This window comes from Carassius auratus, chromosome 46, assembly GCF_003368295.1.
Source record: "Carassius auratus strain Wakin chromosome 46, ASM336829v1, whole genome shotgun sequence".
In the NCBI taxonomy this organism is placed as follows: domain Eukaryota; kingdom Metazoa; phylum Chordata; class Actinopteri; order Cypriniformes; family Cyprinidae; genus Carassius; species Carassius auratus.
This window is the reverse complement of record NC_039288.1, coordinates 2,192,448-2,306,813: the sequence shown is the minus strand read 5'-3', so window position 1 is coordinate 2,306,813 and position 114,366 is coordinate 2,192,448. Positions and strand designations below refer to the sequence as shown.

At 36.8% G+C, this 114,366-nt stretch overlaps 2 protein-coding genes and 1 long non-coding RNA gene across 7 annotated transcripts; 1 reads left to right on the top strand and 2 right to left on the bottom strand.

Annotated features, from left to right (window-relative positions):
• Positions 1 to 3,542: 3,542 nt before the first annotated feature.
• Positions 3,543 to 51,334, top strand: LOC113063851 (calcium/calmodulin-dependent protein kinase type II subunit alpha). 2 transcript variants are annotated; one of them, XM_026234244.1, is made up of 19 exons: positions 3,543 to 3,881; positions 5,201 to 5,295; positions 14,907 to 14,966; positions 17,563 to 17,617; positions 18,558 to 18,623; positions 19,046 to 19,118; positions 20,192 to 20,294; positions 28,610 to 28,693; positions 30,950 to 31,044; positions 31,141 to 31,263; positions 31,931 to 32,014; positions 32,853 to 32,895; positions 35,765 to 35,805; positions 38,669 to 38,701; positions 39,021 to 39,069; positions 39,388 to 39,463; positions 40,379 to 40,473; positions 43,352 to 43,593; positions 49,254 to 51,334. In XM_026234244.1, exons 1-18 carry the CDS (start codon positions 3,820 to 3,822, stop codon positions 43,582 to 43,584), a joined length of 1,470 nt encoding a protein of 489 aa, XP_026090029.1. In that variant the 5' UTR covers positions 3,543 to 3,819; the 3' UTR covers positions 43,585 to 43,593; positions 49,254 to 51,334. The 2 variants fall into 2 exon arrangements, with proteins under 2 accessions (XP_026090029.1, XP_026090030.1); XM_026234245.1 differs by lacking the exon at positions 38,669 to 38,701 and having other exon boundaries at positions 3,544 to 3,881.
• A 2,230-nt stretch (positions 51,335 to 53,564) lies between these two features.
• Positions 53,565 to 71,394, bottom strand: LOC113063850 (uncharacterized). The gene is made up of 4 exons (XR_003278747.1): positions 71,310 to 71,394; positions 70,185 to 70,446; positions 54,222 to 54,330; positions 53,565 to 53,725 (listed from the first exon to the last, which is right to left on the bottom strand). It is a non-coding gene; the product is annotated as an uncharacterized LOC113063850 (long non-coding RNA).
• Positions 71,395 to 71,717: 323 nt separating this feature from the next.
• On the bottom strand, positions 71,718 to 88,721 carry csf1rb (colony stimulating factor 1 receptor, b). Of its 4 annotated transcripts, XR_003278746.1 has the most exons (22): positions 88,575 to 88,721; positions 84,643 to 84,903; positions 83,399 to 83,683; positions 83,155 to 83,288; positions 80,181 to 80,343; positions 79,898 to 80,093; positions 79,478 to 79,599; positions 79,278 to 79,386; positions 77,962 to 78,155; positions 77,763 to 77,878; positions 77,572 to 77,698; positions 77,365 to 77,469; positions 76,829 to 76,939; positions 75,788 to 75,950; positions 75,595 to 75,665; positions 75,412 to 75,518; positions 74,518 to 74,640; positions 73,199 to 73,310; positions 72,943 to 73,042; positions 72,748 to 72,853; positions 72,019 to 72,518; positions 71,718 to 71,873 (listed from the first exon to the last, which is right to left on the bottom strand). XR_003278746.1 is itself a non-coding variant. In XM_026234241.1 (21 exons), the coding sequence occupies exons 1-21, from the start codon at positions 88,621 to 88,623 to the stop codon at positions 72,387 to 72,389; spliced, it is 2,886 nt and encodes a 961-aa protein (XP_026090026.1). In that variant the 5' UTR covers positions 88,624 to 88,721; the 3' UTR covers positions 71,933 to 72,386. The 4 variants fall into 4 exon arrangements, 3 of the variants coding, with proteins under 3 accessions (XP_026090026.1, XP_026090027.1, XP_026090028.1); XM_026234241.1 differs by lacking the exon at positions 71,718 to 71,873 and having other exon boundaries at positions 71,933 to 72,518; XM_026234242.1 differs by lacking the exon at positions 71,718 to 71,873 and having other exon boundaries at positions 71,933 to 72,494.
• Between the last annotated feature and the right edge of the window lie 25,645 nt (positions 88,722 to 114,366).

Sequence of the window (114,366 nt, the reverse complement as noted above, 5' to 3'; positions counted from 1 at the left end):
GTCATCTTATTTTTGAATCTTGTGCCTGTTACTTATATACGTCACAGGGTAACACATTTAAATATTAGATGCATTTATCCTGTTGTAGGGGACTCCAACACAACATTAGGACATTCTGCTCAGAACAGAACCTTTGATATGGATGAAGCTGCATGCATGTGCATTAACTGATCCAGGTTTTCTTGTAAACACTCTCTGATAATGCTGTAGATTCAGAGAGCTCATGATTACAGCTGATGAGACATGTACTGAATGAAAAGAGTATCAGAACATCCCACATATGCAGACAACAGATCCATAAATGCACCAAAATGCATGCAACAACTCCACACATGCTTAATTCACAAATCTACACACCAGATGAATGCACTTTATTAGCTCACAACAATACAGACTGAAAATTCAAAAGCTATGTGTAATTCAATGTATGAATTAATGCAGCGCCATTTGTTTTTAACTCAAAATCAGCAAGGGATGATTAAATTGAATGATTCTTTTGAAAAAAATTAAGATATGAGTCAAGTTTTATCAACATTTTATTAAACTCTGATTAAAGCATTAATCTTTTGAACAAATGAGAACATTTTATTTTAAATAAAAATCTAAATTCAAGTTCAGTAGTTTATATTACATCAACATGTGAGAGTTTAATTAGACTACAGGGACTCATCACAAGCTCACTCACGTAACAGTTAATCTACTGCCAAAATTATAAAAAAAAAAAAATGTTAATGTTAAGAAAGAAATATTTAAATTATTCACATTAGGAATGTCAGAATTAGAATGTGTAGTTTGCACATAAAAAAAAATACTTGGTGAAGTTGCTTCTCGTAAATATTACAGTGTATCGTGCACATTATTATTTGACAGTCATTTATGTGATATTCGAAATCTGAAAACAGATGGGTCGTAAGGTAATAATTATAATTATTTCATGGAAACGACACTATATGTAAAATTGATGCATACAGTTAAAAAATGAACCTCAGTCTTTTACCATTTTCTCTCTTGTAAATGTGTATCCATCAGCTGTAGTTTTGTTGAGAGTGAAGCGGGCTCCATGATATGGGCAAATGGTTTCTCTTTTTTTTTTTCATCAGGCAAATGGGATTAACTGCTAAATGAATGAATGACTAAATGACAAAAAAATAGACATTAAAATTAACATCAGAAATAACGATTCTCTAATGTAACTAATGCACTCCCAGTAATAATATCAGACAATGCTGTATCACATCAGATTTGGTATCTACATTTTGTTTAAATTAAGTTCCACAAGTTTGTTAGCCCCAGAGAATGAATGTAAACCAGTATGTATTTCTTTGCCAGCATATATTCAGTGAAGTGATTTATGTGTGTTATGGTGATGATTTCAGTTAAAATGTTCCCTCCGACAGTCAGCTTAGGTTTCTGACTCCCGTGATAACATGCGTGTATGAACTTGATTTTGGAGTATTGTTAAACAAGCTTTTTTTATATATATAGAATTAAGTTTATTTCTTGTCTTAAATAAATTACTTTGCTTTTGACAGTCAAGTTAAATTTGTATTTATTTTATTTTTTTTACCAGGAAAGGTTTTGTTGCACAAAGTTGTTTTTTATTAATTCTCATAACAATGTTTAGTATTTTAGCCCATTAAAAATGTAGATCCCATTGTAAATATTAGTGAAAAATCACTATTAATTTTTATTTTTATTTTTTTCATTATTACCGCTTAGCAGATTTTTATATTTATGCTCTAAAATCTTGACATGTACATGCAAAGACCCATTTGTCAGATGCTGGGGTGTGAAAGCAAATGCTGGGATACAAAGTCAAAATGTAGATATTTTCAACTATATGCAGTTCTATGCATCCCAACCAGTGTCTGTCCTGAAGTAGTGTGTGTTTGTTAGAAATTCTGTCCGTCCTGAAACAGTGTCAGTGCTGAGTCACTAGCTATGTTGCATGCAACCAAATATTTTTTTTTTAATAATCATGTTTATCAATGGCTTAACCGAAAAGCCTTCATGCAAACACCTCAGTTGGTCTGACTCATGTTGATCTGATGTGGTCTGATTGAAACAGCTGCTGTAGATATGAAATAATCTGTTCAAGAGGAAATTATTAGCCATGTAAATCTTTGAATCTGATTATTTTCTCAGTCAGACTCAAATATACCTTGCAGTACTTGCTATAACGTTTTTCAGATATATATTTTTACAAATGTCAGCAAGGGAAAATGCAGATTATGCGCATTATAGCAAATGTGATGTCATCAAAGTACTGCAAGAGCGATTCAAAAGCATGAGGTTCAGAAACTGTTGTGCAAAAAATACTAATGTTATTAACTAAGGCTTCGGTGACGTGAAAATAAAGGATGCTGTCTATGTATGGTCTGACTTTATAAAGTGGATGGCAAACATCATCCTAAAATACACAGTAAAATACAAAAGAACTACAAAATAAATTATTAATCACAAAATTGATGCAACCCGGCAACTTACAATGTCAGCTCAGTGACCGTTTCCCAGGATGCAGCCTGGCTGTAAGTGACTTGGTCGTCATGGAAACGACACTATATGTAAAATTGATGCATACAGTTGAGAGTGAAGCGGGCTCGATGATGTGGGCAAATGTTTTTTTTTTTTTTTTTTTCATCAGGCAAATTAGAGAAATTTCTCACTCTTAAGTCTCTTGGATAAAAGCATCTGCGAAACGAAGGAATGACTAAATGACTTAAACAATAGACATTCAAATTAACTTCAGAAATAATGATAATCTAAAGTAATCATATCAGACAATGCTGTATCACATCAGATTTGGTATCTACATTTTGTTTTAAATTAAACAAGTTCCACAAGTTTGTTAGCCCCAGAGAATGAATGTAAAATGATTTTTTTTTTTTTTTTTTTTTTTAGGGCTCCATGAAATGCATTTAATTTTTCCCCAAATTCTGTGTGTAAATTTAAAAAAAAAAAAAAGTGATTCTGTGTTTTATAATTTAATTATTGTGCCGTCAATCGATTTATTTATTGTTTTTACAAATGAATCACACATTTTCCCCCCTGAAATGAATCACGATTAATAATCTAATCATGATTAATGCTACCTAACATTAACAATTTTAAATATATATTTGATCATTTCATTCAGGATTTAGATTGGAATTAAAAACATTGTAAGATTAGATCATTTGGGACTCTTTTAGATGCCCCTGGTCCTAACCTGTCCCTAATGAGCCACTTTGGATAAACTGCGTATCATTTCTTCTCTATTATTCCATGAATATAGAGAAAAAGACAGACATCATTAAATCCACAAGCGGAGGAATTCCTACTAATAGCAATAGAAGGCCATCTCACTATCTATATACATAAAAACGTTGCAATACTTGCATTTGAACGAATGGATTTCAACTGAATGCAAATAAAAAGAAGTACTATAGGCATGGTTTTATCTGGGAGTATTTAAAATAGCTATTTTTGACATCTCTTCATGCAGTATCTGCAGACTGCTATGAAGTAACAGTGTGATGCACACTGAAGGTGTGTGGGTGTGTTTTACTGTCTGCATGGCTTCATGTGTGTGAGCATGTGAGGAGAGGAGGAGGATGCGGCTGCCATGGTAACGAGGGCTGTGTATGGAGGACAGCAACCAGTCGCAGACAGCCACAAAAAGAGCTATCCTTTTTTCCTCATTCCACTTCCACTTTTCCGATATAGAAAACGATCTCCGGAGCAAGCGTTCGATCGCGCTCCTGTCCCTCCTGCCTGACGTTTCAAACGCCTCACCTCACAACACTCTCATCAGACGCTGGAAACGCACACACTTCCAGAATGGCAACCATCACCTGCACGCGCTTCACAGAGGAATACCAGCTGTTTGAGGAACTGGGAAAGTAAGTTCTAATAGCTGCATTTCTTTGAATTGATGTGAAGGTATGTTTGAGCTGCACAATGGACCGAGATTTTATTTTCATCACAATGCAATGCTTTTTTAAGATATCAGCTCATGTTAAGAGTGTTAACTGTCAGACAGCTTGTTCATTAAAGAACAACGTAGCTGGAAAACATCCCCGAAAGACAGAACCGCAAATCCACTTTGAGTTTCGTTTGAAACGGGGTGCGAGGCAAATCTGGTAGTGGTTGGTTTGAATGTAGCATATTATGAAATCACTGCAACCAGGATGTGTAGAAGGATCAGTATGTACTAACTTGAGAATGCACAGAACGCATCTCGCATTACATAAGAAGCAGATACTGGGTGGAGGAGATCCACAGAGGAAACCACTTAAAAGTTAAGTGGCGAGATCTGAAGAGTGTTTCCAACATTATGCCATTAACGGTGCATTAAAACGATCTCAGGCTTTCAGAGCAATAATTAAAAAAAAAACACAATGTGAAGTGTTAACACAATAATGTTGTAATCTAAATATAGTCTTAGCTTAGTTTGCAGACAACAACCCAAATGGATTTAGCAAAATTCCCTGTAAGAAGATACATTAGATATGTGTGTGTGTGTGTGTGTGTGTGTGTGTGTGTGTGTGTATGTATGTATGTATATATATATATATATATATATATATATATATATATATATATATATACATATATATACATACAGTATATGCATCACAAGACACCTTACAGTACAATACAATGAAATGAGCCAGCTTATAATTACATTCATGAACATTAATGAGTGTAATTTAGATACCTGTACATTGATGCATATAGTGCCTTTAACAATGCTGTGAAATGTTGAGGCAGAAGTAAAAAAAAAAAAAAATCAGCTTGCTTCCCTCTTTCCATCCACCCACTCTGTACTACAGCAGTTTTTTTCTTTTTTTTCGAGCGAGTGCACTGTATACTTGTTTTCTTGATTTGAGAGCATGTAACACCTCTACAGAGATGGGTCTTCAACTCCATCTGGCCTTGTGCCCACTGCTGTACTCCCACACACACCCTCATACTGAACACACACACACACACACACACACATATACAAGTCTTTTTCTGTGGGCAGTCAAACCGCTTACATAATTGCATTTGTGGGTGGCAATTCAATTCAGACATTGAAATATTGCATAATCCAATGTATTACTGCCTGCCTAGCAGGTAAACCTCCATCTTTTTCTTGAAGTTTATATTCACAGTGCAATTCTACACTGAATGTCCCACATTACAGACATTGCTTCCATGTTCTTCTGGTTTTTAGGGGAGCCTTTTCTGTGGTGCGGAGATGTGTGAAAGTTCTCTCAGGGCAGGAGTATGCTGCAAAGATCATCAACACAAAGAAGCTGTCTACTCGGGGTAGGTGCACGGATCAGTCCAACAAACAGTTCACATGCTATAACATCATCAAAGTTCAGGATCTGAAGCAATCATTAGGAACGACAGAAGATCAGCAGTGGACTGATGTTCATACTTTTAACATCATTTTTACCTTATAACAATCACTCACTCTCATTTGTGACAAATACCTGGACACTTTTACATATGACATTCACTTGTGACGACTAGGGAATGCTGTGTGGGGTCAAGTGCAAAATCAGTATTAAACCCCTAAGTGGCCAAATACATCCGTCATGCCATTATTAACATCTGACATATTAGATTATATAATCAGGAACAGTCAGGGACGAGGCTGAATTTCAATTTTTCATCAGTTTAATCATAGTAAACGTTAGAAAATTTTTATTTTTGCTATATGCTGTTTCATTTCTTATTGTGATTGGAAAATAACAGAACTGGATTGTTCATATATGTATATATATATATATATGATTTAATTATGATGGACTGTAGTTCCTGGATTACTATATATGCATTTATCTTCTTTTATATTTTATTATTTTAAGAAATGTCCTTACAACTGGTGATTGTGGTATGATTATCATAGCTGAAAAAGGAAGGCTTTTTTCCTGGAAGCTGATACTGTAAAAGCTGAAAGTCAAGTAGAGCAGTAGGAGGCAGTGATATACCCTGAAGGCAGCTGCACACCTCCTACACCGTGTTGCCAAGCACACACCATGTTATATGCTTCAAATAGTAGCTACTGTACTTGCATTGTTGTTTTAATGGGTTTTTAGACAATGCAGTGTGCATGCGATCCATCATCGCAGCTAACACTTTTTCTATCAGTCTCCAAGAGCCAACCAATTCAAACACATTAAATGTATTATATTACTTCATAATGCAGTAATAAAATAAGTGAAAAAAAGTGATGCACATTCTGAGAGAAGACATTCTATTCTATTCTATTCTATTCTATTCTATTCTATTCTATTCTATTCTAATAGATCACTTTCTGTGTGTGTGTGTGTGAAAACAGAGGAAGTAACATTTGGTGAGAAAATAATGTGAGATTTCCTTTTGTTTTTCTGTTCAGTACATGGCAGTGGTGGCTAAAGATATTGGCATTTTTCAAATAATACACAATTTCTTCCAAAATAATGTTGGAATAAAAACTGTACGGGAAAATATTTTTTTTATATGTGCAGATGAACACAGCAAAATGATCTCATTCCACAGAGAAATCCTAAAGTGGCATGGTCAATATTACTGACACCTTCTAGAGATAGTTAAAAATAATTAGATTTCACACAAGTTTTTCTATTTATTTATTTACTTTGCAACTGAACCTTCTTATGGTGAGATGAAAGTGCCTGCAGTATAATAATCATGCATTCAACCAGTTTGATTAGAGAAAATGACTCATTCTCCTGTTTGTGTTACAGAAGGTCCAGAAAAGTATGAAAATCATCGTCAGAATAGTCCATCTGCAATCTGTGATTCAACCGTAACGTTATGAAGCGATGAGAATACGTTTTGTACTCGGATAAAACAAAAATAACAACTTTATTCAACAATATGTCTCTCGTCTGTGTCTCTACACATCACCATAGCGCCGTTTTGAAGAATATTTGCAAAGACTATAAAATACCTAACATTCTCCAAAACGGCGCTACGGTGATGTGGAGTGACACAGAGGAGACAAATTGTTGAATAAAGTCGTTATTTTTATTTTATTCATGTACAAAAATCACTGTTTGCACAAGAGGAGTGGGTCAAACGTACAGTACAGAGGCACAGAAAGCATGTTGATGGTTTTAGGTAGTGCCTGACTGTATTTAAATTGCTGTTCTATCAGTTAATATAACATAATATAAGTCTACAGTGTCAATCATTTTCTCAATGCCATTTATGTTCTTTTTATTATTTTTTATTTTTTTAACAGATATATCAAGTTCTGAACTAAAAACAGTTCCTGTAATATTGACAGTGAAATAAAAAGCTAATATTTTTTCAAATTTCAAATAATTTTTAGGTAAAAATGTGGGTTATTGGGAAAAAAAGTGCAAGGGTGACAATATTTGAGTACATTTTTCTAATTTTTCTAATTTTATAATTTTGACCACAATGCTCTGTGGTCTGGTCATACATTGATCGGCACCCTGTATCGTGGCCTTTAGTTGTTCTTCTACTTTTGTTAGGTGGAAGGAATGCTACCATGACTGTCCATATCCAGTTATGCAGTCAATGCATTTCTCAATGAACATCAGGCTCCCGAACAAAGCCAAAACAAGGAAATTCTAGGTTAATGGGGGTCTAATATTGGAAGCAACTGGCATATTTGATGGTGTCCCTTCATTCTCTGAAGAGGCTGCTACAAATGGAAAATGGATCACTGGGGTGCAGGTTTTCCTGAGATGAGCCACTTCTTATTCTAAATGTTCTATTCTAAAAACTCCTTGCTCTAATTTGACCAATGATCTATGCTTAAATGTTTTCTGACTTTTAGGGTCCAAGATAGCACAACACTGCACAGGACAAGCGGCTCAGATAATGGATGGATTTAATTGTAATTAATATTGGAATGGTATAATCATGAGACTGTACAACATATTGCAATCAACTCTAAAAGGTTTTTTTGAAGCACTTTATTTTGATAGTTCACTTTAGATACTCAACTAACTATAGGTAACTTTGCAACTCCATGTCGACTAGCAGTCATAAGAGTATTAGTATTATTTTGATGGTTCCCAACACAGTCTACTGACTATAAGTAACTTTGCAAGTACATGTCAACTTATTCTCCTAATAAGTCTACTAGTACTCTAATAAGAGTTAGATGCAAAGTTACTTATAGTTAGGAGAATGTCTGAATTCTTGAATTACGTGTAACCGGTTTTTGTACTTGTAGATTATTCTGATAGAAATGTTGCATCTGACTGACCGTGTAATTTTGAGAGGATATAGATAGATAGCAAATTTATTTTCAAGCGACTGAGAGCTATAGTCACACTTTATTTTGGGGACCAGTTCCCACTGTTAACTAACTATTAACTATGACTTTTGCCTCAGTAAACTAATAATTTGCTAGTAATTTTTTATAAAGTGTTACCAAACTATTTAAAATGTATATTATATGCAACAGAATGGAGTTGAGTCAAAAGTTTATGTTGGAATGTATTCTAACTATTCTAACTCTCTGTCTACTGTCACATCATGTCAAAAGCAAATAGAGCCCATTGTAATCAAAAGACACCGTCTACACCGATTAATTCACATCAAACTGTTGACAGTAAACAGGAAGCTGTGTATTTGGCACAGAAATACTCTAGCATATATCGAACTAGCTCTTTGAAACTTTGGCCATGATTAGCATGAGAATCCAATTCTTGAACAGTGTAAATAACTCAGAATGCACAAAATTCTGGCTAAATTTAATTCTCCAGAGAGTTTTGCATTTGTGCATCATCCAAATGAGTGGGCCGACTGAAAGCTGGGATTTCAGCATGCTCAGGGTGCATCAAAATGAGAGGAAATTACCTTAACAAGCCCACCCAAATCAAAGTTTGGTTCCGGAGTAGAGATATCAGAATAGTCTTCCAAAAAGCTGGTATTATTAATCTAAGCACTCATATTATGGTTTTACCTAAATTGACAAGTGTGAAAAGTACTGTAAACTACAATCATCCACTTCCAAATAACCGGAAATCCCACACATTTAACATTTAACTCCAAATAAAAAGTAAAATAACTATAACAAACATGCATGCATACAGTACATTTGCTTTATTTCAGAAGATATGTAATTGGAGAAAATAACAGAGAAAATACAGATTGCCGGAAAATTCCATCAATACTAAGAAAAGTGTTAAAGTCGGCATGAACAGAAAGTAGCGTTTGTCTATTTTTCCCTACTGTGACGTCTATCCGAGAGAAACTGCATATGAAATGAGAGGGTGGGGCTTGAGTTCATCCTTCGGAAGTTGATAGGATCATTGGAAGTTGGGGCATTACTTACCAAATGGAGGCAGATCTGAATGCCAGTTTGCAGTTAGTTGTGAGGGAATTTCTCTCCACTGGATTCACCGGCGACACCCTAACATAAAGATTTTTATTATTATTATTAATTCTAATTTATTTTGAGGAAGACAACGACAATCAATGGTACAAAACATACCTAACAGCATGCGCAAAGAGTGAGAGAACGAGAGAAAGAGAGAGAGGCTGCCTGAATGACTGAGCGCGTCCTCCATCAACTCATATTCAGAAACAAAAAAGTTTGCAATGTCCTAAGAGTAATTTAGTGGTAATATCGTAATATCATAATATCATTTTCGATATCCCTTTGTGGCTTTTGTCAGCACTGGTCAATGCATTTATTTCTCTAAAGTGAAGCATCAGCTTCAGCTTTTCACTCTGTTGTTTATCCGAGCGTTTACCGCTCACATCACTAGCTGTGGAAGAGAAGATGAGCCGTTTTGAGGAGAGAGGGGAGGTTAACATTTTTTTGTTTAAGATTACTAGGGCACATGAATAAAAAAATAATAATGAAGTGAACTGATAAATTATTTTTACTAAACACTGCAGTATTCCATATATTTTTTTTTTTTTATCATTTTTGATTGGTGACTTTAAGGCCAGGACACACCAAGCCGATTTCAAAGATCTAGCGGTGCCGAAAGCCGAACTCATCCGTTTAAATTATATTAAGCCTTAAAGTTCTGCATAATTAAGGGCGTAGCCACTTGAGTGACAGGTGGATTGCTCTGCTGTCACCGCCGTCAAACTAGGTGGGCGTGGTTTCAATAAACCAGCTCCAGCCTTTTTGCTCAATTTCGATTATCCGGTAGTGCAAACTGCCAAGATGGCGACGGCAGCCTCCGCCCACTTTTGGCTTCAAAAATGCTCTTCAGAAACCAATGGGTGACAACACAGACACTACGTCCATGTTTTCATAAAGTCTATGGTCTGGACCAAACATCAGGACTTGAACACACTGCACAGACTACAGCTGATTGCAAAATAGCATGTGCATTCTGCACCTGCAACATAACTGTCTTTATTAGCAGCTATCAGTGGTGTATATTAGTCATTCAAGGGAGAAACCAAAATAAGGATATAGGAGATATATGAAACTTAAACAAAATAGCATTTGCTTACCGATTGGACTATCAGTTATGTTGATAACTTTCTTCATTTTAAGCAGCTCATGTTGTTTTAAAAATATTCATGTATTGGAACGCTCCAGTAAGATAACGTAACATTAGAACAGCTTTCTGTCTGTGCCGTCTTTCGCTTTAATTCTCCCGCACTGACTCGTTCACTAAACTGAACATCCAATCAGAGTTCTCACACGTGAACAGTGTCACCATGTTACATGTCCGCGGGTTTAAGTGACCCTAATAACGTGATATTTAGACCCTAAAATGTGAATTTTACATAGACTGTATAAAAACATGGACGTAGTGTCCATGAGCATTTTTGAAGCTATAAGTGGGTAGAGGTGGCCATTGCTATATTGGCAGCGGGTCAACGTGCATCACTCCCAGATAATTTAAAATGGGCAAAGGGGCGGGAGCTGGTTGCTGAAACCACGCCCACCTAGCTAGACGGCAGTGTCACTCAAGTGGCCACGCCCTTACTTATACAGAACTTTAAGGCTTAATATAATTTAAACAGATGAGTAATAACCCCCCCCTCCCCTCCCAACACACACACACATTTTTCATGAAGGGCGAAATTATATATATAGACCAAAATATATATTTTTTTTTACCAGGCTGTAAAGTTTTTATATTTTCTGTTGTTAAAATGGGCAATTTAACATGGGGCGTCTATGGGATTGACTCCCTTTTGCAGCCAGCCTCTAGCGGCCAGTTGTTGAGTTACAGTACAGCACTTCCTTGTTGGCTTCACGAGAGAGAGCAGGAGATTACCGCTTGTAATTTTACCAGTGCAACCCCACCAAAACGTGTATTTTGTGTATTACAGAGGATCCCCCTCAAAACATAATTGGGCCAGTTCTGGGATAGTTTTGAGTAGTGATTGGGCAGGTTTTGTTGTGGAAACCTGGCAACCCTGCACAAGAACCAACACGTGGCACACACAATGAAGACTAGACTGACAGACGGTCGCTGACGACCGACGACTGACAATATCTTTGTGTGTCCTGGCCTAAAGGGTCACTTACCCTAATAAAAATATGACACAAGGTCACTGGTCCAGGGTTAATATCTAATGTCATGTTGACCCAAATTATTCAGGGGTGTGTTTCCCAAAAGCGTTTTATCACCACCAACATAATTGTATGATTCAGTGCTTTAAAACAAAACATTCACAAATAATGGACTTGGAAGTTTGAACAATGGAAGTTTGTACTGATGTAACAATACTGTATACTGGTGCTAAATGTCATGTGAAAAAACATTCAGCCTATTAAATTCTGAGCGAGAGTTTGAGTGGTAAAATGTGACGTTGTGAAGTCCTGGTGGTCATTTAGATTGCTTGGCCAAATTCTAGTGAGCACAACATGCAAAGGATGTTTGTACACATTCCCAGTGTAAGTCATCTGTGAACAAAGTGTGAATAACTTGCTAAACTGAGCCACAGCATCCACAACGGAGCTTGTTAAATGCAATTTGGTGAGCCCAGAGCTCTTAAAACAGAACCAGTTAAAGGAAAGCGCACGGCCATATGCGCTGCACAGACTCCCTACAGGCTGGCACACACAAATGATGCCACAGCCAAAACACTGCAGGTTTGAAGTTAAATTAAACACTTCACTACTGTAAGTTCTTCTGAACACTGAGAAAATAATAGACAAGCTAACTGGTGCAGCACTGTTTTGATGCTGCCTCAGGTATTTGACACACTCCTTTTAAATGAGCAAGATTTTCTATTGTTTTAGTGAGGACATTTGGCCTTTATAAGTACACACCTGTTTACTTAGAGGAATAGTTTTGAGGTATACAAGTGTGGGTATACAATTACAGTTTTTTATTATTATTATTATTATTCCAGAAATTCCAGCAAGTCTAGCAAAACATTTTTGGACATTTTAAGAATTGGCTTATATATGATTCTGGTGGTGATTCTGATGCCCAAGGAAAGATAACATGACTTAAAAATTATCTTCTGAAATCATTCTATGATTATATACGGCGCCGTAAAAACAGTTAGCATACCTCATGGAACCTTTTGACCGTCAACTGCATATTTTGATACTGAAACCAACACATTAAAAAAGAAAAAAATGCATAATATTAGACAGGTTATCTCCTAGCTGTAAACAAGCAAGCTCATAGATCATAATGGGAAAGAAATACAATTTGAACGGTTAAGTTTATAGCTTGAAAACTTCAGACACAAGATGATGGGTCAGGTAAATATAGTAAAAGGCATATGAAGAAACATTGCTCTCCGCATGCATCCTGTTTATTCCCTTAATAGACTTGACATTCTGATGGCAGAAGCTCTGTGGCTATAATGAATAGCAAAGGGCTTACGGGACATCCTCCATGTTTTATTCATGGCTGCAGATGTGGAAGAATACAGTGGGAGAATCCTGGAATTAAAATTTGGGCCAAAACCAAATAAAACTCTATTATGTTGTATTTGATAGATTTGAGAATATATATGTTTTGACATTTAATAGAGAAATAGGTCTTAGGAGAATCAATCTAGTTCATCTTTGCCTGGCTTCAGGAAAAGTGTAATGAGAGGCTTGATAGCAATTCTGATTGTTCATAAAAATAATTAAACGATAATAAGCCGTGAGGTCATTTGTGATGAGAACATTTTGTAGAACTCGACATAGAAACGTCTGACCCTGGGGCCTAGTTATTCTGCATATAGCTATAATCAGATTATAGTCAATTTTTATGGATTACATTATTACATATTATTCACAAAATAGCAGTAAACTGATTGATTCACTCCATTTTTTTTTAATTGTTAATAAACCTACCATATACTTGAGACTAATAATTAAGCAAGTTACTAAACATTGCCAATGCGTAGCTGTGAAATACTAAGTTTTCATTATATACACCAACTCAAAAAAAACTTTCAAACCTGGAAGATTTTGGCCATGTAATGTCGAGTTTTCATGCTTATTAATGTTTGTCCATTTAATGTAAGGATCCCTGAGCTTTTTTGTTAGCCGTACCTCATTGATCTACAATATTTATTCAAATTCTCACTGAGATTTCAACAACAGAACAACATAACTGCATGCTTACACTGTCACAATGGTCACATTGACAATGTTTAATTCATTTTAATTTGGCATATTTATGATTATATTTCATTAATTATAAACTTTTCATCAACACCTTACAATTTTTATTAATGAACCCCAATATGATACCATTCAGATCTAAATGATAAATGAGTTATGTCAAAACTAAGTAATCTAAAAGTAATCAAAATGTAGTCTAAATTAATAAGTAACATTTTTGTCATGTAATTTGTAATCAGTAACGGACTACAATCTGTAAGTAATCTACCCAGCACTGACCCCCTTAAATAAATGTGTTTTTCTCTATGTACCAAGCGTGTTTCAGTACATATAAGCTGTGAATGCTCTGCAATAACAATCCATTTAGGAGAATGATTTCGCAGACTGGCTAATTATTATTAACTTTAATTTCCCATGTCATTTGAGGTGTTACATAATAAAACATTAAAACTATGAATGTAACTGTAAACGTAAATTGGGTCAGTTGATCCACAAGAGCCCTGGGCACCTGTGCTGTGTTGCAATTATTTTGTCATTATTGCTCCGCGTTATTATTGGTTTGTTGGCCACATTTAATGGATAGGATCTGCAAACTGCTCGTCCCTAGTAGAAGAATGTGCAGCTGCTGGCAGATCTCCATTACTGAAAATCACATTGTATTTGGCATAAGCAAAGTATGTTGAAAGTACACATTATTTGGCAACATGCTTGAGCAAACTATTCAAAGTGAACATTTCTGAACATTTTTTAAGGTTCCATTTATTTTCTCCTTGCTTAACGAATCTTGCATGTTTGAGGTGTGTATGATGTAAGCATTCATATCTTGAGAAGACCCTGCCAACTAAAGCCTATAGGCAACAATCCTAAAAAAAATTATGAATAAATTGAGGCAAAGAAATGTTTTCGATACTGTTGAAACCTGTGCTGCATTTAAGATGTTTCGATTTTCTTGATGTTGGTGTTGGATAGCAAATATTTGACATATTGTGATATGGATTTTAAAGCTTAAAAGGGGCTTTGATGTGAAATAAGTCATAGTGGAAGCGGTGAAGTATGTCATTTCTGCCATACTAGTGTAATTATTAAAATAAATAAATGGTGTGCACTTGGTGATTTTAAACAAGAATTTCTGATCATTTAAGCAGAGAACATTACAAAAGAGACATTTCTAACTGTCATTTGTTTACTTATTTTGCCTTTTATCTGTTGATATTGGTGAAGGCCATAGCCTTGTGGTCAGTACTCCAAAAATGTAACTTTTAAAATTAAGAAACTGCATTTTGATGGATTGTACTTTTTTCCACAGCATAGTAAAAATAGCTGTTTGCTCATGTACCATCTGTATTTTCCATTTTGGATGTTGAAAAATCTGTTATTTTATATATTCTAGATCACCAGAAGCTGGACAGGGAGGCTAGGATCTGCAGACTGCTGAAGCACTCCAATATTGGTAAGTTTACTACACACACACACACACACACACACACACAATGTTTACTTAGCTGTCTAAATGAGGTGAACTTGTGTTTATATAAAGCTAATTATAAATATAACTGCCATTAAGGAACAAATCAATCTAGTGACTAGTTGTATTATTTTATGCCAAACTATTTAGACATTATAAGCAATTTTTCTGGTTTAATTTCACTAGACTAAAAAGGCTCAGATACTCTCTGGGTATGGCCAAGTTTCAATATGCCAAAGTCTTGCCAAACTTGGATTGGTGTGCCCACCATCTTGAAATTGAGGAGATATACAAAACCAGGGTGTGTTTGAATGTAACTCACTGATTAACCATAATATGATGCATCGTTGAAGAAACTAACCAACTAGTCACAACTGTCTCCTGAAACCATTTAGTAACATGACTGCACTCACTCCACACTGGTTCAATTTTAAAGGATGATCGTCAATGACGCCACACGCAGGTTGTGAAGTAATAACTTTATTAACTATTTACTATTAACTTATCGATTCATTACCTCTGATATGCTGCTGTATTGAACATGGCACACGATGACTACTTCATTATTTTTGGTGCCCTGTCATTATGCTTTATTTAATGTTTGATTCATTAATTGATAATGTTAGAGATATTAATTGAAATATATATACAGTATATTCAAATGTAAAGAAGGATAAAGCTGGTACTGCATGTTAGTTTGCTCACTGAGCCCAAGAGCATGATCTTTGTAAGTCTACATGTTTTACTATCAAGAAACTAATCGCAGGTCAAAATATTTAGCTCCAACCTTGTATGCTTGTGATGCTGTTCGCGAATGTGGAGTTTCAGGAAACACAGAATTGTTCAATTATGTTAGCAACAATGGAACTTCCAACCATAGTTAGCTATCAATGCTTTTGGGAAACATAGCCCTGTTTGGTAAATTATAAAAGCTTTTGATATCTTTTGGTCAGCATGGTCTGAACCATATTCAGTTTTGAGCCAAAGCTGTTGACAATCTGAGGAATTCTCTAGGAGGAAAATGACAATGTGCTGTAGTAGCATCAACAACATCAACCCCACCTTTGAAACTAAAATTGATCAAGTATAAAGAAACCCTCCTTAATCAATGTGCCAAGCTTTTATCATATACATTTCAGTGGACTGCCATATATTGCAATGCATAAATAATGGGATAATAATAACAACAACTAGATTGTTATATACAAGTGTGCCAATTTTCTGAAGAAATTGTGAGTTGTGCATGACAGACTTTGCTTCCACAACATCCCAACTTTATTTTCCCTCTTTTTATTTTGAATGTAACATTCGTATATGGGTCTCAGTGACTTTAAACAAGACCAGACCCATCCCTGTGTTTGAAATTGCCGAAAAACTAGAAATTAGTATCCGAAAAACAGTATGTGAGGTGAGTAGTATCTGAATGACTACTTTTTCCTCCCGGTTTCTGAAGTTCACATTTAATGGACATTTCACTATCACATGAGGCCAACAGAAAGGATTTAGTGTATGAATGGCAGTTAAGAGACGCAACTGATTACAACATGCCAGATGTAGTCCAGGTGATTCTCATTCATACTTCCCAAATTCATACTATATAGAATTTTTTAATGGTCACGAAGTAAATTCAGATTCAAATCAGAGAGTACATGATTTTGGACACACAGCATGCCTCTATGATATTCGGTTGCCGAGATATAGCTGGGTCATCTTATGCAGTTGCTAGTGTGCTCTGAATGGTTGCTAGAGCGTAGCTATGCAGTTTCCATGGTGATACTGGCTACTTGCTTACTTGAGTGAATAGAGTGAAATCTAGTCTCCATGGCACCGTAATCTGAAGATATTTCTCTGATCCATTTTCAGTGGATGAATGTGTAGGGAAACAGTTGCTATAGGTGTAGCAGCCATGTTCCCACCTCTTAAAAAACATACACTTTTTTCAGCCCATATCTGTTAAAGCCCATTTCCACCACAGAAAAATAATATTAATAATAAAATAAAGATAAAATAAATAAAGGTAATTGTGACTTTTTATCTCACAATTCTGACTTTTTTCCTCGGAATTGCATGAAATACACTTGGAATTGTGAGAAAATAAATAAAAATTGTGATATATAAATTCACAATTCTTAGGGAAAAAAAGTAATCAGACCTGGAGTTTATATCTCACAATTGCAATGAAAAAAAGAATGGAAAAAGTCAGAATTGTGAGATATAAACACAAATGCAAGCAAAAAAAGAACTGTGAGATTTTTATTCAGTGGCGGAAATGGTCTTTGATATATATCTGATCATCCATTAAATTAATAATATTTATTTAGCAATTTCCATGAGCCTTTTGAGGTTCATACTAATCAGGCAAATGACTTAAAGCTTAAAGCTCTGTTCTCAGGCCAGAGGTGAATCTGTGCTCTTATTTGAAACATTTTGGAAAAAAAGTTTGTAGCAAATCTGGGAATAACATCTGGGAATAACAATCCCAGAAACAATTAAAATGTATACTTGTACAATTACAATGGACTGTAAGTGTAAGAAAACATTTTTAATAATCATGTTATCTCTTTGTTTCTTCTCCATCCAGTGCGTCTGCATGACAGCATCTCTGAGGAAGGTCACCATTACCTCATCTTTGACTTGTAAGTTTCTCTGAACAACCAGACCAGATAAAAAAGCAACTTACAGTACTGTACTATATTACTGTACAAACCATGAACTGAAATACTGCTCTAGGTTAACAAAGGCCCAAGTGATTGAAAAACATGATTTGGTTTAGAAATGGATAAATATTTTAGCTTTTCTGCTAATGTCAGGTTTTGTGGGGGAAAGGATAATAAAGGGTAATTTTTGTGCAATAGTGTGGGTGGATACAATAGATATCTTCTTATTGAAATAATTACAGTACCTACTGTATGACACCTTCATAAAACCACTGTCTTCTTAAAATTGCTAGATGTTGAAAAGAAGTATAAGTATAAGTATAAGTACAACTTCAAGCATTTTAGTCTCCAAGGGATTTTTATTAAAACTAATAGATTTCTGCTTCTGGTGAAACTTTATTTTAATGTGTATTTGCTAGAGATAAGGTTAAGAGTTTTTAGCCTTGGAATAACACAATTCACTGTTAATACTGTAGTAAATATATTTAATATATTTAACAAAGATGCATTAAAATAAAGTGTTAGGTGTTGAAATGAATTTACTTTCATTGTATGAATAAAAAGATACACTGAGACATTAATGCATTAACAAGTCTCATGATTTAGTTATATTGCCACTTATTTGTCGAAAGTAGCAATAATAATTGTAAGTAATTCTGCTTCTGTTTTATTTATTTCTGTACTATCAATTGTTTTTGGGAGGCACTGCCTCCCTTGCCTCCTCACAGAAAACACTCTTGCTATGTACTGTTGGAAATTGTTAGGGGACAGACAACTACTGAGAGGGAAAGTGAAAAGTTCACAGAAACGGAAGTGCCTACAGTTGAAGAAACTCCCATAAATAGACTGCTGTCTCAAGTCAATTAATACTTTAATTAGTGCCATTACTTGCTCATTCTTGCTTATTCGTGTGGTTCAGAGTAACAGGTGGTGAGCTGTTTGAAGACATTGTTGCCAGGGAATATTACAGCGAAGCAGATGCCAGGTAGGTGGGCTATCAGCACAACACAAATGGACTGTATGTATACAAGCATCACACAATTAATAGACAATATGCAAATACATAAAAGCACACTAAATTAAATAGTCCAAAGTTAAGTCTCTATGCTTTGACAAGAGCCAGATAACTCACAAATTTGCCAAAACTAGGCAAAACTTTCATTTTTAATTTTAATCAGACTGCTTAACATTCACTTTAGTGATGCAGATAATAGTTTTTATTAATATTATTATTATTCTACAGCAAGCAAAGGAAAAAAAAATGGAATGCTTACAACTGACGTTAAAATGTGTTTAAATCCTGTGTCATGTGTTGAAATTGTGTGGACACTGGACAGTATATTCCAATGTATTTGAGTAAAAGTTTGTTTTTTGTTTGTTTGTTTGTTTGCTTTTCTTCCCATGAAGCCATTGCATCCAGCAGATTTTGGAGGCAGTACTTCATTGCCATCAGATGGGCGTCGTGCACAGAGACTTAAAGGTATTTCATTATAATTGTTGTTAAATCTCTGTCTCTCTATATATAATGCAATGCTGAAATGTCCAATTATTGTAAATGCATCCAGCTTGCCGTAGGGAGAAGTGCACCAGACTGTTATTTTTTACATGTACTGTGTGAGCAGCATTTTTTAGTGTCCTTATTAACAGTTTACCACATTCAAACTGGAAGAGAGCTACACAATGAGAGCCCACAAGTGGCGGAGTTTTGGTGTAGAGTATTATTTTTTGCGATACAACTTATGCCAAATCCAGCCACTCAAAACACTGTAGAACAAATTCCAGGAAACGAGAATAGATGCAAAAGTAATTCGAAAACATTTGAACTCTGAATATAAAATGTAGAATCAATACAGCAGATTGGTGGTCTCTGTAGCAAAGACTATATTTCTGAAAAGTGGTAAAAAACCAATTACTTATGTAATAAAATTCAATACAATGCATTTGTAATACTTATACAATTAAATTTGCAATAAAAAAATGAACAAACTTGCGTAATCTTGCAAGAAAATGATAATGAGTTTCTCATATGCACATCTTTGATGTGTTCTTCTCAAATGAGAAGAGATAATAGTTAGTGTTAAGAAAGGGCAACACATGTGGCTTTTGTGGAATTTCTTAAAAGCCTCAACAGAAGCATTTTGGCCAGTCTGTCCAGGAAGGACAGATTTCAGTTTTGATATTTTGAAAAAATGTTAACACTGGAGTGCTTATTGCCACTGGAGAGACCCAAAACTCTCAGTAACACCGTTGTAAACACATAGATTTCAACCAAAAATATTGTCTTCTACTCATTTAGCCAAATGGTCAAAAAGGGATTAAACAAAACATGATCATTATGCGTAATTTTTTTTTAATTATTGTCTCAAATTACAGCATAAATAAAAAGAATACAACAGGTCCTAAAACCGAGCCTTGGGGCACCCCATATCTGACATGGACAGGACAATATTTGTGTTGTAATATGATGGGTAAAAAACAACAACAAAATGATCATTAACATTTTATCCATGCATCTTTTTTCCTTTTTTGTCCCGTTTGCTTCCATGTTTCTAGCCAGAAAACCTGCTTCTGGCTTCAAAGTCCAAAGGTGCAGCTGTAAAGTTAGCAGACTTTGGGCTTGCCATTGAGGTTGAAGGGGAACAACAGGCTTGGTTTGGTAATGACCCATTTATTATACCACCAACTATCATTGATATAGAATTGCACAAATCGTAGATTTACAGTCCAAATATATTTTCACATAATATTAAGGGTAACACTTTAGTTTGGGAAACAAAATTATTAGTCCTATTTACTAACTAATAACTTTTGGCTCAATAAACTCCTAATTTGCTGCTTATTAATAGTTAGTAAGGAAGTTGTTAAGTTTAGGTATGAGGTAGGATTAAGGGATCGCCCTTATGGTCATGCAGATTAAGACATTAATATGTGCATTATAAGTACTAATGAACAGCCAATATGCTAGTAATATGCATGCTAATAATCAACTTGATTCCTAAACTAAAGTATTACAATATTTAGTATATTAAATGCAGTGCTGTTGATTCTTAATATTTTAATATTTGTTTTGGTTCTGATTTTAATCTTTATGCATTTGTCAAACAAACACACACACACACACACACACACACACACATGCACACACACAACATATGAATTTATGTTCTCTTCCATATTAGTCAATTCAGTGCTGTATCAACAGATAGGGTATGTGAACTTAAGCTCTGCCCCTCTGGATGTATTTTGTTGTACATACCATTGGGCCATCTAGTTCAGATTTCAGTGGGTTTCAACATGCCTCACACACTTTCACACATAATGGGCAAAAAACATCCCTCAAGCAATATATTAACTTTCATGTTCTGAATAGGTTCATTTCTGAATAAGTTCACATATGAGCTAGGCTAAGGGGTAACCCCACTAGACCAGCGATTCCATCACTCATGCTGTCAAATGTTCGCTCTTTGGAAAATAAACTCGACTCAAAGGGATAGCTCACTCAAAAATGAAAATTTTATGTTTATCTGTTCAGTAGAACACAAACAAAGATTTTTAACTCAAACCATTGCAGTCTGTCAGTCTTATAATGGAGGTAAATGGGAATCATGGCTAAAACATACAATAATAGAAAAAAAAACCATACATACACAAACAAAACCAAATTAAACCCTGCTGTTCGTGACAGACATTAATGGCTAAAGACACAAAACAATCGGCCTGTGCAAGAAACAGAAAAGTATTTAAATAGTTGTTTTACCTCTGAAGCACTGCAATACCTGAACTGTATGAGCAGCTCCTCAAAACACAGCCTGCGCGTGAGGCATCTTCTTCTTCTTGCTGATCCGCCTTAAAGCAAGTGTTTTGAGGGTTTAATTTGGTTTTGTTTGTGTATGTTTTTGTTTTTATATTTTTATTTTAGTGTATGTTTTAGCAGTGATTCCCATCCACTTACAGTATAAGAGTAATAAACTACAACAGTTTGACTTAAAAATCTTGATTTGTGCTCTACTAAAGAAACAAATTCACCTACATCTTGGATGCCCTGGGGGTAAGCTGATAAACAACACATTTTCATTTTTGGGTGAATTATTCCTTTAAAGGGGTGATTGATTGCGATTTCATTTTTTAAATGTTAGTTAGTTTGTAATGTTGCTGTTTGGGCATAAACAGTATCTCCAAAGTTGCAGCGCTGAAAGTTCAATGCGAATGGAGGTATCGCCTTTTACAATTCTGGCAGTTTAATGCCTACAAAAAAACAGCTGGTAAGGGACTACAATGAGCTTCTTCCCAGGTCCGTTACGTCATGAAACCAGATAAACCCTGCCCTTGCCATGTTGTGCTGCTTTAGAGAAGACAAAGAGAAAAATAGGGATGCACGTAAAAATCTTTTCATATATAAATCGAGATTCTGTCTTCTACGATTCTAATGGATTCACAAGTTTCAAAACCAATGTTCTAAATCAGGGGTTCTCAATCCTGTTCCTCGCGTCACCATGCTCTGCATTTCTCTCTCTCTCTCTCTCTCTCTCTCTCTCATTCAGATCGTCAGATCAGCTCCAACAAACTGTTCCTTTATACACTTATTTTCACATAGCAATGAGAAACATTATACATGGAAGCGCATACGGTTGCTGTGCTGTATTAAAGCTTTAATTAGAATAAAACCATACAATAAAAGCTAACAGAAGCAGTAGCATTTTCAAACAACAGCGTATCTAAAAGTATGAGACGACCACTAACAAACATAGCATTAAGAGCCGTGCTTGCACAGGTTCTGTGCAATCCTCTTCATTAATATTCTCTGCATCTCATCTCAATTAATAAGCAATATAGAGAATATCATTGTTTACAATACAACCAAAGGACATTCTATACTTGAGAGGTGGGATGTTCAGATGTCCTATAGATGCGGTTTAGCAAATCACAACACACTGAGCTACCTGACCAATCTCAGCCCATCATGTATTTCTGAGGGAGGGGCTTCATAATAACAGGAAATAATCAAGGCCTATGTCAGAGAAGGGACAGATCAGTGTGGAATATGGGTAAATTATGTGTTTTTCCTTCCATAAAAGGAAGCAGGAACACATGTTAGACTGCACCATATGAACACAATCAAGCCTAGAAAAAAAAACTGTCAACCACCCCTTTAATTCAACTCAGTCGGCCTACACAGCATGAGACAAGGGACTGTTGTGTATGTTTTCTGAAACATGGCTGAACGACAATATCCTGGACTCGGATACGGTTTAACCTGCTACTGAGTGAACAGAGATACAGCACTGTCTGGTAAGACAGCCACTGGGGGTGGCTTGTGTGTGTACGTCAACAAATAGTGTAGTGTAGAGTAGTGCTGTGGTAGTGATAAAACACTGTTCATCGCTGGTGGAGCTCATGTTTGTAAAGTGTCGACTGTTCTATCTGCCACGGGAGTTCACAGCCATTGTTATTGCCACAGTTTACATTACCCCATGTGCAAACGCCAAGGATGCAAGCTGTACAGTGCCATCAGCGAACAACAAATAATCCTGACGGTTTTTCAGAAAAGCCAGTGACTTCAACCTTGCTAACTTAAAGACAGTTCTGCCAAAGTTCTACCAACATGTGAACTTGCAACTAGGGGAAAAAAGACACTGTACTTTGCCTACACAACAGAAAAGAATGCATACAAGGCGGTACTCCACCCCCACCTTGGGTACTCAGATCACATCTCTGTTATGCTAATTCCAGCATACACACTACTTCTGAAACTCGCTTCGGAAAACCGGTTCACAATACTCATCACAATATGGCCAGATTATGCTTCTTCAACACTACAGGACTGCTTTCAACGCATAGACTGGAACATGTGTAAAAGGCAGCCACCTGCAACAACCACACAGACCTGCAGGAGTACACTGAAACAGTGAGTGCTTATGTCAAAAAGTCAACCTGTCTTCCAACCAATAGGCCGGTAAAGGTTGTTTGTCCAAATCCCTGAAAAACCACCCATCGGAGTGTATACTTTTTCATATTAATGTTTTGTACTCTTTTATTTGTGCTGTATTTGGGTTTTCTGTTGCTCCGTTTGTCTCTGTCCCAAATGGCACACTCCAGACTTGTTGACTTCCTCAGAGTCCACATTTGGATGATGTCATGTAGTGCAGACCTATAGGGCCCTTGGTGCGAGTCCACGAGGGCGCATTGAGAGGTATTTTTGGGACAGACTCGATCGGCAAGCCGGAAATAACGGTCTGGTCTGGTTGTTTTTGCCTATGCCACCTGGGCATTAGACAATATTTACATGCTTACTTAAATAATGTATACAGTTTTAATAATACATAATGTTCCATTTGACCTAAGATTAAAATTTTAACACATAATAAACGTGTGTGAGTTTCAGATAATTTTACAGGTTTAAATATAAATACTAGGTTTACATATGACTCAGTAAAGCCCTGACATTCGGTTCTATTTATTAATTATTTATAATGAATCATAATGCGATCATATTATTCAAAGCGCTATTATTATGTTTGAGATATCAACCACCTGTCGATGAACATAATGTTTGTATAAACTGTAGGTAACAACTGGTAAAATGTACACCTAGGTCATTAAAAACCGTAATGATACCTACACTTAAATATTTTCTTCTCAGCCAAGTCGTCAATTGCTCTTGAGCGAAATCCTCCCATCTGTTGTCTGATTGGCATTTCGCAAGGATTCCTGGGTAGTTAAAGTGTGCGTAGCATGCATTTATGCGGGCTTCGCGGAAGACCGATTCAAGGGTACAAAGAGGGCACTGCTGAGCACACTTCAGAGCATTAAAATGCTGAATGGGACGGCCTACTGACTCGTAGTCTCGGTGAGCACTCGCAATTTAAGTCCACAAGACAGAAAGTCCACATGAAGTGCACCATTTGGGACAGGGCCTTCGTAGAGCATTGCATTATACAATTATATGTAATCATATGTTCGATCCCAGAGAATGCACATGCTCATAAAATGTATATGCTCCATAAATCATAACTTTGCATGATTTCTGTAAGGGGTAGGTTTAGGCCTGGGGTTGGGTATGGTCATTCGAATGAATAGGCCACCTTATAAAATATGTGTGCTGTGTATGCTGTGAGATTGGTGTAAAACGTCCACACACTGCATTTAAATAAACACGTATTTTGATTGGTATTATTTTTATGCCCGCTAAAAGGCGCTTAACTTTAAAATGCAAATATAGGTTGTAATAAGGTGCTTGCACAAACAACCTATATGGTCGTTTTTTGTTGGAAAACAGGCTCCAAAATGTGCATTGATGATGTGACAGTCACCAAGACCGTCACCGCACATGCAAACCAGAAGCCGTGGATGTCAGATGAGGTTCGTGGGCTGCTAAAGACCAGAGATGAAGAATTCAGATCAGGAGATAGAGCAGGCCTCAAAACAGCAAGAGCCAATCTGTCCTGTGGCATCAAAAATGCTAAACGGTCATATGCTCAAAAAATCAACAATCACTTCACAGACAGCAGAAACACATGGAGCCTGTGGCAAGCCATTCAGACCATCACTGACTACAAGCCCCCACCACAGGCCTGAGATATTGAAACATCCCTCCCGACACTACTGACAATCTTGACACTGCTGACCAATGACTGCACTGCCAAGTGCAGCTCCAACAACATCATCAAGTTTGCAGATGACACAACTGTGGTCGGTCTCATCAGCAACAGTGATGAAATGCACTACAGCGAGGAAGTGGCTGAATGGTGTGACACTAACAACCTGTCCCTCAATGTGAGAAAAACAAAGAAGGTTATGAAGAACTTCAGGAGAAACTCTTGACCATCGACAACTCGACTGTGAAGAGAGTCAGCTGCATTAAGTTCCTAGGGGTGCACATCACATAGGATCTCACCATGACCACCAACACTATGTCACTCTCCAAGAAGCCACAACAGTACCTACATTTTCTTCGCTGGTTGAAAAGGAAAAGTGATCACAGCTGCAAAAAAAATAAAAAAGACTCTCATGCTCATGAACTACAAATCATCTTGCACTGTTCCCCAGCCAGTTGCTTTACTTACAATGTTTCTTTTTGCGCATGTACCGTATTATGTGAAGCATAGTTTGTATTTGTTTAGTTTATGTATAGACAAACATTTATATATAGTATATTTATAGTCAAAATCTGTCAGTAGGTTAGTTGTGTATAGGTACATTATTTATGTGACGCATTCATATAGTTTGTATTATTATTATTTTTGTTCATGTATAGGCAAACTTTATATGTAGTATATTTATAGTCAAAATCTGTCAGTAGGTTAGATGTGTATAGGTTTATACTGTTTTACGTCATTGTTGTATGTCTGTATTTATGTAGCACTGTGGTTCTGTGAGGCACGCCATTTCATTCCACTGTATGTCAACACATGTAGCGCAATGACAATAAAGCTCGACTTGATCTTGAACTGAATCAGTTCTACAGAACTACCTAAGTAGTCTTCATTTGATAGTGTTTTACTGTTACTCAAGTAATTATTATCATCATAACTTTTACTTCTACTTACGGAAGTTCTAAGCGGCCATGCATTATAATTTTTTACTTTTTGTTTTCTCGTTATAACGACTTATTTTTCTCGTTATCTCGACATAACGAAAGTTTGTTTTCTCGTTATAACGACATGACAGTTTTACTGTTGCTATAGTAACGAACTCAACTTTGACAGGCATCTGATGGACAACCATGCAGATGCTCTTACTGTAGCCTTTCAGCAAATTTTGCTTCGCCTAGGTAATAACGTCTACAATACTGTACATAAATAAAGGCTGATCAATCACTGTTGATTTTTCCGGAGACAGTACAAAGAACATTTTGTTTTTTTGTAATTAACATGTTTAAATGGCAACACCGCGAAATTAGAGCTGCTTGGATTAAACTCACTTTTAATTTTCCCTTTATTTGAAATAAAATTATATATAATTTGTAATTTGTAGTAGTCATTATATGATGTGGCAGATATCATGTGTGTTACAAGCTTCTGTTTGAAAAGAGCGTTCATGTGTACATGTAGCCTAGTGTATGTGTGTGTGTGTGTAGAAAAAAACCATTACAACATTACAGAACAAAACTGAATTAAATTAGCCTATGGATTATACATATACATCAGATTTCTCATCAATATGGTTAACAATAAAGATTAGTAATAAGGAAAAGAAGCACATCAGCCTACATCGTTAAATCCCGTCCTACTGTAGACAAACAGAATACAGTGACGTCAACCTTGGTTTTAATAAGCAGTTATTTTATGACACAGAACGCGTTGGTGAAACTCATGCATCTAGCAGGAACTTAATACACAAAATATTCATATTGATTCAAGCATTTAACATTTATGAATTAATTAAATGTCAGCAATGAACAAGACTGCACAAATTATAGCGATCATGAGGAAGTACAGTAAAGTGGATAGTATACAACACCCCATCAGTTATATTCAGGTCTATAGTGCCACCTGCTGGCGCAGTTTTGTAACTTATTAGAGAAAACTTTTTTTTAAACTTATTAAAAAAAAGTCGTTATAACGAGAAAACGAACTTCGTTATGTCGAGAAAACGAGAAAATTAAGTTGTTATAATGAGAAAACTAACTTCGTTATGTCGAGATAACAAGAAAATTAAGTCGTTATAACGAGAAAACGACCTTCGTTATGTCGAGATAACGACAAAATGAAGTCGTTATAATGAGAAAACAAGAAGAAAAAAAATTATAATGCATGGCCGCTTAGAACTTCCGTATCTACTTGTAATTGAGTTCAGTATTTGGTTACTCTGCCCACGTCTGTGCACATAAGATGACTAATTTTATGTGGCTCAGAAACATTTTTCTGAAAGTGAGGCAAAACATTACATAATTCGGGGCCAGGATCCTTTTTATCAAGAGGAGTTTTCCTTATCAGCAAGCTGATCAGCTTGTGTGACAGTTGTTTGTGTATGCTTCCTGGCTGGAAGAGTGCATATATGCAATTTATATACAATTCTCAATTATTTTAAAGAAATTAAAGTGTTTGGTGTTGTCTGATTACACATGTAATAAAGTCAAAAACTCCTTGATCACAGGAAGAAGGAGGCGGGACTGTGGATCATTCAAATCAAGACTTTAATACCAAAATAAACCCAAACAGCGTGACAGCCCCTCGCGGACGACTGTCGCTCACAAACACAAAACAAATCCCAGGCCTGGTCCTCTCTCGTCCTTCATTGTCGTCGCTCCTCCTTTGTATCCTTCCGATCTCCTCCGTGGGACTCGAGACCAGTGAGGACAGCAGGAGTCGCTCATTTCCAATCACTCCACCGGCTTCGCTCAAACAAAGTTCCCACGGCTTTCGGCCCCACCCCACCCCATTCATCACGATACACTAACTGGGCGCTGTATTAGGTACATTAGGTGCTTGTACCGGGTTGGACCTTCTTTTGAATTTAGAACTGGCACACAGTAGATTCAACAAGGTGCTGGAAACATTCCACATAGATGTTGGTCCATATTGACATGATAACATTGCACAATTCCTGTAGATTTGTCCATCCATGATGCAAATCTCCCATTCCATCACATCCCAAAAGCTGCTCTATTGGACTGAGATCTGGTGACTGTGGAGGTCATTTGAGTAAAGTGAACTCACTGTCATGTTCAAGAAACCAGTCTGAGATGATTTGAGCTTTGTGACATGGTGCATTATCCTGCTGGGAGTAGCCAACACAAGATGGGTACACTGTAGTCATAAAGGGATGGACATGGTCAGCAACTATACTCAGGCTGTGGCATTTAAACAATGCACATTTGGTATTAAGTGGCCCAAATTATACCAAAAAAATTCCCTCATAAATGTAATGTAATTATCTCTTTACATTTTCTTTTTTCATGTAGCTAATTTTCAGTTTCCTAAATGCATGCTTAAACAAATGTTATGAATGCTTTCTTCTTCTTCACATCAGGGTTTGCTGGCACTCCCGGTTACCTGTCCCCTGAAGTCTTACGGAAAGACCCCTATGGAAAAGCTGTAGACCTGTGGGCATGTGGTTAGTTTTTTCATATTTCTGCATCAAACATTGATACATTTCAGTGTTGTATGTGTGTTAAGTTGTGCCTTTAACCCCGTTACGCTATGATTTTGTTCTTTCATACAACCAGAGGTTACCCGTATTCTGTAGTTGCATTCACATAAATGCCAGATAGCTCCGGAAAAGATAACACAAATGAGTTATCATCAGAAATGTGATTGCTATTGTACTCAACATAAAGCACCACTCTTTCATTTTGTGTAGCAACAGTATACAGTGACATTTTAGAGAATAGTATTTTCCCAATTTGTGACAACAGTTTGAGCCGTTTCTTTTCTGTTCTGGGATGACAACAGCCGTGTGCACAAAGTGAGATCCATTAAGAAATGGTTTACTGAGTCTGGTGTGGAACACTTTTGTTTTTTGCCATCATCAAGTCAATCACATAAACCCAGCATTAGAGCCTTGATCCTCTAAATGGGAGCAAATCTCTGCAGTCATATTATATATTTAGAAGAGCAGATTGGAAGCTGTTAGGACAGACCAGCTCACTATTAATGCACATGTTAAATGCAGGGTTGCTACTGTAGCTCCCAGAAAAAAATTAAATTCCAACCCAAAGTCTACTGACTGAGCTCACTGTAGTTTGAGGGTTACAAATAGGGATGAGACTGTAACAGTTTGAGAAAAACCATGATAAAATTCCCAGAAGTTAGTATTACCATTTAATGTTTTAATTATCATTAAAACTGTATTAGATTACTGAGATTTTGAAAAAAAAGTTAGCAGCAGTCTCAAGCAAGTATTTTGTGTGAAACTATGGTGGAATGGAGTGACGGGTTTTACAGAGGGAAATTATATTAATTAAAGTATGAATTAATTATATGAATGTATCTCTGAAGGGAACCAACTGCCTTCAGAAAAGTTTTGATGCCATTACCTTTTCATCTTCCCTCTGTATATATATGTGTTTAAAAGTGCAGCAGTTTATAGCGGTTAGTGTGGAAAAGGTTCTATTACTGCTGTTCCATAAGCGCCACCTGTTGGCAGACAGTGGATTTACATTTTCAGTTAGCCTGTCTGCAGTATTTGTTCAGAAAAATGCAAAAATCTGAACAAATTGTTAAGTACTGTTGTAAAGTTTAATCGTTTGATGAAAAATAAGCTAGTGTGCATTCTAATGATCTATATTTGCACTGAGTGGCGTCTGTACTGCCCGGTCAGAGAGCACCTGTCCATCAAAAGCTCACTATCCAATCAGAGGAGATCACTGTTAAGCCCGCCCCCACGAGAGGTTTGTGTCAAAACACCAAACGAAAAACTGTAAAACGTAAGCGAAATCTGTGGCAATTAATTCAGAATCCACGATTAGCGAAAACAAATCTTTGAATAACATTAACAAAGAATGAAGCATATTTGAAGAGACTTTTCAATTTGTGCGTATGAGTTCATTTTTTTTTTTTTCGTTTTCATTGTTTTTTTTCTTCTTTTGTAATGGCATATTTTTGATAGTTTCTGAAAAAGTTACATTCAGTTTTATAAAGTTTCGTTCATTATTATTGAAACAAATGTTATTCCATACTTACACATTAACATATCATAATATATATATATATATATATATATATATATAGGCTATATTACATATTGTAATATTATATAATGTTGTGCGCTATCTGAAGGCTCGCTGAAGTGAACTAACCCTGTAACAGAAGCTGCTCCGGAGCAGGTTATGTTCAGAGAGTGAGTTGCTATGACAACTAACATACCCTGAAAGTTACCTCCATTTTTGGAACTGAAATTTGAGGTTATCCGCATACTTACTCTTAAACATACCCGGGTATGTCACATAACCTGCTTTCTGGAATACCCCACTGATGTGTTTTATTTGTTGTTGTTGTTATTATTGGGGTCGTTACCAATTTTGAATGTTAAAATAGGGGGTCGCCTGAAAAAAAAAAGAAAAAAAAAAGTTGGGAACCACAGCAATAAAGGGCCATAAAATAAAAGTTTTTATACATTTATGTCTTTTATTTTAAAGATCAAAACACATTAGTAAAAAGGATCTATTTTTATTTTCATCTCTGTTTACAGAGAAATGTTATAGCAGCCATGGAACATTATGAAAGTAGCCCAACCTTCAACTCTGTAATCTTTCCTGTGAATGCATTTTCAAAACGTCTTTCTTTATTTGTACAAATCCAATTGTACACGTAAGTAAATAAACAAAAAAAAAAAAAAAATCCTAACCCATCCATCTCAATTCCCCTTTAGGTGTGATTCTCTACATCCTGCTGGTTGGATACCCACCTTTTTGGGATGAAGACCAACATAGACTCTATCAGCAAATTAAAGCTGGTGCCTATGATGTTAGTTTAAACATCCTTCATATAATATTGATGATAATGCCAGAAGTGCCGATAGATCTCTGATTCACACTTGGATCGCTATGTTGCACCCATTAGTTTCCTTCACCTGAGTGGGACACAGTCACCCCTGAGGCGAAGGATCTGATTAATAAGATGCTGACCATCAACCCATCTAAACGCATCACTGCTGCGGAGGCACTCAAGCACCCATGGATCTCAGTGAGTTTACAACTGAAATGTCATTTCTATCCTTCCATCGGTACTTTAGAACATATATACATGTTTTGTCTTAGGACCTTGAATTCAGTTAATTTAGACAGCAAATGAATTAGTACATCAAGTTCAGAGCAAGAAATCAGGTATCATCGATTAACTATGAACGGAACTGAACAATAGATTGCAAAAAGTTTACAGCACAGCTATAATGATAATGAAACAATAACATTCGAAATGATTTTTCCCATCCGATGAACATTAAAAGCAGTAAAAGTCTATTAGAATCCATCCTGCTTTTATAGAGCTCAAACATTTAAAGCAGCAAACGACAAAACTGCAGAGCTCGCTTATAATACACAGAACATTATCGTGCATTGGCTTGGATGCTAATATAGTTATCATTATAATTATCTTTATCATTTCATTCTTTGTATGAACAGGCCTTTTCTGTACACATTAATTTACTTCATGTTTCATAAACCATGTACTTAAGTAAATATTTTCAGACCTTTTTTTAGCATTTTGACAGAAAGGAAGATCTAAAGGGAATGTTTATTCGATTATTAATTCCATGTTCTTTTATTATAAAGATTTTTGATGTTTTCGGAAATGGCTGCAGATTCTCCAAATTCTCCAAATAACATTTGGTTTCAACTCTGTTTGCTTTTAGCATCGCTCCACTGTTGCATCCTGCATGCACAGACAGGAGACTGTTGAATGCTTGAAGAAGTTCAATGCTAGAAGAAAGCTCAAGGTAAGTTTGTATAAGGCTGTGATAAGCTCTCATGTGTGTTGCACACTTTACTTTTTATAAATGATGGGTGAAAATCAGGCTATTCGGAGTCCTTAACAATCACAGTTATAAACCGTTCTGAACTGAAAACAGGAATGCATTTTGAATTATAATTCAGTTCCGGAATTTTAATTGAGGTAGCAAACAAAACTCATTTTGAATTTGAGTGTTTGAAGTAGAAATAAAAATGTATTATTTCTTTTAAACTAGAAAAGACCAACTTTGAGTGTTGGTTTTATTCAACGCTATCTCACGACTAATTTGTACGTATTTTACGAGGTGGCTTATCCGTACTAATTTGTAAGACCTCATTCGTACGATTTTATATGACCCCAGTGACAGTTAGGTTTAGGAGCGGGGTTAGGTTTAGGTCATTCGTACAAATTAATACGAATTGTGTACCTCGTAAAATACGTACGATTTGGCAACAATCGTATGAATTTGTACGAGTGTGGTCGTACGAATTCATACGAATAAGCCACCTTGTGAAAAATGTACGACTTGCTGTGAGATCGGGTTGGTTTTATTAGTGAAATAAAACATTTATGGATCAAGGTTAAAGAATACATAATTTTCCTGAATGAATTACCAGTGTTAAATTTTTTTAATTGCAGTTGTTTAATTCCTTTTCCTGTCATTACATTTAAACTTCCTGTGGAGCAAATTCAATTCAAATTCCAACTAATAATCTAAAAGGGAGCCAGTTCATAAATTCTGTATTTTGCATAACAATACACCATTGTTACTGAGAAAAACTGGCTAAAAACATCTTCTACGTGTTTTATTTTTTATTTTTCAGGGTGCTATTCTCACTACTATGCTGGTCACCAGAAACTTCTCAGGTAACTCTATTCTATTTATATTTTCTGCTGTATCTTTTTCAACCCGATGTGAAAATCTGCACGAGTACAGTATGTCTTGATCAGGACCCACAGATTATTTTACACTGGAGCTGTTTGGATTCATGGTGTTTGAGGCGTGAAGTTTCTGAAAAGTTGTCGTTGACCGCTCTAATGAAAGATGATTAAAGCTTGAGTCTGGCATTTGCAAGCATTTGGAAATTTGATCAAATTCAAATTCAAATCATTGGCATGGCTATGTCATCCTACCAAATTTAGCCCAAGAAGAGTTGGGCAAAATAATGTGAACATTCATTATTCTAGGGGTTAAGATTATTTGTAGGCTATGATTAAAAAAACAAACATTGTTATTATCTTTTATACAGATTAGTTTATGTTGTGTTTAGTACAAGTGGCCTGTCAAATTTTGTCAGAACAAATCATGAAAGCCTGTTTAGACCGAGAGTTTTAACCCTTAAAGCCCTGTTGTTTAGAGTTAAGAACAACAATCTTGATGATTATGACTGCAGACAAAAAGCATTGCAAGACTTCAACAGCGAAGAAGAATAGAGGGCGAAAACTGAACTGAATGATCGTCAAACACTAAGATGGATTGTGTCTAAATAACACTGCAAACGTCAAAATTCACTGTGAAGACCACAACAACTGTCCACAGAGAAAAGAAAGAGCTGCAATTGTTAAAAATTTTTTCTCAGAAACCAAGGCTAATGTGTGAAAAACATGGAACCTGGACTGCCAGAACACCAAAAACAAATCAGCTGACTTGAATATTATATATTCACATATAGAAGAATGAGAAGCTGATGCTACGCGATGGATTAGGGTTGTGGGGTAGATGCACGCGAATCCTGCATATAATATGCATGCTAAAGTCCATTTTTGTGTATCAGTACCACAAGGTTTCTTGTGTTTTTTTTTTTTTTTTTTTTTTTCTATTTATATGCTTTTTTTATTAGACTGGGCTTACAGTTGATACAGGTGACCTCTGGTGGTGATATGACAGTTCAACAGTTATAACTCACAACAGATCCTAGATGGAGCTGTATAATAAGTTGTATAATAAGCAAGAATGGACATGAGTTGATCAATTAAATATAACTATTAAATTATTAATAATGAAAATAACAATATTAACAATAAAATAAAATAAAAATACATATATAATTGTATTCTCATTTTTTTACAATTGAGCATAATTGTATTATTATCCTATGATGAATGAACTCTTTCAGCGCCCCAGTTGCTCCAGAAGACACTGAACTGAGCATGTGTGAACCGAGCTCTTGAAAGAAGGGGCCAAATTAACATTTGTATGGTTCCTCATGGTTTATGTAAATTAGTTTACTCACTTAATATGCATTACATAAGTAAAACGTCCATGTTTCCCATCATTTTTAAGTGCTTTAATAATGTAATTGTGTATATGTGATGTTATTGCGAAATTATCCTACATAAATCGACTAGTGAATCGGTTAGAACCAGTTTGAAGAACCAGTCTGTTTGAGTCTTAAAGGGAAGATTGTTGTAAATAATGTTCAGTTTCTCATAGGCAGATCCTTTCATGTCACAAGGTCTCAATATATAATCAAGGACCATGGTTTCAACTAAAAATCATCATCATCAAAAAAAAAAGAGTTAGAAAATTAACTTTCCCAAAGATACAAACTCACAACAATGATTCCTTAATCCGAGCCTATTTGGAAACTATTTTCTTTTTTAAGAATTTGGTTGCTTGTGTATATGTCATGTGGGTGGGGGTCTGTAAAAGGTCAGATTAAAATAGATTGCTCCACCTGTTCAAGTGTAGCAGCCGTAGATTTTGCACAGGCCATTCTATCACTCCCAAAAACTCTTGATCATTTATCACATCCTGACTATTTTTACCCGCTGCGGTAACTCTCCACTAACTACTCTAAGATAATGTCCAGCGGAAACATTCTGGCTTGAGTCAACAGTGCACTTTTAGGTTTTAGTGCTGTCTCTGTCCATTATTATTGGAAGGTTTAAATTGTGATACAGGTCAAGTGTAATACTTAGATCAAGACTTCACACTGTTTAGAGTGCCTGCACTTTTTACACACATGAAGTAGCAAAGTAAAAAAATAAATAAACAAAAGTAAGGAAATATTCATTCCGTAATAGGTTTTTTTTATTTTATTTTGTGTGTTTTATTTTTATGTATTGTCAAAAAATAACTTATTTTGGCTATCATGAGTCTTTTATTTTTGGACTAAATCATATTTGTGTGCTTTTTTTTTTTTCATTTCGTTAAAACACTTTATATTAAGTGGCTTTAACTACTATGTACTTAAATTAATAAGTTGGTGCAATGCCCCTATTGTGTACATTTACATGCTTTTACATTGTACTTTGTACGTCTGTAATTAATTTCTGTAATTACATTTATAATTACACTGTTAACCCATCCCTCACACCTTAACCCACCCTTAACCTTACCCATACCACCAAACCGGTCCCTAACCTTACCCCTATCCCACCTCAATAGCAGAAAAAGTGTTTTTTTTGCAAGACAATATGAACACAATAAGTACATAATAGTTAAGGCCAGTTAATATAAAGTGGGACGCATATTTTTAAATATTTGATATTCTCTCCCTGTTCCTGCTTGTTGGTTTAGAGAAGCTTTTAAGAGTGAAGCGTTCCCGGAGTGTGGGAGTATGTGATTATGTATGCTGGAAACTCCCAGGACCTATTTTAGAAAGTCAAAAGATCCTCCAGAGCCAAAATCCATCTGGAGAGCTGAGCTGTGCTATGCCCCTCACTGTGCTTTTCTGGGCTTTTGTGCCCTTTCTTATAGCAATTTCACTCTTTTTCTTCATCTCTCATTCAGGAGGAAAGAGTGGGGTCAGCAAGAAGACAGATGGTGTGAAGGTAGGATGGAAATCAGATATTCACTGTTTAGATAATTGATACAAATAATGATTTTAATTGATCCTGTTTGAATTTAAGTCTATAATTTGCACACTGCAAACTTTATTTTGTATATTATGTTATATTAAGGTCTGTCAAGTGATCAAAATTATATTTTTCTAATTAATTACATGATGTGCCAGTTAATTAAATTAATTGCACATCAATTTTGGCTGGGAAATTGCCCTCCAAAAAATAGTAATTATTGTTTTAGATGAGTAAAGCATTGAATATGCATTACAAAAAGTAACTTTAGAAAGAAATGTTTTGATTCAGCATTGTATAAATAATGATAATAAATGTCAATGTTTTAATGAATATTTTAATATTAAATGATTTTATAAAAAATTATGAAACTTAAACTACCACTAGGTAGCCGCAAGTCACAGACTTAATAAACGAGTCATTCATTCAACCGATTCGTTCAAACATTTGATTAGTTTACAAATTAAGCAAGTGAACGTCTTTATGAATGGCACGTGAATCATTAGCTCACTTGATTCTTTCAGAAACATGGATTCATTCAGTAAGTAAACGTTGTTGCGTGTTGCTCAGAGAACCAACAATTTTACTGTTACTTCATTTGGAACAATTTTCTTTAGCAAAATTTAACAAAATATGATATAAATGCATAGACATATATAAGCTACAAAAGTTAATCAGTGAGTGAGTGCTTGCTCTTTTTCTTTTGTGATTTACATCATCGACGGACTGCAGCATGTTTCACTTTAAAAGCAGCACTGTCTCTTTAAAGCCTGATCTGATCCACTTCCGGTTTTCTCCCAACTCTTTACGGTCATTTAGGACTGTCTAACTCAAACTGTAACAAAAACGGGCATTTTGGCATAATTGTCTGTGTTTTTGTCATAGACTGTATAAAACCGCGTCAAAAAGAACTCACTGCGCTTCTCACGCTACTGGCTCACTGTCTGAAGCTGCTTTCTGTGCGCATGCTACTGAGCTTTTTCTGACAAATAATAATTTTATTAAAGGGGGGGTAAAATGATCGTTTTCACTCAATATCTTGTTAATCTTGAGTACCTATAGAGTAGTACTGAATCCTTCATAACTCCAAAAAGTCTTTTTATATTATTAAGTTTTATTATATTCATAAGAGAAAGATAGTCTGTACCGATTTTTCCCGGAAAAACACGACCGCCTGGAGGCGTGACGTGTGGGCGGAGCTAAAGAATCACGAGCGCCAGTAGGCTTTTGCGTTGAGAGCGTTTGGAAGCTGTGACACCGTGAGGACAAAACCAACCAAAACAAACCATGGCTTACAGTCAGATTCAGCGTATATTTATGATCCAGAATCAGATCCAGAGGCTGAAATTTAACAAGAGCAGCATCAGCAATCAGTCTCTATGTGGTATGTACTGAAACTGTATATATTTGCTTAGCGGTTTTGGAAAGTTCCACTTTGTCGTCTTTTTTTTTTTTTTTTTTTTTAAGCTGTACATGTGGAAAGTGCAGTTTGATGACAACATCACATGTTGTTTACTTGATGTGCTTACACGCCGATAGCTAAGTTAACAACACAGAGATATTTGAAGCAGTTTTACTCACCGTCTGCGGTTCCAACACACGATTGTGACCCTTTTTCGTTGGGATTGCATCATCCTTAAGAAATAAACGATGTGCAAATCCGGCGTCAAACTGGGCCTTGTTTGTAAAACAAGCATCTTCGAAATGCAGGGAACAAACACAAACACTTGCACAACTCCATTGATGCTCTGTAAAAATAAACTCCATCCACTGGTCCCTTAATGCTGTTTCTCTTTTGGTAATCTGTGCAGGGTTGTCTCGCCCTGGCAACCAAAAACACACTCCTTTTGTGACATTTCGCGACGCTCTCGCTCTGCCTCTGATCAGTGAATGTCTGTGCTCTCAGTGCTCTGCTATACGGGAGCGCGCGCTCTTCCGGCAGACGTGCTTCAGGGCCCATATAAGGAAATTCGGCTCCATCTAACGTCACACAGAGCCATACTCGAAAAAAACTTTCCAAAACTTGTGACAAACCGGAAGGAGTATTTTTGGAACAGAAATACTCCTTCAAACGTACAACTTAATTTTTGAAACTTTGTCCATGTTTAGCATGGGAATCCAACTCTTTAACAGTGTAAAAAACTCATGAAATAGCATTTCACCCCCCCTTTAAGCACAAACACTGAAACTGATTGAGAACTTCAAATATCAGACTCGCAGTAAACAAATCAAATGTAATTAAATGGACATAGCAGAAGATCAAAGAAAGAATTATAACCACTCAGACTCGTTGCTTATTAAGCAAGAAACTAACACCAACAATAACATCAAAATCATTTAATACAATGTATAACATGGAATATACTGCAGTAGATGTTGATTTCACATGCTGGAAATTGTAATATTTGGGATAAATATTGGTATAGTTCTTGCAAAATGTATAATTATATAAATTCTCCATACAGCTTGTGCTATATTAAGTATTTAAATCCATACAATCATCCCCGGAACAGACTGAAATATAAGTCATTAGTCACTGAAAATCTCCAGAATTACTGATCTGATTAGTCTCGATCGGTGGTCAGTAAACTACTGTGAAACTAGTTTTTCTTGAGACAGGTAGGTTTGTACAATAAGTGCTTTCTGAAGTCTTATAAGCCAGGCAAGGAATAAAACACAAAATTTAAGGAGGATTGTATTTGAGAAGGACTGTAGACTGTTGATGCAGGAACTCTTCCACAGCACATACAGTGTTCAGAATCCCAGCTGTTCCTCTCATCGCCCTCTGTCCATCTCACAATGTTTGTTCCTGTCTAACCTCTTCTCATTTTTCTTCTAGAAAAGGAAGTCCAGTTCCAGCACCCAGCTGATGGTGAGTGTGAAACAGGCTCCATCCTGTTGACAATCTGCCACAAACTGGCAACCCAACAATGAGTAAAACATGGCTGCCATGGAGCTGGACTTTCTTTTTGCTGTTGTTGATGTTACATCACATTTGTAAAGTTGATAGAAATCTGACTCCTTTATTGTTGCAGGACCGAAACTGCTGACTTAAAGTCCTCTGATTTTCACCAATTCTTTCTTTCTCAAAGGCACAGGAGAAAATAGCCGGTCAACTCTGATCACGCTTTCTGTGATCTTGGCTTTGAAACTAACAATACAAATCCTGAATCTCAATGTGTCATTTGTAGGAATCATCAGAAAGTACCAACACCACAATTGAGGATGAGGACACTAGAGGTGAGACTGATTTCTGATGCTAGGGATTCAGAGCACTTCACATTTACTCCAGTTTCTGACACAACTTAGCAGTAGCTCCCTGTCAACACTGTGTTCATCTGAATTAAAGGGAGGAAAATGTGCTGTTCATTTACACAGAGCACAGAACGGTTCATTCTGATGTTATTTTTATTTACCATTATTTGTTACACAATTAATTATTTAACAGTATAAGTGATTCTCAAAGAAAATGAGAATTAAAAGTGACAACTGTATAGTCAAATCTACCAGTCTATGTGTATCTAAAAAGTATTAAATGTGTATCTCTCTGCTTTGCAGCAAGGAAGCAAGAAATCATCAAAGTAACTGAGCAACTCATTGAAGCCATCAGCAATGGAGATTTTGAGAATTACACGTGAGTTTGGGGACCATTTTATTTTCATCCAGTCTTTCACCTCCCACATTTGCTAAATATGAATGTACTGTAGTGGACTGGCGACGGTTTTGACACTTTTTTGCTTTATCATCTGTAAAGGCCTGTTCAAGGATGATAACTTTTACTAATTGTTCTTGTTATATGAGAATAGGGGAGTCCACACCACAACGATTACACAAATAATGACAGACAGGCATTATATTATTGGAATCATTTTCAGAGCAATTGTTTTCCAGCTGATGAGTGATAAAAACATTGACAGCCAACCTACGTATAAAGAGTTCAAGCATTTAAAGCAGCAGACAACATAACTGCAGTGCCTGCTTATAATAAACAGAATGTTATGTGTGGATGCAGATATTGTTATTGTTCTTTGTATGAACAGGCATTACTTCAATAGATGTTTTGCACACCAAGTTAATGGTGAAGTGACTAAATGGCTGATAGTCATTATAATGATCTGATTCAGCATGATCCAAGAAATCCATTGAGCCATTGTGATTTTAGGACAAACAGTCTTTTGAACAGTAGATGACGCTGTCATAAAACTTGCAGATGGAGCAGATGGCCTCCTGTCATGTCTATCAGGGAACGAGTTATCATTCCAGATATTCCTCATAGGAAGCTTGTTCATTTCGGCTTCTCCTCTCAATCTGAATGCTGGTGTCTCCTATAGGCTGATTATAAAATGACATTTTAAAGAGCTCCTCAACCAGTTATCATCATAAGAATTCATATTTCCTAGGATCAATAATACGATTAAAGCATGTATATATCACCATCCTGGAATGCAATAAAGAATTTATCTCTGGAAAACAACATGTCAAGGTATTTGAAGACAAATTAGTTAATGTCAAGACTACATTAAATATGATATACTATGTTTGTGTGCAGGAAGATGTGTGATCCCAGTGTTACAGCGTTTGAGCCTGAGGCCCTGGGAAACCTGGTAGAGGGGCTGGATTTCCATCGCTTCTACTTTGAAAACTGTAAGATGCAACTTGTACCTGTATTCTAAATCAGAAACATTCTGCCTAGTTCAATTTTACCTCAAGATTTTTATCATGCTGATTGAAAAAGAGCATGCATGGTTTACATGCCTGCTGTGATTCAAATAGTGCATATTGTCTGATCCATAATATGTGGTGTTTCTAATTTGTCAAAGCAGAATGTTATGTGGTTTAATTGTGACATCCAGACAAAGATTTAGAATCAGTTTGTTCAAAGTACAAAAATACCCACCCCCTGTATCTTGGCAACTGTACACTTTGACTGCGACCTTGTATTTTGGACATATTAAACCATGCAAACCATTTAGCGAAATATAATCCTAAATTGGTAAGACAATGCTGTGGGGTAAATTGAGCCAGCATTTTAATTTATCCGACCATAAGGCACTGAGGTTAAGTGAAATCTCTGAAGTATAAACTGGTACTTTAATGTGATATTACACAGCTGGTAAATAAGTCATATTGAAGCCTATTTTTCCACTTGAGAGTCCATTTTTATTAGCCTACAAAAAAAATCTGATTACTCAATTGTCAAAATAATCACTTGATTACCTGATCACCAAAATAATCTTTAGTTACAGCCCTAGATTAGTTAAAACACTTCAAATTACATCTGCAATGTTTTGTATTTTGTGATTAAAATGCAAATAATTTCTTAAAAATAGTATTCAAATATTGCCACATTCTAGTGTTTTGTCATACCCCTTGTGTCCATGTGTGATGTAGCTCATAATTTTCCAAGTGTATGTTATAGCTTTTATTCTTCAGGTCGATCATTTAGGCCCGATCCATGAAAAAAATAAAAAATAAATAAACAAAAAAAAATTAGTTTGAATAAGGAAAGCGATAACTTTGCCATAGTATCCTTTCAAATGTTTAAGTTGCCACGGTCATTGCATGATTTGCATGTGCTGAATTTTATTTGTACCATTGTTTTTTTAGTTTATTTATTAGAATTTGAAAGATAATAATATATGGCTTGATAATTGAGATCTTTTCGATTTTAGTCCCTGAAAACAAAAAAGGAGCACTTGAAAAGTCCTTGAAAGTCATAGAATTTAACTTTGTTTTATCTGTACGAACACGGTTTAAAATTTCACATGGGTTTGAATCAGATTCAGTCAGATGCTCAGTTAACAGTCAGATGCTGCGGCTTACCCTTTGACTCGGGTAAACTTACCCCTAACCTGGGGTAAATTGATCCATGGGAACACTTTTTTTAATAAGCCATATTTTAGAACCCTTTGTCATACTGTAGATGCGTTCTGATCATTAAAAATGTTTCCTGAAATAATTGTAGATAATTTCATTGGCCTCATTTTCCCTCATCTTAAGGACTACATTATAAAAAAATGGCTCTTTTTACCCCACTCTGCCATAATGCATCACCATTTGTTGAGTCATAGTAGCCATTTATTTCTTAGATTAAACTCACCACATCTAAACCAAAGATATTTGTTAAATTACACATTTTTTTTTAAAATAGACATTTATTATAACTAACATAAATGACTGTTATGCACTCTTAGAAAAGTAAAAAAAATATATAAATAATAAAGCTCAGTGTGCAGTTAATGTGTAGGAGTTTCTTTTTTTCACTATTTTTTACTGCATTAAATTGTATTGTATTCAATTATTTATTGCATTTTGTTTTAGCATCTGCCTTTTTTATTATTGTGCTGATGATTCTGTAGTTTTAGAGTTAATGGAAAACATGCTGAAAAAAATTGCAGTAGAAATAATTTTCACTTAGAAAACGTTAATAAACATCAATTAATTAAAAATAAAATGCAAGTAACATTTAATCATTGACCTATAGATATTTTGAAGTAACAAGACTGTAATACCGTTGTTTTCTTGTAAAAAGCTCTTCAATAACCTTTTTATCTGTGTACTGGTAATTTGTCTGGTTAATGGAAGATGACTTCAGAGTCCTTTTAGGCAAGCTGTATTTTTTCAATCTTTTCACACATCAAAGTTCTGCGTTGAAAGGTAGCGCATTGTACCACTATCCCAAATAATAAAAATGTATTCTAAGAATCTTTTGCTGATGTTCCCATAATTTTTTTTTCTTCAAATGCTTTAAAAACTTTTTTTTTTCTAGGTTATCTGAATGTAAGAGGAAACATTATCAGAATGTTCAATTTTTGTTCATTTTGCAAACATTATTGGAACATTACTTTGAATTGTTTTTCGAAATAAGTAGTAAATAGTGCACCATTTAAAAAACATTAGATAAAAATTTTATTAAAAAAGTGTTTAATTAACTCTTTCCCCACAAGCATTTTTTTTTTTTTTTAATTTGCCAGCCACCGCCAGCGATTTTGATGATTTTCACAAAAATGTGATGGCCTACAGTATATTTTGCTGTGTGAATATTTGAATATGCAAAACACCAAAATAAAGATCAGAGCCTATACTTTTAAACAAAAATAATGTGCTTTATTCTAGCTTAAAGTATTATTTTTTTATCGACATTATAATATATTCAGTACGATTATCAAAGCATAAATCCATGTGTGTTTTTGTTCGGGAGGTTTTGTACTCGTTCAGGAGGTGTGTTATAGTGCCCCCGAGTGTATAACAGTGAAAACACAAACGAAAACGTTGTCTTCTAAAAGATGACATCAATGGTGGGTAAAGAGTTAATGATGTTTTGTGCTAACATTATGAGAACATTATTCAAGACCCGCTAATGGTGAACAAATGCTCTGTTAACGTTACTGCAAGGACGTTTGCTCCTTACATTAAGAGAACCATGCCAGACCTTCCCTGTCTGCTAGGATTGCAACACCTCTCTAGCAACCTAAATATTTGTGAAAATGTGAATTTTGTGTTTTATAAATTTTTTTGACAGTGTGGTCAAAGAACAGCAAGCCGGTTCACACCACCATTCTGAACCCTCATATCCACCTGATCGGCGAGGACGCCGCCTGCATTGCCTACATTCGTATCACGCAGTATCTGGACACAAATGGAATGCCATGCACTGCCCAGTCAGAGGAGACACGGATCTGGTATCGTAAAGACGGCAAGTGGCAGATAGTCCACTTCCATCGCTCAGGCTCTCCATCTGCCATCACTAAATAAGAGACTCAGGTAATAAATCGAAAAATGAATGATCATTTATTATTATGCACAAATATGATGTATGCAGAGACAGATTAAACAAGTAATAAATGTAACCATATTTCTTAAAACTTTATATTATTTTTTTTTTTAAAACTTTAAGATGACAGTATTTTGTAATTTACTTTTTTCAAAACTCTTCATACAGTGTCAGCTAAACTGTAGATTTTTTTTTTTTTTTCAGTACAAAAAGCATTTAAGATATTTCAAATGACATGAATTATTTTCTCACTCAAACACAACCACTGCCAAACCTCTACAGGTCCATTTGGACATACATACTGCTAAGCTTAAGTTCAAAACCTTACATAGCAGTTTGCTACAATTTTACAGTAACATATACAATGCAAATCTTTGCCCTTAGCTACTTATAGTTCATGCTATCAAACAGATCTTCTACACACTCGAGCTCTGAGAATCATTTAACTCAGACATGAAGAATTCAGTGAGAACAGCTACACAAAGACCAGTCCAATTTGTGAATTAACCATTCAGTGCAATTTGTGAACATACAAATGTGTTCCCACTAAGGGCACACGGTAATGAAGAAGAAAAAATAGGATAAAGATTATTGTGCTCTCTGTGTTGCACTCTCCTGAAAAACATTTACCCTCTCCTGTCAGAGTTCTGACAAACTGTACTTTGAGTTCAATTTTAGTAAAGTCAGATAAAAAATTAAAAAAAAAAAGTAAAAACTTTTTTTATTTTTATCTGTACTTTATCATAGTAAAAAATTAATTTTGGCTGACCAATAAAAGGTGTATTTATTTAATCTGGGACAGTACACATTAATGATACATAATTAATGTACAGTAAAATGTGAAAGATTTATCTGAGGTGGCTAATTTTCATGCATAGTCCCTCTCCCGGGACAGATTGATATTTAAAGAAAAGAATCGTATAGTGCTACGTGAATACAACATTTTTAACACTAAAATCCCTTAAAAACAAAAAAAAAAAGTTTGAAAAGTTTTAGAAAAACCACAGTGACGTTTTGTATCATTTAATTCTGGTGGGAGTCTATTCCAGTCGAAAGATAACATACCCTTTGCCCACCAAAGCCGATGTTGTTCTGAGTGGCTTTGAGGGCAATGCCGGGGCCTTCAGAGACGCGCGCCGGGGGACATATAGCTCGCGAGCGTCTGTTCTACCTGGGGCATCGCTCTGTAACCGTGCTCTCCCATCCCCACCACATTTCCATAATAGTCAGATGAGGGCATGTAGAGGCGGGCAAAGAATAGAAAAATTAACCTCCTCGGAGGAAGAGAGGCGGAGTGTCGACCCCTCTCCCTGAGTGGAAGGAACCGCTGAGCATGCTTCCGACTCTAGGGATTGGGTGCCGGATCTGGCGGAAGTGGAAGGAGATAGGGAATGGCCTGTCTCCATTACCTCCACCAAATCCACTTGTGAACCCCACGAGCGCATCCGCCAGTCTGCCTTGGCAGAAGCGGGACCAGCACCGCGGGGAACGCTGGCGAAGGCCCCCTCCTCGAAGAGGGCCCTCCGGGAACGAAGCAGCCGCACCGACATACGCTCACAGTGCGGGCAGTCGCCCCCCCTCGAGAGCCGACTCAGCGTGCTTCGAACCCAGGCAAACCAGGCACAGGCTGTGTGTATCCCCACCCATTATATATTGCGGACAGGGAGGAAAACACAACCTATAACGCGATTTGGAATCGCCATCAGAATGCTTAACTTTCGCCTTGCTCTTAGGCATGTCTAGGATCTCTAACTGGACAGACAACAGTTAATAAGACTCACAAGACAAACAACTGACATTCACACACAGAGCGCTTGCTGAAAGACGCGAAGCTGATGCCAGCTGTGCGGCATGTGCTCTTATAGCTTCCTGGTCGCTTACGTCACCCCGCCTGTGACGTCACGCTCTTCCATTGGACTGATTACAAATGATATTCAGAGTCGCTCACGCTGGGCGCGTTCCCCAAAGCGCATTTGACGCAGCTTGAGTTCCTGAAGAGGAACCAATAAAACCCATTACAAATAAGGCATTTGTTGCATCCAGTGGGGACATAATTACTGATTATAATGATTTATACTGTGTTTTTAAGCATTGCGTTGTGTATCACGCTGCATAAACAAAACCATGTCTGCATTTGTGATCTGAGAATCAACAAACAAGCCTTTTCTACTGCTCAAAACTCGCATTTGAATCAACATTGGCAAATTATTTAAATATAAATGATGTACTTACAGGCTGTGAGTCAGAAGCGAAAGACTGTCCTTGCAATGTTTGAACTGCCCAGCTTTACAAAATTAGCATTTGTGCCACAGACGCATTGCAGGCTACTAGTTCAGGAAACAGTCCTCATCCTCCATAACATGCTTAGCACACATCTGAATGTTTGGTTTGGACTTTTCTGGAACAGTGTTGAAATACAACTAAACCACTGACTTCTAGTCTTGTCCTCTTTTGGAAGGCCAAACAGGTAGTTTCGCTTTCACATTGAAACACAGAGACAACAGAGAGAATAAGTTGCCTTGTTTCTTTGTGTTAACATTTGGGCAGTGTTATGCAATTCTTCCCACATAGTAAAGTTTTTAAAATCAAAAAAAAAAAAAAAACGACTACGCCACCTGGGTAATTTCTTCACCCAGGAAAATAGGCTAAACCCAAAAGAAGAATTAAACCAAAAGAAATTAAAATAATATGAAAGACCTGCTGGTTCGGATGGGATTAAAGACAGAGACGTGACTTTCCAAAAATAGTAAAAAAAATTTTTGCCAAAAACTATTTACTCTTAAAAGGTTCTAAAATACCATTTACAGCTTACCAGTTATTTACCCACAGTTGTTAAGAGACTAGATTAAATCCACTTTAATAGAAGGTACAAACCACAGAAAAATCAATTATCTCCTTTTTTATATCAATCATAAAGCTGACAGACTGTCCTGTATCAGCATATTTCTGCCCTCAGTTAGTTGCACGCTGTCCGCCAATTTCTCGTAAACTATGCAGGCGTTTTATAAATGGATTTAAACGTGAACATAAGAGTCTTCATTTTTTTCCCAACATAGAGACATAGCACGCAGTGGATTAGTTAAGATTTTTAATAGCAATGCACCACCGAATACACAGAAACCAAAAGAAGGGGGCGGGATGAACAGTGACTCATTATCATTTAAAGAGAAATGCACTGAAACCGGTCCTTGTGAACAGAGCTGTTTTTGACAAGGTATAACGGGTGTTGTTTTACATTACATTTATTCAGTTAGCTGAGGCTTTTATCCAAAGTGACTTATGTCAGAGGTCGCACACCTCTGGAGCAACTAGAATTTAAGTGTCTTGCTCAGGGACACATTGGTGTCAACCAGTGGATTCAAACCCAGGTCTCTCCGACCAATGGCATGCATCGTATCCACTGCGCCATCACGTATCTTGCAGACCCTAAAGAATCATACCAACTTATTGAAAATGGGCATCTAATGTCCCCTTTAAGCCATTTTAAGTGTTAATGGTTTTCTACGGGAGGAAACCGCTTTACGACAGGCTTTGCGAATTGCATTCATATTCTGTTGTTCTGTGGCCACAGATTTGTGGGTCTTGTCTTTTTCTCCTACAGGTGACTTATAGTACTAAATTACTTTTAATCGTTTAATCGTTTAAACATTATTGTCTTGACCAAATCGATAATGTTGAAAAATGTTGAGAGATTAAAATAAAATAAATGTTAATCAGTGATGGGAATAACGGCGTTATAAATAACGGCGTTACTAACGGCATTACTTTTTCCAGTAACGAGTAATCTAATTGATTACTCTTCTCATCTTAATAACGCCGTTACCGTTACTGCCAAAAAATGCGGCGCGTTACTATAACTGATGATGAAGCTGTTTTTTTTTTTCATCAGACCAACTAGATCTCTGAGCGAGAGGCAAATACTTTTTTTTACTGTTCTTCCTTGGTTAGTGGGCAGAGCACGAGACAAGCGCATAAATGCTGACGATTGGCTGAGGTAGAGTAAAATTTCATTGTAAGCCAATCAGAGGTAGAGTTGGGCGGGTTTTCGAAAGCACGCATAGTAGTGATGGGAATTCGGCTCTTTTGACTCAGCTCACTGAAAAGAGCCGGCTCTTTGGCTCACAAACAGCTCTTTAAATGACTTTGACTATAATATTTCAATTTTTATTACATAATTATTTAATTTCTATAGGCTAAATTTGAAAAAATAGAGTTGGCTCTTCAGATATGCGAGCCAGCTCCCGAAGTTCAACTAAAAAAGCCGGCTCTGGCTTATTCGCGAATCGCGAACGACTCATCAAAAGCTCATTCGCGAACGAGTCGATCCATCATCACTAACGCTCATTCGCGAACGACCCATCATCGGACAGGACAGGACACACAACGAACAACACAAGCCAGTCAGTCAACGAGAGACAGGTATGGCGACGAGCCCAAATAATCCAAAAGTAGCCTTCTCTAAATGGAAGTATATACATTACTTTTTCCTTCAAGAAATTAAAGAAACAATAAAAGGAAATATCAAAAGTTCCCAAACATCTATCGTGTTATTTGCATTGATCCACTATATAAACATAATATCTACATACATGCCATTTGATTGGAGGCTAGTCTCACTTTGTCCCACAGCAACTTTTTTTTTTAGATGTGTGTACAATGTTTCATGTTTCTGTTAATAATGTATTGTATTAAGTGTCCATTTCATTATAATATTCAGATTTATCATAAATAATTGAACATGCACATGTATTTTAAGTTCCTTTAAAGAGGGGTAGAGGTGGGGTCACGTTTGAGCATTTAAAATGTAATTTTACTTGAAAGTAACGCAATAGTTACTTTCATAAGTAACTAGTTACTTTAAAAATTTGTAACTGAGTTACTAATTTAGTTACTTTTTGGAAGAAGTAACTAGTAACTGTAACTAATTACTTTTTAAAAGTAACTTGCCCAACACTGATGTTAATTAATTAATTAATTAAAATCACAAGTGACGTCACTTGTGTGTCTGAGAGTGTTTGAAACCAGACCCTATAGGGATTTCTTGAAAATGACAGGGAAGTGTTTAATCAAGCATGGAGCTAAATGCTGCAGGACAGTGACCCTCCAGGACCAGAATTTTCTAACATGTTTGTGAATTATTTTTGTAAATAAATTTAAATTTTTAGGCCCCGTCCACACGGAGACACATTTAGCTGTATACACAAAAATTTTGTATCAAATAGGTGTTCCGTCCACACGGATCCGGCGTTTTGGGAGAGTGAAACCCTTGAGTTTTTGTGTAGACAGCGATTCCATATATTTTCTGAAACGATGGCGTCATCAGCCTACGTCTCGCCCCTAGTCAGACATTGAACAAACACTGAACGATTGTCTTTTTATTAACTAACAGTAACACATATTAAGAAATGTATTGTTCCATGTTCGTTTGTATTACTGCACGCAATTATAATGTGTATAATCCAAGCTTTCTCAGTTTTTAGTGCATCTCATGTATACTACATCATTTTGTATCGATTTCGTGGTTTCGTCTGGACACAGATATTTCTTGAGATGAGGAGAAAAAAAAGATTGGAAAGGAAAATCTCTGGATTTGTTTTGACTTGCTCTGTAACATTTTGCATTCTGAACTTGCTTTCTTTTTCTGTCTTAGTTGAAAATACCAGAGCTGCAGGATCACTGGCTTGAGGATGTACAAGCTCCCGGCTTCTCATCTCATTCCTTGAACTTCATTGGCCCTCTGCTTTACAGCGTCATCACATTCACATTAGCATTTATTCTCATTGCTCAGAACACTTCTTTATGGATAACTATGATGAAGCCACTTTGCTGTTGCAACCCTGCTGTGTGGAATGTAATTTTTTTTGTTTTGTTTTTAGTATCTTGGTTATATTTACAAAATTACCCACCATGTTTTTAACCATAAGTGCTACATTTGCAGATATTTGACACAAATTACACATTCGGGACAACTACTACATTCCAAAAGAGATCCCGTTTCCTGTGTTTAATAAAAACCACAAGGATACCAGTTAGACATAGTCTTTCGAGCTCTATCTTGCGCCTGTTTGAAATCTGATTGAAATGGATCTCTGTTATTTTATTGTCTACCACTAAACAGAAATATTGTTTATAAATTTGAAATACTGTAGAACTCCTAGGTAAGAATACAGTAATGACGTTTCCTGTGAATGTCATCGGACAGATATCAACACAACTTGTCGTCCACTGCCCGATTTCCAGACAATCACCATTGAACATTTTCTAGAAAAAGCACAATGAGCAAAAGTGAATTTCACTTAGCCCTTGAAATCAAAGCTACATCGATGGCTCAAAACACACACACAATCTAATAAACCCACATGATCCGCACTGCAAGAACAGATGGATCAAGGGGGCTGAGCAACCCACTCAATGAACAGTTGCTTAAAGTTAAAGCTGGCGCTGCTGGTGGCAGTGGAAGAGTAAATGCATGCGAGAGCGTCTTTCTTTCTGCCGTACAGGGTTTTCAGATCCGGGTCTGGTGTGGTGTGCTCAGAGCACTTTGATAAAGTTCTTCCAGTAGAGCTGGTGTATTTGTTCTTCCTTTTGTATTTAGGATTCAGGGATTTTTTCTTTTTATTACAAAAGGAAGTCTCTGGAAGCAGCTCTTAAGGGTGTGTTTGATGTCCGGGCTTATCTTCTAATCAAATTCAATGGAAGCATGTTTTGCTGGAGAGGGAGCTTTCAATAATCAGTGTTGATGTGTTTATCTACTGATGTCTTTTTAAAATGCTCTATTTGCTTGATCAGTCTTACTGTGACGGTCAACAAATGTACATTCATAATTATTAACATGAACAATCAAAATAATTCAAAAGAGAAAGTGGACATTGCTGACTCTACATCGTGATGCTCAAAACGATTTGAACTTGTTGATATTGTATTCAGACTATTGCTGGTGAATGTTTGTTATCTGCAGAGCAACTGCATCTCTGTATTATCTAAACATTTGTAAGGTATATTAAAATGTTTTTCGTATCTAATATGCACGGGTTAATAACGTGTGTTCATATTTACTAAACCAGTTACGTTTTTATTAGTAAAACTGTATGAGCTTAGTCAGATTTGTCAAAAATTGCTTCTCGATTATTAATTTGTAAAGCAGGAATGTTAATGTGATGGCTGTATGCACGAATTTTATGTTGATTCATTTTATCAAACATTTTGCCATGGCTGTATAAAAGCTGCTATTCATCCGGTTGGATCGACAGACAACAAACTGTAATCTTTACTATTCTTTTTTTTTTTGTTATATCTAAATACTTTTAGGCTACTTGTGGCACATTTAACAAATATCCATTCTTAATATTGAATTATTATTCAATTGTCATTACAGATCCAAAGTTTTCCTCTTCATTTTCACATTATTTAACTCTTTAGACATTTGAAATTGAAAGAAATAAAATGCATGTCTTCTAGTTACGTGGTTGATTGTAAACGGCTACTGAAAGAGAGTTAATTTCTGGCCTCTTTGATGTTTTTGTCTTCTTTATGGTTTCAACACGGTTTATGAAAGGCCTAATAGCATCTTTTGATAGTTTTTGACGTATATATATATACTGTGTTTTGTTGAGGCATGCTATTTTTATTGTTAAAAAGTGGGTGGGTATGATATTGTTTTCTGAGTAAGATGTACTTTTTGCAGTTTGGCTCTAATGCAACCGGGCTTATAAATAAAAGTGCTTTACAAAGTGTTGTAGCTGTCATTGCGTATTTGTTGCAGATCATCTTTAAAATTCTCTGTTGGTGACACATTGTGAGAAGTGCGAGTTGTTATCAAAGTCAGCATGAAACGGGGTTACACTTAATGATGGGAGACACACAAAGATGTTTAATGACAATGCAGTGAATGTGGGCTTCTATCTTTTATTTAATTTAATATTTTGTATCTGTAGAGGATTTATGGTACTAAATTATATATATGGAATAGATATAATCCATTTATTACCTGTAATCACGTTTTGAGCATAGACCTGATAATGACATTTCCAAATGAAACGTTGAATGCTTTAAGTTCAGTCTCTTTTTGAAGAAGACACTTGACAGATTATTGCTGAAATGAGTTTAAAAAAAAAACAAATGTGAAGAAGAAAAAAGTTCTAGAAATTTAGTTTCTTTTTTTATTATGAAGAATGCAAACATTTTTTATTAAATATATATTTTCCAAAACATGTTGTATTCTAAAAACCGTGTAAAATCCAAAACCATGCTGTAAATCTAATCTAGTCTTGTTCTAAATTTGAGGTTTATCTAAAAAAAAATGCTTTCAGCAATATTGTTTGGGCGCAGTACCAAATGTTTAAAATATAGTTGAAAGTTAATTTCCTGTTTGCTTTCAATGTGTTCACATAGCAAGTTCCAAAACCTTAGTACCTAAGTTAAAAATTCTTAAAGAAAAAATATATATGATCTGGTAGGCCTAATATTATCAAAAGACTGAATGAAACATAAACAATTTTCACAAAACTTCAGGTGCTGTGAGAAAAATGTGTTTCCAAACAGAGTACAGTAGGCACTATTAGTGAGGTTAGCTGTGAAAATGATGCATTTCCATAGCCCTGAAATGTAGGATGCATTGTCTCATATTAGTGCTTACTGTCTGTATAAAGCTTAACCCTCTGGTGTTTTTTGATATTACAAAAAAAAAAAAACACCAGAGGGTTAAGCATTATACAGACAGTAAGCACTAATATGAGATAATGCATCCTACATTTCAGGGCTATGGAAATGCATCATTTTCACTGCTAATATATATATATAAATTGGATTTTAAAGGCAGAATTCAGGAGTCAGTCCCTTTAGACACGTGAACAACACAAGTGTGACTCCCAAATGAGCAATACCAGAGGGTTAATATATATACGGTTTACTGTCTCTTTGTCTATTGTGTATTGTTTTTAGATTTTTTATTTTTTTTTTATCCATGTCTTGTCCCTTGTCAACCTCTCTGTGTACTGGAAGCTTCTGTCACCAAGCCAAAGTTATTGTGTGTGTAAGCAAGCACACTTGCCAATAAAGCTCTTTCTGATTTTAATGTACCAATGCAGTTTAGGAACAGTGCCACCTACTGGTTAGGAAATATTATTCTTTGTTTTAATATGATACCAAGAATTAAATATTTTTAGTAAAATGCATCATGAAATGCATTTACATCTAAAAAGGCTTTTGCTGTTTTGAGCTATGCAGGTTATAAAGGCTACAACAGTTTGGGACTATAGGTTCATAATGGACAGCTTTTTCAAGAGAATATTTGAAGATAGCCAGTGACATTATACATACATATACACATGTGTGTGTGTGTGTGTGTGTGTGTGTGTGTTTGTGACATATCAGGACACAACTCTGTATAATGACATGGGTATGACACAGGTATTACAAGGAGAGGGTGACTTCTGAGGACATAACCCATGTCCCGATTTTTCAAAACGCTTATAAATCATACAGAATAATGTTTTTTTTTTTTTTTTTTTTTTTTTTTTTAAGTAAGTAAAAATGCACAAAGTTTCCTGTGAGGGTTAGGGTTAGGGGTAGGGTTGATGTAGGGCCATTGAATATACAGTTTGTACAGTATGTGTGTGTGTGTGTGATTGGCATAAGTGTTGACAATCACACCCTTTTTAAAATTAGTTTTTTATATACACTAGTAATACTTAATACCTACATTATTTTCAATTTATCATGAGGAAAAATTACAAAGACGGTTCTCCAGCACCACTCTCGAAAAAAAAGGGAACATTAGAGGATACAGATGATTTAAAGGTGGATTATTCAAAACTTAACATGAGTTAATAAATCAGTTTGGTAACTTATATAAAGCGTCATGGGTTTTCAAAGGACTGGACATCACACAGTCCTCCTCAGTAGCCTGGATGGGTCTTGATTTGTTCTGGGTTCAGGCTCCGAGCTTCAGCGATGAGCCGCTTGACTCCCACCATCCACTGACTGACTTCAGCAACATGATCCACCATCAGGCCTCGGTGGATCTCATCAGCGGCGTCCCAGTTTTTTCTTTTCACGTCTGAAACAAAGGACATCTAGCTTGTTTTTCCTTCTTCTGTCAACTTTGATCAAGACCACAGCAGTCTAAACAAATGAATGAGTTTCAGAAATGTCCTTAAACAGGGGCGAAATTAAAATTATGTATACATTTATGTGCTGATTAAACATGTCATCTGGAAAAAAAATTAAATCTCATGCATGTCATTACAAATAAAGTTCAGCCATGCATTTCTAAAACTTGGATCTTTAAGATGGCTATTTAAAGTTTTTGGAGGTGCAGATTATTATTATTATTATTTTTTTACATCCACGGAGTGTCCAACTGAAGCATGGCTCTTGTGATTGAAGGACAGACGAGAGTTGATCAGAAATCGGGATTCTCTAGATTTCAGAAGGATAGAAAAGAATAACTCATAGTTTAAACAGGGAGATTTAAGTTCTGAAACTTGCCATGTGTTTTTATTTTAGAGTAACCTCTCGTGTAAATATCAAGAACATTGTCATTCTCCATTTCATGACCCCTTTAAAAACTAAGTTTTCATTATAACAGAACCAATGTGTGAAGGTGAAAAAGACTCACTTTGGGACAATCGATGCATCCTGTGTTTGACCAAAGGAGACAGTTTTCCACTTCTCCAAATGCCCTCAAAAAACTTCAGACGTCTCTCCACATCATCACAAATTTATTTCTAAAAAACAGTAACAACAGGAAAATGAATTTCCATTTCTCCACTCTAACAAGTAATAATAAATTAAATGGCTAGAGGAATTGTTTTTCTCGAAGATCTATAATATTCTTAATAGGGTTTGGAATTGCATAAGAACCCCTTACAAGTTGTGAGATTCACTTTCCTTGAAACAGCTTTAAATATTTGTTGTATGTTATGTGATCCATTAGTTCCATTAAGTGTTATTTTATTATGGAGATACTATTGTGGTTTTTGAATTAATTTAATTTTATAATTTCTGTTTGTTCATTTTAGTTAAAATCTTGATGATCTGGTGTGTTTTTGTCATTTTTATTAGTTTTTGTTGTTTTTTTAATACATCTTATTTAATACAGACTTTTTTATTGTTTATTTTAGTGCGTCAATTTAAATTAAATTAAAATGAGAAATGCATAGATAACTAGCTGAAATATTATTATATATATTTTTTAATTATGGTTGCAGTTAAACTATTATAACCCTGGTACCATTTATTCACTATACTAAAAAAAAAAAGTTTTATATTGTTAAAACTTTAACAAATATATATATATATATATATATATATATATATATATATATATATATATATATATATATATATATATATATATATAATTTGTTATTTGTTATAATATATATATTTTACTTTGAAACTTTGCAAAACAATAAATATTTCCAAGCTGTTTAATGTCTTAAAATACAGGCTCTTGAACCTCAACCATGCATTCAGAGCCCCATAGAGTGGTTCCTGCACATCTTGTCATGATTCTGCCCTCGTGTCCTTGATTTTTCCTAGTCTTGAGGCAGGATCATGACAGACCCATGTTTTGTGTACAAGCGCATGGCCTTGTCTTTGGGCCATGTGCTTGTGTTGTCTCGTTCCCTTGCCCCGCCCCCCTTGTTAACCTAGTCGTGTCTTGATTGTCCTATCTGTAACACCTGTCGTGTCTTGATTAGTACCCCTATTTAGATCTCCTAGTGTGCTCTGTCTTGCGTCGGTTCATTGTCATTGTGATTGTACCTCAACTGTGTCCTACAATTGTGTTTTTGTGTGAGTTAGTGTCTGCTTAGCGTGCTAGCTGTTCTAAACCAATAGCGATTTTTCCCTTGTCAGTTTAAGTCTGGTATTTGTTAGTTTAAGTTTATCTTGTCACTGTTTATTCTAGTCTAGTTTAAGTGTTTCTTTTTGGTTGGATCTCACTTTTAATTTGACTTGAGTTTGACTTGTCCCTTAAAGTATTTATTTTCCCCTTTTGAGTTATTTTCTTGGTTAGTCTTTCCAGTTTTTTCTAGAACTTTATTTTGTATTTGTTTCTTTACCTTTTTAGTTTACTTTGGTTATTCCCCTAGTTTATCTTGTTTCTAGGTCATAGCAGCCTTGTCTGATTTTTGCCCTATTATTATTATTATTATTATAGTTGTTGTTGTTGTTCTCATGTTGTCTTAAGTCTTGTCTAGTGTTTTGTGAGTTCTGTCTGTTCCTGTGTTGCCCGCTGCCTTCTCCCTGGCTACTGGGTCTCCCCGCCTGGAGGTCTGACGTGTGTGGCTATACCTCTATAGTCAAGTGCCCTTGGTTCCTGGTGTTGTGGTCTGGTCCCTTGCACAGCCTCCTCTACAGTCCTGCACTCGGTTGTCACCCAGAGCCCCCCTCGGCGGTCATCCCCCCCAACTGCCTGCTCCACTGTCTACCCATCTACCCAATCCTACTGTCTGGACTGTTCAAGCCACTCCCTCCTATCGTGCTTTGTCTTTTGTCAATAAACGTTCCTTGTTCACTCTGCATCTGGGTCCTCTCCCTCAGAAATCCTGACAGAACGAACCGGCCAACACATGAGGGAAATGATCACAATAAGAGCATACAGAGACATGAGAAACAGGTGACAACACTCTGACTAATGGGGACTAAACAAGAGGGCGTGACCAGGGAAAACAAGGAGGTGGGACAAGAGGAGCACGTGGTAGACACAAGAGACACAACCATGTGCTCAGGCACAAAATAAACAAAGACACATTGAACAAAGACAGTACAGACAAGACTGTCAGGGCAGGATCCTGACACATCTTCAATGGATGGTGCTGCTGTACATCAGAAGAGGATTTGTTCCCCAGGCTGGCGTTAGCCTCGCCACTGCCGGGGACTGCATCTCTGATCCAGAATCGAACCATTTACAATTCATCTGGTGTTCATATTAATTTGTGTTACAGTATGGTAAAATCGTAGATGAATTACACTTAAAAACATTACATTCTTGCATCTATTTGTTCATATTTAAATATGTTTACATTTTATATATTTAAATATGTTTACATTTTATATATTTAAATTTTTGCTTATATGCTGAACAGTAATATCTTGGCGGAACAGCTTGTGAGTCCCAATGACCCTGAGAGCTAAGCTTGCAGGGGCCTTATACCCCTGGTAGCTTCAAACAAGCCTGACAGGTCAAAGGCGAGAGACCAGACAAAACCCAGTCCACCCTGCTAGCTCGGCAGCAGGGGCAGGTATGTTGAGTATCAGAGCGCGTTTGCTATCACAGCAACTGAGTCAGTCTGTCTCAGCAGAAGAGCATCTCGCCAATGGTCACGGGGCAATAGACCTAGTCAGTTGGTCACTGCGGGGCAACTCATAACTACACCAACCGTCACACACCTGTGTTCGGTTGGAATCTGTAGCATTGAGTCCAGAGGTGGAAGTTTGACCTGTGCATGCATGCTTTCACTTATTTTGCCTGGGCGATCTCTACTATGAGCATCTTATCTCTCCATTATGATGTCTAACATTCAGCCTCCACGACTGGCAACTCGGGAGCACTCTGTCCTTAAGAGAGCTGTCGTTGCTCGGCAAGGTTCGCGTGTACGACAGGCACGACCTGGTCATCATCCTGCAACTGTCGTGTACACTTTCATCGCATGCTGGAATGTGCATTCTCTTGGTGTTAGTTCTGACATGGACTGCATCTCACCTCATAAATCAGTTCTGAGTGACGCAGAACTAGGGCTGTCACTTTTAGTTTGAAAATCGATTGCACAATCGATTGGACCTACTAAAAAAAGTTTCGAAAATGAAAATAGGGAATCGATTTTAACCAAATATGTACACTATTAATTTTAAAATAATTCAACAATAAAAAATATAGATGTAACAAAACTCACAAACAAGCAGAAAAAGAAAATAAAGAATTCCGAAAGTGCAGTATGCCTTTCGAAAGCTAGACAGAAAATACCAGCAATTTTACGCGCCTATAAGACCCAGTGATGTTGAAAGCGACCTCTTATGCTGCGTTCACACCAAACACGAATAGAGCGTCTGACGCAAATGATTTCAATGTTAAGTCAATGTAAAGACATGTTTATGCGCGTCTGGAGGTCTCGGGCATCTAGTTACAGGAGATTTTGAGATATGAAAAGGACCATTGCAAGCTGACTGCAACTGGCTTTTGTGGTGGAAAATTGGCTGTAATACCCCCACCTTGCGCAGAGTGTCCATGGGACATCAGTGCTATTGGTGCGTGTCCAAAACCAGAAAACAATCCAAATAAACGAACAAAGAAAGAACAGGAAGGGAACCGGAATGGAAACAGAAACAGGAACTTGGAATGCGAGGAACTCGGAAGACGAGAAGACTGGGTACGGAAGGAAAGGACTACATGCAGACAACAGGAAAAGACTGGTTAATATAGGGAGGCTAATGACTAATAAGTGAAGGCACCTGGTGCAATTAACAGGAGTTCAATTACTGTGATGAAGGGACAAGACTAGTGGGAATTTTAGTGCCTACGGTGAGGTGCCTAAGGAATGGATACCCAGATGGTGACAGACCAATGCACGGTGTTGGCTTTGCAATCCAAAACCAGCTACTGTCCTCAGTGGAAAAACCTGTGCTCATGTCCTCACGTCTATCCTTACTGCGCCTGCACACAAACTGTGGCCCTGTTACAATCATAGCCACTTATACCCCTACACTAACTTCTGATCTAAATGTAAAGGAATCATTCTACAATCAACTTAGCGGCATTGTTCAGAAGACCCCCTCAATCGAATGTTAGATAATCCTTGGTGACTTTAATGCCCAAGTGGCTGCTAACTCTAGTGCATGGCCTAACATTCTGGGAAACCATGGATATGGCAACATGAATGACAACGGTCAGCACTTCCTGGAACTTTGTAGCACCCAAAAACTTTGTGTCCCCTCCTCATTCTTTCAGGGCTAAAACTTCTCCAAGGTCACCTGGCGTCATCCACGTTCTAAGCGCTGGCACCTACTTCACCATGTTTTGGTGAAGCGTGAGCATTTGAAGGAAGTATCACACCCGCGATCACTGCATTCAGCAGATTGTGACACTGATTACACCCTTCTAGGTAGCAAACTAAGGATGGTCCCAAGCAAGTTTTATTACGCCAGGCCCAAGCCTACTCCTTGTCTGGTTGTTTCTGCAACCCATGCTCCTGCTTGGCAGCATGCGTTCCAGGAACTACTTGATTCCAGCTTTGACTCCTCACATCCTCATGAAGACATCCCGGCTGCCTGGCAGCACTTCCACTCTGTTACCACAAAGGCTGCATTCTCCATCTTTGGAAAGTGATCCAGATCCCAACCTGACTGGTTCAAAACCCATGCCAGCCTGCTCCTACCTGCAATTGATTCGAAGCGTTCAGCCAGACTGTCCTATCTGCAGCAAAACACTCACTCAAATAAGGCAGCATTGAAGCAGGCATGCCGCAATGTTCAATGGGTCACTCGCATAGCCATGCAGACTTACTGGAGCACACTGTGTGAACGTATTGAGTCAAGTGCATCCATTGGAAACATCCGAGGAGTCTTTGAAGGTCTGAAAGAAGACTTTGGCCCAGTCCCTAAAAAATCCTCTCCACTCTTTTCCCTATCAGGTGAACTTCTGACTGATTTGGTATATCAATTGGTGAGATGGGCAGAGCACTACAGCCTTCTCTATGCTCAGCTTGTCACAGCCAACACACGGGCAATAACTGCTGCTGTTCCTGAACTCCCCCTATGTCTGACCTGGATGCAGATATTACCATTGAGGAAGTCAAATTTGCAATTAAAGCACTGAAAAATAATAAGTCTGCCGGAGCTGACGGCCTCCCCCCTGAGGCTTATAAGGCAGGTGGTGATGTACTTGCCTCTGTCCTACATCATCTGGTTGTGATGTGCTGGAATAGTGGATATCTCCCAGATGTCCTTAGAGATGCCAACATCATCACCATCTATAAGAAAAAGGGGGGGCGTGCAGAATGTAACAACTTCAGAGGAATATCTTTGCTTAGTCTTGCTGGCAAGATATTTGCTCGCACTATTCTACCACGTCTACAAATCCTTGCTGACCGTATCCTCCCCGAAAGCCAGTGTGGGTTTTGTGCTGGCCGCTCCATAGCAGACATGGTGTTCTGTGTTCGATAAATACAGGAAAAGTGTATTGAACAGCATAAACCTCTGTTCTTGGTGTTTGTAGATTTGACCAAGGTCTTTGACTATGTTAGTCGATCTGGACTTTTCCTTGTCCTACAAAGACTTGGTTGCCCTCCAAACTACTGAAGGTGGTCACTGAGTTTCATGAGGGCATGAAGGCAACCGTACAGTCTGAAGGCACTCGCTCTGAAGAGTTCCACATAAAGTGTGGGGTAAAGCATGGATGTATCCTTGCTCCTACCCTCTTTGGAATTTTCTGCAGTGAATTTCCTGATGACTCCGGTATCCTTCTACACACCCGCAGCGAAGACCAAAGTACGCCATGTTCTCGTCTGGAGCTGCTGTATACTGATGATGCTGCCTTTGTTGCCCACTCAGAGGCAGATCTACAACTACTCTGCTCATCTTTTGCCGCTGCATGTCTAGAGTTTGGTTTGCAAATTAGTCTTAAAATGACAGTTATTCTTGCCCAACCTGCAACCCTGAACTCTACTGTCACAGTGTCTGGGTTGTGTTCCCTGGGTTTCCACTAGGTGTCCTCCGTTCCCACAGTGTCTGTCACCTTATCACTTCCTGTTCCCTTATTTGGTCACCTTCCTCCTTGTTTTAGTTAATTGATTGTTCCCCACCTGTCTCCAGTTCCCTCATTATCCTTCTGTGTATTTATACCCGGTCTGTCTGAGTCTGTTTCACGGAGTCCTTGTCTTATGTGTGATACTTTCCTGAGTCTGCTCTTGCCGTGTGTTCTTGTTTTTGTTTGTTATGTTATTGGATATTCTGGTTTTGAACCTGCCTGGACTGTTTACCCTTTTGGATTTGCCCTTTAATAAAATCTCACACCTGCATCTGGATCTCTCTGTGTTTCCTGTATCACCAAACGTGACACCTACAGTATACATTAATAATACATGTCTATCGGTTGTAGACAAATTCACCTACCTGGGTTCCACAGTATCAAACAATAACCTTGAAGCTTGAAATACGCATTGGGAGTGCATCATCAATGTTTGGAAAATTGACCAAGCGTGTCTGGCACAAGAAGTATCTCTCATTGCTCCTCAAAGTCCATGTATACCATGCATGTGTACTTAGCACCTTACTATATGCACGTGAGACATGGACAACATACAGGAGGCACGAACATTGCCTCAACGCCTTCCATTTTTGCTGCCTTCACTCCATACTGGGTGTATGCTGGAAGGACCATGTGCCAAACTCTGTGATACTTGAGACAACTGATTCCACTGACCTGTACACCATTCTTTGTGAACGCCACCTCCGCTGGACTGGGCATATTTGTCAAATGAAAGACACCCACCTCCCAAAAATCTTGCTATATGGCGAGCTGGCAAATGCCCCCCGCAAACATGGTCGCCCCCATTTATGTTTTAAAGACATCATTAAAAGGGATCTTCAGGCTTTTTCCATCAACTTGGACAACTGGGAGGAACTTGCAAATGACAGACCCAACTGGCGCACAGCGATTGACAATGGCCGCAGAGACTCTCAAGAGGCCTACAAGTCATTTCTGGAGGAGAGACTCTCAAAATGAGAAGCAGTTCGTCGTACTCGACATGAACAGCCATAATAGTAGTAATGGCTTGAATAAAAAGCCCTCTGTCTTCTCCAAAGCTCAAATGTCATATGCTTAAACATTTCAGCAAGAACAAATTTCTGCCACATTCATGTTTCTGAACTCATCTAAGCCCATCTGTTTGATTTGCACATATAAATTTTTTTTGTAAATAACTACGTAGACATATATTTTTTTTAAATAACAACAACAAAAATGACTAAAACTATAATGAAAACAGAAAATATAAAACTAAAAACTAAATAAAAAAGGGTTTGCAATACCAATAAATAGAGGTAATCATTCCAATAAATCAATAAAGGACAACTTAAAATCATCATGCAGCCAACTTTAAAACAGAGATGCTTGACTCTGATATGATAAGATTCTGATATGATTAACTGCACCTAACAAGATTAATCATGAGCAACCGGAGAACTCTGTGATGAAACAGTTTCATTCAGTCTTTGAAAATACAGTCTATAAAGTTCCCTTTCAGTCGGTCACTCTCGACGCCACGTCGGTGACCAACGAATATGGGATCCCTATCAAAGCGCCATGGGTGCTGCCCCTTCCAGTGCCCTGTGCAAGCTGCCTGCACCCCTATTAGGTGTAGGCCGGGGCTCAGAATAAGTGGCTCCACTTACCATTGTCAAAGCACTACCTCACTGGGTGAGATTGGATAACACTGGGAAAACGTAACCGGTCCTCATTGAACCGAGATGCTGCGGAAGCCCCATCCTTCCGGAAGGAGGTCTCGGAGGCAAATACACATATAGCATCCATTTAGGAGTATACAGAGAAATTTGGTGATTAAAAACCCTCTTGGGAAGGCAGAAGCCTACCGGGGAAACACGGGCTCCAAGGCTATACTGTGGACTATACACATATGAGTACCGCTTAGGTCTCAATATGGAACCCACCCTTCCATGGTACTCATGGATACATCATGAAGGCCTGGCGCTGGATGTTCTGCCGCGTCCAGCTGCTTAGGGTGATGGAGGATCTCAACAGGCTCTACAGTACGGACACTCTGGAGTAGTGGCTCTACACAAAGACTATAGAACCTAGCGAACGGCTAGGGCACATCCTGAGCCTGATAAGCCAGGGTTATGGCATCCACAATCCAGTGGGCAATCCTCTGTTTAGAGATGGCACTCCCCTTCTGCCGGCCTCCGTAACAGACAAAGAGCTGGTCTGAGGTCCTGAAGCTTTATGTCCGGTCTACGTAGCACCTTAATGCTCGGACGGGACAAAGCAAAGCCAGGGCTGTTTGGAAGTTGTGGCCTAATGGTTAGAGGGTTGGACTCCCAATCGAAGGGTTGTGGGTTCTAGTCTCGGGCCGGACGGAATTGTGGGTGGGGGGAGTGCATGTACAGTTCTCTCTCCACCTTCAATACCACGACTTAGGTGCCCTTGAGCAAGGCATCGAACCCCCAACTGCTCCCCGGGCGCCGCAACATAAATGGCTGCCCACTGCTCCGGGTGTGTGCTCACAGTGTGTGTGTGTGTGTTCACTTCTCTGTGTGTGTGCATTTCGAATGGGTTAAATGCAGAGCACAAATTCTGAGTATGGGTCACCATACTTGGCTGAATGTCACTTCACTTTTTTTTTTTCACTTTTAAAAAGAAATGGCATCCTTATAAGCACAATCCGTCGTCTTTACAAAGACGCACCCATTAAGCTCTTTTAGAGAAATTTGCTCTTTAGGAAATGCTCTTTTAGTGCTGAGGCGCACAGGGGAATTGGCCGCTTGCAACATGACAGGGGTAGTGCAGCCTGAAGTGTGCAATCCACTCCACACAAGAACGACCGCCGCTGAAGCGCCGTCTCGCCAACACACAAAGCTTCCGAGAGTGTGCTGAACTCGTAGTTCACAGCAGACACAGTTGAGCAGAGCGATACTAACACTCGGCTCTGAAGCGAAAAGCTGGAATGCATTGCACCTGCTGCCTTCTTATACTCACGCAGGGATCAGCGGAAGCTGGATGCAATAATTGCATGCCAATGTGCATTGACTCATTTAGGTTACACTCTAAGTAGATTGGTCTATCGAATCGATATCCCATATTCGTCGGTCACCGACGTGGCATCGAGAGTTACCGACTGAAAGGGAACAACAGATACAATCTGTCATTTGCTGCAGACATGTAAATAAGTGAATCAAGACAGACGATCACATTAACGGCAGGATGAGCCTGATCAGTAGTGTACATTGTTATTACAAAATATTTATATTTTAAAAACAGTTTCTTTTTTTTTCTTTTTTTTTTTTATTCATCGAAGTAACCTAAAAAAGTATCACATGTTCTGAAAAAATATTAAGCAGCAGAACTGTTTCCAACTTTGATAATGAATCATCATATTAGAATGATTTCTAAAGGATCATGTGATAATTATCCTAAAAATTCAACTTTGCATCACAGAAATAAATGATAATTTAAAGATAAAATAAATTTAAAAACAATTATTTTAAATTGTAACAATATATCACAATATTACATTTTTTCTGTATTTTTGATCAAATAAATGCAGGCTTGATGAGCAGAAGAAACTTCTTTCAAAAACATTAAAAATAGTAATGTTTCCAAACTTTTGGTCTCTACTGTGCATATATATAGACAGAAGTTGTCAAGTTACAATTTTACCCAGGTTTCCCATGTTGTTGGATTATGCCACTATCTTACCCGTTATTCAGTGATGTTTGTTGTGAGTTCAGAACCATAATGTTGTAAATAATCTTCAGTTTCTTGCACAGACTAATCGACTCTTACAGCTGATGACTTTGCAGTTTTCTTTACAAATGAGACAAGAATCATTAGTGACCAATTTGCTACACGTCAGACTGATGATAACTTCATAATGACTAATACACACTCTCTCTTCTCTTTCTCTCCACTCTCAGAGATGGACATTTCCAAACATATCCTTTCCAATCATCCTACTACTTGTCCACTTGATCCCATCCCCACTCCCCTCCTTCCGGCCATTTCTTCTTCAGTCATACCTTCACTTACTCACATTCTTTTTTTTTATTTTTTTTTCACAAGTTCATCAAACAACCGCAGTAAGAATATTTCATCAAGCACGGTGAGTAATGGCTTCTCCTGCAATTGTTATTTGCACCTCTTGCCACATGTACAGTTTATCTATCTCTGTCGCTGATGAGGGATTCACATGTGATAAATGCAGGGAAATAGTTAGGCTGACAGAGAAGATTTCAGAATTAGAGACACGCATCCAAACTTTATTTGAGGACAGTAAGAATGTTAGGGCTCTAGATACGGCTTTGGATGCGTCTAGCTCAGGGACTCCTGTACATTGTCCGGTTCCAGCAGAGCCCCTGCAGCAGGGCAACTGGGTGACGGTGAGGCAGCGTAGTCGTGGGTCAAAACACCGCTCTTCTGTTCCGATCAAAACATTAAACAGGTTCTCCCCACTCAGTGATGCACCCACTGAGAAACCTGATGAAAGTGCTCTAGTTATTGGTGATTCTATTGTACGGAACGTGAATATAGAGACACCAGCCACCATAGTCAAATGTTTACCGGGAGCCAGAGCGCCTGACATCTTGGCAAATTTAAAAGTGCTGGCTAATGCTAAACTTAAATACAGTAAGATTGTTATTCATGCCGGCGCTAATGATGTTCGACTTCGCCAGTCGGAGATCACTAAAAATAACTTTAAAGAGGTGTGTGAACTTGCAAGCACGATGTCAGACACTGTAATATGCTCTGGTCCCCTCCCTGCTTACCGTGGTGACGAGATGCATAGCAGATTGTCATCACTCAATGGCTGGATGTCTAAGTGGTGCCCACAGAATAACATAGGTTTCATAGACAATTCGACGAGCTTTTGGGGCAGACCTGACCTGTTTAAAAGAGATGGTCTTCATCCCTCCTGGGGTGGTGCTGCTCTTCTGTCTAGAAATATGGCACAGTCTTACACTTAGTGTTTATACTTGACTAACTGGGGCCCAGGTCAGGAAGCAGACAGACTGGCTAAACCGACCGTCTGCTAGCTGCCTCCCGTCACAGAGGTCAGTTAATTCTCAGCACATAGAGACTCTTTCACCTAGATATCACACTATAGAGAATGTGTCTGTTCCCGAACTAGAAAATACAAAAAACGTCCAAACCAAGTTAAGGTTAACAATTTAATTGAGGTTCAACAAATAAAAAACAAATGCAATATGGATAAACAAATGATAAAGCTTGGCTTATTGAATATCAGATCCATTTCTACGAAAACACTTTTTGTAAATAATATGATAACTGATCATAATATAGATGTGCTCTGTTTGACAGAAACTTGGCTAAAACCTGATGATTACATTATTTTAAATGAGTCCACCCCCCAAGATTATTGTACACGATAACACGAGCCGCATCTAAAAGGCAAAGGGGGAGGAGTTGCTTCCATTTATAACAACGTTTTCAGGATCTCTCAGAGGGCAGGCTTCAAGTATAACTCGTTTGAAGTAATGGTGCTTCATATAACATTATCCAGAGAAACCAATGTTAATGATTTTACATCCGAGTTAGTTCTGGCTGCAGATAAAGTTTTAATAGTTGGTGATTTTAATATCCATGTCGATAATGAAAAAGATGCATTGGGATCAGCATTTATAGACATTCTGAACTCTATTGGTGTTACACAACATGTTTCAGGACCTACCCATTGTCGAAATCATACTATAGATTTAATACTGTCACATGGAATTGATGTTGATAGTGTTGAAATTATTCAGCCAAGTGATGATATCTCATTATTTAGTTCTGTGTAAACTTCATATAGCCAAAATTGTAAATTCTACTTCTTGTTAAAAGTATCGAAGAACCATCACTTCTACCACAAAAGACTGCTTTTTAAGTTATCTTCCTGATGTATCCGAATTCCTTAGCATATCCAAAACCTCACAACAACTTGTAACAGAAACTATGGACTCTCTCTTTTCTAGCACTTTAAATACAGTTGCTCCTTTACGCTTTAGGAAGGTTAAGGAAAACAGTTTGACACCATGGTATAATGAGCGTACTCACACCCTAAAGAGAGCAGCCCGAAAAATGGAGCGCAGCTGGAGGAAAACAAAACTAGAGGTATTTCGTATTGCTTGGCGGGAAAGTAGCATATCCTATAGAAAAGCATTAAAAACTGCTAGATCTGATTACTTTTCTTCTCTTTTAGAAGAAAACAAACATAACCCCAGGTATTTATTCAATACAGTGGCTAAATTAACGAAAAATAAAGCCTCAACAAGTGTTGACATTTCCCAACACCACAACAGTAATGACTTTATGAACTACTTTACTTCTAAAATCGATACTATTAGAGATAAAATTGCAACCATTCAGCCGTCAGCTACAGTATCACATCAGACAGAGCACTATAGACCCCCTGAGGAACAGTTCCACTCACTCTCTACTATAGGAGAGGAAGAATTGTATAAACTTGTTAAATCATCTAAACCAACAACATGTATCCTAGACCCTATACCATCTAAGCTCTTAAAAGAGGTGCTTCCAGAAGTCATAGGTCCTCTTCTGACTATTATTAATTCCTCATTGTCATTAGGATATGTCCCCAAAACCTTCAAACTGGCTGTTATTAAGCCTCTCATAAAAAACCCACAAAAACCACAGTGGAAGTGCATTAGCATGGTTTAAATCGTACTTATTTGACCGCCATCAGTCCGTAGCAGTGAATGAAGATGTATCATATCGATCACAAGGCTCAGTACTAGGGCCGCTACTCTTCACGCTTTATATGTTACCCTTGGGAGATATCATCAGGAAACATGGTGTTAGCTTTCACTGTTATGCTGATGATACACAGCTCTATATTTCCTCGCAGCCCGGTGAAACACACCAATTTGAAAAACTAATGGAATGCATAGTCGATATAAAAAATTGGATGACAGTAATTTCTTACTGCTAAATTCAGAAAAAACAGAGGTGTTAATCATAGGGCCTAAAAACTCTGCTTGTAATAACCTACAACACTGTCTAAGACTTGATGGTTGCTCTGTCAATTCTTCGTCATCAGTTAGGAACCTAGGTGTGCTACTTGATCGCAATCTTTCCTTAGAAAGCCACGTTTCTAGCATTTGTAAAACTGCATTTTTCCATCTCAAAAATATATCTAAATTACGGCCTATGCTCTCAATGTCAAATGCAGAAATGTTAATCCATGCATTTATGACTTCAAGGTTAGACTATTGTAATGCTTTATTGGGTGGTTGTTCTGCACGCTTGGTAAACAAACTACAGCTAGTCCAAAATGTAGCAGCAAGAGTTCTTACTAGAACCAGGAAGTATGACCATATTAGCCCGGTCCTGTCCACACTGCACTGGCTCCCTATCAAACATCGTATAGATTTTAAAATATTGCTTATTACTTATAAAGCCCTGAATGGTTTAGCACCTCAGTATTTGAATGAGCTCCTTTTACATTATACTCCTCTACGTCCGCTACATTCTCAAAACTCAGGCAATTTGATAATACCTAGAATATCAAAATCAACTGCGGGCGGCAGATCCTTTTCCTATTTGGCGCCTAAACTCTGGAAAACCTACCTAACATTATTCGGGAGGCAGACACACTCTTGCAGCACACTCTTTTCACTCTTGCAAATCTAGATTAAAGACCCACATCTTTAACCTGGCATACACATAACATACTAATATGCTTTTAATATCCAAATCCGTTAAAGGATTTTTAGGCTGCATTAATTAGGTAAACCGGAACCGGAAACACTTCACATAACACAGTACTTTCTACATCATTAGAAGAATGGCATCTACGCTAATATTTGTCTGTTTCTCTCTTGTTCCGAGGTCACCGTGGCCACCAGATCCAGTCTGTGTCCAGATCAGAGGGTCACTGCAGTCACCCGGATCCAGTACGTATCCAGACCAGATGGTGGATCAGCACCTAGAAAGGACCTCTACTGCCCTGAAAGACAGCGGAGACCAGGACAACTAGAGCCCCAGATACAGATCCCCTGTAAAGATCTTGTCTCAGAGGAGCACCAGGACAAGACCACAGGAAACAGATGATTCTTCTGCACAATCTGACTTTGCTGCAGCCTGGAATTGAACTACTGGTTTCGTCTTGTCAGAGGAGAACTTGCCCCCCAACTGAGCCTGGTTTCTCCCAAGGTTTTTTTCTCCATTCTGTCACCGATGGAGTTTCGGTTCCATGCCGCTGTTGCCTCTGGCTTGCTTAGTTGGGGTCACTTCAGCTACAGTGATATCATTGACTTGATTGCAAATAAAAACAGACACTATTTAAACTGAACAGAGATGACACAACTGAATTAAATGATGAACTGCCTTTGACTATCATTTTGCATTATTGAGACACTGTTTTCCAAATGAATGTTGTTCAGTGCTTTGACGCAATGTATTTTGTTTAAAGCACTATATAAATAAAGGTGATTGATTGATTGATATTAAAACCTCTCTTTACTCTGGTACATTTTCCACAGCATTTAAGCAGCATTTAAAACCGTCTCTAAATCCAGCACTTTTAGAAAAGTACAGACCTTCTTCCATTCATTGCAAAGACACTTGAGCAAGTTGTGTTCAGCCAACTCTCTGTTTCTTGTACAGGACAACCTCCTGGACAGCAATCAATCTGGCTTCAGAAGTGACCACTCAACTGAAACTGCTCTGCTCTCGGTTACTGAAGACCTACGACTTGCAAGAGCAGCTTCAAAATCCTCAGTACTAATCTTGCTGAATCTGTCTGCTGTTTTTGACATCATTAGTCACCAGATTCTACTGTCCACCATCAGAAAAATGGGCATCTCTGGAACCGCACTCCTGTGGTTGAAGTCCTACCTCACTAATAGATCCTTCAGTGTGTCTTGGAGGAGTGATGTTTCAAAGTCACAACAACTTGCTACTGGGGTTCCTCAAGGTTCAATGCTTGGACCACTTCTCATCTCAATCTACATGATGTCATTAGTATCTGTCATTCAGAAGCATGGCTTTTCTCATCACTGCTACGCTGATGACACCCAACTCTACTTCTCATTCCAACCAGCTGATCTGATGGTAGCTGCTCGCATTGCAGCCTGTCTGAGTGACATTCCTAGCTGGATGAATGACCATCACCTTCAGCTCAACCTTACTAAGACAGCAAACCCATTGTTTCATCACAACTTCTCTATACAGCTGGGTTCATCAACCATAATTCCTTCAAGGACAGCCAGAAACCTAGGAATTGTGATGGATCATCAGTTACGCTTCACAGACCATATAGCTACAACAACCCGGTCCTGCAGATTTGCCTTATACTACATTAGCAAGATTAGACCCTTCCTGTCACACAACGTCTTGTCCAAGCTCTTGTTCTCTCTAGACTGAACTATTGTAATGCTATTGTCAAGCCTCTGCAACTGATCCAGAATGCAGCAGCGAGGGTTGTCTTCAATGAGCCAAAAACAGCTCACATTACACCTCTAATCATCAAATTCACTGCGGTTACATCATATTCAAGGTACTGATGCTTGCCTACAAGACAACCACTTGCATGGCACAAACATACCTAAACTCACTAGTTCAATCTTATGTGCCCTCCAGAAGTTTGCGTTCTGCAAGTGGTGCCATCCCAAAGAGGTCCAAAATCACTATCACAGATCTTTAAAGATAAAAGCGTCTGCGTTGTTGTTTTTTTAGCTCCAAAAAAATATTATGACCAAAAAACATTTTAATTATTGAGCTGCACTAATATAACTATAACTAAATAAGTTAAAAAGGGAGTTATGGGGGAAAAAACTATTTTTCATTGCTCATATTGTTTTCATTATGTGGCAAAGTACCTACATTTAACAGCCTGAATTGTGACGCATTCTGTTTGTGAGCGTTTTATTGAGGTCTTGAATGCTTCCAGTTGAGCAGGATGCACCTTATTCCTTTGAAGCAGAGTAAATCAATTGCTCAGAATAACACAACAAAGTCCTGCATAATGACCACCATAAACAAGACAGAGTACTTTTGGCACTTCTCCAGAGGTTTTCTGGACTTCTTTTCAGATTTAGATGTTTTTGTTTTTCACTTCTCTTTCATCTCTTCTTTGGCTTCGAAACTGCAAACAAAAGAAAGGTAAAGTACTGATTTGGCTTGTGCATAAAATGATCAAAATGAATGGGGAAAAAAGTGACAGATGTTAAAAAAAACATCATAAGAAGTTAATAAGATATGACACCACCATTATTTATTTACTATGTGAACTCCAGGGATTTTGTTTCCTCATTCCAGTCGAATATCTTGATGTCTTTTGTGGTATTGTAGCTACTAATTGACAAAAAAAAAAAAAAAAAAACTGAGAATACACATAAAAAAATAAGCTAATTTACATTTAATTTGAAACTGCAGCAGTCACTGTAAATATTTGATTAGACATCAACATATTCTTTTTAAAGCAGTTTATTTTAAAGTTACGCAAGCGTTGAGTCAGAGGATCATTTTATCAAGATCATAGTAATACTGTGACACTTTTAGCATGATCAAATTCAACAACAGTATAACAATTTTCATTGTGATGATGATGATTGTGTGCTTTTGCACTGAAAAATCAGACCACTTTTACCGTAAATAGACTAAGCATTCTTGAGATAAGCCTGTATGTACCAAACATATGCTTTTTCTTAAAATGGAGCATTAACAACATTTATGGGACAGTTTGTGTCAGTTTTTGTTGCTGATTTGAAATATCTTTGTCGTGTGTTTTTGATATTTAAGTATTTCCTTATTTAAATTGATAGAGTTGGTCGAGTGAAATGACGCTCCTTGGAAGAGACTTTAAAACATTTTCTTTTGGTTCTTGTTGCTAAAAGAAACCAGCATTTGCACAATGTTTCAGAGTGCAGCTTTCTTAAGTGTACAGTATAGAAACATAAGTATTGTAATGAATAAGTATATTTAAATGTTTACATGAAATAGACAAACCTCTTCAGTGCTAATTACATACTTCTTGCCCTTGCTTTGATGTTTCCAGGAAAACAGCCTTTTTCATCTGAACATAGAAGTGAAAATGTGAAAGAAACACAGAGAGAGAGAGAGAGAAGTGGGCAGCAAACTGTTGCCTTAAAAAGACAGTAAGGTTTGGTAATATTATGTGCTTGAGCTTGTTGTTTGAGGACAACTTTGTCTGACACTTTTAAACCTCAGTTAAAGTCTGAAATTATCCAGTCAATATAGATACATGTCCGCTTCCAGACTGATTCACCTCATATTTATCCAAGTGAAATCATTCTATTTGATGTTTAAAAACTTCATGTACAACATGGAAAGACTTCAGTTACTCACAAGGGACTACCAAAATAGTGGCACACTTATGATTATATTTTTTTCCAGATTTATTTAGAAATGTTTAAACACACACTGTATTTACAGTTTGAAAGACAAATGAATGTAATGTTACTGTAGGTTACTTATGTTTTACTGGTTCCAGATATACATTACAATCAGTGACATGCATACAAAAAAACAACAACAACACCGCTGCTGCATCTACAAAGCAAACAAAAAAATAAATGTTACAAAGAAAGAATAAACATACTTGAAAAAATAAGTAATGTAGAAAATATGGTCGATAAAGTGTTGGCTGCCATAGTTTAAAAAGTTTGTAAAATACTAATCCAGACAGCACACGTACATCTTAAGGTGTCTGTTGAAGATCACTTCATCTGGAAAGCATCTGCTGTGTACTAACATCTGATAGACGTCTTTAAGATTTCCGTTTTACATGCATTCTAAATCATAAACATAAATTTAATAGGAAACATCTTATAGACATACTTCAGCAAACAAAAACACATCTCGCAGATGTGAATGCAGATGTCTCTGTGGTGTACTGTGTGTGCTATCAGTGAAATGAAGAATCATAAAATGATACAGCATGATTTTACAAAGTCATCATTAAAAAGACAAGATACATAGCAGTATATAAAAATTCTGCTTATCTTGTTAGCTCTACTTCTAAATACAGATATGAAAAATAGGCCTTTGTTTGAGTTGCATATGTTAGGTCAAACTTCTCCTCATTAAAGGCTGGGCCTCGTCTCTGCAGACTGACTCTGTGTCACACTGTTTTCCCATCAGAAACTCTGGATACATGTCTTCATTGTTCTGCTGAAGAGAAGAAGCTTTTACGTCCTACATAAATACAGCATTTCAATTATGTGTTGCAGCTGTTCGTGTGTACTGATAAGGTATTGCTATGGTTGTATGATTGCACACAGCGCTGTGGGAAGTACAGCATAACTCATTTCAATTCATCTTCCAGTAAAGTTGTGTATGTACATTGTCTCTGGGTAGTAACTGATTACAAGAAAATCAAGAAAAAGAAAAGGTGCTTTTACAACAGAGGGAAGGGTTGTCTCACCTCGCTGGGCTGATTTGGTAGTAACTTTGCGATAAGTTCTCTGATGTTGGCAAAAGTCGGACGCAGGGTTGGTTCCAGGCTCCAGCACATTTTCATTATTGTGTACCTAAAGGAGGTCAAGTCACTTGATGGATATAGATTTGCTTATTACTTATTATTTATTTCTCAGAACTTTATTAATGCTTTAAAACTCACATTTCTTGAGGGGCGAAATCTGGTTGTGGCATGTGATAACCGTCTTTAATCATCTTATAGAACTGTGCATCAATCACAACATTGGGATAAGGACTCATACCTAAAAACAGAAAACCCAGTAAGACCAACAAAATATTGAATATTTGAAGGTTTCTTTAAGTTTTACTGTTTTCTACGTTTTCTTCAGTTCATGTCTGCTTCATCTTCTTTGTTTTTTTTATTTTTTTTTACATGTTAAAAAAGACAATTCACCTACCCAGAGAAAAGATCTCCCACAAAAGCACCCCATATGACCAGACATCGCTCTGTACGGTGTAAAGACACTCAAATATGCTTTCAGGTGACATCCATTTTACTGGCAGCCTTGCCTGAAGAAACCAATACAACACAATGTACAAAAAAAGAGTAATATTTATCAAAATAATCAATTTTTGATTAAAGTAGATGTAAAAAAGGAAAAATATGTTTACCAACTACTACTCTAAAATCTGAACATAATGATGATGAGCAAACAATCCATGCTTCATTTCCAATGTTGGAATATTTCAGAACAATATGCAGAGCAGCAGTAGCTGATATCTATATTTATTTATGCCCATATTTTGGGTAATTTTTGTTATATCTGTCAAGCTGTCATATCTTTTTTGCATGAAGTGAAGAGTATGGAAGCCTGTTCCCGCCACAGAAAAAAAAACACACTTTTGAGAAAAAATGGCAGAATTGTGTGGTATAAACTCAAAATTGTGAGTAGCAGGATATATAATATTGCTTGTGTGTATGTATATATATATTTATATGTAGAGAGAGAGAGAGAGAGAGCGAGAGAGAGAGAGCAAGAGAGAGAGAGATTCTGACATTTTTGTTGCAATTGTGAGTTTATATCGCTCGATTCTGACTTCTAAAAAAAATTAATTGTAAGAAAAATGTCAAAATAATAAAAGAAAATAATAAAATAGAGAAAAGATTGGAGAAAACTACACAAAGTATCTGAGTGGATTTGGTGTTTCATATTAATAATTTAATAATAAGGAATGGGTTTTTTTGTATTTGGTTTTAAATGACAATATTTATAAGTAAGTACTGTCAAAGACTATGGAATACTCTTAAGAGACTTTGGTACAGTGTGCTATATTTCAGAAAAAAAAAATAAAATAAAAGACTGCTGTGTATAATGTTATATGCTTATGTCTAGCCTCTCAATCACGAATTATGAAATAACTTTGAAATCCAATCTGGCCCCTCAGACTAAAACTAATTTTTAAAAGTCAGATTTTAATTAATAAAATTTAAGATTTTTATTTTCTTTCTGTGTGAACAACAGCTTGGGGTTTTACAGTAACTACTTTGGAATCTGTTCTTATTTAGATTTGTTGGGGATTTGTGGCGTGTTCACTCTTATAACATTAGCGTAGTGTCACAGTGTGCAGTGGCACAAATCTAGGAAAAGATTGGTTTTCAAAACAGTGTGTGTTCTGGGATGTTTAGTGATGTATTGATTCAGAATGCACAATTACTGTACATACTAAACTGTAAATTTTTTCATAAAAAGAATACGTGAAAAAAAGAATAACTTACATTCCCCTTTACTACATAATTCAAGTCATTCATGATGTCTCGTGCAAGTCCAAAATCACAGATCTTGACAACGCGGCAGTCGGACACAAGAACATTTCGTGCAGCCAAGTCTCTGTGAATACACTGAGCATAAAGAGCATCTCACTAATCTTCCTCAAAATGAGACATACTGTAAGCTTTGGTATTCTTAAAGAGATTGTTAACCCCAAAAATTCTAATTTTTTTAGTGTAATAAAATTTGTATATACAACTTTGGCAATAAGTCAAATGATTACTTTATGTGAAGAACACATTACATTCTGACTCCAAAAATCACATTGAGTACAAAAATGGCATATTAATGTCAACGATTATTTTGTCTAATAACCAAACATGCCGAAAGCAGTGCATCCAATGGTGGCCAATGTGCATTACAAGTAAGAAGAATGACATAATAAGATTACTTTTTCAAGTAACTAGTAAAGAAATCCATTACTTTTAAACTTGAAACTTCTAAATTACTTTTTCATATAAGTAATGTAGGGGTATTAAGTCTTTATTAAATTCATTTTTGGTGTGAAAGGGCCTTTACAGTTGCCAAAAACATAACTTTTGTGGGTTTTGATATTAAAAATAAATAACGATGCCCAACTCAGGTGACAAAAAGTATTGCAAAAGTAAAGTCATGCATTACTTTCCATAAAAAAGTCATAATTAGTTACTTTTTATGGAGTAATGCAATATTGTAAAGCATTACTTTTAAAAGTAACTTTCCTCAACACTGAGATGGCAATTAAAAAGGTATGTATATATAGTATATATAAATACACACACACACACACTATAAATTACAACAAAATCTCTTAAAATAAATATAAAACATTTTTAACAATGTATATAGCCAAGAAATCTTACATTTTTGGAGGCTAGGAACTCCATTCCCTTTGCCACTTGATAGGAGAATGTCAGTAAATCAATGTTATCCAGTGACCATGGATCCTTCCCTCCTTCATTACAAGATTCTGTTGAAACAGACCAACTTTTTAAATGATTTCTTTACTGGAAATATCTCGAAGGCCATTACCTTTGTTACTTTACCTTGACAAATGTCTTTTGACATCTGTGTTGATTGTGCATCCTTGTAGCTCTCTGAGCCAGAGTTAGTCATCCTACAAGAAGAAGGTGTAAATGATTGACAATAAAAGAGACTCTACAAGCAAAGCACATTTAAACACCGGAAATACATATCTGCCAAGGTATAAGCCTGATGCTGACGTTAACATGTCATTACCCTGTCGAATGGTTCTGTTGAAGCGCCACATTCTTGTACAGGTTTGAGTTCTCTGGGAAGCTCTGAACACCAAGGTTATTGTTCACAAATGTTTCTGCTCGTTGACGCAGGAAGTTGAGGAGGTCACCTTGACAGCAGTACTCCGTGATCATCAGCATCGGTCCTACATCAGACCAAACTCAAAATCAGAGATCAACCAACATAGTTCTTTTTATTTCATATGCTACTGATATGCAATATGATTGTGTATGTATATATATATATATATATAGAGAGAGAGAGAGAGAGAAAGAGAGAGAGAGAGAGAGGAACATATGGAATAACCCATTTCCACAACTAAATAAAAAAACATTTTATTTTGACATTATACAGTCTATGGTTAAAACTCAATGGGCTCAGGTGAGGGGCGAGAGAGACGCAGACTCCTGCTGTAACTTTACCTGCTGGTGTCGCCGTTGGACAATGTTTATACATACATACATACATACATACATACATACATACATACATATATATAGTGCTGTCAAACTATTTAATCGTATCCAAAATAAAAGATTTTGTATGCATGACATATGTGTGTGTGTACTGTGTATATTTATTATGTATATGTACATACAATATATATATTTAAAAAATTCATGTATTTGCATACATTATATGTAATTATAGATATATAATTTACATATTCATATTATTTATAGTATAAATAAATATATTTAATAAATAAACATAACCTATTTTTCTGAGATATATACATGCATGTGTGTGTATTTATATATACATAATAAATATAGACTGCACACATATATATATTACGTAAACAAAAACATAAACACATTTTTTTTTTACGTAGACAAAAAACGTTTTATATATATATATATATATATATATATATATATATATATATATATATATATATATATATATACCTTCAATAGAAGTGTCTGCAAATAGATTACTTATTCATGTTTCTTTCAAAATATGATGATCATAATGTTTTTTTTTTTATTTAAAAAATGTGATAATATGACTTTGACTTACCACCCTGAGTACAAGCCCCCAGCAGATTGACTATGTTTTCATGCGGTCCAATATAATTTAAGATCTTCAACTCAGACATGAGTGCCTCTTTTTCTTCAAAGTGAGCACTAGCTGTTTGGTTCAGAAAAGAATGTTTTTGTAAGTTTTTCTCAAAAAGAGGCACACAAAGAGCATAAGTGGGTCATTACCCTCACTCCCCGGCTGACCAAAATATATGTGTAGGACTGATTTTTAGTCCCACTCCCTCCCTGTACATAATAGCTGTATTTTAGTACCCCGACTACATTGCAAGTACAGTAAGTATCAGTTCATTTAATTATTATGGCCATTTGCAAGCAGTGATTTTGTGCAAACTCAAACAGTCACTTGATCCTATGCGTAGGCATTTAGACGAATTACCATTAGAAGACCACGGGTTGTGTTGATGGTGGATAACTGGAATAATGAGCTGCGCCCTCTACGTTACTTCCTTCAGCCTGACATTTCACTTTTGATGTAATGTATTACTTTTAAAAATACATTTCCCCAACACTTACGCTTGAGCATTTTCACTGCCACTCGTGTGAAGCTTTCGTCCTTCACAAGCCCATAAGCAGTTGCTTGCACCACCTTCCCAAAAGCTCCAGCTCCTAAAACTTGTCCTGAAGTAAAGGCAATGGCTCGTTTGTTGTAGTAGCTCTTATTATTAATAACACAAACACCATTATAACATAAAACAGTGAGCATAATCGAGGTTGCATTACCAAGCTTCAGCTTATTTCGAGGAAACTCCAGTTTTTTGTCGTATGGAAGCTGAGTGGGGTCAATGAATGTGTAGTTGTTCCCTTCATTAGCCTCAATGATTTTCCAGTGGATTTCATACTTGTGTGCCTTAAAGAAAAAGTGGTATCAAAGTGGTGCTATTCACTGTGAATGAGTACAACTAAAGAAATACCTTTCTGTGCTTGTAGAAGAGGATCAGCATCCCTAATATCGCCAAACACAAGGCTCCAATGAGAACAACAGTGATCCACACTGAAACTGACCATACTGATGCAGTATTCAGGAGATCTATACACAGAAAAAGATGAGAATCAGATGACGGCTCCATTTCAAATGCACAAACACATGCTAAATGTTTGCATTTTTCTTACGTGAAATTTTAAAGGTGAAGGTATCACGATGTTCTCCAGCAATATTTGTAGCCACACACTCAAAGGTTAAAGTAGTATTTGCATCGGTCACTGGTAAGACGCTCTTCACCAGCACTGGTTCATACTCTCTGACGTCCCCCAAAGTGGACTGGGTGGCCATCAGTTCCACAGCTGCTGTTTGGTTAGAACTACACCTGTCACGAATCATAGTAATATCTGAAAATTAGAGCAATCTCGGACATATCTTTTAAAACATACAATGTTACTTTACATCTCAAACAAAGGCAATACTTCCCATTTTGGTGTCCACATCGTATTCGGTTTACAAAAGATATTGTACATGTATACATGATAAAAAGCAAATGCAGGCAAAGTGTCGAATGTCTAAATTGACAAAATATGGGTGAAATAATATTCTATTGTCATTCAGCGTAACAGTTATGTAAAAAAATTACACACACTTATTCTGACCAGTACCGTATTTTCCGGACTATAAGTCGCACTTTTTTTTTTAGTTTGGCTGGTCCTGCGGCTTATAGTCAGGTGCGACTTATTTATCAAAATGAATTTGACATGAACCGAGAGAAAACATTACCGTCTACAGCCACGAGAGGGCGCTCTATGCTGCTCAGTGCTCCTGTAGCCTAGACTGAAAACATAGAGCGCCCTCTTGCGGCTGTAGACGGTAATGTTTTCTCTCGGTTCATGTCAAATTAATTTTGATAAATAAGTCGCACCTGACTTGGTTCTAAATAAATGCGACTTATAGTCCAGTGTGACTTATTTATGTTTTTTTCCTCATCATGACGTATTTTTGGACTGATGCGACTTATACTCAGCTGCGACTTACAGTCCGAAAAATACGGTACTTATTAAAATATATCAAAGAAAAAGTGACCATACTAAATTTGATTATATTTTAAATGATTTTGCTGATAATGGGTAAAACCTAGTGTTTTGAATGATGGCAAAGACTAGTAACGATTTAAAATTACAGTTAATTACGTCATTTAATGACGACATCTAATGATTCTGGTTCTTAATAAGACTGATACGATTTTTTGGTATATGAACTATTGTTACACTGAATGGCATTTTAATGGGTGTTTTCTGTAAATCATAATAAAGATGCATGACAGGCATTATTTTTTACTTAGAAGAAAAAATAAATAGGTGTATCGGGGTGGGGTTAACTAAATATAAAGCAGTGTTACATTTCAAAATCATTGTTTTGGTGCTTGAAAAGCTCTTTTTGTTTTTGACCGCTATATGTACTGTACTGTATATAAGATCTGAGTTCAAAAAATGACACATACATAGCTCTGGCATCTTCACACTGGAACCACTGGATCCTGGGTATTGGAAAACCAGATGCCATACAAGAGGCAAAGCCATTTTCCCACTCAATGAAAGTATTGGGCTTCTCTGTACAGTATGTTGGAAAGAAAACATGATCAAACCACATTTTTGTTCATTGATGAGATTAGTGTGTTCCCTGTTAAGCAAATGCTCTTACGGTATACATGAAGTGTGAAAATGATTGAGGCATTGACACTGGCACTCCTGGCGGTGAAGATGTAGTGACCATTATCTTGTGCTCCAACTTTTCTCAGCACCATTGTGGTCATATAGCTGTCGCTGTTAAAAATGAACCCATGATTACTGTCACTTAAAATGAAGGTTGTTCTTGTTAAATGATTCTGGTTCTCATTTCCCTAAAGTACTATGAGTCTAAGTAGATCACAGAATCATCTTATGATTCATCTTATTTTTGCTTCCGTTTCCCAAAGCTATCGCAACGTAATTAAGTGCTCTTTAGTGAGAGCATCATGAGGAGATAAGGATTTCTGTAGACACAGACCCACATACTTTTTATGGATTGGATCTAGAATCAGATAATACAAATAATTGTAAGAACAGAAACTAATGAACTCACCTGTTATTAATCCTGTTAAATGTCTCCTCGTGCGTGTGATTCGATTTGGGAGTCTTCCAACATGTCTGTTTCACTTCTGGATATGCTTCAATTTGCACAGCAAGTTCAACCTTATCCCCCTGCATCACCTCAATATCTGTTCCATTCACCTTGTATTCAGAGGACAGGATGGGTTTAAACTGAATGTAGGGTTTATCTGAAAGAAGACAGCGAAACCACAGCTTAAACACAATATCACAAATAAAGCTTACATAAAACCACTCTACAGCGTGAAGAAACCTACCTACAACTTTGAGAACGGCTGTCACACTGTTTCTTCCTGCTCGATTTTGGCCAGTGCAGGTTAAATTCCCTGCGTCGGACATGTTTACTTGATGAATGGTTAATAGACTGATGAAGCAAATTCGTTCACATCCTTTGTCTCTGTTTATTTTATAATTCAGGACCTGATTAGGACAGATCATGTAAACAAGTGCTTTAATCAAACGTTCAAAACAATCTGGCATCATATTTACTGACAATCAGGAACTGAGATGGATTCAGAGGAACTGAACAGCCTGGTTTTGAGTTGAAAACATGCAGGACTATACTGTATGCTTGTATAAGAAAACCACTGAAACAAATGGTTGACACAACCCACAGCGCTTTCAGGGAAAACACTCATAATCCTGCATCTTTTGCTGCGCTCTGCATTGCATCAACCGTTTGTTTCAGTGATTTTTCCTCATAAAAAAATGCTAGAACACTTGTAATGTTTTGTAATGGTTCTTGGGGTTATGTCTTGGTCTAGATCCTCAAGGGGTCTAGTCTTGGTCTGGTTCTAGAACAGTGAGAGAACAGGTTCACACATTGCTGAACTCGGTCAGCACTGAGCTAGTAGACAAGTCCAGGACCTTCACGTTTGTTTAAGGACAGCACAGACAAGATCTTGACCAGTGCTGAGCAGATTACTTACAGATTGCAGTCCGTTGTTGATTACAAATTAAATTACATGGCGAAAATCCTAGTTATTAAAATAAACTGGGTTACACTTATTAGGTAATGTAATTTGTAAACTACTATTTTTACTTAATTTTGACCTTACTCAAATTATTGTGGACTATTTTGATTTAAATAATAATAATGATAATAATAATGCTGTCAAAATCGATTATTCTCATCCAAAATAAAAGTTTGTGTGTGCTGTGTATATTTATATGGATTTATATTATACATAAATATATATTACATATATACAAAATTTGACAGCACCAAAAAAATAAATTATATATATATAACACATTATTCTTTGATGTAAATATCTTGAAAGGCATTCAGCATTACATTACAGATGGTTTCCCATACTGGGATTCATGGAAAAAAAAAATCTGTATTGTGTTGATGAAAGCTAATAAATAATGAAATCATAAAAATGTCAAATTAAAATGTCAAAGTGACCAATTTTGACAATGTCAGAGGACATATATATATATATATATATATATATATATATATATATATATATATATATATATATATATATATATATATATAAATATAGCCTTAAATAATGATCTGATACACAATATGTCAGAGTACGCCTACTGAAACTGATAGTGAGCAGAAATAGTTGCTCCATAAGAGATTCTGTAATAATAAATCTGAAAATCGTACAAAAGATACTTTGATGCTAAAGTATGTGTGCTGTATAAAATCATTGCTTTATGAATTGCAACAAATTACATTCTCCAGAAAAAATACAAATTCACAAAACTCTCCATTTACATGCAACTGTAGAAGCAACTAAAGTTTAAACTGTGATTGTTATACATTTTTTAGAACAATTTTTTTTTTAAATTTACAATCTGCCAAAGCAATGTTCAGTCAAACCTGAACTTTACCACAAAAATCACACAGTAAAGCTAACAATAAGTCGGAAGAAATAAAAGTATATGTATTATCTTTCATTAGCATTTGCTCAAAATTACAGTCCTGATCAGCAAGATAGGTGTCATGTATTTCCTTCAAATTGAGGAGTTATTCCACTTACAAGTAAAAATGCTAATTAATATGCTGGCATCACTGAAGGCCTGATATATTTCAAGTGAAATCAAAGAACGAACTGGTGTGACAATTGTCTGTGTAAATGCACTAGATGCATTTTTAAGATGCCCTGTCAAGTCTAAAGATTTTCAACTTTTACACACACCACTCCTCATCAATGTCAGTTACAAAACAGCAGACCAATCAGAAGACGGCGTAGGCGGGGCAAGCGTTGTGAGCTTTTGTTTACAGATGGCATGACAACTGTTTTATTTGATGGTAACATGGTGGAGGAAGTGCTTTTTAAAAAACCATTCTTAAGTGCTACATCTTGTGTTTTTAAATGCAAAGATACATTCTGTGTTAACGACACCTAATATTGTAAAGGTGATGATAAACAGGGCAATATTTTGAGCAATGTTGCGCTCAATGGGCAACAAGGTGAGACACAGTATCTAGATAGAAATTAGTTGCCCATACACATTTGGAAAAATACCCAAGCAACATTGTTTAAAAATATATCACCTTGCAGTGCAGAATGCAAGCATCTCACTTTTGAGAGACGATGCATTAACAGATATAACTGTAGTGCCTCCTACGCAATCCTGAAATCAAATAAAACAGTTGCCATGCCAACTTTATACTGTAAACAATGCTTGCAACGCTTGCCCCGCCTCTGGGTTCTTCTGATTGGTCCATTGTTTTGGAACTGACATTGATGATCGGTCAGTTCGATCATGTGCATGATGCTGCAAAAGATGTGAGATGTGAGCGCAACAGTCATACACATCCGTCTCGCACGTTTACATAGAAAAACAATGGAAAAGCATTGCATTTGAATAGATAAATGTGTTCTGTTTGAACAGACCCCTAAAGCTGCTTGCTTTAAAACAACAATGAACTCGATGCAGCAGAACTTGGATGATATAATGTGGGCTCTGAATACACAAGCTGATCAGTGATTTAATTTGATTCACATTTCATTCTGTATATCATACATTCTGATTCTATTACTTCAGAATAAACCAATGGAGATCCACTGGCTAGAACTTCAAAAGACATCTGTGACCACAAGCCAAGACTCAAACGTAGACCAAGAAACACAGACCAAGGTACATAGAACAAAATACTATGATGGCCGCTCTATTGCCTAATTAATTCAGTTCCTCATCAATAATCTCATACTTTATTTCATGTTTGCATTCAAATCAAATTCTTAAAACATATCGCTTCACCTTTTCTGATGAACTCCAGGTGATGTTATATGAATGATCTTGGTTTTCAGCATGACAAGGGATATGCAGTGTTTCACCGACAATCCGCACGTAACGATTGGCTGGAAGTGACACCACTGGTGGCTTTTGTGTTTCTGAAGGTAAATAGAAGGTAGTGCAGAATTGTTACAATAAGATAAGATTCTTGCTATATTTTGTATTAATGCAATTGTAGAAAACAGCATACAAGACTAACACAACTCACTTTCTATGACAAATATTTGGAAGACGTCAGACTTCTTTTGGACTCCATTAATTTTGACAGTACAAACATAATCTCCGCTGTAGCTAGGCTGAAGATTTCGAACCAGTATGCCACGTTTGGGATCCGCGGTGTAATTCATCTTGGACGGGACAGCAGATCCATTCGCCATCTGGAGCGAGAACTCAGTACTTTCTGGGTTTGTCACCAAGCAGTCCAACAAGTAGTTTGAGCCTTCTTTTTGAATTATTATTGGGCTTTGAGGGGAAGTAAAGGCTTTGACAGAATCTATTGCAGTAAAACACAAATATTTCAGCCAGTATTTTTACTTTCAATATGTTCTTGGTGATTTTATGTCTTGTAGATTCTGTAAAGAACTATTTTGATTCATTAAATGTCAAACAAGTTCAAATATTCATTGCACGTTAATATCAATTTAGTTCATAAAGTCAGTTTCTTGTACTGTGTGTGCATACTGTTAATACACAGTGTTTGTGGTAGTGCAATACAAGTAACGCGAGTTACATAATCAGATTCTTTTTTTTGCATGCATTCTGCATTACTTTTGAATTTCCAATAAAATAATCAACACAAAAAAAGTTTTCCCATGCATTTATTTGCTGACACATCTTCTGAGAGAAATTGGGAGAGACTGCAGAGGCACTTCCCTCTTAATTTCACTTTTGGCATGAAAGGGCGTTTACAGTTGCCAAAAATATAACTGTGGGGCTTTTTGTTATTAAAAATAAATAGGCAATTACTGTATTGTAATGGAGTAATGCAATACTGTAATATATTACTTTTAAAAGTAACTTTCCCCAACACTGTCAATAAATGTGGTTAATAAATGTGGTTATTACACAGTTATTACACACCTTCCAGAAAATACTCGATTGTGATTGGTCAGAAGTACCATTCTGAGGTGAAATATTTTTCTATGACATCCTACACTATTTCCAACAACTATTTCCTACATACAGTACTTTCAAATTTCTTGTAACACTGCATCTTTCTGCTTAAGCAATTGAAATTCATTTGCTGTTGCAAGAATGGGAACATTCTAGAAGCTTCTGTAGCATTCTGTAATATTCCGTAAAAAAAAATAATTAGCTCAGTTTTATACATGTAGCATGTGATTTCCGTATTTCAAACTTTATAAAAAAAAAACATTAAAACTAAAAGCAGAAGAATTTTTTTCACAGACTGTCTCAAACATATATCAGAACTGACATACATAGTGCACATACCTGTCACATATATGTGGATCTCTGAGTACAAGTCTGTTTGATTCTTGTAACTGCAACGGTATGTTCCTGTGTACTCTGTAGTGGGCTTTTTGACAGTGAGGGTCTCTCGTGAGACTTGCTTCTGGTGTATCCTGAGCCTTGTCTTCCATATGATATCCGCTTGTCCGTCACAGCTCAGAATGAAGGGTTTATTAGCTGACAAGACCACCTCAGATTGATTCAGCAGATAGGAGTCCAGCTTTATCACTGGTGCGGGAAACTCTGCTCAGACACACAGAAGAGCAGAGAAACTCAAGAAAAGTGAATAAGTGCGTATAGAAATATGCTGTGCATCGGTAAACAATGAAACTAATTTATTAATTAAAAAATGCCAAACAAAGGTGTTATCAGTTGCTTGTTTATTGATATCTCATCATGCAACATGAGATAAACTATAACACAGAACAGTAAAAAAAAATAAAAAAAACAATCCTTCCAGAAAACATGACTTTGAAGAGTGACATCTTATATATGACAGAGTTACACTAATTATCAACTTCATTTCATATTTATATAATTTTAGTTAGGTTTTTGTGCCTTTTTGTTAGTACAAGTATAATGTGTCATCAAAATGCTTCATTGTGCCCATGCATTTATTGGCTCGGTCTCTTTGTTGAAGCCTGCAGTGTGGTAGCAATGCAAGACACTTGCAGCAGCAACGCCTCCATGAGGAGGCTCTGAAGACAAGCCATGCTCTGGAGACGGTGCAGCTGCTTTGCCCTGGTCCCTCGCGGCCCGCAGGACTTTCAGGATCTCAGCCTGAACACTGGCCACCTCCTTGTTTTCATGCACCAACTGATTTAGGATCTTCACCATTTCGCCGTACCAGCCCCTGCTCTCCTGCTCTTTCTGGATTAACTGGGCTAGCGAATGCTTTAGCCCATCCAGTGCGCAGCATGCTGAAGAGGATGACACCTTGGGTGGACACTTACTGGTGTCAGAGTTCTTATCCAAATGATTCATTGTCTTATCATATGGGCTGATAAGTTCTTCATTTGCTAAAAGGAGCACACATATAGCAAGCTTCAAAATTTTCCCTCAAGTTCAAGTTATATTACTGTAGGTAAAGGTTCCTCAGAAACCCACCCTGCAGGGCCACTGCTGGCTGAGTTTGACCCCAGTCCTAATCACAGACACCTGAGCAACACAACCAGGGTCTTCAGAGTTACAGGTGAGTTTGATCAGGGTTTGAGCTAAACTCTGAAGGCAGTGCCCCTCAAAGACCGGATTTGAAGAGCCCTGGAATATGAAGTGAATTAAATACTTTTGGAAATGCATTTTTGTTCGGTGGTGTGACATTGTACTCTCCATCTCAAACTATTCTGAACAGGATTATGCATGTAGTTTTAATGGCCTCATATGTAAGGAGCAGTTCAAACAAAAATGGCTTGTAGATGTAGATGAGTCTGTTTCTTCAAGGGAACAGTCCTGGAGGAATGTAGCACTGCAACTTGCTCATCGATGTGTCCTGTGTAGTGAATGGGTGCCTTCAGAATGAGAGTCCAAACAGCTGATAAAAAAAATAACAAGTAATCCACACTCCAGTCCGTCAATTGTGAAATTAAATATTTGCAAGAAACAAATCAAATATTTTTTACTTTATACCTTTGCATCCAGCTAAAATATGAGTCCATGATCCATAATGACATTTCCTCCAATGCAAAAGTTTATCTTCTGTTGTCTTTCTCATCAAAATCCACAGATATATTTTTTCAGAGCTTGATCCGTGTATAGTTATCTCCCGATTCAGACAAGATTACTTTATCACTTAAGAAAGCGATATTATGGATTATGGTTTCACAAGTCTTTAACTGATGTTCTGGAGTGCTGTGGATTATTGTGAAGTTTTTATCAGCTGTTTGGACTCTAAATTTGACGGCACCCATTCACTCCAGAGCATCCATTGCTGAGAAAGTGATGCAATGCTACATTTCTCCAAAACTGTTCCCACGAAGAAATAAACTCATCTACATCACCCTCACTTGGCCTGAGGGTGAGTAAATTGTAAGTAAATTTTATATTTGGGTGAACTATTCCTTTAATTGAGAGACTACATAGAATGTGTGTGCCTATAAATATTTACAATGCATGAAAATTGAAATAATCCAGGAAAAATGATGCAAAATGAATACTTAACAAGTTTTACACTGCAAAATTCCCAGTAAAATATGTAGACCTCATCGAACAGGTATTTTTATGTAACACAGCTTTGCTTCTCAGAACAAAAATAATGATTGAAGGCATAGTTCACCCAATAATGAAAATTTGGTCATCATTTACTCACCCCCCTTGTTTTTCCAAACCTGGATTCCTTCCTCACAGAAACACAAAATGAGCTGCTGCACTTTCATTTTCCATTAGAATATGACTGAGACTCTCATTCTACTTAATAGAGGTCATTTTCTGCTCCTTTAGTAGATGTGCATACATGCATACACATTTTAGTAGAGTCCTGATGTTGATTAAACACAGTCCATGGATATTCTGCATCAATAATACGCTGAACTGAGGTGGGTCATCACTAAAAGTGTAATGTATGGATGTGGACTGTGCAAAATTTAAGGCTGTTTCCAGCATGAAGTGTGAAATAGCGGATATTGCGAGAGTTTGGATAACTGTTTTTGCAACAACACAGGGTCTTGTCACTTTTTTGAAGAAGGGGCCCAAACATTATTTTTAACTTTAGAAAAGGGAAACGAGAGAAAGCCGTGAAATGTCTTTATATGAAGGGGGGAAATGTCTGAAACATTGTAGAAGCAGCCCCTTTGATTGGGTCCCTCAGGAAACACATTGCACCGGGGGCCCATTGCACAGCCACATCCCAGGGGTCTGTTTCCCATTCCCACTTTCACTTCTGCTTTGTTTTGGACAGGACACACCAAAGCTAGACAGGACTGTTACAAAGTCGACCATCAAAGCCACAAATATAACACACCTGTCTTAAAAACATTTGATTTCCCGTGCACACAGTTGGGTTCCTGCTCTTCTTACATGACGTGATACGAAATATAGTTAACACACAACTAGATTATTGCTGCTGAATGCTCATTTGAAGACCAGAACTGACCTACAAACAACAAACCAAAAAACACTGCATAAAAATGATGAGTTCAACTTTAATCCGATAATCAACTTCTATTAACTTTAAGTAGCTTTACAACTATATGTTATCATTAGAGCTCTAGTAGACTGACGTGTTAGTGTATTTAGATTAAGTTGACATGTACAGTACTTGCAAAGTTATTTATAATCAGTCGAATGTGTGTGAGCAGAAATAAAGCAGACAATCTACTAATAGTCTATAAAATGCTAGTTGACGTGGAGTTGCAAAGTTACAGAATGTCTAAAGGAGACTATCGAAATAAAGTGTTACCAAATTGTGTGAGAATGAAGATTTTTAAAGTTGAATCAAATTCATTTTAAAAGAAAAATAAATGTTTTGAAACAATGTTTTGATGTCTTTGCCAAAACCGTGAAAGAGAGAGAAAAAAAAGAGAAAAACTAAAGTGCTTGGAATTATTAGAACAATAACAGAATTATGCACAGAATTATACATAGAATTACAATATAAAATTGAGAGACTTTGAATTTGTTGCATATATTGAGAGAGCGACATTTGACTTGAGTTGATGTTATAAATGATTAAATAAAGGTACAAGGCACGTTTTAAAAATATGAAAGTTACAAAATCCTTGATTTCATTTTGCCTCTCACAACTAGATATTAAAAACCTATTCCCTGCAGGCTAATACCTTTTGGCGATTAAGTGTGTCAGTGTGATTTCTCGGCTATGATTTTATTTCTTGATAAGATGTCAAATGCAGTTGATGAGAGGAGGTCTAATTGTACACATCTGTCCAAAAGAGTTAGTACAGAGATCAGAATGGACTTACCTTTGGCCAAACAGGGCAGAACGGCAATGAGGAGAGCGATACAGAGCATCCTTCTGTTTGTCTTTGTGACTTTTGGTTGGTAAAAACTGTGGTCTGCTAGTATGAAACACTACAGGAAAACTGACTTAGGTGTGATGACACCATTTACTAAAACCTCATGCGTTTGAACTTCCTCTCCAGACTGTTGAACCTTGTGCCCACTAAGAAAGCAACGTTGCTTTTGTCGTAAATCGTTTCTTTCTGCGCACTGAATGTAAGATGGATTTTAATAAAGCATTATATGTACTTGTTTAAATGAACAAGTTATGTAGCAAAAATGAAAGACACTAATATGTGCGCTGGATGATTTCAGCGCTGCGTGTAGCCAAAAACAAACTGGAGGTCTTTCTCATAAAGCGGGTTTAAGTGCTTACCCAGTTAAGTTTGGCTATACTTAAATTACAGTAAACTGACTTTTCAATATATATATATATATATATATATATATATATATATATATATATATATATATATAATAATAATCTCATGTAACTGAAAATTGGTTTAAAAAATCTATATGAGTAAAAAAAAATTTTACTGATAATAATCTATTTATGTCATCTATTTATATTGTATTTGAAATAAATTAAGGGTGTGGGCAAATCAATATTAATTGGTGATTTCAAAGCACACATTACATTAATGGACAGTAAACATTACTGATCAGAACGAAAACACAAAAGAAATGTTAGACTGGAATGAGATATACATGCATTAATGATAATAGAGCTAAGGGAATGGTTCTTAAAGTTATTCTTCTACAGTTTATTATGTCATTTTTCAATGTTTTGGAAGACAGTGGGTAGTGATCATTTCCCCATTATATTTGAACACAAAGTCCCAGGTGTAATTTTAAATTTGCTTAATTAAGAAAGTTAAGGCGAGACACCCAGAGTGAATAAGGTACAATTGACTAATAGATATCACCATACATGTTTTTATATATTTGTATTATATTCACATTGTTTTATGCAACTAGTTATTCCTAAAACACAGTGAAAATGTACTGTTCTGTTGACATTATTTTCAAATTTATGGATTTATAAATGGAATAAGTGCATATTTAATTAAACAGTGCATTTTGCCTTGTTGAAATTGAAACATTTCAGAAAATGTGTTAAAAAGCATTGCAATTTTTAATGCAATATATCAACTGGTGAAGTTGTATATAAAGATTGGAATAAAACTGTAAAGTTTGGTGTATGTTATCTACAGACACAAATACTGTAGATAAAGTGCAAAAATTAAACACTTTTTCTCATTTTCTATCCAATCATCTGAAGAAAAAAAAAATTCCCAAAATAAGCTAGGATGTTAAGAATTTTAATACTTAGGTCTGGGAATTAACACAAATTTCATGATTCAATTTAATTTTTTATTCACAAGCTTGTGATTTGACTCTGATTTCTTTTGTATATGTATCAGACAAACTAATGCTTTAATACATACATTGTCAGTTGCTACATTGCTATAATACTGAAGGTTATACTGAAGATTTGTGTGTGTGTGTGTGTGTGTGTGTGTGTGTGTGTGTGTGTGTGTGTGTGTGTGTGTGTGTGTGTGTGTGTGTGTGTGTGTGAATTTGTAAACACTTAAATTACTCTCAATTATATATTTTTTTTATATTAATGTAATATTAACTTTACAATTATATATTTCAGCTCTGATTCATTTTTTGTTTTTGTTTTTAAATGTAAACATTTTAATGGTGGCTGTCAGAGAAACTTGACAGATTTATTTTCAAACATAAATATTGAAGAAGAGTAAAAATTATAATTAATACGTTATAGGGTGCATATATTTATCAAAATGCTTCTCTCTTGAATACATTTTTGTAGCTGCTGCTTCTCTTGAACTGAGGTGCTAGCGATCTGTCACTCCACATTAAACGGCCCAAACAGTATTTTTGTTGTTTGAATATTTTAATAAAATGGACATAATTTGAAATCTTGGACATTTTATCATATCAAAAGTAACAAAAGCACAAAGCTCATTGCATTCTAGAGGGTTCATTAACTGAAAACAGGTAATACTAATCAGTTCTTGGGATTTTCGAATCAATATCGTTTCGTAAAAATGAGAAATCTATAAAAAGTAAAGGGGTAAGAAAGAAAGCTGTGTACAAATGAACAAAACTGAATTAGGAATCAGGGGAGAAAGTCTTATTTAGGCTATTTGTTAATTAGCCTACATTAAAGAGTGTGGACAGCTGTTAAGAAAGTAATGTGGGCTTCTAAAAGTACTCATTCCAGGCATTTCTGTGATATTTGAGAGCAATTAGCAAATATTAATTTGGGATACGAATTTAGTTATTCCCACTTTTATTTTTATTTAGTGGATAGGCAGAGATATAGCTAAAAAAGATTCACAGCAACATTAACATCAGATGATGAGATTACAAAGAAAACAGCATGAGAGAGAGTTTGCTTTTATTAATTTAGCAGACACGTTTATCCGAATAATTTATCTGGAGCTTAAAATATTAATAAATCACAATCAAAGATTAGCATACAAGCAAAAGCAGAAGTGAAATAAAGGAAATTAAGTTTTGCCTTTGTTTATGGTTGTGCATTAGTGGAAGTGCTTGCAGATGGCAGAAGAGGTGGATCTTCACCTGGGTCGTGATGGTCTCAGCTGATCAGCAGGAGCTCGTTCCACCAGAGAAGGACAGAGAGGGGGAACGTTTTGGAACTTGCTTTTGGAACTAATTTTGGAACCCTTGCATCACAGCCAATTCCACCACCGATCACAGAAACACAGAAACTGCTTAGCTTTATGACATAAAACAAATTAAACATAAAACTAAGTGTTGCGTTAGTCAGGGACCGAAGACTGAGAATAACAGGAAACAATGTTTATTATGACACAAGCGGAGGTGAAGGTGAACAATGTTGGAGCAATGGGTGAGGATACAGTCCTGGTGTCTTGAGAGGTGAGATGATCCGAGGGGTAGTAGCTTGAGACGATGGAGGAAGATGACACACACACACATACATGATGGGAACAGGAGGACACTGGAGATCGCTGGAGAGAGGTTAGTCAGGTGTATGGTTAGTCCTTTAGAGTTAGCAGGTAGATTTTGACCAATTGCGAACGAGACCGGACAGTGGCTGTGTGTGTGTATGTGTGTGTGTGTGTGTGTAACTTCTGAGTGCTCGAAAGATTGCAGGTAGATGGGGAACAGGTGAGCGTGACTAGTACTCAGGTGATGGCGTGCGCTGTGATTGGGTGGTGTTGGAGCCTGCCGTGTCTGTGACACTAAGAATATTGCATGAAACTCATTTATCTATCCATTTAAATTACTTTACTAGTATCATCCAAACGGTTTGTTTTTCTGCAATATACAATATACAGTATGAGTGTATTTTCATAGAAAATAAAAATTATAAAATAAATATCCAAAATTGTGTTTTACTCTGAAGACTTTGATTTTAGCATGAATCATTCTTTAATGGTTGATTTGGGAATTTGGGAAAAACATTAAAAATAAATATAAAATAAAAAGTTACAAAAAAAAAAATGTTCACACTTACATTTAAGTAAAACCTTACACTTAACCTCTTTTTTTAAGTGTCTTTATCATAAAGTGAACAGAATATATATATATATATATATATATATATATATATATATATATATATATATATATATATATGTATATATATATATATATATATATATATATATGTATATATATATATATATATATATATATATATATATATATATATATATATTAGTATATTACAATAATACTAATGTACTGTAAAATTATAAATCAGTATTGACAAAAATAATTGTATTACATTGAAAAAATATCAGTATTTATTTAAGTTTTGTTTTTGTTTTTCAAGCAAATGGTCCTATTCTGATACCAGTTAATTATTTTTAGTAAAAGTTATTATCTCACATTTTTTTATGCAATGTAAGAAATAAGAATGTAAAATTATATTTTAGTAACAAGGTTCGGAAGGAGCATGTCAGATACTAATCAACACTGGCGGACCACAATCAAGTAAGCAATACCATAGTATAAATACCGCTGACTTACCTCTTTCCATTGATCGTTTATCAGCATCCCTCCTCACTTCGAGTTCACTTTACAAATAGACGTGGAAGGGGGGTACTCTAGGTTTGGGCCATTCCCGAGCTCTGTGGCCTTTCCCGGACAGTACGCCAAATACGCATACCATACCTCAGCTAATTATATGTGAGTGTGAACTTGTGAATTAACAAGATGTTTATTTTGTCAATTACAGGTCAAACTAACTGTAGCCATTTAAAAATAGATGCAAGCTCTGATGCTCCATACATGTAGCATGAACAGTTTCTAATTTAAATTTGACTGTATACATAAAACATACCTGCACAAAACCAAAACAAAACAAATTAGAGAAAAATCCCTGAATACTTGAAGGGATATTAGCCAAGGGTTTACCACGGTTATTCTAACATGTTTGACTAAATAGTCAAGGCATTTCAACAAAAACCTTCTTTTGTGGAAAACACAGTGATCGAAATTAGAGAATAGTAACCACTGAAGCACGAAAGAAGATTACAACTAAGTTTTTGGAGGGTTATAACTGTCAGAAAAGAGTAGGAAGTGTAGAGGCCCTTGCTTTGAGTTGCTTTAGCACATCTGTAGCCACAGGACATCATTAGTTTCACACACTGCACTAGTGTGATCTTGGTCCACACTTCTTCATAGTTCAGTAACTGTTGTGGGTTTCTTAGCCATAACTTTGTTGCCCATGATTTTCCAGAGATTTTCAGTTGGGTTTACCTCTGGCCCAGCCATTTAATTATTTCAATTCAATCTTAGCTTCAAGGAACTGCTCTACCTGTTTTGCAGTGTGACAGGAAGCACTGTCTTGCATGAAAACTGCAGGCTGATTGGGAGATGCTTGCAGAGAATCATTTGCATCACTCTGCCATGTAGCTGTATAAGAAGCCCTCAAACTTCTTTACACTCTAGGGGTTCAGTCTTTCCCCAGTTTGATGCCAAACTAAATGTTTCCCATCAGAACCACATAAATTTAACTTGCTCTCATCACTAAGCGCTACCCGGCCCATCCTTCTGGCTTCTGCGGACCAACAGCCTCGGCTATGCGATTCAGTTCACCCGGTGCCCCCCCCCCAAGTTATCCACTTCACTACAGTGAAAGCATCCGATGCCCCTGTTTTGCGGGAAGAGATTGCAATCCTACTGGCGAAGGACGTGATAGAGCCGGTCCCTCCAGCCAATATGAGGACGGGGTATTACAGCACTTACTTTATTGTACCCAATCTTGGATCTGCGAATTTTGAATTGGGCCCTTCACCGGCTACCATTAAAAAAAATGTTGACACAGAAACGCATTTTGGGTGCGTCCGTCCCCAAGATTGGTTTGCAGCGATCGACCTGAAGGACGCGTACTTTCATGTATCCATCCTTCCGTGCCACAGACCTTTTGAGTTCGAAGGACGGGCATATCAGTACAAGGTCCTACCCTTCGGGCTGTCCCTGTCTATCCGTGTCTTCACGAAAGTTGCGGTGGCAGCTCTTGTCCCCTTCTGGGAGCAGGGTGTTTGTTACACCGGCCTGTAACCAAACCCTCACCCTGTGGTCAGATCTTGCATTTCTCTGGGCAGGGGTGCCTCTAGAGCAGATCTCCAAGCATGCTGTGGTTAACACGGATGCCTCCACCACCGGCTGGGGGGCCGAGTACGACGGGCATGCAGTCTTAGGGGTTTGGACAGGCCCTTAGCTGCAGTGGCATTCCGGGCCTGCTCAACCGTACAGCCAATGAGCTGTCTCGAGCAATGCTCCCAGGAGAATGGCGACTCCATCCCCTGACGGTCCAGCTGATTTATAGAAGATTCGGAGCCGCTCAGGTAGACCTGTTTGCTTTTCTCCAGAGACATCTCACTGCCAGTTGTTCTACTCTCTGGCCGAAGGAACTCCCAGCATGGACGCACTGGCAAACGGCTGGCCGCGGGGCCTACGCAAGTATGCGTTTCCCCCAGTGAGCCTTCTCGCTAGGGCTGCACGATATTGGGGAAAAATGATATTGCGATATTTTATTTTTCTGCGATATATATTGCGATATTTTTTCTTACAAACAAATGGGGTGAGCACACTTACATTGTCATTTTAAATGATTTAAACATCGACACCATCGTGTCAATTGACTAATATGCACGAGGGAGAGAGAGCAACACAGAGCTCGTGTTGTTTGAAGACGGCTCGCTTTCGGTCGCTCTCTCTGTCTCGCTCTCAATTCATATTGCTTTATTGGCATGACATACAAATGTACATATTGCCAAAGCATTGTACATATCAGAATAGAAACAAACTAAACAAAAATACATATATTCATAAGAGAAAAAAAGGAAAAAAAATTACATGCAAAATAAATCCATATACATTTCTATAAACATTGATGGTACTTCTAATGTACTCTTTCTCTGTCTCTCTCGCGCGCGCTCTCTCTCTAGCAGCAGCACGCCAGCCCAGCACCGCGTCAGGCACGGTTCTGGTGTGTAAAGACACAGAAAACGCGAGGCAGCCACCACGCTTCTGGGACGCTTCAGACACGCGACGCTCACGCCATGCAGCCAGTGTGTCACCGGCCTCTGTCTCTCTCACGCACGCTCTTTCTCTCTGTCTCTCTCGCGCACGCTCTTTCTCTCTGTCTCTCTCTCGCGCGCGCTCTCTCTGCACTGTTAAACTTGCATGTGGTTTTCAGTCCTGTCAATGATAAACTTTCACTCTATGATGGTTTAGCTGTGCAATTAATCCGCAAATCACATTCGTCAAGGGCCGGGGAGCAGCTGGCCCGTACATTTAATAAATAACGGATCAACTACGACAGCCTACATCGCACATCCTGCGATGTGACTATCGTGGATTCGTGCATCGCGATATCGATGCTTAAACGACACATCGTGCAGCCCTACTTCTCGCACAGACACTGTGCAAAGTCCAGGAATACGAGGAGCAAGTCTTGCTAGTGGAACCGTATTGGCCCACTCGGACCTGGTCCCCCAAACTATTGCTCCTCGCAACAGCCCCTCCTTTGCCAGGGGCAGCACCCATGGCGCTTTGGCAGATCCCATTTTGCGTTGGTCACCGATGTGGCATCGAAAGTGACCAACTGAAAGGGAATGTCTTGGTTACGTATGGTAACCCTCATTCCCTGAAGGAGGGAACGGAGACGCCACATCCCGTCACCATGGTTGCTGTAGCGCCGCAGAGCTGCCGGGTCTCCGGCTCGGCTCCTCAGCGAAAATCGAGCGTCGCATTAGTTCAGTCAGGTTACGATAGTCACGCTTGCAGAGTAGAAGTAGAAGTACTAAAGTATTCAAAACATTTTGTACTTAAGTATTGCAAGTGGTCTATTTTAAAATTTACTACTCAAGTACTGAAAGTAAAAGTACAAGTATTGTGTTATGTAGTTATTAAAGAAAGTAGTCAAAAGTTTGAACATATTGTTTTTACTATTTCAAATGATTAACCTAAAGGACAATCACAATTCCTTTGACTAACTTTTTGTAAACAGAAAACGGTTACAGAGTTAGTTCGCCCAATTTGCAAAATTATGTCATTAATAACTTACCCTCATGTTGTTTCAAACCCGTAAGACCTCCGTTTATTTTTGGAACACAGTTTAAGATATTTTAGATTTAGTCCGAGAGCTCTCAGTCCCTCCATTGAAGCTGTGTGTACCGTATACTGTCCATGTCCAGAAAGGTAAGAAAAACATCATCAAAGTAGTCCATGTGACATCAGAGGGTCAGTTAGAATATTTTGAAGCATCGAAAATACATTTTGGTACAAAAATAGCAAAAACTACGACTTTATTCAGCATTGTCTTCTCTTCCATTTCTGTTGTAAGACAGTTGAAAACAAAGCAGTTTGTGATATCCGGTTCGCGAACGATTCATTCGATGTAACCAGATCTTTTTGAAATCGTTTTAAACGGTTCGCGTCTCCAATATGCATTAATCCACAAATGACTTAAGCTGTTAACTTTTTTAATGTGTCTGACACTCCCTCTGAGTTAAAACAAACCAATATCCCGGAGTAATTGATTTACTCAAACAGTACACTCACTGAACTGATGTGAAGAGAGAACTGAAGATGAACGCCGAGCCGAGCCAGATAACGAACAATAGACTGACTCGTTCACGAGTCAAGAACCGTTTCTGTCAGACACGTCCGATTCGTGAACCGAATTTTGTGCTAATGTTATGAGCCCAGGTAAACCGAAGGCTTGGAGGCTTGCAGTCAACGCCAATGATGCCATTACGTCGAGCGCAAAAGAATCGGTGAACTGTTTTCTTCAACTGGTTTATTGAATCAAACTGTCAGAAAGAACTACTGGTGATCCCAAAAACCGATGCAACCGGTTCTTGACTCGTGAACGAGTCATTATCTGGCTCGGCTCGGTGTTCATCTCTCTCTTCACAGCAGTTCAGTCAGCACAGGTAGTCTCGCTTGATTCGTTCAATGATGTGCCAGCTTCATCAAACCTGCGTAACATTTTTATAATTGTAACGAGTAACGATGCAGCACATAAAAAAATATCGGAGTAAAAGTATTAAACTCAGCGAAAATATGTACTGAAGTAAAAGTGGAAGTAGGAGAAAAAAATAATACTTTAGTAAAGTACAGATACCGCCTTTTAGTACTTAAGTACAGTAGTGAAGTAGTTCTACTTCGTTACTATACATCTCTGTTCCTGACGTGTTCCTATCCGGTCTCAACACCTATCACAAGTGGTCTATTTAAATTCCCATGTCTAACTAGGCCAGAGTTCAATGTAGCTTTTGGAGTCGTTAGAGACGTAATCTGCAAAGTGTATCCCGTTGCGCAGGGCTGAATTAGACTCCTATTTAGCTATTATTTCAGATCTTGCTATGACTTATGGTGGGACTCTATTCTACGAGTACCATAAATCTTTCTCCGCTAAGGCAACTATGCACATTCAGCGTTTCAACCAAAGATTGGACTGCTCCGTGGTAGACTTGGCCTTAATAAGTAGGCATTTTACCGGTCACCATGCGTTGTCTTGCTCTTTATGTGGTTCTTTAGCACATACCCCTTCTCTATGCCCGAGAACAGCTAAACCTCCAGCAGGCCGCCTACCTAAAGACAAAATTGCAGAAAAGGTTACCCCGGCGATTCATACTCCCATGTGTTACAATTTTAACGAAAATGTGTGCAGGTTTCCTAATTGTAAATTCATCCACGCTTGCAGTTATTGCAGAGACGGACATCCCAAGTCTGTGTTTTGAAAATAAATCCAAACCGCTGTTTTGTGACTTATTTAATTACTGGACTTATTCAAGGATTCTTCGCTTGTTTAACACTCCTCCCAAAAACATCTTTAATTTGCAATAATCTCCAGTCAGCTCTAAAAGAGCCCGAAGTAGTAGATATTCTTTTGGCAAGAGAGTTAGACAAAGGATACTTGATTGGTCCCTTCCATATTCCCCCTTCTCCTATTTTTCGTATTAACCCCTTAGGCGTAGCCACAAGGAAATATTCAGTTAAGAAACGTTTAATAATAGATCTGTCAGCCCCCCATGACAATGTTCTTGTACTAAGTATCAACAGTTTGATTCCTCTCCCTAGTTTTTCTTTGTTTTATGTTTCAGTTGATACTGCTATTTAGTTTATTAAAACAGCTGGTAAGGGTGCTTGGATGGGCAAAGCCGACATTGTTGATGCTTTTAAAATCATGCCACTTCATCCCTCTCAGTGGCACCTTTTTGGTGTCCAATGGCGTAAAAAAATATTTTTCTCTGTTAGACTTACGTTCGGCTGTCACAGCAGCCCTCTTATTTTCGATACCTTATCGGAAGCACTCTCTTGGATTCTCTTAAACGATCACAAGCTGCCTTTCGTGTTTCATTTGTTAGACGACTTTCTGGTCATGGACTATCCAAACTCTAAACCTGACCGATGTATTAATATTCTAAAAGAAACCTTTAACAAACTAGGCATACCTCTTTCAGAAGGAAAAACTGCAGGGCCATTAAATATAATCGAATTCCTCGGTATTACTCTAGACAGCAATCTCATGCAAGCTTCCTTGCCTCTTGATAAACTTGATTGTATCAGGGAAGCTTTGGTAGATGTTTTAAAAAGAGATTCCATCACTAAGAAAGAACTTCTCTCCCTATTAGGGCATATAAATTTTGCGATGCTCATCATTCCGCAAGGTCATTCTTTCATTTCTAGACTAATTGATGTATCAAAAACAGTCGAGAAATTGCAAGAGTCTATCAAATTAGATCCAGGCTGCAAATCCGAGCTGCATTTTTAGTCTCTCCTATGTGAAGGGTGGAACGGAATTTATTTTTTTTATAACGATTTAATAGAGACTTCAGTTGACCTCAAATTCTTTACTGACGCCGCTCCTTCTATCGGATTCGGAGGGTTTTTTAATAATCACTGGTTCGCTAGCGATTGGCCAAAAGAATTGTCGACACTTCCTACAAATACATTATCGACAGCGTTGTTAGAACTATATCCTGTCGTCATAGCTTGCATTCTTTGGGGCAATCAGTGGTCCAGGAAATAAATCCTTGTTTTCTGCGATAATGCAGCAACGGTCCACATTATCAATAAAGGGCATTCTTCCGTTCCATTTATTAATACATTTTTGAGGCATTTTATGTGGATAATCATTTTACGCGGTAATTTTACGCTCCGCGCTGCCCACATACCTGGTCTCGATAACAAAATAGCTGATTGCCTGTCTCGTTTCAAATTTCAGGAGTTCAAAACCATGTGCCCAGATGCTACTCCTTCGAGCCTGCCTTGCCCATTATTCGCCCTGACTGTTCTCAACTAAACGTCACTCTGCAGTTTTATATCTCCGCAGCTTCCATGTTCGTGAGATCAAGTCTAGCCAAATCTACATTAAAAGTGTACGACTCTGCTTGGATTCGATTTTCCTCCTTTTGCTCCACCTTCTCAGTTTCTGTCTTGACTGATAACATTGCTACTGAATGTTCATATATAATGCATTGTTATTTGGCACAAATATTGCAGCCCTCCTCCATTAAAAGTCAGGTCTCTGGCATTCAGTTTCATCTAAGATGCTTGGATCCCTCCGCCTGCAGTCTGTTGGGGCATCCATCCATCCGTATGCTCCTAGATGGCATTAAAAAGAAGCGCCAAAAACCAAATATAAACGCCTTCCTCTTACCTTCCATCTCTTAAAAAAACTGGTATTTAAACTGAGACAAGGGTGCTTTAGTCCTTCACGTGGATTCTCTTCTAGAAGCTGTTTTTCTGTGTGCTTTTCATGGTTTTCTGAGGATTGGTGAATTCACTACACGCAATAATAATTTCTATCCCTCTTATGATCTCACGGTGTCTGACATCACTAAAGGTATTTCAGTTGTTGTTGCTCGTACTAACACACTTTTTTGCCCCTTTCATTCTATGTCCCGGTATCTGAGCACGGAGGGAAAAAAAGCTATGTCCAGATCCTGGTTTGCCGCTCGTCTCCGTCTGGTCTGCCATGCATGCGGCCTCTCACCAGAGCAGTACACCCCCCACTCCTTTCGCATTGGAGCAGCTACATCAGCGGCTTCTTTCACAGCGATCAACACCCTTAAAGTGATGGGAAGATGGTCTTCTTCCGCATATGAACATTATGCACCTCCTGGACTTAAAGACATTTTAGATGCTCAAAAATCTATGGCATCTGTCTAATCTAATAAGGTTCTCTTTGATACGAAATGTTGTATTTTGTGTTTTCTCCTCTCTTCTAATTGTTGGCATATATTAGTTGTCATACCTTTTCCGAATACGATTGCGACAGTCATTTGAAGTATTCCTGCACGGTGTATGCTTCCCCTGCCGGACTGCCACCCAATTTTGCAATACGTTTAAAGTATATATCATACTCCTCCTGCCGCCACTAGGGGTCGTATGATTCCTCCTTTACAAATCACACTTTGCTTTAAGCATTTGTGAAACCTGCTCAAACTCGGGGTGATGCTTCCCCCTTAACGTGTTAACTGCCGTCGTACTAGACAGCTGCTGCTGTTGCTTGGGGTGTACGCTTCACCCTTATTGTAATTTAGAGCATGTTATATGCTTAATTAGATAAATACAAACTGCCGTCGTATTAGACTAATGCTGCTGCTAGGGGTGTATGCTTCCCCCTTTATATCAAATATTTGCATATGCAGCTTAAGCAATCTTTTGTATGCTCCCTTTTGAGTCAGGGTGATGCTTTCCCCATAAATATAGTATTAAGCAACATTTCCATTGCCGGCCATTCACATTGCATCAATTGTGTTGGGACGTTTGGCATATGGTTGTTTTGGGGGTTTATCTTGCTGCTCTCCCTGCTCTGTCCAAGCATGGCTGCATGGACAGGCGTGTGGATTGTTGCCCAGAATGTATTATGCATTGTATGCAGTATTACTGTAATAAATATATACTTGATGGAAGTGGTCCTGATTGAAATCGAGCATCGTGTTATTTCAGTCAGGTTACACTAGTCATGCTTGCATCAGCCGACAGTCAGCTGTTCCTGACGTGTTCCAATCCGGTCTCAACACCTATCACAAGTGGTCTATTTAAATTGCCATTCTGCGACTCTTCCATCGCATCGCTGCTTTCAACTAAACTCCCTCCTCCAACCCCAACTCCACCAACTAATCTGTTATTCAATCTGACCTTGTTTCTTCTTTACAGTCACTTCATCTGAAGCTTCTCTACCATGTTTGTTACAACACATGTAATTGTGAATTGTAATTATGTATGCAAATAATGGTTCTGTTCTGTACCCCAGGGGGGGTTATCTTGCTGCTCTCCCCGCTCTGCCCAAGCATGGCTGCATGGACAGGCGTGTGGATTGTTGCCCAGAACATAACAATACCACCAACATTAACTGTATGCAGTATTACTGTAATAAAATATACTTGACGGAAGTGGTCCTGATTGAAACCTGGTATGCATTGCACCTGCTGCCTTCTTATAATAACGCTGTAATCAGCAGCAGCTGGATGCAATAATTGCATGCCAACGTGCATTGGCTCGTTTAGTTCACACTCGAAGTAGATTGGTCAATCAAAGCGATATCCCATTTTGCGTCAGTCACCGACGTGGCATCTCCATTCCCTCTTTCAGGGAACGAGGGTTACCATATGTAACCGAGACGTTCAGTCTTTTTGGGGTTACTTTTGTTTTAGGTGTAGGGTGGGAGGTTAAGAACTGTGCTATAATAAAACCTACAAATGCAACACATTATATACGCTACACATGTAAACTTTAAAAGAGACAAACATGTAGATGTTTGTGAAAGATTTTGTATCTGTTTTGGGGGAGGACCTTATTAATTAGACCTTATTTATTGCATTAAATTATTTTAACATTTATTAATTGTTTTCATTTGTAAGCATTGCTATATGATAAGAGCTTTGTTTGGTGCCCTTATGAATGTTGGCATGGCTTTGTGAAAGCTTAACTACTAAAACTTTTTTTTTTCAGCTTAAATGCCAGGTATTGCTATACATTTATGCATTTAGTAGATGCTTTTATTCAAAACAAATCACAGTGCATTCAATCTATACCTTTTTTCAGTACATGTGTTCACCAGGAATTGAACCCACAACGTTTGCGCTGCTAACGAAAAGCTTTACACTGAGCCACAGGACAACCGCATAGAAACAAATAAATAAAAGCCATCCTCCAAAAGAATTTAAATAATAAATAAATAAAAATAACGAAATAATTTAAATATTTTGTTTTGGAAATATGATGAAGATAACTTAACTCTTTCCCAGCCACTGAAGAGTTATCTCTCTTTTGGAAGAAAACCTTCCCTGCCAAAGAAGAGTTTTTACGGGATTTCACTGTTATACACTTGGGGGCGCTATTGCGGATCTTCTGAACAAGTACAAAACGTCCTGAACAAAAACACATGTGAACAGCACGGAGAAACGAGTGATCTCTTATGTAAACAGATGCATATGAGAAATAATGCGATCCTCAGCAATAGACAGCATATAAATGAAAACCGTAACTATAAAACTATAAATTATTTCCTCCCCTTTTTGCTCAAAATGATGATTTTTTTTTTCTTAAATCCGACCTATATTTAAGTGTTGATAAAAAATAATGATTTAAGATTTTTTTTTTAAGTAAAAAAACTTATTTTGGAGTTTTGCATATTCAAATATTCACACAGCAAAAAATACTGTAGGCCATCAAATTTGAGTGGAAATCATCAAAATAGCTGGCAACTTTTTTTTCAAAAATGCTGGCGGGGAAAGAGTTAAACATAACCCCTTTATCACCTACTTAAAACCACATTAGGTGGACAAAACCAGTCCAAAGATGTCCATAATAATTGGATCTGGCAACTTGACATGCTGTTCAAAGAGACTGGTCTGCTGGTTAGTCAATTTATCCCATCCCATGTCAATATCGCATTACTTTGTTGATGTGCATGGAAGAATTTATTGGGGAAAAGTGTTTCCATCTCCAATTATTCACATCACTTCAAAGCGAGCATAAAAAATTTCTTTGTGAATTAAGGGATTTTATTATTATTATTATATTTTTGGGGCATTTCCATCACTCATTTCAAAATGCTCATAAAAACGCTGATAAAAACAATAAGAGGGTGGGATATATTGGGCGGCAAGTTCTTGAATTTCAAGTGTTAGAAGCAGGAAAAACGGTCAAGTGAAAAATCTTAGTGGCCTTAGCAAAGGTCAAATAGTGATGGCTAGACAACTAAAACAGCAATCATTGAGGGGTGTTTCTGGAATGCAGTGGTTAATATCTTCCAAACAGTTAAACTGTCATCAGAGTCGTGGGTGCCTAAGGCTCACTGATGCAATTGATATGGTATATATTTCTCTGGTCTGTCTTTTATTTGTTTCACACATTGCTTTCACTTATTTTAGATTTCCTGGTGGAGATCTACCCACAATAGTCTTTTCTTCATCCTCCTTTATATCAGTAGCTCCATCTGTACTCTCTTCCGTCATTGCTGATGATAGCTTTAGAAAACAAATGCTGATTTAAACTCTTCCACTGAGATGCTTAGCCAGCAAGACAACACAAATATGCCTGAAAATTGCACAGGCAGCATCCGTCAACCATGTTCTGCAGTCTAGCAAACACAAATGTGGAGAATTCTGTGAATCTTTTGAATCTTTCTGACACTGACTCAGACAGCCTTGAGACAGCCTTGATAATAATGTTGAAATAAATACTTATGCATGCCTCCTTGTAAGAATGCATGCTTTCTCTGTTAAAGGCAGGAACTCCTGGCTGCATTAAGGCCATGCTGCAGTTAGTTTCCACTTCCTGTATTTGAACGCTGGCGTACTTTGGCAGTTTCAACTGAAACTTCATCAGCCAAAATGGAAGCGGTAGAATAATGTGTCCATTACTGAGCATTTCGCAAACAGGAAGAGGTGGTGCTTCTCTGCCTCCCTCAGTCAAGGTGAGAGCATAATACAGCACAGCAACACAGTGATACCTCTGGCTGCTCAGAAATACAGTAACACAGGTGCTTTCCTCATGAAACAAGATGCTAATACAAATGGCAAATATTGTCTATGAGGTACAGATTTTGTTTAAAAAATAGAGAGAGAGAGAGAGAGAGAGAGAGGCGCAAAATACATTTTTCAATGCTTTTTTTACAATATATTTATGTGTGTGTGTGTGTGTGTGTGTGTGTGTGTGTAGCAGGGACAAGTGCTCCAGTCCCTCTAATCAACTGAGGAACAGCAGATCATCAGCAATAAAATTATCTCCCTCTCTCTCATAACCTAGAAACAACAAATAACCAATTAGCAATTAACACAACAAAACACTTCAAAATACACTCATGAAAACCTGAAGAGACCGAAGTGTGTGTTTGTATACTATTACTGGCAAGAGTCTCATCAGCACCTTGTGGCTGTGACTTAATACTGCACCCTTAATTACGTATATCACACCATCCAACAACACAAAATGACAAAACAAATTTGCAAACTGAGTCTGAGTGATAGGAAGAAATATTGTCTGGCCAGAGTAACAGCAGAGATTTAAGTACATGGGTATCGCCGTCAATACCAGCAGCTCTTGTCTGCTTGCACTGAAGCTAAGCAGGTTGAGTCTAGCCAGTACCTGGATGGGAGACCTCCTGAGAAAATCATGTTGCTGCTAACAAGACCAGCAGCTTACCATGTGTGAGTCTTTTGGGTCTTACAGCCACAATTTCCCAATGGCTTTTGTCCATCATCAATGCCTTTAGTGGATGCCGCACACTGATGCTGGTTGAGGAGATTCTTTCAATGTAAAGTGCTTTGAGTGCTTTATAAATGTAATAAATTATTATTCATTATTATTAAAGAAATTAATTTTTGTAGGTCTCACGGACACTAGGCCGGTGGATTCTTTGGAACATGTTTCTGAAACTGAGAACAACACAGAGCTTGACAACTGGAGAGGAACAATGAATACTGAAGTGGAAGTGACGTTCTGGTTCAAAATTTGCTATGAACTTCATCTGTTCTTCATCACTTCATGAAACTTTTTTCTTGTTTTTAATTCATATTTTTTGTTTAACAGTATGTTGTTATTTGAACTTATGCACTTTATTGTTTTATGCACTTAACTTTAGTTTTATTGTATTTTGACCCTGTACACAAATTCTGCTCCTTTTCTTCACATTTTTATTCAATTGAATTTTGATGTTTGAAAAAAGAAATGGTTTATAACAAAACACATTATTGTGTTATCATTGTAACAAGCATAATTGCAAAAGTTATGCTTGTTACAAAAAAATCTATAAAAAAAAAAACTTAGCATCAAGTTATTTGCAGTGCTTCTGCGGGTCTTAAAATTTCTTATTCCAGCCTCATAATTAAGGCATTAAAAGTTATTGGTAACACTTTAGAGTAAGGTTCCATTAGTTAATGTTAGTCAATGCATTAATTAACATGAACAAATGAACAACACATTGATTCCTGTATTTATTCATCTTTAATGTTAGTTCATGAAAATACAGTTATTCATTGTTAGTTCATGCTAATTTACAGTGCATTAACTTTTTTATTTAAATAATAAATGAAAAAGTTATAATAATAAAAAAAAAACTTGTTTTCAAACTTTTGAAGCATTGCTAATACAAGACTTTCAAGGACCATTGATGTGCAGTATTGTGTTCCTTTTGATTTATTCCTTAAATTTTCTTTACTTCGTCTTAAAATTTTCTTACTTTTACCTTCATCAAACCTGCAGAGAAAAGGCCTACACTTTGGCAAATAATACAGTATATCCATCTGTGTGTGTCTAATTTCTAAATGCATAATGTCCAGACACAAATGAAACAACTAAAAAAAATGGAGTTAATAAAGCAAAATAAATTAGGTATAAGAACCCTAAATTTATATATTAAAACTAGGAATGAAGTTGGTTGAAAGTCACAATATACCGTAGTTTACTGTAGTAAATAAATCAAAATCTTTATTTTTGATTAGTTCCCATTAGCAGATGTCCACTAGATGTCATGCGGCACATAGACATTACCAACCCATTCTCACTCCAAAGGCGTCAAAAACCGAAGCATGGTCAAGCGCCCCTAGCGTCACTGTTATGACGCCAAATGTGCCTCTCGGCGTCGACCATCGAAGCACTACGACCTTCATTGCTTTCAGTGGGAAACTTTTGGCGTCAGAATTCGACACGAGGACATGAGATGTTTATCGCTATGAAATCACGTTCAAGAAGTCTCATTCAGCACACATCGCGCGATACTTTCTATCAGTCCCACAGTTTGGGTGAGTAGTCGTATATACGCTCTTTTAATGCCTTTTATCAAATGTATGCTGTCTTCTTTATTAATCAGATTAGTGCCATATGTTTAATCGCTGTATTATATCGGTCATCCGCGGCTGTCTTTGAGTTTCATTGCGTTTAAATAAATGAACACAGCTGCTAATTAGTGTGATTAAACTCTATCTGTCACGTGACGTGCCATAGACCTTCGATCCGTTTTATATTATTATTAATTTCAGGATCAATGATGTAAGTTGTATTTGTATTAAAATCATGGTAATCACGACACAATAGTAATAAATGAAATGTGAAGTTAAAACACAGTAAATGGGACATTAGTAACTGTAACTGTAGTTTTACTATGATATATTAATAATCAATACAACAATACAATAATCACCAAACCAGCTATGTTTGTATCACTGTAATGTTAGTGTTTTTATGTGCTTTTATATGACAGATATCACAGTAATCATGTGTTCTGTACCATGCTTTTAATACCTTTTAATGTGAATCCAAAAAAAAAAAAAATCAAATTAAAAATAAATAATAAAACATGTATTTTTCCATCTTGCAGTTCAATCATATCAGTTTATATATATATATATATATATATATATATATATATATATATATATATATATATATATATATATTTTATATATATATATATATATATATATATATATATATATATATATATATATATATATATTTTGCTCACAGATCATTATTAACATTCTGTATATAATTCAATTTTATTTTCTCTCCCCTTTTTTATTATTTATATTTTTAGCTGAAAAGACGTAAAGGCAGTCAGCCCAGTGGTGTTTCTGGAGAGGGATTCCTTCAGAAATGGAGAAGACAGAAAGCTGCGGAGGCAGATATTTGCAGCAGTAAGTCTGTGATAGTTTGTCTCTTTTATCAAAAATTCCTGCTGTTATAATTTGTACTGCATTTGTTGTTTCTTAAACTGTTGCACTGTCCAAATACCCACACTTGCCATCTTTTCACTTGACCACTTGATTACTTATTTGAAGTCTTTCCTGTATTTGGCCTAGTGTTCGAGTGAGCATGATGACCACGAGTGTGTGTCGAACTTTTCATGACCTGATGACTGTGTTTCCCAATCCTGATCCTGGAGCTGATGAGTTGAATCAGGTGTGTTTGATCAGGGAGACATCTCAAATGTGCAGTGTTGGGCTTCTCCAGGACCAGGATTGGGAGCCACTGCCTTATGGGACACTTATGTGTTTAAAGAGATTTTTAATATCTAATTATCAATATTTCACATACTGTACTAAACACATCAAAGTCTTAATAATCCAGTTTAACACTTGTATGATATTGTACAAGCCCCAGGACGGTCTCATCTGACACTATCAAAAGAATTCATATGACTATAGCTTGTTATTAATTACTTGCTTTCAATAATGGATTCATTTAACATTTAATTTTACAGCATCTTTACAGAGGCTGCTTTTATGGTCTAAACAAAACACAGTGTAATGTATAAGTTGAATGTAATGTAATATTTCTGTTTTACAGGATTGTTTGAGGATAACGCTGCAGTTCTCCATCATGCACAAGGACTCACCTCGTTAACTCTTTATCCCCGCACACACAGATATGGTCCCTGGATCAGTGATTAGACTTTGCAGTGGTTTGATTTTTGCAGAAGATGTAACTTTGTTTTATTTATAAGCTCATAATGAATACATTACAGAACCAGTGATGAAAACAATAGTTAAAAATAGTATTTTTCGTATTGATAAAGCATTTTGTTCTCTTTTCAAGCTTCATACAGTGAACTTTTTAGACTTTAATTAAGAGTTTTAGTAAAGGAGATATTCATACACAGTCATCCCCTAGCTCCAGTTATGAAGTGAATTCATGATGTTATGTCAAAGCTAGCAGGTGTTTGTTTTCCTGAACACTTTCTCTGTCTTCCATTGTTCAGACAATCAGTGTTTATTTGATGCTGTGCTGATTGAGTTTTATAGATGATATTGCACACTTGACATGCATGTCTTCATGTTGGTTTTTTTGTGAGTTTGAAACATTTACATTGTGTTGTATAACATTTTGGTCAATTTAATTTTTTTAATAAAATTGATCTTTTTCCAGTGTTCTCTGAAAGACATACTGTATTTACTGTTTTGTTTTTTAATAAAAGCATTTTCATTTGCATACTGAAATAGTTAATGTTTACAACATAACTGCCTTTTTATTCTTTATGGTGGCAAAACGAGCTTGGTGACAGAGGATGCAGTGTAGTAATTTGGGCATGTTGTCTTTAAATGAGTTTGACATATCAATAAATAATGGAAGATCCTTACAAAAATATGCATGTTTATTATGCTTTATGTATTTATTTGTTCATTCATTCATTCATTCATTTATAATTTCTGTTTTTATTCATAGGGTTCAAATGGTAGAGAATGGTAAATCACAGAAACACAAATGTGAACAATTTTAACTTTAAAACACAATGTAATAAACAATGTAAATTTTAGAAGCACGTCATTTGATTAGTAAATATATTTGTCTTTGGTCAAAAAAAAAATATACAAATCTTAAAAATGTGTCTTATATTTAATGAGAGGAATCTATCTGTTGGATACAACTGCGACTGCTGGGCATGTGCACATCAATATTGCCCAATTTTTGTCAAGCTGAACATGGGAGGAAGGTGAAGACGTTAATAAAACAGAATCTAATAAGTAGCAAGCTTAATCTATTGTTAACCGAATCTATCCCTTCAGCCGAAAAACGAAAGACATCTGTCATACATGGATAAGGAAGTGTGACGCTGCTGCTCAGCTTTGATGTCATTGGCTATGACTTTTCAGGACAGTCTGTGGTTGGACTATCTTTTAACCCATATTAAACAGCGCATCATGTTAAAAGTATGTTTTGCTCCTATCATCACATTAGTAATATATTAAGTCAACAATGAAGTGTTGCTATCTTGAGAAAAATGACATCTTTAGCGAGATCCTAATCCTAACCCTAAGCATAACTTCAATGAACTACAAAAACAGCCCCCTAGTGTTGCCTTTCTATAGATAGAACGACGGAGGCTTGTGGGTAATGTAGTTTAAAACTTTTTATTAACGAAACTAAATAAATTATTTATTTTAAGGTAAACTGGATATCTAAATATGTTTATTGTGCAAACATCTGTGATATATTTGAGAGGCAGGCTCAAATGTGGTATTTTACAGTGAGCAATATTTAAAATGCTTTTATGCCAGCTTTCCACTTATTTCTGAAAAACTGAGCTCAACATTATTTTATCAGCATAGCATAAATAATAATCCTGCCCATTTTCTCTTTGATATGTTAATTGGACTCTGATTTACAGCCATTTGAAATGTACAGTTTTGGGCTCTTCCGGGGGGTGCTACTGGGCCCCTGGGGGGTAGCAGGGCAGTAAAACCTACATATATGTATTCTCCTCATCATGAACAACAAACTGAGCTGAGTCACATTTATATCTGACAGTTTTCACAGTCCTCTGTTTTCTATTCTATTCATCATGGCTATTATACCTTTTGACAGGACATTGTGAGGCCATCTGATGAAACATGGAAAAAATTATAAAGAAATGATTTAATAATGAAAATAATAGATTATTTCTTTGATTTTTGAAGTAAATGGCAAGAAATATAATGGATGAACCTGCAACAACTTGCCATTATCTATTCCCCACTGTAAAGCAGTAATCAAGGACAATGTATACACATTGTGATACTTCACTATTACATAAGGACAAATTCATGCAGTGCTAAGAATATTAATTTATATATATATATATATATATATATATATATATATATATATATATATATATATATTAGCATTATATATAACTAATTAGCCGAAATCAGTGTAAAAATGTCCTCCTCACCCCCGTATCTTGCTCCTCATGTGCTGGACATCAGTAATGTGCATGCTCTTGGTTTTAATGCAGTACAAGATCCACGTTGATCATTCCTGCTACATTCTCAGTTATCCCTCAAGTGCTTGTAACAATAAAGCCCATGGCACCATCTTGTAATGCAGAATAATTAATCTTGTAACTCCCTGTATTTCACAAAAAATTTGCATATTTGCTACTAAAATATAAAAAAATACTTTCTGGTGTACTGATGTCCCAGATGTTATTAATCCGATCAAAAATGTTTATGTCTTAAATAAAAAAATAATCCCAATAATTAATATGTCGTTTTTCCAAGTCTAAAAATAAACACATATCAGCCTACCTAGTAAAATGATGTATTTACCAGAATCTTCAGAACACAATATTCACCATTTTCATTTTATTGAAGCATAGACTATAAAGTTGATAAAGTAGCATCAAGACAAATAAGATTCAATGAAAATAATTATCATCAAAGATACATTAACCTCATATATAAATCAGTTCACACAGATGAGTGATGAAATGTCCTTAAAAGTCACACAGTCCCATCCAGTCAACTGTGATACAGATCATGTGATACATATAAGACATGTGATACTGTTCCAGAAAATAATGATTCCCATCATCACATCTAAACTGGTTTCATCTCCCCCATCGTGTTCTTCTTCTCTCGTGTCTGGAAACAGTTTTGTGGTTGATGTCCAGCACTGATGAGGTGTAGCTTGTTCTCAGCCAGAGGATCTCTCAGTCCTAACATCCCAGACCTGGTCAAAGTGAAACAAACAAACAATGCAGATGAAGTTGTTTAATGGACAGAGAGCGCAGCTTATGTTCTGTGTGATTTTAGCAGTGTGAGCAACTATGACCCTTGTAGTACTGTACACTTACCATTCTTCAAGCTGTTTTAAGACTTTTGAGAAGCTTTTTCTCTGAAGACAATTTACCACATCCTCTTCTTTCACTCCTTTCAAGAGCATCACTTGGTCAAAACCCCTCATTTGGCTGATGAGATCATCTGTACAAATAAAAATACTGCAATAAATATGTCATTCTGCAAGAATTAAGAAAAAGTTACAGAAGCAAAGGTCTTGCTCATGAGACTGCATTAGCATGTGTAGTTCTCAGAGACTCTAGAATTCATCTGTTGTTGCAGTAAATGTGTTTTTTTCCTCTAGAATCTTTCTCCAAAGTTCCTGACTTCTCTCACAAATGTGTTTTAGTCTGTGCAGTGTAAGGCCTGGCTTCAAACCAATCAACTATCAATTCACAATTTATAACATAACATTTACAAAACAATGAAATAATGTCAATTGGTGTTTATATCAACTAAACCAATTTCATGATACTTGTCTGCTTTTAAAACAGGTGGTGTGTTTTTAAAAACATAATATTAAAAATGTCCAGTCACACTTTGCTAACATGCTGTAATTGTAATAGTATAAAACGAAATCAAGGCTGACATGACCAGTTCTGTGAGAGATCATCATAAAATGTTGTATAACACAGCATTGCTTCAACACACACATACCAGAGGACTTCTGTTTGTTTGAGCACAAGATGGCCATCTTCATTCCTCATCCTGAGCAAATCATTTCCTTGGTCTTCCTTCTCTTCTGTGAAACAAGATAATCTCTACTTACTCTCTGTGCAATTAATATTGCTCATTAAACATAATTAAGTTAATTTAAAGTAAGATTCAGACCAGAGCATTTTTGGAGTAAACAAATGTACCTGGGAAGAGCTGATCATGGCAAGATTCGCTGAGACTCAGTAATAGCTCTTTTAGGTTTTAGGAAGGTTTGTGAGGGTTGGCTCTTAAAATAGCTGTTGAGCTCGATATTTTAGACCTGAAAAAGAAGAACAGCATTATCTGGAAAAAATCCTGTAAGACAGAAGGAAGGACATATTATTAATTACGTGCAGCTTGTACATTACACCTCTGTAAAGATGCTGTATAATTAAATGTTAAATGAATCCATTATTGAAAGCAAGTAATTAATAACAAGCTATAGTCATATGAATTCTTTTGATAGTGTCAGATGAGACCGTCCTGGGGCTTGTACAATATCATACAAGTGTTAAACTGGATTATTAAGACTGTGATGTGTTTAGGGATCATTTTTAAGACTTTGACCCTGTCCAGATACCCACACTTGCAGTCTTGGCCACTTGAGAGTGTGTGTACGTGACAGTGTGTGAACAAGACTGTCCCCGGTCTTAATAATGCCAAAGCACAGCGTCCTTAACACACACTAAACCTCTCCAATACTGCTCCGGAGCGCTATACAAAGCTTAGTGTATCCCATCATGCATCATGTTTTGGAATAAATCGTCAGACTTTTTGCCGAGATCTCACAAGAGGTCATGGAAAGCTGTCCAATGTACAGTATGTGAAATATTGATAATTAGATATTAAAAATCTCTTTAAACACATAAGTGTCCCATAAGGCAGTGGCTCCCAATCCTGGTCCTGGAGAAGCCCAACACTGCACATTTGAGATGTCTCCCTGATCAAACACACCTGATTCAACTCATCAGCTCATCAGTGAAGACTCCAAGGCAGATAAGAGAGACACCAAAACCGTGCAGTGCTGGGGTTCTCCAGGATCAGGATTGGGAAACACAGTCATCAGGTCATGAAAAGTTCGACACACACTCGTGGTCATCATGCTCACTCGAACACTAGGCCAAATACAGGAAAGACTTCAAATAAGTAATCAAGTGGTCAAGTGAAAAGATGGCAAGTGTGGGTATTTGGACAGTGCAACAGTTTAAGAAACAACAAATGCTGTACAAATTATAACAGCAGGAATTTTTGATAAAAGAGACAAACTATCACAGACTTACTGCTGCAAATATCTGCCTCCGCAGCTTTCTGTCTTCTCCATTTCTGAAGGAATCCCTCTCCAGAAACACCACTGGGCTGACTGCCTTTACGTCTTTTCAGCTAAAAATATAAATAATAAAAAAGGGAGAGAAAATAAAATTGAATTATATACAGAATGTTAATAATGATCTGTGAGCAAAATAATATATATATATATATATATATATATATATATATATATATATGATATATATATATATATATATATATATGCAATATATATATATATATATATATATATATATATATATATATATATATATATATATATATATATATATATATATATATATATATATATATATACTGATATGAATGAACTGCAAGATGGAAAAATACATGTTTTATTATTTATTTTTAATTTGATTTTTTTTTTTTTTTTGGATTCACATTAAAAGGTATTAAAAGCATGGTACAGAACACATGATTACTGTGATATCTGTCATATAAAAGCACATAAAAACACTAACATTACAGTGATACAAACATAGCTGGTTTGGTGATTATTGTATTGTTGTATTGATTATTAATATATCATAGTAAAACTACAGTTACAGTTACTAATGTCCCATTTACTGTGTTTTAACTTCACATTTCATTTATTACTATTGTGTCGTGATTACCATGATTTTACTACAAATACAACTTACATCATTGATCCTGAAATAATAATATAAAACGGATCGAAGGTCTATGGCACGTCACGTGACAGATAGAGTTTAATCACACTAATTAGCAGCTGTGTTCATTTATTTAAACGCAATGAAACTCAAAGACAGCCGCGGATGACCGATATAATACAGCGATTAAACATATGGCACTAATCTGATTAATAAAGAAGACAGAATACATTTGATAAAAGGCATTAAAAGAGCGTATATACGACTACTCACCCAAACTGTGGAACTGATAGCAAGTATCGCGCGATGTGTGCTGAATGAGACTTCTTGAACGTGATTTCATAGCGATAAACATCTCATGTCCTCGTGTCGAATTCTGACGCCAAAAGTTTCCCACTGAAAGCAATGAAGGTCGTAGTGCTTCGATAGTCGACGCCGAGAGGCACATTTGGCGTCATAAAAGTGACGCTAGGGGCGCTTGACCATGCTTCGGTTTTTGACGCCTTTGGAGTGAGAATGGGTTA

What these genes read in the sequence shown, in the direction of transcription:
- LOC113063851 (XM_026234244.1), top strand. Translation starts at nt 3,820, where the DNA reads ATGGCAACCATCACCTGCACGCGCTTCACAGAGGAATACCAGCTGTTT. An exon ending in GCTGAAGCACTCCAATATTG is followed by an intron (nt 14,967 to 17,562) that starts GTAAGTTTACTA and finishes TTCTCCATCCAG; the next exon opens with TGCGTCTGCATGACAGCATC. An exon ending in CATTACCTCATCTTTGACTT is followed by an intron (nt 17,618 to 18,557) that starts GTAAGTTTCTCT and finishes CGTGTGGTTCAG; the next exon opens with AGTAACAGGTGGTGAGCTGT.
- csf1rb (XM_026234241.1), bottom strand. Translation starts at nt 88,623, where the DNA reads ATGCTCTGTATCGCTCTCCTCATTGCCGTTCTGCCCTGTTTGGCCAAA. An exon ending in TGTGAAGATGCCAGAGCTAT is followed by an intron (nt 78,156 to 79,277) that starts GTATGTGTCATT and finishes GATTCGTGACAG; the next exon opens with GTGTAGTTCTAACCAAACAG. An exon ending in AGTTCCTAGCCTCCAAAAAT is followed by an intron (nt 74,641 to 75,411) that starts GTAAGATTTCTT and finishes CTTTATGCTCAG; the next exon opens with TGTATTCACAGAGACTTGGC.